Below are 110,595 nucleotides of genomic sequence, written 5' to 3'. Positions count from 1 at the left end.
TCAACAATTTCACCACATGCAAGGCTCACAATAAATTAAAACTTGCTTGAATGTCCTTGAAAAGGTATTCATCAGCAATAGTTAACAATGCATTCAAACCTAATTATCATATTTAATTCTAGAATTTAATTGGACAGGGCTGGCTTCATCAACATCACATTACATTCACTATATTACGGTGTACATTCTTCACTCAATATTCTCTTTTGATTCACAATTGGCACCTTTCCTCAGCAGGTTCTTACACTGGTTTCCTTGCTCTTTTGTAATCCAGATACATGATAAATAATGACAACTATACAGAGAGGCATCACTTTCTGAAACAATGGACAAGTAGGCATAACATTCTCGATATTCTAATTCAGTGCTTCTCAACCCTGTCCTCAGGGTCCCCCTGTCCTGCATGTTTTAGATGTGTCCCTGCTCCAACACACCTGATTCCAATAAAAGTGTTGTTATCTAGCTCTGTAGAAGCCAGGTAACAAACATGTATTTGAATCAGGTGTGTTGGTACAGGGAAACATCTTAAACAAGCAGGACGGGGGGTCCCTGAGGACAGGGTTGAGAACCACTGTTCTAATTCAACACCATGGGCAGGTTTGTGTAAAAAAAAAAAACACCCCTTCTTACTCTCCTTCCAACTTGGATGTGTGCTACTCCACACAGCTTATATATTGTCATGGCAGATGACTACTTTCTCCAAAGGAAGGGAGGAAAGAAGGTTGCATTCACAGAAAATCTAAACAGGGCCATTCCCTGAAGGCACAGCCTGAAAACTGCTTCCTGGTGTCTTTACGGGTAGCGGTCAGCTTTGTGGGCCAAAACCAACATGGCTTCCAGTTCTGGTCCCAAGCACAGACTTTGGTATCAATGTGTCTTGTACGCACAGTGTACTGCAGGCCTACTTTAGGGCCAGCAAACGACTTTTAATGATAACAGACAGATGATGTATGGACAACATGGCATACACTTTATAGCCTTAACGCTTATTGAATTGTATTGTAGGCACGGCTTATTCATTATGTCAGTTGTTTAAACCCTCATATTTTACTTTACAGTTGCTTTAAATGTTATAGATATTAGCGTGGACAGTAGCAAACCAGATACCATAGTTTCACAGTGCCCGTCCTAACTGGTTGTGGTAGAGATTCCATGCTTGACCCTCTCCTGCATCCTCTCATTTACAAAGTCCATTTATTGAGCCCAGAGACCTCATCACTGAGTCCCATTTAAAGCAATGGCAGTGTTTTAGAAAAGGCCAGTGCTGACCTACCAACACAAAGTAATCGACAGCTCAAGCCTCCTACAGCTTAAAAAAACACAACTTCAGATCTCAGAGTCCGAGTACTGGTATACAAACCCTGTCAGGGTACAATGAAGGACTGACCAATACTTTAAAACAGTCATGGACCTGATTGAGTTACTGGCCAGCATACATCTTTGTTACTAGTTTCATTCCAATTCCATCAATGGTTCAGAGGCATCATGAAGGGGTAACCATGGGGCCTTTTCTTTTATCACTAGTCCTCGTCACTATCAGCATCACTTTTTTTATTCCAACACGAGCGCTGATTAAAACGTGATGCAGTAATATGCCTCTAGTCCTTTGCTGCTGAAGTAGCCTTCTTCATTTTTACCCTCAAGCATAAATTCAAAGATATCAGAGTTATCACTCAAATGTCGTCAGTTCCCTCTCAAATGTCGCTAGTCCTTGCCCCGAGTGCCAGGTCCCCCAGGGTGGAGAAGAAGTCCTCCATCTCCTTCTCCAGGAGGCGGTTGCGGTTCTCGGCGTCCTGGCGTGCTCTCTCCGAGTTGCGCAGCTTGATCTCCAGCATTCGCTGCTTCTTTCTCTCCTGCTCCATTTCCTGCTCCAGACGCTCCATCTGGGCACACAGAGCCATGCTGGAGTCCTCCAGCCTGCAGGGGGAGCACACACACACACATATAGACATTTCAACTTTGTGAGGAAAGGGAAGCAATGATACTCTCTGTTTATATGCTGGGTATTTCTCTTCTGTTGTGTCATCTTGGTGGGACGTACTTTTTGATGCGGCTCTCGTAAGCGGTCTTCTGTTTGCTCAGCTCTTCCTGAAGTCCCTCCACCAGGCAGCTCAAAGCCCTGGAACCCCCGTCCCCATCTCCGTCCTCTGACATCACGATGGTCGGCACGGCGGCCATGCTGTTCCCGTTGTCGCTGCACCCGGCGCTGCTCACACAGAGCTCCATCGCCTCGCAGCTGTCCTCCGAGCCCCTGTCCGCCCCCACCTCCCCTCTCCCGCCTCCTTCCCCCCTGTCCCTTTCTCTCTGGCCGTGAGGGGAGCCTAGCTCCTGCCAGTCTTCCTTCTCTCCGCCCCCTCCACAATGCTGCCCGGCGGACTCACTGCCTCCTGAGTCTGGAACGGAGATCTCGCAGGAGGACGTAGACCAGGGCGTGCTGGCCACGCTGGGCACGCTCCCCATGCTCGAGGAGGACGTGACGTTGTCGTAGGTGGACAGCCTTTGAGAGGAGCCGGTGGAATCCCGGTCGCGGGCGCGTTCCCCTGACGAGGTGCGCCGGTGTCCCCTCAGAGACGACAACCCGTTCATCAACCAGTTCCCCCCTCCACCGCCGGACGTCACGCTGCTGCCGTCGGCCGCGGCGCTTCCTCCTCCAACGATCTGCTTGGCCTGAGCCTGGGTCCGAGGTGCCGACGATCCTTTGAAAGAATACTTCCAGGAGGGCAGGGTCTTAGCTTGCTTGCTGGGGCTGACCAACGTCTCACCCTTTCCCAGTCTAGGGGTAGGGTTGGGGTTGGGACTGGGGGTGATGGCAGCACAGAGTTTGGCGTCCAGGGAGGAGGCACTGCTGCTGTGAAGGTCCTGGTCCGGGTGGGAGGTGGGGCAGCTGTGGAGATCCTCCTCGGAGATCCAGGCCCCAAGGCTGCGGTGCTGGAGCTGCTGCCCAGGGAGGGTGACGTCCAGCTCAGGACCCTCCTGGTCCCTACCTGAGTACAGACGCTTGTGATCTCTGATCAGGATGGTCATCAGATGCTGGACTAAAGAGGTGCCTGGCAAGGAGACAAACAGAGAGAGAGGTTGAGAGAGAGGATTATGACCACTAGCTTCCCAAACGATAAAATAAACTGAGAGGTTTCTAATTATACCTGGACTCTAATACAAAACTTTGATTTGGCATCTAAATATCTCACCTCAAGATATCACAACTCTCATAACTTCAACAGAAGGTCCAGTAATTACATGAAGTAAATGTGTGAATATTTATACCCTCCATAATAGCCACTGGGTCCTCCATCTTAGGCCTGAGGATGTTTGGTCCAAATACTGTGGCCAGGTTCTGAACACCCATCTTGTTCTCACTCGCATGTGACTGGACCTCATCAAGGAACCTAGAACAAAAAGGTACAATATAAGGTTTTTCCAGGCCTGTGTGTGTTGTGCACAGTTGTGTATGTTTTGTATCTGGACCTACTTGCATATGTACTTCAGGAGATTATAGTTGGCCAGAGGTAATGTGCTGACTTGTTTTCCCAGCTCCTGTACACCCTGAATGAACGAATGACAAGATGAACTACAGCAACACATACTCGCATGCACACACACACACAAACAGATCTTACTTCCTCCTCGTCTTTGGCAAGTAGCTGGGCACAGGAGAGGAAGTCTTCATATTTGGCGAAAGGAACCACTGGCTCAGGCAATTCGCGCAGGTAAAGCTTCAGCAGAGACGCCACCGTGTGGACATCTGTGTTACTGCACAGGGAACCAAAAATGTTTTCACCTTCACGTGCTTCCTACAGTGCACAGCTCAGCCATTTAACTACAGGGGGAAGCAGTTTAACTAGAAGGTACCTTTCAAATATTCTGTATTATATAAAGGGAGCAAATAGATCGTATTTACCTGTCGAAAAGAGGCTTGTCTCCACAGTCAAATGATTCTTGTAGCTCTTTTACCAGGTTGGCTTGCCCTGGCATCCTAAATAAGCCTTCTTCATCCAGACCTCTTTCTCTGATGAAGTCCACGCACTGCTCCACCAGGAGAGGGGCCAGACGTGGTCCAAACTTCTTTTCGTACTGCACTGTGTCCTCGAGACGCTGTCCAAATATGCCTGCACACAGGCACAAACATGTTTAGAATATTTAACGTGAAGAGCAATTCATTCACTTCACAAATTGAAAGTAGTCTAGTAATTGCCTCTCCCCGAGATCGACAAACATCTGCAACTCGGTCAGGCATCAATTAGAGAAGAAGATAATGCTGTCAAGCCACCTGTTCAGCCTACTCTAGTCTCATTCTCACCTGCGGCTTCCGCACAACAGTCGCAACTCGAAGACAAGTCGCAATAGTCGTAGTACGTCACGGAGCACGAGCCGCAGAGCTGCAGAGCACTCTTTTCATACATTCCAAATCCACATTTCCCGAGTAGAGACGGGCGTAGTAAATCGATCCAATGCTGTTCATACATCCGACACCATGTGTCTCTCGTTATCGTGTAATGACACATTTAAGTGTCACAGCTGTACCAGTGCAACAGAAAACAGACTTGCGGACGGGCGAGACAGGTATGCTGGAGTACCGTCACACTTAAGTGTCAAAACGCCAGCTGACAGCACATGAAAATGGAAATAGCAGACATAGGTCACTGGTTATGTCTGGAGTACTTCCGTTAACGACAGTTCCATAAGTTGGCGACAGTTCTATTCTTGATGAGGAGTTGAGAAGTCGAAAGCATTCCAGCGGCCTTGTAAATTCGAGACGATGGAAATTAAATACCCTCTCGTGCAGCAGGCGATAGGTTTCTGTGTGAGTGTTCTGTTGTTGGATAACAGGTGTTCATTGCTTTTTCCTTTTAATTCATTTGACAGCTTTCAATCAGTAACTTATTGATGGGATACCCTCAGTTAGGCTTATAGCCTACTAGACAGGCCTAGAGTAGGCCTACATGAATTTACGACTACATATAGCCCCATATGACAGCGTCAGAATAATCCGTGTACTTAGTGTTTAACAATCTAAAACAAGATGAAACAGACTTTGCTCCATAAAATCTTAGTTGGGTCACATGCAGAACAAACGTCATTTTCTACTCTCTTTCAGCAGGTGCCAACCAGGGAACACAATAATGTGCCACCTAGCCAACCACTGATACTGTACATGATATGAGGTTAATACTGTATAAAGAACCCTGATGTCAGACCTAGAGAGAAGTTATTTATCTCTACAGTCTATCATCCTCCTATTAATAACGTCCTCTTGGTAACATTAAACCTGGACCTCCAGCATGCTTCTCCTGCACCGTTCACAGCCCAACCCAGTTATATTTCTGGATGCAGGACAAGTACAGTAGCCATGGGAGGACACTATATACCTGCAACCAGGCCGCAGATGACGTGAAGACTTATGGTTCTGGGGCCACTCTGGGGAAGGTGCTAGACTATTTAGGTCATAGCTCACGCTCTGTCGGCCTGTCAAATGTTTCTATAAGCACAGTTGCTCTGTTTGTGTTCAAGATAGGTCCCAGTAGTGATTGTGTCAAAGCACAGATAAGAGAATGAGAAAGGGGGTACTGTATATCTCTGATTGCCACAACAGTGCCGGGATGTTTTATGATCAGTTTTTTCATCACATCAGATCGGTAATCTAGTTTAAAAAACCCAACAGTTTATATTAAACAATCAATTTAACATGCACCTCCTCCGAAAGGCGCCCAGATGACCCTGCGGATGGCTTTGACCCAGTCATCCATATCTGTCTGGGAGTTGGCCATGAGGAGGAAGGCTTCATGGCTGACCCCTGCTCGGTCCTTCTCTCCTCCTGTACCACCTGGTAAGAAAGAGTAGAGGGAGGGTGAGAAGAGACGCAGAGTAGAAGAGAGAGAAACAGGACCAGAAGCATTTAGAGAGAAAGGGTGAAGGAGAGTTAAGAGAGTTAATGAAAGGCTGATGTCACTTGGCCTATAATTCCACAGATCTTTAAGAGCATAGATGAGGTCTCTCAAAAGCTTTTTTTTTCTTGTGACCAAACAATGTAGGGCAAGTTGAAATGAAATGTATTAAATCATTTTAGTTTCTTAATAAAAGTATTTATTTCTAAAATGGGTTTGTGCAGTTATGTCATGTTCTAAAGTTTAGTTTGGTGGATATTTTTGTGAGATTTTACCACTAGATGGTACTGTTGTTTCACTCAAATTAGGCCCATCAATAACACTTTTTTTAAAATATATATATACATATATTTTAAGGTACTTCTGCTTTATTGGGACAGTGATAGTTACAAAGAGACAGGAAATGTAGTGGACAGTGATAGAAAGATGCAGGAAAAGACCCTGGCTGGATTCAAACCCAGGTTGCTAGGATAAGGCCTAAGTACAGTTTAAAGTCTGTCCTATTTTACTGACAACCCTCTGCAAGACAGTAGAATAGATATATCCCTTGACCACGTTATTCAGTAATGAATGCGGGACTCTCTCCCTTGTCATGTCCCACAGGCTCATTTAGCCCTGCGGGGTAAACCAAATATTAACAGTAGTGCCTTCAAACTAAGTGCCACTGTCACCAAGCTTAGCAAACTCACACTAGTGTGACAAACACTGGGCCAGTCACAGTGACTGCTCTCGGGGTCGTCTGTGCTCAGTCCCCATACCTGGGGCACTGGGACACTGATAGAGAAAGCTGAATGTGATCAAGTTAACAAAATGTGTTTTTCATGACCTGGGGTTTTTGATATTGTCATGGTATATCCAGTCATCAATGTGCAACACAGTGAGGAGTAATTTGTTGTGGTATTGGTCTTTCTGGTTATTTGCCTACACGTCACCTTCTTTAAAAAACAACGTAGTCTGTCCAGACAGACAGAGTATTGTGGATGGCCAGTCATCTGATAGGCACATCTGCATCTAAACATTGTCTACCTGTGAATATTTTCAACGTGCTTATTCAAATGGCTGTCACAAACACTGCGTTTTCTGTAATGACAGCAATTTAAGTGTGTCCTGAAATAATTAAAAACCAGAATTAAAAACCGTGCAGAGGAATGAGAGACTGAGAGACTCATCAAGAGAGTGATGAAGATAATCTAGCAGTAGAGACACACAGGAGCCTGGTACACCATAGACACTACCCTCTTACCCCCCTACTACACACCCAGTACAGCAGATCAATCAAGCAATAGCAGACATTCAGACACCAGCCTCGGGCTGTCTGGAGGTCTGCAGGAAGAAAGACAGAAAGATCTCATTTCCAGACAATTACGATACAGAGGACGAGGCTGTGGTTTAAACATGCTTCAAACTCAGACAACCCAAGCTGGTGCTGTCTGAAGACTGATATTGACTTTGCAGAGCTCTATATTCATTTCCCACCGTAGACAGGCAGTGTGTGTGTTTTGAAGGTCGTTCTGAAAGTAAATGTATCCCTGTTTTCGTAAATGTCAGACTACCCAGTGAGACCACGGAATGGACCTTTTAAATAGGGAGGAATGAGACTTTTTCATGCACAGAAATAAGCTTCTCCTTATCAGTGGCAGATGTGAACTTTCTGATCAAGCTCAAAGACTGAGGGATCAGTTAGATAGACACCTGCAGTTAAGTATTACACTGATAACTCATGCGTATTTCAGGATAAACTCACTTTTTTATAAAAACACGAATATAACCAATATATCATGGATATAAAATAGACTGTACTAATTGTTTTTATTTAAACGTTGATTGTCCCTGGTGATATTAAAGCCTATTTTGGGTCCATTGCCGTGGTCATGTGGTCATGTGGTCATGTGGGGAGAGCTGTGAAAGTGGGATTGTCACAATGGTCAGTGTGTTACTAATGTGGTAAATAGCACTGATCTGGTGATTGATCATGCTGGGAATTGAGACAGTAACTGGTTGCTCTTTGTGCAGTGTATGATAATCAGCTCTGTTTCTAGAGGAATTGACATGTGTGGAGAGTTATTCTGTAGAATGTGGAAACCTCTGGAATGTATGAAACACTCCACTTCATTCTGAACCCTTACTAGACAAGCCAATAATATGTATCTTCAGACTGGGAAACTGTTCCTTAAAGAAGTGAGTGTTAAAATGTGTTTGATCCAGGACACATCCTTTTAGACTTGTCTTCAATTAGGTTTGTGACTGCCTCACAGCTAAGAACACCTATCTAAGAAGCTACAGCCCCTTTCAGTGTTTTGACGTGCACACCATCATCTCCAACATAAACGATCTTCAGATGACCCCGTCTGAGCCCTTAAAACTCATGAACTGCGTGTTGCTATCACATACACCCCTTGTGGACACAACACGCCAGGCCTACATCTCCACTGTTGGCCCCAACATGCACACTTCCCAAGGACCTCAACAGCCTTGGATACAACTCAGACCAATCTGTTCTTAGCCGGTTCCACCTCGCTTGACCACTGGTCACAATCAATAGCTTAAACATATACAGTATCAACTCATATCGAGCATTTATCACGGAACCCATCATTTTCTTTCTGGCTTGTGTAAGGGCTTGAACCCTCTGTCATGATGTTTAAAGTTGTACCCTCCAATCCAAATCAACCAAGCAGATAAAAGCCTGTTACCTTGCAAGTGTTCCTTCTGGAGTCTCCCTGGTTTGCAGCAACCCAGCCCCATGTTTCCCATGGCGTAGTTAGGCTAGCTGGCAGAGGCCCGGGGTTAGGGCTGGGTTCAGGGCTGGGGCTGGGGCTGGGCTAGCAGGGTCATGAACCGGGCACACTAACCCCACACCGCCCCTCTGAAGACAGTAGATCCGTACACAGGTATGGGTACTGGGCAGGATGTGCCAGAGAGGCATGCTCGATGCCAGACTAAACAAAACCCGAAAAACAAGTCCCTTTCTTTCTTTCTTCTTTCTTTTCTTTTACTTGTTCATTCATACGTTCTGTTTCTCATTCACTAGCATGGGCAGCAGGTCTTATTCCACCGCTCCCCTAGAGAGAAGCAAATCCCAGAAGAGTAAGCTCCAAAAAGCTGATTTTTCTCTCTCTGTCTCTTTCTTTCTTTTTTTCTTTCTCTCTCTCTCTCTCTCTCTCTCTCTCTCTCTCTCTCTCTCTCTCTCTCTCTCTCTCTCTCTCTCTCTCTCTCTCTCTCTCTCTCTCTCTCTCTCTCTCTCTCTCTCCCCCTTGCTGTGTGAGGAGTGACTTGGAGATGGGCTGTACTTCCCATTCTTGCCAAACACCCCCTCTCCACACTCTCTCTCCCTCTCACACACACAAACACACACACTGGAAACAAATAGACTGTGCTAATCAATAATTAAGCCTCTGTCAATCACCCAGGCCGGAATATTGAACTGAATACATCAGAATTGCAGGGCAAACCTCACAGAATAGATCAGCTCGCTCTTTCATTTTTTTTTTACCAATTTGTCTATCACTCAGTCTTGACAGATCAACACAGTGATACCGTATCCATGTCATTTGTTAGGACTTGCTGGACTTAAATGGGACCCCTGTTGACAGATTTACAGTGCATGTCCACTGTATGATGTGTATGCTGGCCTTATGCAGTTCGCTAGTCACTAAGAGACTAGACAAGAAGCGTGAGGGATGTGTGGGAAGAAAAAGAGACGTACATAGCAGCTACCGTAGACACAATGGCCTTTCCAATAAACCCAATCTACAGCTCCATAAAATGATTCCTCTATCCAGACAGGGTATCTCCTATGCTGCTACAATTCTCAGTGTCTGCTTAAGTTTCTGTTCACTGATGTGGGGTGATACAAAGAGACGTTGTTCTATGGGAATATTTTATAATGCCTTATAAAGTAAGCAGTGAACTTGCATTTTAAAGAAATCAGATGAGATGAGAAAGAGAGAGAGAGAGAGAGAGAGACAGAGACAGAGAGAGAGAGAGAGAGAGAGAGAGAGAGAGAGAGAGAGAGAGAGAGAGAGAGAGAGAGAGAGAGAGAGAGAGAGAGAGAGAGAGAGAGTGAGAGAGAGAGAGAGAGAGAGAGAGAGAGAGAGAGAGAGAGAGCAGCTACTCATGTGTGTGCTGGCTAAATAAGTACTCTACAATAATGAATGAATTAGCTGAAGTGGTCACGTTTACACAGGCATCTGTGTGTGTGCGTGTGTTTGTGTGTGTGTATGCAGCACCCCATTTCTAACTGTTGTTTCCCAGATAGCTTAATAGTTTAAAGCCTACACAAAAGACAGCTTAGCCTTGGTTAGGTCCTTTAAGTACAGAACATTTTAAAAAGCAAAGATTATTTCATGTTTCCTTTGCTCTGATAGGCTACAGTCCCAGCCTCTTTTCAACTTCAAGCACTGGATTTTCAGATTGGCTATGCTGTGGTTCACTGCTTTCATAGTTTACAATGCAGGCATGCAGGAGGACAGAGGAGCATTATATCTGACCTTGAGAAGGTATATTCACAAACTAAAATAAAATCTCATTTATATGCCCTTGAATAAAAGAACCCAACGCTCTCATTTGAATGCAGAAGCTGAAAAAGATGTCTGTCAATGGCAATGTATTTTAGGAAATGAGTGGATAAGGAATTTCCTGACTCCTGCCAAATTTTGTTCTGGGCCAAAATGGAGTTAAGCAGATTCATGCCTCAGTTAAGCCACTGCCTGTCCTTTATGTCCTTAGACAGGACAAGGACCTTTGAGCTTCCACACCAAATAACACACACACACACACAAACACACACACATGCACAATGAAATGACTTACAGGGAAATCCTGAAGCAAAACCTTCCTTTGATAGACTGATGTGGGACCATAACAGAACAAAAGAGCAGCTCTAAGCACACGCACACACACTGGCTGGGGTGTGGGGAGGGGGGGTGGAGGGGGGGTGGGGGGGGTGGGTGGTGGTCACATCACAACCTAGGAGATCATGGGACTTCTAGCCCTGTGTGGATGACCTCGTGTGAAGAGAATGGTCTTGAGAAAGGTATCAGGAAGAAACATTGACCTTTAATGTGTGTAGGTTAATTGCTTGGAGAGAGTATTCTTCACTAAACGATGGGTACTGTATTCCCACCTTAAGTGTTTGAAGAAGAAAAGAAAAATCATTGTGTTGCCTGATCTTAGGAAACTGAATCCAAAGTAGCCTACCCCTTGCCCCTGCAGAAGATCCACATACACCGCTCTGAAGGGATCGTAGGATATAATATATCTCCTGCAAAAGCACATCACACTCTCAGCCATACAGTGTAGTGTCGCACATCCGCCGTATAATTGGACCCATTGAAATTCATGTGCGATTTAGACAACTGTCCAGGCTAACACCACTGTCCAGGCATCACATGGTATATAGGAGCTATTTTCACTAGCAGTATTTGTTGACGCAAATGTTTTTGTTATTTTCCGAGTGAAAAGCGTTGTGGATCAGTGCTGTCATCCAACCCCTCTGTCGCTGTTTATTTCCAAACTGAGAATTGTAGAGACTGAGCTTTCATTTAAGCTGATTAGGAGTGTAAGAAAGGGGGAACCCCTCTCTTGTTCCCTGTGGAGCCGAGAATGTAATATCTAGTAAACATGAGACTGAGAGGGCACAGGGGGAGTAGCAGAGGGGGATGTGCAGGAAACAGCACAACATGGATTGAATTTCAATTCACCTAATATAGAAGCCTGCTATAATAGTTGTAATCTCACTGTTTAGAGATTCCTTGCTTAAGGGGGTGTGTGTGTGTTTGAGTGTGTGCGTGCGCATGTGTGTGTGCCTGCATGTGACCACGCCCACTTTCTCAGTTAGGGCTGATTGGGGATCACACTCCACTGCCATATTTACTCACCATAAATAAATCACACAGACACACACAGGCCTGCAGGCTACAATAAACAGAGATAAACTGACCAACAAACAAATGCAGTCCTTAGTCAACGATGCTAGCCAGCCACGACTGCCTGAACAATAAAAAATGACAATTTAACCATTTACAATTGATCATGTTAAAGTAATACTAAGAAGAGCTGAATAAGGGGATTCTCTGTAGTACATCAGCCCCAGGCTAAGCTATCATGCCTTGCAGACAAGTGTCAGACAAGCTTCTGAGAAAAGAGACAGGGAGAGTTTATTGGTTTCTTGAAGTTGTAAAACTTGGGATTAATGCATATTTTCTCTAAAAGTAGAAAAAAGCAGAAATCCTTTCCCCAGGTTACCTGAGGCATTGATTTAGAATCTCATTTGCATGAGTAAGGTCTTAAAAAACTTCTAAGAAGAACCTTTGATAAATTTAAGATTATCTGGCTTGAAACAAGCCATCTCAAGCATTTCCAGCTGGGATGTGGAAATGTGTCAAACACACTCATAATCTCATAACCAAACCTACTGTAAGAATATGTTAACGTTCTCAGCAGCGCACCCTGCTGACCCACTAATACATTTCTATATTCTCGAAGCTTTTGAATATCTAGAGGGCAGTGCAGAGCCACTGAGAAAATATTGTTTACTAACATCATGTCCTGATAGTACTGCTCACCTGGTACGATCTCAAACAGGTGCCTTCCTGGCTCATCTGGGTTGGCCGTGAGCTCGTTTACCTGGCAGCCCTGCAGAGGTATACAGCCCTGGGAGAGGAGAGAGGAGGAGAGGAGGAGAGGAGGAGAGGGGATGGGAGAGGAGAGAGGAGAGAGGAGGAGAGGAGGAGAGGGGATGGGACAGGAGAGGAGAGAGGAGGAGAGGAGGAGAGGGGATGGGAGAGGAGAGGAGAGAGGAGGAGAGGAGGAGAGGGGATAGGACAGGAGAGGAGAGAGGAGGAGAGGAGGAGAGGAGGAGAGGAGGAGAGGAGGAGAGGAGGAGAGGAGGAGAGGAGGAGAGGAGGAGAGGAGGAGAGGGGATGGGAGAGGAGGAGAGGAGGAGAGGGGATGGGAGAGGAGAGGAGAGGAGAGGAGGAGAGGAGGAGAGGGGATGGGAGAGGAGAGGAGGAGAGGAGGAGAGGGGATGGGAGAGGAGAGGAGAGAAGAGAGGAAGAGAGGGGATGGGAGAGGAGAGGAGAGAGGAGGAGAGGAGGAGAGGGGATGGGAGAGGAGAGGAGAGAGGAGGAGAGGAGGAGAAGGGATGGGAGAGGAGAGGAGAGAGGAGGAGAGGAGGAGAGGGGATGGGAGAGGAGAGGAGACAGGAGGAGAGGAGGAGAGGAGGAGAGGGGATGGGAGAGGAGGAGAGGGGATGGGAGAGGAGAGGAGAGAAGAGAGGAAGAGAGGGGATGGGAGAGGAGAGAGGAGGAGAGGAGGAGAGGAGGAGAGGGGATGGGAGAGGAGAACAGAAAAGCTTCTTATTCTGTGCTTCATGTAAAGACATTGAGAGTTCATCTTTCTTATTTTATTAATGCCTTTCACTTACTCATGTTATTGGAAGTACGAAAAGACAGGTACACAGATTAAATCAGTAGCAGATCAATGACCATTTTACACAAGAATCGAATTCAAGCAAACAAGACTCTACTCTGAGAGGAAATGCCAGTGTTGTTCTGCCAATGACAAGCTGGCACCCGTCATCAAACAGGATGGAACTTGCCAAACGGCCTCACCAGAGGCCAGGCTGTAGCCACATTAGTCGCCATGGCAACAAATGGCTAGCGCGTCGGGGAAGGGCCAGGGACGAGGCGCACAGCAGAGCCTCCCAGGGGGACAGTCAGCGTGCTATGAATACTGCTGGCCAAAGATGAGAGAAGACAGGCGACACATAGAAATACGTCACCCTGCTGGGTTCTACAGCTTCCCCCTGTCCCTTCACCCTGCTGGGTTCTACAGCTTCCCCCTGTCCCTTCACCCTGCTGGGTTCTACAGCTTCCCCCTGTCCCTTCACCCTGCTGGGTTCTACAGCCTCCCCCCTGTCCCTTCACCCTGCTGGGTTCTACACCTTCCCCCCCCCTGTCCCTTCACCCCCTAGAGACTGAGAACCACCGAAATCTAAAAGGATTGGACAGGTTTGGACAAAGAATAATATCGTAGCTCCTTGTTATGTATATATTGACTAGTATACAGTATACATTATAACTACCTAATCCTTTGTGTGGTGTGTGGGTCGGTTTCGGACCGTGACAGAAGATACAACCAAAATGTATTCTTCTCTCATGGGTTAAGAGTTCTCATTTGAGACTCAACCCCATCCCAGTCCTCAGTGGTGTTTTCCTGCATGATGAAATATAGACATAGATTGCCTACTTTCCGATTCCAATTCCGCCCTATTACACCCCCCCCCCCTCCCAAGTCTCCCCTTCCATTCATCTGGACAGGAGCTCCAACAGCTCTGAGACTTGCCTACACAGCTCTATGCACTCATTCCTATTGATTAGATGGTAGAGGAGACGAGAGAGGCCAGATTGACACTCTTGCGCTCATCTCCGGTCTCCCCAGTGGGACATGGTTAGGGTGGGTGTGGTGGTGGCCAGGAGGGATGGAAGAGGGGGGTGGGGGTGGTGAGGAATGGAGGAAATCAATGCTGGCGGGATAAGTATTGACAGACTGTGATTAAGAAAGGCCAGTCAGATGTTTCAGTTCAGTTGGTGTTGCCCTGGAATAGAGACACGGTTCAGGGCTTTGATGATGCCGTTCACATAGAAAACATTGGTCAGTCAAGTCGAGGGGGCCGGATGTGGAGATCGATGGAATAAATTGTATGTGTGGCATCGCAGGACTGTATGTTTGGAGATGATAATGGAACACAGCACGATTATGGACAGAACAATGACAGTGTGCGTGGAAAACTGAGAGTATAGCAGTAATTGACTCCTGTACCTTTGAACAAAACCCAAGGGGAGTATAAAGCCATGTCTCCCCTATTCTTTGGATGGTCTCTAAACTTAAATATATGCCAGGAGGATGTTACTCCAGTTTGTCAGAGTTGCTAGAGTGTTGTTGGCAGGCCTGTGTTGTGGTCGCCAGGGTTACCTGTGGCTTGGTCTCCTCCTCGTCCTTGTAGAAGTAGAGCTGGTCGGAGCGCAGCACGAACCAGCGGAGCTGCCAGTTCTTCATGATGCTGCGCTGTTTCTTCAGCCAGCCAGCCTTGAGCGCCCCCTCCTGGACACCGGGGGAGGAGGGGCGACACGGGCCCCGTGACACCTCTCCCATCACCATGCTCTTGGACCTGGCTGAGGACACACACACACCAGAAATAAATGAGTACAAATACACCTACAGTATGTACAGGTTACAGACCTCAGTCTGCAGACAGCCTGTCTGCTTCAAAAGACCCAGACTCGAGGTGAGCTTCGACCCAGAGCCAAGCAATCTAGACACAAGGCAAGCCCACACTAGGACGTTTGACAGCCCCGGGCCCAGGGCCCTCCCTGGGTGGGAGTACAGAGCGCCAAGTGCAGGCAGAAAGACAGACAGAGAGAAGGATGAACTGTGCCTCAGGTGAAGCCCTTGGAAGAGACTTATTGTCTGTTCTGGCAGACCATTAGAACACAGAAGCCTTTTGAACTGCAATAATAAGACCTCCTGGGACTGTGGGTCTGCTGTAACTGGAGCCCACTCAGGATAGGCCCTGTCAGATAGAGGAGGCAGATAAAGGGGCTCTTCATCTGCCTAGTGTCTGTGTCTGTTGCTGTACTTGTACCAAATTAGGGCCGCATTACAACCTGAAACGTCCCTCGTTAGAGTGAATGTGAATCGGTCATAATTTGCTTATCTGCATTACTATTTTAATTTAGAAAATGAAATCAGAATACACATTTAGCCTCATTTACCCGGTGCTGACTGTGCTTAGCAGCAAGTCTCTCTCCATGGGTGCAACTCTAGTTAGGCAAACAAGACAAAGCTATTTTGTGATCATGTATAATTTATAGGAATCAATTGGTCAGACCTCCTCACTTCTGCTCCTCCTCGTGGCACACAGGATCAATTCTCAGATGGCCGAGGGGGGGGGGGGGGGGGGGGGAGGAGGGCTGAAAATCAATGTTTACCCTTTTATTCCCTCATCCTTCTCCTGACTGGAAAAAACGGGTAGGGTCCTGTCTGACCATCTACAAGGGCCTGGATTTATGAGGATGTGAGTCTAAGCCTGGGAAAACTCTGGGTCTGTTGGAATGATGCGTGCTGGATCGCTGCTCTGTGCCCTGGCCTATACCTCAAATAGAACAGTACATTTCCACCAGATATGTCTGTTTACGAGGTCAGCCGAGCTGTCTGCACCAGATTAAGCATGACCAATATCCATCAATCTTCCGTACTTTCTTAAGGACACAAATGAGTGTAAACTGCTGTGGCAGACTAGGCTACTACAGTAGTAGCAGAGGAGATTACCACTAGTATTGTTGCTTTCCGTATGTGTTTCTCTCCTCGGAGCATTAGGGGCCGTATATCACATGAACCAGCTGTCTCTCCCCTCAGAGCTCTGTCCCTATCTCCGTCTAGCTGACGATCATCTTCCTCTCCTTTTCACTCCTCCATTCCTCGCCTCCCTCATCTACTGCCACTATCTCTCCCACTCACCCTTGTATCTCTCCTTATCTGACTCGTCGCTCCTTGTATTTCTTTCTCCAAATATTTCACTTGTTCTACCTCTTTTTCCTTCATTCCTTAATCTTGTGCTCCCTCCTTCCTGATGGCGTTCTTCCTCCATTCATAATGCTCTGCTGCTGATACTCTGGAACAACCCTGTGTTCTAGAGTCCTGAGATACAGTGAACTATTGTACAGTGATAGCAATAACAACAAAAGTGTTGTCCTAAGAATTTCAGTCTCCAGTCTGACCTTGTGTTTTTCTGTGCACCTGACAATAAAAAACTTGAAACTAATCATCTTCTTCTTCAGCTCAGATAAGCTTTCAATGATTTTCACCAGAACACGCAAGTTGTATTTCTGGGTAACAATATGTGCGTAGGCGCAACAATATATAGCATTGGGGGTTTCCTAAACAGACATTCTGGGTAAACATGAGTGTTTTCCACTTTGCCTCTTTACAACTGACTCCGCAGGATGGAACCAGCTGCTACTGGTCCAGAGAGACCATGTGTAAGTTGTTGCCACAGTGACAGAAGCTTAGACATCCAGCTGCTTGGATCGCAAGCAGGCACACTGGAAGAAACTAGCCAGTGATGTGACTCACGCGTGTGTGTGTGTGTGTGTTTGTGTGTAGACCAACTCTCCTTACCAGTTTGGAGATTTCTGATGTCAGTGATTCATGTCTTCCGTGTGTGTCATGGGTGTAGCTACAATGTGGTTGTTCTGGAAGTATAACAAGTCAGGTTTGTATTCGAAAAGTTTTGCATCAAGTTTCTGTGCATCACCGCCATTTATTTAAAGAACAGCTATTTGTAGTGTGTTTATTTACATGCTAGGCGTAGTAAAGCATAAGTCACCAATTGCTCAGTCTATACATACTGTATGTGGTCCTGGACACCTACTCAGGCATCTCCTGTCTGACTGATGCCAGAAGTTCAGTGTTCTGGACATTGGTCCATACAGTATCAGCTCTGTGTCATATAGTTTATCTGGCTTTGGACTATGACCCATTGAGGATGAATAAGCATGAGTAATGTATGACTCCTTTTTTCATGCCTACTACGTAGGTGCTTGAAGAATGTCATTGCTTGGAATGCCCTGTGTTATACTGTGCACATACACAGATCACTTTGAGCTGCCTTGTATCAGCTTCACTGATACTACCAGTGAGTTATCTCAGACATACACAAGTATGATGTACTGCTGAGGTCATGGTCTATGTCCGGTCTGTTTAGCTAAATGTTTCTGTGTAACATGATCGCAATTTTAAAACTTGCTCACTCCCACAAAAAACTAAATGTTTTTCACAAATACTGTACACTTCTTTGAAAGTGTACCATTAGGCTAGCACTGTGATGCTTACTTGAAGTTTTATAAAAAATAAAGTCATCCGAAGCGGGGATAGAATTATTATTTTTAAGACAAACGTCCTGTATACATGATTGTGTTACCAAGTCAGCAAGCACAAACAAACACATACTAGCACACACATACCATAAGTAATGCACTTTTGAGCTGTAGGCCTATATTTATCATCAACCTAAATTACATGTACAGCCTCACACACATCAGAGCGAGGCCATCCATTAAGATGTCATGGGTGGAATCACATTGCTGGGCACCGTATCGGTGAGAGAATGAATTACCTGGCTCTCTCTGCTAGCATGGAATCCATTTGAGAAATTCAATTTCATTAATCTGGTCACTGTCTGATTTACGATGCATGGGAAATGGTGTGGGCAGTTACAGGTGCATCACACACTGCGATTTCCAGTTACCGGTACTCTCTTTCCTCTACCTCTCTGCTGACGAATGTGTGTTAACCTCCTGGGAAGCAGCGGGTGGTTGGCACTGCCTGATAGGCTGAGCCATACATGTGTTCTGTGTGTGTATGTGTTTGTGTGTGCATGTGTGTGTGTGTGCTGCTTGTAGTATAGTTAGGTTTCACAGCACAAAACCATGGTAACGTATTTCGTGAGGCATGGCGACGGAAGGATGGGTGGGGGAGGGGAGAGGAGAGGGGTGGAACAGCTGACATGTGGGTAATTAAAGATCCTTACTGATTCTTAAGACAGACTTAGAAGTATCTAGAACATCTTCTATTACAGCTTGTTGAATGAAATGTGGAAATTTGTGCCAAAGTGCTTATTACAAACATCATGCTGAGAATTCTTGAAACCCATAAGAATAATTAAGCTAAAATTATTGATTTAAACAATATTCCCACAGACACTTTCTACGTAATTTATTTGACTAGAGGATACACTAAGTGTTTTTAGTGAGTTCTGTGTATTTTTTGAAGCAACCACTGGCTGAATGTTTCTGTCATTCAAACAGAGGCGAGAAAGCAGGAAATTGCAAAAGCAGCATCTTGACAAGCAACTGATGAAAACTTAGCATCTGTAAACCAAAACCCAAGATCTGAATAGAATTCATGGTACATTTGTAGTTGAATCTTAACCATCATTCAATTCATGCTGGTGTAGTACTGTGCTTAATGTGTTCAATTAATTCATAAATGCACCCAAATGTGTGCATAGAATACTGTAAGAATTGTGCTTCCTGCATCATGGACTGAAGCTAAGCAACATCTGAGACACATCATATATAAAGATAAGGAATTCATGTTTCTACAAATCTAATGGCTGGACTAGCTAAATTGTGGGTCCTCAAGGAGTACCCCATAAATAAATATGCCTTAAGTGTAGCCTTCAGTGTCTGTTTGTGTGTGCTATACTGTGACATTGGTAGCTGGAAAAAAACAAATTGAAAACATTGACAGAGATCCAGGTAAATGGATATGTAAAGGTGTCTATAGAAGATGTAAATTTACAGGATAAGGATCATTGATAAAGTGAAGCAAAAGCTTGTACATCGATTACAAAAAGACTGATAACGCATGTAGGTAGGTAAATGTGTAGCCTCACCTCTCCTGGTCTGTCTGATCTTGGGGCTGAGCATAGCTGTCATAGCTGGACCTCTCTCTCTCCACTGGGCATGTTCCTCATCCGTCCTTCTGCCCAGCACCCCACCCTTCTTTCTCTCTCACTCCCTCTCTCTCTCACACACACACAGACTGAGTCTCAACACACCATCCTCTCATCGTTTCCTCTCTCCTCTTCTCTCCTCCTCTCTCTCTCCCACCGACCTTCTGCAGCAGCCATCAGGGGGCGGCTACAAGAAGGGCTGGGGGGAGGGAGGGAAAAGGGCATGGGGGAGGGAGGGATATACCTTCCCCCCCCCCTTCCTCCTTGCACACGCTCAGTGGCCTGTGCCCCTCCCTGTTGCATTATTCATAAGTGTGTCGTCCTTTGGGGATGTGGTCCCGCCTCCGAGCTGACCCGTTAACGTCAGTGTGATTCTACCCCTACTTTGGCCTGAGAGGAGAGGGAAGGAGAGGAGAGGACACCCGGTACAATGCCTGCTTCTGGTCTTTCCTTAATTAGCTGCAGATATGCAGGCGTGGGTTCCTGTCCCACTCCTTCATTAGTCGGGTGTCCCTTTTCTGCATCTGTTCTCTCTCTGTCTCTTTCCTTCTGCGTCCACACCCTCCCTCTCTCAATCTCCTCCTCTCCTTCTTGTTTTCCATCCCTCTATCCTGCCCCCTTTCCTCTCTAAGAATATAGTATACCCCTCCCAGTGTGTCTGCAGAAGACCAGTCAGGCTTCCTCCTCCTCCACTATGGAGAATAATAGCTTCAAGTATTCCGCTGCAATTGAATCAGCGCTGCCCTGTGTGGCTCTGTGCGGCTGGGTAGACCACAGCTGCTCTGATTACTGTGCCCAGAGAGGGGGAGGGACACACACACCCAGCCCCAGACTGCCTAAATGAGGCAGCAGGAAAATAGCTCCTTGCCACAGCCAGAGGTAGGACTGGAGGGCTGAGGCAGCAGGACCATGGGGACCTGCTGGGGGTTCACACTTGTGTTTGTAATGCATGGGATTGAATGGACAGAGCTGTGGCACGTAGCTGGAGAAAGGATATACATCTATTTATGTAGACAAACTATATACACAGCACACACACAATGTTTTGCTGTAATATGCATACTATGTGCTACATCCAACAGATCCAATCACTAGACCAACCAAGAAGCTACTATTGTTTTAGACCAGTTATATGAGACATAATCACTGGGCTTCCTCCTGGAGTGAACTGACACGCCTTTGCTAGTCCACACCAAATTGTTGAAAAATTGTGGTCATGTGAATTGAAAGAAGGAAAATAGAATTCTGTGGTAAATCCCATGGTAGAGCTGTAAAATCTGCAAGTAGTGCACTATATAGTATTTCAGGTCAAAAGGCTGTCACTGGAACTGGGCAGGAATATGCTGACAAGTGTCCCAGTGCTGACTGTCTAGAAATCTGAATCCAAAGCTCTTTGCTGTCTGATGAAATATTAACGCCAACTAATTAAAGTTTCATATTGGATGAGGAGTGACTGGGACTGGGTGCTGGAGGGAGGTGTGATGTTGACATAACATTATTTATTGATTGTAAGATGCAGAATCAGTCAGGCTGACCTGTAGAGGGAGCTGCCAGAGCCACAATGACTTCATTGACAGAGGGATTTGCAGATTTACATAATTTGTTACTACGGTAAAGATGTGAGTGATGTTCAACATACTGGGTGTGGGATTCTTCACTTTGTGTGTATTTGGATTTATCTATCCATGGATGATGTCATAAAAAGCTATGAGATTTGATTGTAACAGAAAAGAGAAAGATACTTGACATAATAATCAGATTTCAAACATCCATAGGGATGGAGGTTGGGAGACCCAAAGCATAGTTAATGCCTGCTATGTTCACAAATGATTAAATTGTTCCTTATTAACAGTCCTGTGATGTCTAAAGACATTCAGTAAAGACTGACATTCCTATGTGCCCCGCCCTGAACTGCCATTAGCCTGTCACAGCCAATGAGCACTAGCCATGACCTCATCTGCTAATGGATATGAAGCAATCTGACATCGCTATGGCTGTCGATGTTACCCTGTCTGTCACTGTAGATAAAGAAGAGTGTTGAAGTCTTTAGAGACAAGAGATTGTGTGTGTGTGTGTGTGTGTGTGTGTGTGTGTGTGTGTGCGTGTGTGTGTGTGTGCATGCATGCTGACAAATTGGTGTTCAATCTATTGTGGTATTAATACAGTCAAGCCTATGGTCTCATTAAAAACAGTGCAATCACAAGATAGATCTTATACACAGCAGTGATAGCATATCATTATAAGGGAATCAATATGTGATAGCTACTCAAAAATGATTTATCTGAATCAGCACTTTGCGGATTGGCTAGTCTCATAGTTGAGTCTCATAGTTGATGAATGGGAAAGATTGTAGGGGCCATTCTACATTGTAGCTAGATAACTGCACAAACAAACAGCTGAACAAGTATCCTGTTTTTCTCCCTAACTGTATTGGCCCAAAGAGGTAAATAAAGCACATCCAGTGGATCTCCAGCCAGAGCCAGCCTGAGGTGGTCAGACGTGTCTGTAGCCCTCTAGTGGTGTGACTGTGCAAGTGACCTGAACTGATGTTTAGACCCACCGAGCATTCTGATCTGCATATTACATTAGAAAATATTTTGTATGTCCTTTTACATTACGTCTAATACAATATAATACACCCAAAAAGACATGGATACTTATCTGGCTATTCTGCACAATCCCCTGTGTCGACCTCAGAGAGAATAAGAAGATAGCAGATAAGTGTGAGCCTGTTGGATGATACGATGAAGCGGTATGTACCCAAAACGTTTCATTTCATTCATACAGCCTCAACAGTAGGTACTATGCAAGCACAGTTGCAGGACCTCAGTAGTTTAGCCGAAGCAGTTTCAGAGCCTGATGTTTAGTCAGACACTGTTATTTATGGGATGGGACGTATCCTTTGTCCTGGTGTTAATGTAAAGAATTACAATAGACCGTTTATCACAAGGTTAGGAATTAGCGTGTGTTTATTGTTAGAGAAACATGATAGATGGATCTGAGAAGAAATTTCCTTTTTTTACATTGAAATGCATTTTGTTTTCAGAGCACATAGGACAATAATATTCCTCTCCACCAAAAAGTATCCTTTTTGTTCCTTGATGATGACATCACAAAGACATGCACCAAACAGCCATCACCTCCAGGTGGCCGGCTCATCCTGGGCTACAGAGTTGGGCGTGACGAGCCCTGTGAACATGGACCTCTTTTTGGCGGGGGCATCATCAATCCTGCCGTCCATCCTCTGCCTCTCCTCCTTCAGCCTCTTGAGGCAGGGCTCACAGAGGCAGCTCTCCTTCACCAGGTAGAGGCACTCCACTCTCTGGATGGGGTCTAGGGGCGGCTGGTCATCTGAGGGGATGGGATTACACCTGGCGTTGAGGCTCTCGAGGTTTGGCAGTGAGTGGACGCTCTCGGGCAACCGGGTCAGGTTGTTGTTGAAGATGCCCAGGTGGCGCAGCTCCTTGAGGGCACCGATGGAGGATGGGACGGTGTCCAGGAAGTTCATGCCCAGGTTGAGGCTGCGCAGCTTTCTCAGGAGAAACACCTCACTGGGGAGGCCGACGTCAGTCAGTCGGTTGTTACACAGGTTTAGGCTCACCAGGTTCTGGAGCCGGCCGATGGCTGCAGGGAGGTTCTCCAGCTGGTTGCTGTGTGTTTGGAGGGATACGGAGTCATCAGCGGGTTAAAAAGAAAACACAGTCAAACAACATCCATTTAAATATGGATTTCAATAAATACAAATGTCCAAAGTGGTACTATCCAAGGATGGCCAAACCATTGGACAGACGTGTATATCTTACAGATTTCACCAACCTGTGCAGGTCGAGCATGCGGATATTGACAAACTCGTGTATGGAGTCAGGGATCTTCCTCAGCATGTTGCGGCTGAGGTCAAGCTCGTCCACGTCAGCCAGCTTGAGGATGCACTTAGGGAAGGTGGCGATCTCCATGTTGCTGAGGTCAAGGCGTCTTTTGCCATCCACAGTTAGCCTCAGGGCGTTTTTGGCCATCTTCAGAGTGATCTTCTTGCCCTTGGGCTCACCAGACTTCTTCCCCTTGGCCATGAAGCTGGAGGAAACAGTATGGGAGATAGAAGATCTAGTCCTGTGCTCAGTCAGGGAGACACCATAGAAACATCGAAAACCAAAAAAATTGTTAGACACGAAAGTGTTCACATTTTTTATAATTAACTCAAATCAGTTTCAATTCTCTCAATTTTTTGTGTTTTGGTTAATAAAAGTAACATAGTAACAAGTACGGAACATGGTAGTCAACAAAGTACAAAATAACAGCACATTTGATACAACAGAACATACCAGAATAATAGAACACTGTTTGTTACCACTAAACAAGGCCCATTGTCTTTCAGATCACCATGATATACTTTTACGAACTGTTAACATACCTGAGATTTTTTTCACCCACAGACATTTTTCATGCAACATTTACCAAAAACTAAAGTTTGATTCCTTACCAGCATTAGAGTTTCTTTGCTCCCTCCAGCCTTGATACAGCCTGGGAGAATTCTAGCCGGAGGAGGTGCTACTAGTCTCCACAGCTCAGCTACAACACAGGAATGCTCCCCCAGGTTACAGCCAACATTGTCTTTGTTTCAGTCAAGGATCCCTCCACCTCCCTCTCCTGTGAATTATACATTAAAGACAGTAGAACCGTGTAAGTAAAACCCAGGAGGTGCGGCGGGCTCTCTACTTTACTCTGGTTGAAGGGCACTCAGGCGCTCATGTTTAACTATGGTGTTAGTACAGATAGACTGAGTGACTGGCTGCTTTGCTCTGTATTGTGGGGGCCTGTTGAGCTCTGCTGTGTTTTCCTGTGTTACCAGGCAACGGCTAGCAGTATGTGTAGTTCATTGTAGTTCATGGCTATGACTGAATCCTGTAGGGAGGAACTATACCTAATCAGTTGTAGATGTATGGGTGTTTACACGCAAGTTAACCAATCACTACCAATTTTCTTAGTCACACTTATTGAAATCTACATACACATCCAATTACAAAACATGTCCCCAGTCTGCCAGTCAGAACCTGTAGACAGCTCTGGAAGAAGACAGTCATGGAAAACAAGCTGAACTTTTGTACCTTAATTTGACATCTTCCCCAGATCCTCGCCAGACTTCTGATTTGTACTTTGCAGCTCAGACCTCTTTGTGACATAATGTTGCCAGTTTACTCAAGATGATTCACATCTGGTTCTGACTCAGAATAGAACATACAGTATGGTTGTGATGTCATCATTTGTCACAGTAGTGGAATCAGAACAGTTCCATTCTATTCCATTCTATACAGCACTTCTAGCCTTCTGTCTTTAGACTATACATCTTAAATAAAGCATAATTTTTAAAGAGTCTAAGGTATAAAAAAACAAACAAAAACAATACATCTTTGTGGTTGAGTATTGGCCTGTCACATGGTCTCCCCTAATTAATGAATTTGGTTAGATCATATGCAGGTCAGCAAAGGGGGTAGACTATACAAACCTAATTGAGTGAGGTATGCTAATAGGGGGATAGATTACACATGTGTGCATGCTTGATAGAGAGACCCACCTATCCAGTTTGCCATCCTCTCCTCATTCCTGTCTTGATGGTGCTGACAGTGTCTGTTACCAGCTCTGTTACCTTCCTTTTCTCAGGTGTAATGTGGGATTAGGTTTTCAAAATAAATGTTTTAACCTTTTGAAGAAAAAAAATCAATAACTTTTTTCGAAAATATGTTTTCAACCTTTTTCTTTACTTGTGAAGTTAATGGTGAGGAAGTGAGAGAGGGGAAGGAGAGGTAGAGAGGGGAGAGGAGAACTGAGAAGCCTAGAGTAGAGTATAGTAGAGTCCTCTTTGATGTTGCAAACTTTTATTTCCCAAAATATTGTTTTAACCTTTCAAAACTTTTTTTTTCTCACACGAAGTGAAAGGTGAGAGTAGGAGAGAGGAGGGGGGTGGAAATGATAACAGAAGCTTAGAGCAGAATACAATAGAGTACAGTCCTCATCAAGTAGGCCTACTCATCAATGAGGCAAACATTTTTCCGAAAATATTTTTAAACCTTCAGGAAGGTTTTTTCCTACATACACAGTGATAGGAGAGGAGAGAAGAGTATGGAGATGAAAACAGAGAAAATATTGTTTCGACTTTTCAAAACATTGAATATTGACCACGGCTTTCCGTTCCTCCAACCTGAAAGACGTACACTATGTTACGAATAGACTGTGAGGTCAGGTTGGTTCCTCCACGGTCCATTCAACAGTATTAGAGGACAAGTGCCCCCTCTTGTGGTACGAGTAGCATAGTGTAAGCAGAGCTGCAGTCCACCAATCCTAAAGTGAAAACCAAATGACGTGAAAATTATTTGGTTTAGTGAGGCTGGGCTTGAAATGAATCTCTGGCAACTGGTCTCTGTTTAACACACAATCACTCCACGCAGGTGTTAAGTTCTAGAATAAGTAATAAACAATAGTTTATTGGTAAAAATGTGTTGTTGTTTCATGTTACCGAGTAGCAATTATTTGGTAATCGGAGATTTGGATGCCACGCAAATGTTTGAACACGTCTTAAATTCATGCTTTACAGGGTCTACGTAATATTCCTTTAATTATTTAATAATTATCATATAAGTATTTGCATCTTGCGTGTGTGTGTGTGTGTGTGTGAGGGGGCTGGGCTGGGCTGGGCTTGGCTGGGCTGTGTGAGGCAGGGACAAGGTAGTTATAGTACAGGGCTGGGCTCGTGTATATTTGGCTGAGCAAGGCTGGGTTTGATGACGCACTCCGGGAGCCAGGACTTGATGCCCAGAGGGACAGAGAGGCTATACAGGAATCTTACTGCCAGAAACTAGAACTCTTTTTATTTTTTAAACCCAAGCTGAAAACTTAAGGTAAGTGCTCAGCAACAGGTTATTCAACTACACATTTTATGAAGGACAATGTTGCCTTATGTATATCATGATATGTGTGATATGGCCTGCCATTTTCTTGATCTACAACTTTTTAAGCTGGCAATGTTATTTCACATCCAATTAGATTCCAACATTGGGTGGAACACCGTTCATAGATGTATGATATGACTGAACAACGACAAGAATCTATTTCAGGAACACGTAATGTGGAGAGAAACAAAAACACAAGTAGAGCAGAATGATTGACTGGGTGGGAGGACTGACTTTGGCTCCTGAAAGAAAACATAGAAATGTCTGATAAATAGAAATCGAACTTTACGTGAAACTAAGATAGTTTTGTTGGAGACGGTATTGGTGACAGATACGGTACTGAAGATGAATGATCAAGATCCACATCTTAAGTATGTGGCATTACAGTGCTGTGGTCAGACTGGTTGGTTTGGTGCCATTCACAAATGTTATAGAATGCGTAAGGCAAAAGGCACAGCTACTGTAGGGGACAGATTGAGACTAACAGAAGACACTGGAGCCATGTCTTTAAGCACAACATGAGAGCATACTATTGTAAAAAATAAATAAATACAAGAAATATCTGCAGGACTTAGGACAAAGTAATTTCGGTCTACGACTCATCAAGAACGATACCAATGGAGTTACACCCATTGTAGAACAAAGGTCTTAGACTACACCCTGTCTTCTGACATCTACTAACCTCTCTTTCCACATCATTTAATCTCTTGAAGAACTTCCACTTATGGCTAATAGTAATATTGTCATATTGTATCTTTCAGGAGTAGGCTGAAACTTGGTATCAGACCAGGATGACAAGCGTCTCCAAATACCTCGTCAATGTAAGTGTAATGCTCTTTCGTTTTCAAATTCATAATCTTCTTGCCAAACCCTTGCTAAAGCCACATTTCTGTGTACAATTAGTGTAAATCCACTTATCCACTGAATGAAATTATCCACCTTTCCCAAAAGTTAATTTCTTTTTGTCTGTCGTCTTCTTCAGCACCTGGTGACGTTCTCCCTGCAGGATGGGGAGGTGAAGAACGTGGAGGAGGCCCAGTCTCGCCTCTCCCTCCTAGCCCGGTCAGATCGTCTGTGGAGCCAGGAGATGGTGCTGGAGGTCGGGCCAGACGACCTTAGACTCAGAGACGTACAGAACCAGGTATGCAGTAAGCTTCATGTGGATAAGCTGACATTCTTGCACAAAACGGTTCCCGAAAAGATTTTTCATTGCCCCCACTCTAGAGTTAAATCTATCACTTTTGTGAGATTCAAAAAACGTTACTACTTAGAACCAAGGAAGCTTTGAATTATCTTCAAGGGTTTCCAACCAGTTCTCCAAAGAACACCTTCTGTTTCTAGGTCCAGTAGTTTATTGTTTAATAGTGTTAAAATGTTGTTGTTGAATACAATGTGTCTTGTACAGGAGGAGTTGGAGAAATACTCTGTTTCATCTATATTACGCTGTGACGCCATCCTGACAGAGAAAAGATTCCCATCTCTCCTTCTCCTTGTCTGCCAAAGTGTCAAGCAGAAAAAGCCTGATGTTCTCTTCTTCAACTGTGAGGCAGTAAAGGTGAGTTGTGTATTTGTAATTTCAGACATTAGCTTATCTTGCTGCCTCCATGAGTTTTAATTCCACTCATTCTTTACATTCTGATGGCCTATCCTCTGACAGGGGCCCATACAATGCATCCAAAATATAGTGGAACAGTCTGTTCAATCAGGTCCAGTCAGACTACAGTCATGCGACCTCTGGATGCCTGTTTCCACAGGCAGAGCAGGTTCGTGACGGTATCTCAAGGGCAGTGTCAGGTTCCTCCTCAAAGACCAAGACGCGTCAGGAGGCTCCCAGGTATGGTCACAAACGTAGACATCATGGCACACTAATATACAACGATTGGGCACAGAAAGTGTATGTTCGAATGTGTGTGTGTGTGTGTGTGTGTGTGTGTGTTTGAAAGAAAACTGTAGAAAAGAGTTAAACCCAACAAACGATTCACAGTTCTACTGTAACCCTTGACAACCATCTCATTCTCAAGTTTTCTATGACCTAAAGCGGGAGTCCAGCATGCATAGGCACCTGTCACAGAGAGAGAGAGAGAGAGAGAGAGAGAGAGAGAGAGAGAGAGAGAGAGAGAGAGAGAGAGAGAGAGAGAGAGAGAGAGAGAAAGAGAAAGGTGGAGCGGAGAGAGAGTGAGAAAGCTAGTGAGTGAGTAGCTGAGACAGAAAGAGGAGAGACCTGTTTGACTGGTTTCTACATAACTTTAAAAGGTGTGACAGAAAACAAGGCCATTGTCGCTGAAGGGAGCGGAAAGAGATGATGTTGGTGCACTGAAAACTCAAGGATTTAACTGTAAGCAGTACTCCGACAACCCTAAGGACACTAAAAGGGCAGACACAGTATATTAGGTAAGGTATCAGCTCGTATCAAACGTGGCCTCTATCTGGATGATAACAACTGAACTGTAGCCATTGGGGGTGATCTGTATGCTTGGCTGTGTGTTTGAGACTGTGACTATACGTGTTACAGTATGTGAAGGACTGTAAACAACCAATGTCAAACAAAAGGCTTAAAACAGACAGATACAAATGTTCAGTTTCTTATTCTGAGTTTTCGTTATGTAGTTAATCCAAGGGTGTGGATTCTTTTCAAATGTGAATACAATTGTTTTGATGTTCAGCTACAAAAATGTGTTATAATTTCCATGCACACACAGTATTTACTGTACATAAAGTACATCAAACTGATATGAAAGCTAGGCGTAACTACAGAACCCTAGTGGGCATGCCTTTCTCTGTAAACTGTATTTACTGAATGGAATAGGGTTTCCCTATGTTAATAATTGCTGAGCTCTCTGGTTTTTAATTGTACTATAATTACAATGCCTGGGTGGCGTACCTTTACTGATGGCTGATGGCTGTTTCCTGCGGTGTTGAATGAATAGTTGTTTTTAGCAACTGTCAAAAGAATTACCGTAAAGACTGCGGCCTGGTTCAGAAGGGTTTTATTACTTTTAATACTTATATTATTGTTTTTATAGATTTTATGTAAAGCACCTTGAGCTGCAATTCTTGTATGAAATGTGCTGTATAAATAAAGTCTTATATTATAATATAAAAGACCCAGAGTGAGTTCTTAGCTACAAAGTTTAACTTTGTACCTAAAACTTACCCTGGTACAAGAAATGCGAGAACAGGTTAAATCCAACACATACATAGTCAGAAGGTGGAGGGTTCAGTTCAATGAGTGTCCAGAATGTCAACATGCACCACTCTCTCCCTCCAGTCTCGCTCTGGTTCCCACAGAAGAGCTGATGGACCCCTATGGAATACCAAACCACCCCCTACCACATGCACCCAACCCTCCACCAGCCAACCCTCCACCTTACCCAGGACCCAGAGGTACGGCTTGTTTTCACATGGATATTTGTGCGTGCTCTTGCAATTCACCTGTTTGCCATGTCAATAACAACCTGTAGATCTAAATGGAGAAGAGATATGGAGGGGGGTGGGGGGGAATTAATATGGGAGGATGAGAGAGCGTGGGAGAGAAGGAGGGGAAGAGAGGCTCAGAGTAAGGTATTTAAGGTAGAAGGTAAGAGAGCACAGAGATTCCATTGTGTGTATCGGGGGGTGGTGTTTGTGTGCGTGCAGTGTGCGTGCGTGCAGTGTGCGTGCGTGCTACAGGGAGTTGGAGAGAGAGGGGAGGAATTCTGAAAGTAGGCAGTTCCAGGGCAATGAATACAAATGGAGGCCAGAATTGTATATTTCTCTCTCAGCAGCAAATGGGGTGAATGGAGGGGAGCCTGATGTGTCTTTTCTGCGAGCAGAGAGAGAAGTGGTACGTTCATCTTTTTGGAAGAGATTTCTACAATATGTGTGCATTCAAAAAAAATGTTAACCAAAACTAGATGGCTAAATCCTTCTCCATCCATCTTGTGTGTTTGTTCTCAGGGCATTTTGAATCACTGTTTCGATGACATTGAGTTCTTCATGTCAAAGTTGCAGCAGTCTGCAGAAGCTGCGACTATTTTAACCCAAAGGAAGAAGAAAAAGAAGAAAAGCAAAAAGCAAAATGCTGAAGGTAATATTTAATAAAGAGAAATTAGACATATTTTTGGTAAACAGTATCTCAAATTATGTATCTCACAAGACTTTACTAATAGTGGATTATGGCCTCCATCCAGGTGTTTTAGTCTTACTTTGGCCATCCAACTACTGTATATATTACCCAACTTCTGTCTGTGCTCTTCACATTAAACAGAAGAGTTGCTCATTGCAAAAGCTCGACCTCCACTGGAGGAGGAATTCGTTGATATCTTCCAGAAATTCAAGTACTGCTTTAGTCTGCTGGTGAGTGAACTTTGTGCAACCAGCACAGTAATATCAAGTTATAAAAGCCCCGTGTGCCTGAATTTTTTTTTAATTTTTTTTTTATCCTTTCTTTCTTTCTTTCTCCCACTCTCTGTCTCTCTTCCTCTCTGCAGGCCAGACTCAAGTTTGCCATTTCAAACCCATCATCAGAGGAGCTGCTGCACCACGTGTTCAAACCTCTGGATATAGTGAGTACAACTATTCATTCCCAGTCCCCCTCCTCCAACCAATAAAAGCTCACTCAGTGACAACCTGGGTGGAGCTCAAGATTGAATGATTGTCCTGTAGCTGCATAGATTAAAAAGGCATGTCACAATCAGTATTTAGACATGTTTCCCAGTTGTTATCCCTTGTGATTTAATAACATTAATAAAAATAACCTGTAACTGAATGTTTGGAAATAACAGTTCTATGGTAACAGGAGGGTAGGCACAGTATATAATGGAACATAGGCCTCAAGTACAATTAGTTATATCTTTTCAAAACAACTCTTTTATTTTTTATTTCAGAGGCTTAAGACAAATAATTGTGTTGGTCAGGTTCATCAACAGATTATTTTTAAAGTCACATTTCATATTTACACAAGGCAGTACCCAGTGTGATATTGAGAACAAAAAGCAGGCCATGGTTAAAATGGGATTATTTACACAGTTACTTCATTTCTGGGAGATTGTACAAAAAGCCTCTAACCTCAGACAGACTTGCTTCATAGTCAACCGTCTGTTTTGAGGTTAAATTGAATCCACGTCAACAACATAATTTTTTGTTGAATTTCTAGATTGAGTGGTCTAGCAACTGTGAAATGAATCATTGAGTAACAACAGAAAGGAATGACTTGGAAAACTGGGCATGGAGGAACATGTATCCTGGCACACCTGCAGAGTAATAGGGAGAGACCGAGAGAGGTGTGACTGGCATCTCTTTGGCGATGTGTTTGCTTAGTGTCATTGTATAACTAGGGATACATTGATCTGAGGTCATTCATCCTGTTCCGAAATCCTTCAAAGTATCAGGTGTTGATCATGTCTCAGGCCCCTCATCTGTTCCATCCATTAACCCTTATGTTCTCCTCGGGTCATTCTGACCCATCAGTCATTGTGACCCACCGTTGTTTGCAACAACTTTACTGCATACAAAAACAAAATGAAGCATTTTCTTTTAATCGTTGGGCTGTCTCAGACCCCCCACATTGCGAAGGTGAAAAGAAAATTATTTTTATTTGCTTTTGTATAGGGTAAAATTGGGTAAACACAACGATGGTTCGTTATGAACCTTTTGGTCATGTGACCCGAAGGCAGCACAAGGGTTAAGTTGCCCTTTCGACAGTATTGTAGCTGTGTAGTCTATATAACCCTATAGTCTAACAGAGTGTTACCTGTGTGTGTCCAGATAGTGAAGACTACAGGGGGTCCAGCTCTAGGGGCCTCAGTGTCCAGCCCCGCAATGACCAGCTCAGCTGTGACACTGCTCCAAAGCCACCTGAACGAGGAGGAGAAAGAGCTCTGGACTACCCTGGGCCCCAACTGGACACTCTCTCGGTCAGTAGAGGTTTCAGGGAAATCCTCTGACATCACACTTTGATGAGGTGGCCTCGTGTGGTGGTCTGTGATAATGGCATAACATGATGGGACTTTGTGCCCACTAACATCACTAGTGTCCTGGCTAGGTGGTCAATTAAGTCTTGTTTTGAATGTATGCTGAAGACTTCTGCTTCTTTACAGACAGGTGGTTCATGACCTCATTTTATGCTAATATGTTGAGGTTACGTGTGAGGTCTCTTAACTTTCTGATTGGTTGTTAGCTCCTGTTGAGGTGACTCTGGTCCCTTTTCTTTGTGTGTGTGTGTTCGCGCTTCAGCTCCCAGCTCAGAGGACCTGTGCCCCCCTACACCCCAGTGTTCCTGGACGGCTGGAAGCCGGAAGCCAATAAGGCAGACGGTCAGGTCTGGGAAGACCCTTTGGAGTCCCAACATAAACAAGAAGCCATGAAGGAGAAACAAGAGGTAGGGAATTGGCTGACCTAAAAAGTCATAGTTAGATCCGTTAGAAGTATAAAGGTGAGAATTTGAGATCAAGTGTTTGTGTGCACAGTGTTGCCTCAACCCCCCTTTCTCCCCCCCCCCCTCTCTCTCTCTCTCTCTCTCTGTCTCTCTCTCTCTTTCTCTCTCCAGAAACAACAGCCCCCTCAACCAGCCGCACCAGCAACTCCTCCTATTGACGAAATGTATGTTTTAGCTTCACTTTTTTCATCGAATATATTTTATAATTATATGAGAAAAAAAAAAACAATTGCTAAAATTACAAAAATATGTTTCACTCCTTTTCAACCAGAGACAGTAGTGTCCTGCCACCTGAGGGAGAGAGGCTGTACAGCTGCAGTTATGACTTTGTGGCGCGGAATAGTAGCGAGTTGTCGGTTCTACAGGGAGAGACGTTGGAGGTAAGCCTCTAACAAATCCTTGAAGGTTCTCCATGGCTGTTCTTTTTAAGAACGTTCTTAGACCACTCCCATGAAACAGGACTCACCAAACAGGTCCAAGACCTGACAGGTGTATTGGAATCAAGGAAATACAGGAATACCTTTTGGCATGATGCACTGTTTGTCAGACTTTTTAATAGTGGACTTTTTTCCTGGATAAAAACAGCTGTCTTGTTAATAGGGACTTGACTTCATATTTCTTGGCTTCTCTCTGCCTCTCTATCAGGTGGTTGAGTCATCCAAACGTTGGTGGAAATGTCGTAATCGCTTCAATGAGATTGGCTTTGTCCCCTTCAACATTCTGGAACCAGTGTCTCACGCGGAAAGCCCAGGCACACAAAGACCACCCAAGGTAACACACATACATCCACATACTAACACATCCATATGTACAAAAAAACAACAACAAACGCTTTAACCTGAAATCCACCTTGCTTACTCTTTGTGTGCTACCTTAGGCTCCGCCTTTAACAGCTTCCAGCGGTGGTCCTCCCAGCTCTCCAGCCTTTACCCATCAGTCAAACCCTCGGCCACGAAGCTTACAAGTATACAGCCACAACGCTCCCACCTCAGAAGACACAGACAAAGGTACCAGCTCGATACAAAAGGGCTACATTGATATCCAACTGTCTGTGCGTGTGTAGCCAGGAGGGAGGCTCAAATTGGGGGACAGTTGGGATGTTTGTCTTTCGCATGAGGGTTTGCGTGTAAGAGTACAGAGAAATAGATGGAAACCCATTAGGAAATGAATGTTTGCCTTCAGCTCTTTACAGATGAAGTGGTTACGCTGTTTGCTCTAAGCCTACGAGACTTGTCAAGTAGGTTTAGTCTCTCTGGCCACGGTCTGGGGAAACAACTGTAAATCTGGTTTCATGTTGGATGGAGGCAAATTAGCTGTGTACAGAACTATCTTTTAATTCATCTTCTATTAGAGATTACGTAAGCAGGAAGTATAGTCTCAAAGCAACTCACATTTTTAGGAATTCAAACAACCTGTCATATGCGCTAATGTGAACCCTTAGTCACTCCTGCTTTCTGTTGCAGCCATGTTGGTGAACGACGAACTGCTCCAGCGTCTGACCAATGGGAAGTCTGGTTTGAACAAGTCCCTGCACATCCCTCGGTCCTCCGACACCTCCGTCCCCCTCGACTATCACTCCCCCCCTGATGAGGTGGCAGAATGGCTCAAGGGGAAAGGTTTCAGCGAGCCGTGAGTGTTGAGTGAAACGCACATGAGCATGCACACGTGCCTAAACACCCTCTTTTTTAACTGGACTTTTTAATGCTAGCTTGTGGTAACATCAAACCCTTTAACACTTTGTCTCAAATATGTGTGGAAAGGACAGGTAACGTATGTAGAGGGGCTAACCTTGGTCTCATCCGCTGCTTGTGGTTCCTTTAGGACGGTACAGTGTCTGGGAGTGCTGACAGGTGCTCAACTCTTCTCTCTGAACAAAGAGGAGCTTCGTGCCGTCATCCCAGAAGAGGGCACCAGAGTCTACAGTCAGCTCACCGTGCAGAAGTCACTCCTTGAGGTAAGACGAGACAGTGATTCTCAGTCTTTCTTGTTATAACACACTCAAACAAAAACTTAAATTCAGCGTGTCTGTCTGATGGATTTGTCTTTCCTGATCTAAATACATATTATTTCCTAGGATGCCCGGAGGGCTACAGAGCTTGAAGCTGTCATGGAAAAGCAAAAACTGAAAGTGGACCTGAAACTGGAGAGTAGCACCCTATGAGAAATGGCACTGACTTTAATATGTGCCAATGAAGAAATGACGCTCATGATGCTATAATTTAACACACATTAAGTGAATATGAAATTATTGTCCAAGTACACCACCTTTTCCCCAAGGACTTCTCCAGAATCAACACATTTGCTTTGAATGCAATATTCTATGAAATTGTTACCGTGTCCACAGGGTTTGCTAAAGTATGTATTACAGGGTTTGCTAAAGTTGCTTGTGAATGCTCACATTAATACTAACAATATTCTACTGAATTGTTTATTTTTATTTTTTATGGTTCTTTATACCCTATTGTATATCCCTAAACCAAGGTGTAAACGTATTTTGTTTAAATCAAAAATTCACTTTCGTGTACCTCTACAATCCAACTATAAATGAATGTATATTTAATACCTCGTGCAGACTGTAAAAATGTTCTGTATAACAAACAATCCAAACATTCCTGGACTTTGACAAGTACAATTTGTCCATCTTGACAATATAATAAAAAGGCTGGAAGTTTATTTTCTTCAGGCATAAAACAATCTTCTTCCAGTATATTAATACAAACATTAAGTACATGGAGACAACACACATTGAGAAAAAGCTATGCATCAAAATACAATGTTTTCACATATAACTTCAGGTGACGGACAAGCAAGAACCAACAAATTCCCTAACCCTAAAGTCATTATCAAAATTATTGGAAGCTGACATTGTAAAAAGCATTATATGTTAGAGGATCCACTAGGTGACCTTGTTGCTACACATGTCCAGCCTAGGATTGAAAGGGTTTATGTTTGCCTTCATTTCACTTGATGTGAACTAAATTCTACACAAAACAAATCCCCCCCCCCCCCCCCACCAAAATACAAAAAATAAGAAATAGATATTAAACATGGCTGCATAAGTTAGCCTTACATAAAACAGACAATCTTTAAAGCTACTGTAAAATGTTCCCCAGTAAAACTAGCCAACTGATAACATGCCATCTGGGTTTAACAGCCAATAGTCATGTGGTTTGGGAAAATGAAAGAATATAGAATCAATAACATAAATAATATGGTTTATTGTATTTCAATTTAAACTGGTAAATTGACACAAACATATTTGCTAGAGAAGCCAAACATTACATAACACTATTGGTAATGGTTAAATGACTTAAGGGCAAGTCTATATCAAATGACAGCAATGAAAAAGCACAAAACAATGGAAAGCGCCACTAAAGTTAAAATTGTGTTTAAAAGGGGACCCTTTTCTTCACCCAAATAAACAGGACAGCCAAATGTTCCCACCACTACTGGAAATTCAATTTCTAGAGTAGCTATACATAGTAATGTCATTTAGTGAAATGTCTAAATAGCCACCAATTTAGACAAGCCTTACATTTTACTCTTGATAATTATGATCCCCCAATCTAAAGCCAGAAATATACATTGATTACAAAAAAAATAACAAGGCATGTATGATACGTGTATATACTGTATAAAACATATACAGAATACGTTGCCATTTGTCATACACGATTAGCTATGAATCTTACAAGTAAGAAGCTTGGAATAGCTGTGAAAGTAAAATTCTATGGATTTTCAATTAGGGGAAACATACAAAGACCTGACAGCATCCTTCATAGATTCACTGCAGGTCTGAACATGTGTTAATGGGAGACACAGAAGGGTTTGTAGTGTGTGGGTGAGGGAGGACCGAGGGAGTCTTCAAAAGTCACCAGAGTCCCTTTCGTCCGCCCGACGGGAGTCCGTCCTGCCGTTGATGCCGTCTCTCCTGTCGCGTTCACGGGATTGGTCCCTTGAGGAGCGCTCTCTGTCACGAGAGGACCTTAGGGAGAGACAATTTGAACACATCATGAAATTGTGGGTGGAAAGTAGAAAAGCAAGGGGGGGGGGGGGGGACACGTCAATTTAAATACACGTGTTCATTTTGCAGATGCTTTTCTCCACTATACTGGAGTGTTGGACGTGTGAATGGAAGTGATGCCAGTGGTCCTACTTGTGTCTGGAGCTCTGCTCATGGCTGTGACGGCGGCCCCGGCTGCGGGACCGAGAGCGACTGCGGTGACGCCTCCTCCTGTCCCTCTCCTTTTCCCTTTCCTTCTCCCTCTCCCTTTCCTTCTCCTTCTCTCTTTCCCTCTCCCTCTCCTTCTCCCTCTCCCTCTCCTTCTCCCTGGAGCGGGAACGCCTCCTCTCCCGGGAGGAGGACCGAGAGCGTCGCCTCTTGCGGTCTCGGGAGCGAGACCTGGAATCAGGACAGACAAGCCACGTTCCATTTAGCAACGTGTTGGTGTAACCAGTTTAGATGTACATTATACAGATGTATTATGTTTAGTGCAGTGAGTTTAGTATGCTAACCTTCTATGCTCCCGGCTCCTTGACCTGGTGCTGGTGCTGTAGAGGGGAGGAGACAACACTTAGTCAACTGAATGAAACGCTGACACTGTAAAACTGTTTTCATTTTTTTAAAGTCTAAATGATTTCTTATCCCACCTTTTTTTCTTCATCTCCTCCTTCTCCCTCTCTTCTCTCCTCTTCAGCCGGTCCTGGTTTCTCTTTTCCTGCTTTTCCAGAACAGTTTTCTAAGAACAAAAGGAGATTATATTATATATTATTAGGAGATTTAGAGATTATATATTATATTAAAGATTTATATTTCACAAAGCAGCGCATTTTACTGTTAGGTTCAAGCTTGGATTTAGATCGCTCTAACCCTAATAAACTGTTCATCTAAAGACTGCTGGAATCTACCTTTAGCTGGTCCAGTTTCTCCCTGATCTGGATGAACCCCAGGTGCAGTTTCCCACCAAAGTGATCGGCCAAGCGACGGTCGTTGTCGTGGAGACCAAGGTAAGCGGAGCACACTTCACACACCCGGAGCTTTTGCTGCTGAAAGCTGGAGGCGGGCATGGAGTTTCTGTACTCCTCCTGTGGCGGAACAGTCAGAGATCAGGAACCAGAGAATACACACCCAAGTACCTTGTTTTCTGCAAACGTATGAAACTCCAGGACAGTTATAACAGCCTAAAAATGGTTAAGCTAAAATTAGACATGATGAGGACAAAGCCTGTTTAAGAAGCACAAATCATTCTTCACCTCTGCATCCTTCTTCCTACTGCGAACCTTCTCCACTTCCTGTAGAACCTTCTGGGCCTCGTCTACGTTCCCCTCGGCTCCCAGCTGCTCGGCCTTGGCCAGCAGCTTCCCGATCTCCTCGTTCAGCTCGTGCACCTTCTCCGCCTGCAAAACAGCATTGGTCCTGGGCCATGAGTCCTGGGTCATGAGTCCTGGTCAGCGGTTAATCAATCGCACACTCAAAAACAGAGACTTGAGAAATATCAGCAACACTTGAGAAATAAAGTGAATGCAGAAGACCTGTGCCAAATTGAGATTTTTTGCTAAGTGGACATAAAAGATGGAAATAGACTGTCGAGTAGTATATTAACTGAGCTGCATTTGATCAGTCTCAAAGTTGAGATGTCAGGAGAGGGTCTATGAGTTAATTACACTTTTACACTAAAAGAGTACAATTCCAACCCAAGTGTTAGCCGGTAACAGACCCAGTGGACGCACGAAGCGTGTACTTTCCTGCCTCTCTCTGCCATCTCCCTGGTTTCTCCTCTCACCTTTGCTGCCACCTCAGCACTGATCTCCTCCTGAGTCTCAGCCAGGCGCTTCTTGGCCAGTTCTGTTCGCCGGTCACAGTCAGCGATGAATGACTCCAGGTGGTCCACGGCCTGGAGAAACACAAACATTGCAGCATTACAGCAGGCAACATGGAAAGCAAACTGTAAAAGGTACAAAAATACACAGTGCCATACATATTTACAATACAATTTAAGCAGGTGACCATGCAGTAAGTAATAAGTACTGTATGCATTGCCAGTGCCATCCATAAGACACTGAACAAAATGTGTGTAACTGGTAAGATATATTCAGACAGCACACTTACATCAAGCTCAAAGAACAGGTCTCTTTCCTTAGAGGCAATCTCATAGTCTGCCCTGAGAGCCAGGTCGTGGATCTTGGAACACTCCCCCAGATCCATACGCTAGGAAACAAACCAAATTAAAGAATCCATCACTAGCTCTCTCACGTCTGCAGTGGGATGGAGTTTCCTTAGGAGACGCAGAGTACTTACTGTTCCAGACAGGATGTCGTGTGGACAGCAGTTCAAGAGATGGCTCTTGCAGACCCGCTCGTCCGTGAACTTGACCCTCTGCCGCGTCTCGTCCCCTGAAACAGTCCAGAAACCCTTAATGAGAAACACCTCACATACTCTGTAGCTACAGCGAGGTGTTCAATGAATCACTGGGCCCATATTATAAAAAAGGGGACATACAAGCGCACCCTGTTTTCTTTTAGATTGGGTCAAATAAACATAATCAATGAGCTACAATGTCCCACAGACAATGTCAGCAACGTGCTGTTTCTTTTACTGGACTATGGCCTCAAATATTTACCCATCACTGGCTGCCTAGTGTGTGCCCCCACTACTGACATACATCACGTACACCTATAACACCCCAACAGCAGGGGCGGATAAGGCATTGTGGTCTTGCTAGCTTGTAATGTATCCTGTTGGAACTCAGATCTTACCTTACTGTACCAGAGCCTAACCACATGAATAATGTATGGCATGTTCCCAGATTAGGTTCTATTGAGTCTCAAAATAGAAATCCATTGTCTCATCTAGTAGTAGCCAATTGTTTTCAGTGCCTACCTACCTAGCCTACAACCAACGTTGATTGACATGGACAGCTTGACATGGCTACCTAGGCCTCATGACATTCTCATTCAGTTTAGACGGGTTGTGTGTGTTTTGCAGCAGCTGTGACTTTGCTTATAGGACACAGATCTGCTGACTTGACAGACTTTCGAAGAACTTCCGTGAGCACTGCTGCTTTAGCCAAGGGCCTTACAGTAAGGAAACAGTGAAATAAAAGCGGAAATAAAAAAAAATAAAAAAAGTTAGTTTATACACACTGCGAGCTGCAACATATACTGTACCCATCTGAATCTTCAAGACCTCAGCTGCAGAATTTTATACCCGCTGTAGAAAAGTATAAATGGGGACAGTTTTCTTGCCCATACCTGTAGTAAGGAAGTTGGGAGTGATACACAAGTCAAATTGAAAATGATCTGTGCAAAAGCTTCTTCTGATGGCTAATACTGTCGTCTGATAGTAGCTTAAAACGTCAACATGGAGGAGTACTCCTCTCTGAGCGCGACCAGATTGTATTAGTTTTATTTCAATCTGCAAATTGTAGGCTAATTCAAATGTCACTGAAGACAATTCCATTGTTGTGATGTTAAAAATTACAACTTCCGGAATGAAAAACAAAGTGTTTGGATATTCATCATAACAGCTTTAAAAATCATGTAGGACTCACGGCTCGATGAACATGAGGCTTTTCTGCAACTCCTTTGCAGATTGATGTAGGCTGGCAAAGATACACTGAACCTTTATGAATAAAATAAAGGGGCCACAATTGTTCAGTTTGTATGAAACATATGTATGGGATGAATTTGAATTCATCTCTCTCAACACACAAGCACCACGCACACACAAACTCCCACTGAAGAGTAACGGGCCCAATAACGGCTAACTCAACAGCACCACAAATTCAAGTGAATGTTTCCACTCCTATATCACTCATGTTTGGTAGTCCAAGGTCAAATTCATAATTGTATCACCCTTGTCTGCTGTATTGTTTTTAATGAGTGTATCCATGTTACTCTCTCATGTAATTTATCTACGGACATTTCAACTGGTAACACAAAGCATTTTTCATAACAGAGGCGACACAATGACTTCATCGATGCAACCCCTTAAAGGAATAGTAGACAGCAAAGTTGGCATAGAGAGAATGGGATGTGGACACATCATCCATATGGAAGGTATTGTCCGTGTAGATTCTTAATATGTTAGCTAGCCAACACTGATGTCCTGAAACAGGACCCAAAAAACAATTAGCACTGCATAAGGTTAATCCACCCTAAAAATAAATTGAATAAAGGACATTCTGTATGGGTGTGACCGTGAACATCTTGAGATAACCAGCTAGTGTTTTTGTGCAGCCAATAGTGATATACTTAGAGCTAGCGTACTGTCAAATGTAAAGCCTACAACGGCTGTACTAGCTAGCTAGCGTTTGTTAAATGGCTATAGCTAAGCTATATATTTATGCTATGGATACAAACATTAAATCAACAACATGCGGAGCAGTTCGACTCATGGGGAAACGCAAAAAGTTGTCGCCACTCTCCAGTCATCCATTATTTCATTCATTCGTTAAATGTTTGTCCATCTGAAAGGCCAAATAAACCAAGCGAGCCACCATTGCACTGCAAGGGTCCATCTTTGCTAGCTACGAGTACTAGTAGTGTACTGCTTGCAAGCTTAACGGCTAGCTAGCTGCTTCAACTCACCATCCCTCGCAGTCCCCATTAGTTGATCAAGCAAAGCTCTCATTTGAGCTTGGGCTGACATGGCTGTATGTTGTTCTTCGACGCTTCTCCACAAACTTCAGACTACTGCAGCATCTATGGAACTGTAATTTATAAATGAATAGCAACCTAGCTAGCTATGTTTGCACGAACGCACCCGCTTGCTAAATCTTCTCTCACGAACTCACTTCCGGAAATGACGACACATCCGGAAATAGAAGAAGAAGATTCACAAAGTTGCAGCTGAACTTGATTTGACAGTTTTGGAAGTTAACCAAATAGCCGTCGTCAACTCAGGTAAGGAACATGCACCTTGACCATGTCAACGTTTTTATTGGTAGCACGTGTTGTTTTACCATTGGTCTTGCTTGCCATGTCTGGTCTAGCCTGGATTATCATTTTGTCCGCCCCACTGGCACAGAAGCAGCTGGTCAAGCTAACCCAGCTGACGTTAGCAAGCTAGTTAACAACATTCCAAATGTATGTTGCTTTCTGCCAGTGCTTGGGACTAGTTACATAGTTGTATCGAATATAAAAGAAGTTCGTTGGCACGGTAGCTTCTGTGTTCTTGTTTAGTTTAGAAATGTTTAGAATGGGTTGTGTGTGTTGGCAGGCTTGAATAGATTTCAGATCCGCAAAGCCAAAGTTGTGGAAACAGCTAGACCGTTGACGGTCCAGTACAGTACTGTACCTTTACCTTTGTTACAGAAACCGGGGCAAGGACGGTACCGGTAGCTACAGCTGTTCACCTCTTTTGTCTAGAAGTGCAGTCATATCAGTAAACAAAGAGGAAACGTTTATAAAAACAGATCGTCATGTTACTGCAGCAAGTTTTGTGTCTGGTTCTAACTATTTCAACCCTTCATGTTGTGTTTGTTACGGTAGTTTAAAGGCTGTAAGGGTGTGAGGAGCAATGGAGGCCACAGAAACAGACCCAATGAAGAGTGGGGAGGCAGGTGTAGAAGATGGGCAAACACCTCCCACACAATTGAAGAAAAAGAAGAGTTGCAGCGAAGGCTTGGGTTTGACTAAGCTGTCTCACTGGCGCACTGCTGCCTTCTTCTTTTCGCTGTTTCTCTGCCTCACAATAGTCTTTGCCTTCTCTTTCATCATGCCATGTCCTGTCCGACCACAATATCTTAAGGCTTGGAATCGCACCTTTCCTCAAGCAGGTACATAATACATTTAGCACCGGAGAACTGAGTAAGGTAATAGCATTGTTTTTGTAAAAGTTACAAACTTTTTTTGTGTGTGTGTAACACAGCCACCTATGACTTCCTGACCATAGAAGATGCCACCAAAGATAAAGTATTGGATGTGCTATTCGCCCGCAAGGATTCAGTGGGTAGTCCGAATATCACATGTGAAGGTAACGTAGAAAGCTACTTTACTCATTTACCTGTCAAAGTGAGAAGATTGGGCAAATCTTGAACAAAAGCTAATGAAAGGTGGGGAAGTATAGGCTAAAGATAGATTGGGTTGGGTTGTGTTACTGTATGCTTGCATGGCATTAAGATTGTTCCTTGTGTGTCCTCCAGGCCTGCCCACGCCCTGTGTGTTTGTGTCAGCGGTGGCAGGGACAAATGGGAACACCCTGTGGGAGCTTCCCTGGCCCCGGACTTCCAGTGGGGCCAGTGTGGTCTGGATGGACTGGGAGGGACAGACGGAGGCTGTCTGGTGTCACACGCTGATCAACTCACGGCCATAGACAAATACAAAGGTGACTGACTGACATTATTTTCTGTCTTGTTAACGTTTCAAGTTTATTTGCCATTTGGTACAAGTTCAGGGACATTGGAATTATTGGCCCTGCAGCATTTCTACATACACAATACTAATCCTACTTTAGCTGAGCTAACATGTATATGAACAATTCTTAATGATGTGATGTGTCTCTTTCCAGGAGAGATTGTGTGGCATCGGCCCCAGCCCCCAGGCCTGAACAGCACCCTCCCAGTTCTCAGTGTTCCAGACCTGGATGGTGATGGAGTCAGTGATGTAGCTCTGGTGGCACCAGGCCCACTGCAGGTAAACTTCATTGGCATCATCGGTTTACCACTTCTCAAATGGCCGTAAGGCTGGAAGATTATCTAGGATTGGGTACCCCATGTCTGTGTTATGTGACGTGTAATGATCTAAATGACTAACAGATTCTAGCATTCCCTAAACAATTATTTGTTAAAACTAAACTAGGCTGACCACAAAAAGCAATGCAATTCCTCTGCGTCCTTGAGAAGATAATCCTTATATAAAAAAAAAAATTACAGATAGAATTCTAACCGGCAAAAGTCAAGTGGCTCTCTCTTATTTTGACAGACACAGCTAGTGTTTCTCTCAGGAAAGACAGGGGTACAGATTGGGTCAGAAGTGGTTCTGGACACTTCTGAGACAGCCAAGCATCTCCTGCACCCAACTACTAAAGGCTCCCGCTATGTACTTCTTCAGAAAGGTAAGGATCTGCATCAGGTCATTGTTCACCCGAGCCGACTTGGTCTCATCTCTCTCTATTTTTTTATCCAATGACTGACATTGATCCTGATCCATGCTTTGATATCAACTTACGGTGACATTATGTATTGATTGACCTTGCAAATTGCAGTGACGATTACCCCTACAATAGTACATTTATTTTAGGGTCTTTTATGACCTTGGTATATTGGTATTGTTGAGAGTGAGATCCAATAATTCAATACAAAACAATAGCTTGTTAACTGGTGTTCTATATTCTGTCCCTCCACAGAATTTGGCTTATACGGTCTGGCTCTGTGGAGGATTGCAGCTAAAGCTAAAGAAGGTGCAGAGGCTAACCTTAAGAAAGACCAAAATTGGGAATCAAAAGCTGACCCCATCACTGGCCTTGTACCAGTCTATGAGTAAGTGAAGGCTAATGTTTGTTGTTCTCTATTGACTTAAGTCAATCAGTTTTTTTTTAACCCTGTGGTCCATTTACTGGGTCAGATTAAGATAGTGTTGTTTTGAGACAGGCGTTCCTTGCTCTGCAGGTCTGACTCATTGAGACATGTGTTGAGGACAAAGAAGAAAGATAGCGCATCGAATTTGCTGCTGTTGACTGGAGATGCAGTGGTACTCGTTGACGGAAACAGTAGGGTCCCACTGTGGACAGTCAACACCAGCACTGTCCTGAGGTAACTAAAACCACACGAAAACATCACTTTCGCTAAATGTTAGGTTTTCGGAGTGCACTATACTAATACTTAAAAAATAAAATAATATGAGGCCTGTTTTTGTCTACATTTTTCTAATATAATGCAAATCGTAAGATTTGTCTTGAGGTTTTTGAGAGTTTATTGTATGTCCTTAGTGAACCTTCTTTTGGCCACTTCAACAAAGATGGGACGCTTGACTTTGTGATTGAGGAGGATAATGGCAATGGCACAAAAAGGGTAAGTTACGAAGTAGGAATACTCTCACACCTGCCATACCATAATAACACTTCCTAAGCTATTGTACTAATGCACTAGGTAGTAGTACTGTTATGTTAGTTTTGGAATAAACTAGTAACTGAGTGTAGTGTTTTACGTGTCACTCCTTTTTTGTTTGGATGTGACACATCTGGCACTGTGTGTGTGTGTGTTTATATGTTAGGTGGTGATACTAGATGGGCTGACAGGTGGGATTCTGTGGGAGGTCAGCCTGCTAGCCAGTCCCAACTCCCCCAGACCAGCCTCAGTCAACACCATCCACTCCTTCTCTGTCTTCATGTTCTGGGGGGGGATGCCTTCGGAGACCAACTCCTCAGTAAGAATAATAACCCAGCCACACGCCCTGCATCATTCATCTTCTTTATCACTCTTCATCCGGTTGTCATTCATCTTCTCAAACTCACGTGCTCTTAATTACAGCGCTTGTGTCTAGATAGGTTCTTCAGATTCTTAGTTTTATTTATTTATTTTCCTTTAAGAATTCTTTGGGCGAGGAACACCGTTCCTACATGCTCCACCCAGATTATTCCAAAGTCCTGCTGGAGAAGAACAATATCAGGGACCACATCATTGCATTTAAAGGTGAGTTCTAAGACGACTGGTTAAACATGGATAGTGTGGACCAGATAATGCTGTCTCTCAAAACAAACTGGAGTTGATTTGATGGCCTTTAAACGATGTGTTGTGTGTGTTTGTTTCGCTTTCCCAGCCACCCTGCTGGAGAGGGGGCGCCATGCCTGCTACATCCTGCTGACGGGGCCGCAGAGCGAAGGGGAGGAAGGCACAGTGGTCCTTAGGAAGCGCAAGCTGAAAGAGGATGTTCCAGAGAGCCGAGTCCTCCGCATAGGCGCTGGCGGCAGCAGTAAGACTAACGAGGAGATCCTAGAAGCCTTCAACAGACTGCGCTTCAGTGATGAGTGACACAGAGGCTGTTACCACAAAAACCTTTCTATGCATATTTCCTGCTGATAACCAAAGTGTTTACCATAGCTATGTCAACCTTACACAGTCCACCAAAGTGTGGGCAACAGTAGCTATTGTAACCTCAGTGCTGAGAACCGAATCGAATTGCTGTATCCAAATCATCCCCTTGACCCCTTCTGCGTGATGTTTACTGTCCATGGGTTTGCTTGAGACTGACTGGAACCCGAGCTATCTGACAGACGTTTTACTGTCATTAGGTCCATCCACTGCTGATAATACCAACTGCTTGTCTCTTGACAATCAAAACTAAAGCCTGCTTCACATTATAGAAAGATTGTGGTCATGATAAGGTTGAAAGCTCAAGGTTGTTTATCTTAGCACACAATTGAACTAGCCTCGACAAGAGCTTGAGTTTGCCAACAATATTTACTAAAGGCAGCAGGTCATCATCAGAACACTTAACTAGATGCTCAGTAGTTGAGTTACCATACTGCAGCCTATAGTGTTTTATTTTTATGACGGGTGCTGTGAAGACTTTTAAAGAGGCTTATCTGTGTTTTGAACATAAATGAGAGCTGCTATGTTGCCCTTGATTGCTGTAGTTCAAAATGTATTTTTTTACTGGTACTGCTTTTATATACAATAGCAATATTATAACCCAGACATACTTTAGACCACCATCAGATTGAACCAGTAGATGGTACTGTACCCCTCCAAGTCGCAGTAGGTGTGGCCTGAGTAGTTGTCTTTTCTTTTTAGAACTGTAGATTATTTATAAGGGATCAAAACTGACTAGTGTGAAGATGCTTGATACAGTGGGTACTACGGTGTGTGTTCATACTCGTGTTATAAGATACCTTTAAACGATGCTGTTTGGGAAACGGGTTTGTGTATTTGCCTTAATAAATAATATATATTTAACCTGTAGAACAGGCCTTCTATTGAGCTGGTTTTCTGTCATTTGATGTTTAAATATGTAATAATATAATAAATCAATTTACTTTTGAAACTACACGTTTTGTTTGATTTAAATCATAGTTGACGTAGCAGTGAAAGAATGGTTTCTTTTGGTTTAAAAAATTCAATTGCCGGCGCAGGTTAGACCGACATGTAAAATGTGTGTAATGGTTGGGGTCGCTCCCGTCTCGGCAATAGGCAGGCTCTGGGCATGCTCACACGCAGGATTTAGTACATCCATGCCAAGCATTGGGTTGGTCACGCGCGCAGATAATAATTTACCAAGGCTAGGGAAGGCAGTACGAGGTTTTGGTCACGTATCTCTCTGGTTGTTAAGTACTATTGCATGTTGCAATGGGTGATCAATTTACTATGACGTGAAGTGGATATAGGCTATACCATGCTAACCCACAAAAATAATTTGGGCACAGATGAAACCGGACCCGGTCGGCATGTGGTTGAATTTGCGCGCCCCATAGGCTACACCTGTGCTGGATAGGATTGGGAAAGGATGTCTGCAGGTGGAGACAGACGTCTGTAAGACGTCTTCGTACGCTGATGGTTTTGTTTGGGTTCAATTGGAGATTCAATTGGAAATTAGGCTGTGTACTCTTGCAACAGTATATTTATGTAATCGCCGTAAAAATGTGCTGTAATCATATAATAGCTTCATAGTGGTAATATATATCTAGAACGAGCGCCCCACTGTGTGCTTTATGAATGAACGTTCACGCAAGACTGCACTGTTTTAATAACGGAGAAAGCACGAAGGGCAGAACTGTTATTCCAAACGATGTCGATAAACTGAACTACCCAATTGGGCTATAGCTAAACCTATACCTTCCCGCTTTGACCCGGTGTGTAGGCTACAAAATGTAGACCAGTTTCTGTTAACGTTTCCATTTGCCCAAGATTCGGTTTGGAAATGGTACAAGCAGTCCACCCGATATGAGGCTACAACAACTTTTTGTTGTTGTTCGAAATGTATTTCTATTTTATTTGATTAATAAATAAATGTTGTGTTACCCAATAGACATCGAATAATACTAACTACAGCGCAGAATACTTCCGCAACAGCTTAGGATATAACATCAATTAGCTATCATTATTCCAAAAACAAACATTTGGGGTAATGATCAAATGTGTCCTTTTGACTAACTTAGTACTACAGGGAATTTGTACTTGCATGACCTTACTGTAGGCTAATATCATAGCTAATGTGACGTGGGTCCGCCATACCGTTTTGATAGGACTGCACGACTACAACATTATAAACCGAGGCGCGAAGAGCGCACGCTCATCAGTGGAACGAACCCAAGTTTCATCTGCAGGAAGAAAGTTCTTCTAAGGGCGAGGCGCCAGCAGCTTCAACGTAAGAACACATGCCGTCTGATTTTCATTTTAAATATAAACTAGTACATGGGCTTTGTGTGGATAAGGCTAAATTGAAATTGTAAGAAACGACTTTTGGTTCTTTATCAGCTTCCTTCATATGAAACCAAATTTTGCACCAGTAAGCCTAAAGTGCTTCTCTACAGTACAGAGAGGCTAGGTTACAGTTATAGGCTACCTGGTTATACATAAGCTATCCTTTTTTTAAATCGAATTAAATTCACAGACTACAATAGCCTATAATTACAGGTTAGATGGCTTCAGGAATTTGTAATTTGACAATAATTGTCGAATATTTGTTAGATTAAGTAAAATATCAGTCGGGCTATTTTTATAGGCCATCAGGTAAAAATACATTACTCGAATATTCTGTGAGTGTGGGGTGCGCATTCAACCAAGATCCCAGTTACAATTTCTCAATCGGCTTTTCTCCACTGCGCATTTTTGTCGGTGTCGATAGCTTACCCTTTCGTCAGATGACTAATACGTGAAGCAGGTAATCGATATAATTAGGATATTTTGTTGACAAGTGAAAGTGTTATAAGCATGCTAATCATAGACATAGTTAATGCTAAACCACCCTCGTACAGGTGACTCAGACTGTTTTTTGGGGGGCTAATGTGACAGTAAGACGGATTTTCTTGCATCCTCTTATCAGTTAACTAAGCATGTCTTCCTGACAGAAGTGAAAATGGCTGAGGAAATTCAAACTAAGCTTGAGCAATATCGGACTGCACCTTTCGATGCCAGATTCCCTAACCAAAATCAGACGAAGAACTGCTGGGCCAACTATCTAGGTAAGTCTAGAGATCAAGGTCATGCAAGGGCTGTGTGTAGTTTAATCATTATTAACCATACAAAGAATAATCGACTGTTATGATTGAATTCAATATCAATCTGTAGATTCATTTTAAATTGTGTATGTATGTCGTGTCCTTATGCAGGCCTGTCCTTTCAATTGTACCCCCCTCTGCGTTTTAGTTCAGAGTCTGACCTCTTTTGTCTTGATACCTTTATGGCAAGTAATCTAATTTTGGTGATTGACTGTAAATGGGGATTAACCCATTGCCTTTTTGTAGAGAAGACCCCAAGCTGCCTCTGACCAAACACGCAATGGCAGTCGGGCTTGTTTCATCATTGTGATTGCTATGTATATGTATAGATTTTCATCGCTGTCAAAAATCGCTGGACGCCAAAGGAGTGGACAATGCCCCATGTGACTGGTATAAGAGGGTCTACAAGTCACTCTGCCCCATGTCTTGGGTAAATGTTTATGCAACTATAAACTGTTTAATCATCTTAGATGTCATAAGTGTAATAATAGAGACTTTTGAAAGTATTGATAAGACAAGACCAGAAGAGTCAAACTATGCATGACTAAGGGTTTGGTTGTGATGGTATTTTACATATGCCATTGTGTTAGAACATAACTGTTTAACTGATTACTGTATCGAGTGGATTGCTCACAAACACATTTGAATACTTCCGAGCATGGTGGGTTGGCCATAGGACATCTGCTCCCAGTCAGTGTTTCTCTGGTTCCCACCCTGTGAGGCTTGTCATGGGGCTTATCTTATTCTGGCCCATTCAGGCCCCAGGGATGCTGGGTAAAAAATATGACATGGTGGGAAATTGGCAACAACTGAAGTGGCAGTTGGCAGCAACTGGAGTCATGCGTGTCTCTTACCCATTTGTCCCACAGGTCCAGAAATGGGACGACCAGAGGGATGACGGAACCTTCCCAGGGAAGATCTAAACACATCTCCAAAGACAGTCTCAAAGAGAAGTTGTCCTCAATGCTCAATGTTTGTTTGAGAGGTATGGACAGGCCTCCTCTACCTCTCCTCTACTGTCCCTCTGAAATGGGAGCAGAATATAATTGAAGTCATTCCTTTACAGAAAAAAAAATATTTATGTATGGCATTAAAATGTAATAAAATGATATATATGGAGCTGAAGTGTCTGTGTGGTATTAAAATGCCTTAAAATGATATTGATGGACCTGAAATGTCTGTGTTTTTAAAGATCATCAATTATTCAGAAACTTTGAGGCAAAGAAAAGAGCAGTGGTTTAACGCCAACATTCATTCACCAGCAGGTCAAATATGGACATCACATGATCTTGGTCATAGTGCTCATGCTATCAAAATAAACAATCACAACGTTTTTAAAAACATCATTTTATTGAATTAAATATACTTACCATAAAATAATATATACTTGATTAACAAGATAAAAAAATTATGTATATATTTTAAGTTTACAGAACTAGCTACCACTACTCAAAGCAGGACTGAGGTGCACTGTTAAACCCACTTTTACTGACTCTTAAATCAAATACATAAAACTGCATTTTGAAAACCATGTAATTCCCTTTGTCATATATAGATATATATAAGAGATTACAGTGTATTGGATAATAGCCTATATTGTGGCCTAACAAAGCATCAGATTTAAAACACAAGTTTAGCCTCAGGGATTACTTTTACTGTACATGCAACAAAATACTATTATATTATAACTTTTACAACATGAGCAATATATTTTAACATGTAATGTAGAACAATGTTTTAATGAGTATTCATCCCTTTTTTAAATGTATTCATTTTTTGAGGTATATAGTCAGTATTTGCATATTCGTTGTTTCTGTTAGGTAACATTGTTAGGTGACTTTAAACCTTAACCACCCAGTGTAGGTAATAACTTTACTTCCTATGTTAACACATTTGTTTGTTTGTTTAATTATTTTTTTAGCACTGGGTGTGTCAAAAAGACCTTTCAATATCAAACAGCTTTAATAAAGGTCACTTAGTTATCAAACTAGTCTTTCTACTCGGAGGTTAGAAAAAACATTGACCAATACATTACTTAAAAATATAGACTTACATCTAAGAAGCAGTTGTAGTTTCTGTATTTTGCTTTTGAAGAATCAAGTGTAGTGTGTGTGAACATCTGAACTTGGAACATTTCCTGACTCATATTTATGGATCCAACTGAGATGCTCTTATAAGCTCAACACAAAAGCTCTCCCAAGTGTCAAAAAACCTCATTTGCCTCAACAAAACCCAACTGAGTTATAATAGACAGGTGGAAATACTAACTTTAACTGCATAGCATTCAGACTTGTGGGGGAGTAATGAAGTAAAGCCATGGGGCATTAAATATATAACCCTTTAGCCTATTTATCCGTACAATACATTTATAAATTGTGTGAGCAAAGCACATCTCCTGGGCTTATTTTTCCCCTTGACCAGCTGTACACCATGAGCAGCATAAATACACAGCAGTACTATATCACGCAGGGAGCAGCCATAGAGTAGGACCAGGCACGGATAGGGCCAGTAGCAGCCATTTAGGTTGACCCTGACACTGTGGAGAGAACCTTTAACACTACAGGGACTAACAGTGCATACAGGACCTGTATAAGAATATGTGGTTATCTACATAGGATGGATGGGGACCGGTCCAACCAGAAAGTGGAGGGTCAATCCTGTGGGTGCATATAAACCTTGTGCTTCTGTACAAGCCCTGTGTCTTGAACAGCAGCTGTGGTTGACACACATCGTCGTGTCATGAAGATGCACTCCACTATGGTGTGGCGTCATGGTGGGTTCAGTCAGGGCTTGCCAACAAAAGCCCCTGAGTGATTTTGAGCAGAGTTGGTCAGTCAACCTTCCTCTCCCCACTTCCAATCCCTCTCTCCCACACGTATCTGGCTCCAATTCTACCAGTCAGCCTCTCCTTCTGTCAGACTCAGAACCTCCTCTTCCCCAGCTTGCCCGGGTCCGTCATGCAGGTTTTAGGTCGAAGAGCTGCATGATGGGAAAATTCATGTTTGAAACTTTGTGCAATGGTTGAAGACCAATTAAGTCATTTTGTTCCAAGAGTCTTTTTTTCCTTCTTAGGATCAGATTGATGGACAAGAGCGACATAACATCCACAGCTTAGCTTAAGTGTAGAACATACCTGGATCAGCCGTTTGCTTCTTCTTGTTGTGATGGACAATTTGATTTTCATTGGTCATCTTCACATCCTGGTCCTCCACGTAGTTGCTGCAGTGCAGAGAAAGGAGAAGGAGGGATGTGAGTGTGTGAATGTCGGACCATATCGGAGCATGCTGGAGCACGGTACAGTGGAAGCTATGGTCACACAGTCAAGCAGGGAGAGCAGGGGACCAGAGTCTCGACTCCTACAACGGGGGGAGGAATAGAGATGGGAAGAGGCAATGGGGTTGGTGGGTTTAGTAGAACTGGGTTCTAGAAGCGAAGCTGTGGAATGTAGATGTGGGGATGTCTGGGCGGTCGAAGCGAACTGTTCTACGATGAGGATCACCCACAGGGAGGGGAGCTGACAGACTGAAGGCTACTGGGACTCTGTTACTCACTGTTTCAGGTGGCGGCTACTCCGAGCGCTGGAGTGGAGAGAGCACACCTCCATTCAACACAAACTCACAGGTAAAGAGACGATTCACGACCCTACATTCAATTGTAATCCACTGATTCAACCCAATAAGACCACCAATTGTTCCCATACCGATGATGGTATAGAGAGTTTTGATCCCTGTGTGACAAGGACACGTATGCCAGGCAATGGTAAAGCAGCAGAGCATCTCCGCACATGCGTGAGTTAGCATGAATCAGTATCGCCATGTGTTTAGCCCAACAGGCAGCGGAGCCAATCGTATGAGTCGTGTGAAGTTCCGTGTGACCAGTGTACCTGATGACAGTGTTCCTCTCGCGGTGGGCGATGTGGGCGTTGTCCGTGAAGAGGATGGTGTGGTAGGGCACCACCGGGTCACAGGTGGGGAGGATGCCCCGGGCCACTTGGCTGACGCTGTTTAAAATACCGTTATACACCAGGAGGTCGTCCACGAGCAGCTGAATGACAACACACACACAAACATTACTTATTTTTAGGCTATTTGGTCTTGGAATCTTATTTAATGCAATTTCTTAGCTCTTGAGGGTACTGATACTAGACTGGGTTGTGGAATAGAGGGCAGCTCCTTACCCCAAACTCCTTCACCCCTCTCTGGGGAGTCTTGGAGTAATTCCACAGTTTGATCATGGACACAGTGATCGGCTGATCAAATATGACATACACACGATTTACCTGGAGAGAATCAACAAGCAAAGTCATACCAAGTAGGGATCCAGACTGGTTAAGACTGTAGGTTGAGTACATTTTCTCTCCAAATCTCAGGAACACACAAACAAACAAGTCCTTACCAGTCCAGGCAGCACTGGTGCTAGCCACATGTGTCTGCCATCGTGGGTGCTGTTAACACCATCTACCAGCTTATCTGGAGTCCTCACATCTCCCTTTACACTGTCCAGCACGTTCACACTGTCTGGGAATGCAGCGATGTCTGACACAAGCACCGTCAAGGGACACACAAGGAAATACGACCAACTAGTAGGAAGGCAAGTCCATCTGGAAAGGCAGATAGTGCCCTGAGCTTAGGGCGGAAACTGCTCGAGTGTGGTGGGCCTGCTGCAGCAGCCATTCCCACATCCACCACTAGAGGGCCTTGCTCATTCACAGTTGTTCATTCAGCAGAGACTTTTATCCAAAGCTACTTCCAAGAGAGAGCTTTACAAAAGTACATGGGTCAATGATTATAAACAACGAGATAGTTGCTCAGGCAACTTCAGGATATCTGTTTGGTAATTTTCCAACAAAGGCTCAAGGCAGACAGATATTTGGTAGAGTAAAAGGGTAGACATCGTTCAAGAGACAATGACTGGGAGGATACTGTTGTCACTCAGGGCGATCTTCTGATCGTTCTGGTCGTAGAACTCCAGGCCGTTGAGTCCGATGTAGTAAGGGTCCCCCCAGCTGGTCAGCAGCTGCAGCTGGAAGATGACTGGCAGCCAAGGAGTTAAGGAACATACAGCCCAGAAATAGTAAGCCTCGTTTTCACCAACTGTCCCACACTAAACTTTATTAGTTAGCATTTCCACTCAGAACGGTGACAATGTCACAGTAGTAAGGGGCCTCTCTATGATTTGTGATGCTTCTGTGCAACACCAGAAAGGATACATCCACAAGGCATGATGGGAGCTTCGTAGTCCATGCTGGCCTGCTCCTGTCTTCTACAGCCTCCCCTGCTATCAACAAACACATGCTTACACAACACTCTATAAGTGTTGCCTTTCACACAGATAACACATGCTAAAACACTGCGTAACGCTATGGGGTGTGTCATAAGCAAGGTGCAGCATTCACAACACCCGTGAGTTTGTTACTTGAGCGGGTAGGCAGAGTCCGCGGCCGCCGTGCTGTCCAGGCCGCCGGGGCTGGAAGACTGCAGGAAGTCCGAGAAGAGGATCTCCTGGGCAAAGTCGAAGTGGCAGTTCCCTGTTCCCTTCCTGATGAGGAAGCCCTCTGCTGGAGAGATGGCCACATCATCCACGTACACGTGGATCACCTTCACCTACGGACGAGGAGCACACAACACTTTCAGATGAAATATGGTGGGGTCAGATGGCTGAGCGGTTAGGGAGTCGGGTTACTAATCAGAAGGTTGTTGGTTCGATTCCCGGCTGTGCCAAATGACGTTGTGTCGTTCACCCTACTTGCCTCGGGAGAATGTCTCTGTTCTTACTGTAAGTTGCTCTGGATAACAGCGTCTGCTAAATGACTAAATGTAAATGTGCGTGTAATCAAATTACACGTGCCAAATTTAAACACCTGTGTCTTTGAAAAGGGACTGTTTATATTGGTCTCCACCGATCACTTTGGATTCATCTAGATGAAATATCTCAAGTACCGAGATGTTTAAGTGGGAGTTTGTTGGCATGTTGTCAACGCTAAAGAAAGCGGATGTAAGACACGAGTCAACAATCTTTAGACGTAGGTTGCTTTGGATGACAGCGTCTGCTCAAATGGAAACGGGAATAAACCTCCCACCCTAAGAGCTCCTTCTTATCTGGCTGAGCATGTCCGCTCTCACCCCTCTGTAGGAGTCCTCGGGGGACTTGTTGTAGTTCCAGAGGCGTAGTCCAGCTACAGTCTGGGGCTGTTGGAAGGTCACTGTCAGGGTGTGCTGCTCTCCTGAACAGAAGGGGATCAGCCACATGTGCTCGTCGTCAGCGGTGATGTTGTGGCCGTCTATGAGTCTAGGGACACAGAGGACAACTCAGACCCTTCACTCAGTGAATGGAGAGAGACAGAGAGAGAGACAGAGAGAGAGAGAGAGAGAGAGAGACAGAGAGAGAGATCCAGGAAGCAATGATAAGGAAGGGTCAAGGCTGACTTGTCCAGGGTGCGCAGGTCCTGTCCATAATCGGGTAGGTCGTTGAGGTCGCGGGGGGAGGCAGCTAACATGGACAGGTCCAGAGGCAGGCTCTCCCCTTCCTTGCCCACCACCTCCAGCCCAGTCAGGCCCACGTAGTGGGAGTCTCCCCACGTCATACAGAGCTCCAGCCTAAGGCCTGGGGGGGGTGGGCAGAGATGTGATGACATCTATCGTTAGAGGGGGAGTTTACACTGGCCTTCTCAATAGATATTCAAAACAGTGTTTCAAATGCTATCTTTTTGTTGTTGTTGGCATAAACAAACATAAATAACTAGACTCACACTTTCCACAGTACATTCCTGGAATCTGATCCATGGGCTCTTCAGACTGGCAAACAGTCTGGTTGAGCTGAAGCTTCAACTGAAAAACAAAACCTTTCACTCAGACGCAAACATTGACAGCAAATGAAGGTCCATCTCCGAAGGGTCTCAACTTCTCCCAGCTACAGTTGAATGCGGCCTTCTAGCCGAGCATGGAACTACGTTACCCACCATGCCTGTGGTGCTCAGAGACAGGTCCTCCCCTCTGAAGCCCGCCTGCGTAAAGGGCCGTTCCTCCCCCTCTCCGTCCGCCGTGCGGGGCCTCTGGAGCTCCTCCTCGTGGTCCAGCCCCTCAGAGCCCTCCACCTCGCCCTGGAAGGTCTCGTCGTAGCGCGACATGGCCTCCAGGATGTCGTCGTCGGTGGTGAAGAGAATGGTGTCGCCAAACTGGTCGAGGTCTGAGGGGAAGGAAGAGTAGACACAGGAACAGTTCACCTACAGCGACATGGTTATTTTGGATTAAGTCATATCGTAAGAGTGACAAGTATAATGTCAACTACAAGTTGAAGTATATTTGACTTGAGGTTGTAAGTAGCAAAAGACAGCAGCAAATCTTGTGTTCTCAACCTTTAGTGTACATCTTAACCTATAAGATGTACACATAAATTAACTAAAAGTTAACTATAGTCCTGCCTCTTCAAAGACGACAGCTAATATCTTCTAATGAGATCTTATTTTAAAGAACTCAGGCAAAGCATACCATGGTAAGCCAGCCAACTTTCTCTAATGACCCCCCCCCACCACCACCAGCACCACCACCACCACCACCACCCCCGTACCTCCAGACAGGTTTCCAGAAGCCTTGGCGATCTCCCCCCTGAAGATGCACCTCCCATCCAGCACCATCTCCACCTCCTTCACCCCCCTGAAGGAGTGGATGCGTGACTTGTTGTAGTTCCACACACGGATCATAGCAACCTGACAGGGGGCGCCAAACTCCAGAAAAATGACATGGCTCCGCCCTGGGGTGAAGGGAGCCAACCAGAGGTGCATGTCGTCCTGCGTGCGGTTGACTCCGTCGATCAGGTTGGCGACCACGCGCGGGTCCTTCCCATAGGCCGGCAGCACGTTGATGTCCGGCGGGTCGGCGTGGATGTGGGCGGGCTTGAGGGGTTCCCCGCTCGAGCTGAAAACCTCCAGGCCGTTGAGGCCCACGTAGTGGCGGTCGCCCCAGGTGGACAGGATGTGGATGACCAGTCGCTGGCCCTGGGGCAGGACCGGGATCTCAAACTCCTCCTCTCGCTCAGGCTCGGCGGACGGGTCGTCCTCGGGGTCGTCCGGCACGGCGCCGTGGGGGCCGGAGCAGGAGGGGGGGCTGCGGGGAGGGTTGAGTGCCGCGCCGCCGGCCGCCATCCGTCCCTGGCGTTGGAGGAACTCGTCGAAGATGTCGCCCTCGAAGCCCATGTTGGAGATGCGTCCTCGCTGGCACTGGTTGAACTTGGTGAGCGAGTCCCAGGATTCCATCAGGGTGTCTTCCTGCTCGCTGCGGAGCTGCGCCCTGGGCGTGCGCTGTCTCCGCACTAAGGACATGGGCTCGTCTGCGGAACACACACACACACACATTCCACAATGTGTCATAAACAACTCAGGAAACCCCAGCACAAAATTCAGAATGTGGTCCTGATGAAAGACACCCTCTTCAGTGTATGTGTTAAAGAGGAGGCACATTTCATACTAAACACCCTCCTTTTCACAGCAGCTGCTGGTAGAGTGATTCTCTGCTTCATTGAAAACAGCCTGTGGCCTAGTTCAGACTGACAAGGGCCACAAAGAGAGTGCTCAGGACACAGCAGGTGGTCCAGGCATGTCCTCTGTGTGTGTGTGTGTGTGTGTGTGTGTGTGTGCGTGTGTGCAAAACCCAGATTGGGGAGAAATAATAGTTGTCTGCTTGCAGTCTGGGAGATCAGAAGGGATTATTTGGAATGCAGATTTGGTGTGAAGCAGCAATCTGCCCTGCACTGTAATCTAATTTGAGGTTATTTTTGCCATTGAACAAAGGGAGAACATGTTAACACACCAGAACATTTGAATCCCCATGTGGCTCACAGAGCTGGAATTATATTTACATTACTAGAAAACAAGGCTGTGTTTTGTTGCAGCCTACTGACAGTCACGTTCTAAACCAGGGTGTTTAGACATGAGAGAAAACACATTGTACAAGGGCCAATGGGTTGGGCCTGATTGACCATTTGTTTATAGAAAAATGATAGTGCTAGGCCTTTAGCTTTGCGGTATACACACTGTACTGCAGCAATAATGTTATTCACCATAGGAGTACAGCTCTGTTCACCAGCCACACAAGAGACACACTAACCTAGGATGACAAACCGATCTGCAGTCCCTACAAAGTAACATCTCAGATAGACGTGTGTCATTTGTACCAACGTCCCTTCACACTCGCTCATTTCCGATTCACACAACGTTGCTACGGAGACATGGTATGAGCTAGGAGCCAGGAGTCGACCTACCAGTACAGGACAGGCCGGTGGCTCCCTGGTGCTGCTCCTCTGCTGGTCTTCCACAGACGTTCCGGGCCGCGCTCCTGCGTCCGCTCACGGGCCTGTCCTGGGCCGGCCGCTCGCCCAGTTCCTCCAGCAGGTCCGGGCTCCGCTCCAGGGGGTCTGCACTCCACTGGCCCCCGTTCAGGCTTCGCTCCACGCCCCTGCACACCCTCCCCGGGTTACAGGACAGCTCGGGGAGCACGGAGGAGGGGGGCGCCACGGGGGGTTTGGGCTCCACAGACTGCTGGGGTACCAGCCACAGGGGCCTGTCCCTCTCCCGTCCCTCGCAGCCCTCCGGAGCGCCCCTGCTCAGGGGCTGGAGCCACTGGGGAGTCCTGGAGGAGGAGGAGGAGGGCTGGGTGGTGACGGTCAGCTCCATGGGGGCCGCGGAGGTTGTGTGCTCCAGCTGCTGTTTCAGACAGAGGGGTTCCTCGGATGGGAAGTCGAAGGAGTTCCTCTGTTGGACGGAGTACAGGGTGGAGGAGGTGATGGGGGTGATGGGGGGGAGTGGAGGGTGTGTTCTGTCCTGCATGCCTACTCTAACCTGGGCCGGCCCCTCTGTTAGTCTGAAGTCTAGGTCCCGCTGGCTGCTCCCCCCTCCGGCCCCCTCGCGTCGTCATGACGCTGCGGGCTGGCGCCCCTCAGACTGTGGCCAGAGGACACGGGGCTGGGAGAAAAGGACTCTGGGAGGTGGAGTGCCTGGAGGTCGATGGTGGTGCTGTAGTCAAACACTTGGTTGCCACAGCCTTTCTCCAGCTCTCCCTCAAACACCAGAGTGCTGTTGAGGTAAAGCTTCACATGGCGCGCGCCTATGTCCAGGTCCTGATAAACAGAAACAGCTGTTTTAGCTTCAAAGTAGATTAATAACTAGTGCAGACATTCATGACATGTATGGTTTAAAATGCAATGGACTATTCTAAATGATATACCACACAGAGAAAAAGCAAAAACAAACTAAGTCTTCACACACTTTGACACAACACCAGTGACCAAGTGCAGAGTATTCCTGGCCATGTTTAAACCGTCCTTTAACAGGTTTGTAGTCAAGTCTAAACGCCACAGACAAGTAGCCTGTTCACAGGCAAACAGACATGGTGGATGGCTAAAATCCAAGTCAAATCTCCTCAACCCTACAGCCACTTTACCAAACCCCCGGTGCTAGCTCTCTGACTTCTCAAATGCCTACAGCCTTACCTCACCAAACACTGCATCCCAGTCGCATCATGAACTTCACAATAGTATGGATTATATTCCCATATGGGTGTAGTCCATTGTCAGGAAACCCCTTGTTAGCTTGGTCTTGGTGGCCCTGTTCCCGGGCAGTGTGTGTTTGAGTGTGTGTGTGTGTGAGGGCAGGCGGGAGATAGAAGAACCCCCAGCCTCCCTAAGGCTAATCCCTTTGGGCTAATCTCTCACTGTTCTACATTTGGACTGGTGGCTTTCAGTCACTGCTTAAAGAGACCTAGCTACTCCAGCCCTCAAGACCCAGTATAGCCTGCCAGCAGAGGAGCTGGGCCAGACAGCATGGGTTTAGGACTCACTGTTACTAACCGCTGCCATGTGGCTAGGTAAGCAAACACTGTATAACCTTGAAAAGGCAAAACCCCCACAGGCTTAACAGATGTGTATTTCGATATCACACTATTATTAAAAGCCGTATGTCAGATTCAAATGGATGCCTAATCATCTGGGACTCTGTCGCTACATGAAACATTGTTAACATTGTTAATTCAGGTGAAGGGCTCCTACACTGAGGCCCCTGTTGTAGTTCCAGATCTTGACCCGGGATATCCCAAAGTCTGGAGAGCGCTCAGCGTTCCTGAGGATGAAGTAGAGCTGGATGGGGGGCTGGAACGGACACGTCCACATGTGACGCTCCTTAGTGGTCTGTCAAAAGAAAACACACACCAAAACAAGGGAATACTCAATACCGAGATGAAAATACAAACTCTAAATAAAGTCACTGATAAATGTCTAGATATGCAATGAAAATGGCTTCAGATGTTTGTGTTTTTTTTACATTTGAGCAGATGCCTAACCTTAGCTTTGCCATTGACCAGCGCCCCCAGGTTGCCGGGGTAATCTGCATTCCTGATGTCCAGGTCATGAGGTGACACGTACAGTTTCCTGTTCCTTTGACAGAAAAACTGCATCTCTGTCAGTCCCACCTGTCTGTCATTCCCCCAGTTGGACAGGATCTCCATGGTGACGTACAGGGTGGGTGTCACCTCAGCCGAGGCCTGCCTCTTCTGCTGCGGGAACACAATGTCAAGCTTCCCTCGCCCCTCAGTCACCCTGAAGCGCTGGGGACACGTGATGTGGTGACTCACCAGGGCAGGGCTGCTGTCCGTCTTCACCGGCTGGGTGATGCGGTAGTTCGAGTCCTCCTCCAGCTTCTCCAGGGCTTTCAGCAGATTATGCTGCTGCCTGACCAAAAGGACCACAAACAGCCATTTTATTGTTTGTGTCTTTAACAGCTGTTGGTCTTTCTGTCCTTGGAGACGGAGGAAGTCGACGTGTTATCCCTGGCATCTGTTGACCTGTACTAGAGCGCTGATGATTCTGCCTCAGAGGCTTGTGGCTTGATACGCAGATCAACATTACACATAACTACCTTTAAAGGGCCTCAAAGGTGTTCAATTACGTTCAAGAACCAGGTACTGAATTACCACAGGTTAAACATGGCGTCAATGAAAGCACCGGAATGAGGACGCTCCCTTTATGCAAGTCAAGTCCAGACTGACACAAGCTGAGAGTAACAAACCATAGTGGCTACAACATGGCAAACCACCTGTCTCTAATTCCCATGCAGTAGTGAGGGGAGATACGTTCAAAGGCGCAAAGCTATTCCAGGTTCTGTTATGGTGCTGTACCTCGTGCCCATGAGGGTGATTCTCTGCATGGCCCTGGTCACCCTGCTCTCTTCTCGGTCACTCATGTCCTCTAGCAGCGAGCCGTTCATCATCTGGTGTCCCCTCGACTGTGGGAGGGAAAATCAAAAGGGAGTACTGAGGGAAGATATTTCAACTAAGACCAGTTTAGATTCAGACCCATCCGAAACACCGGTGCATAATATTGTAAAGCTCCAGGGAAACAATGGGATATAGCAGAGAGTGAGAAAGTAAGCCCTACTAAAACAGAACAACACATTTACATCATGTAAACCACGCTAAACAAAAAAACCCATCAAATATCATTTATGGAGTAAAACAGTTCCTAACATGGACACAGGAGGCAGTTACTCTGGTGGTCTGACCATGTTGTGGCTGAAGGTCCTGGGCTGGGGGCCGTGGAGCGGGCTGTTCTCTCTCTGCAGGGCCTGGAGCACCCTGCAGGCCGTCTCCTCTGGGTCCCTCTCCTCACAAGACACCTTCCTGGCAGCAGACAGTGGGTGCTCTAAACGACTCTTTGGCCCTGGGAAAGGATGGGGAGGGAGAGAGACAAATACAGAGAATGTTGGAGAGAGGGAGGGACTATTTAGTTGTAGTGTCTTGATTGTTCCCGTTATTGGCATGAGAATAAGGCCATTTTATGGTACGCTGATCAACTAGTTCCTTCACTGATAAACGTACTTTGAGAATCCCTGCTCTCCTTGGAGGGTGGCCTGTCAAGAGTTTTGCTCTTCACCAACATGGGCTTGGTGGGAACATAGGCCTCCATGTTGTCTTTCCTCTTAGCGGACAGAGAACGTTCAATCTTACGCCCTGCAACGTCAGAGAAGGGAAAGTGATGCTCAATTAAACTATTTCAATAAATCTCTTATGTCTACTCATCTGTGTCTGGTTTATATCATCTGTGTAACATACTATCACATACAACCTGCTTTCCTTTATCAGTGAAAAGGAAGTACAAGAGTCGACAGGAGGTGGTCATGCAGACTCACCCCTGCAGTCAGTTAACATCTAGAATAAGGAGAGGAGATGTTATAGTACCTTTAGGAGACGGCCCAAAGTCCAGTACAATGAGGTCTGCAGGCTCCGCCTGACCGGCCATGGAGTCAGAGGGCCGTGGGTAGCTGGAGGAGGTGGAGGAGGAGGTCTTGGTGGAGGACGGAGGAAGGCCCAGCTCCTCCAGACTCTCTGTGCTCTCGTCCCGTTCGATCTGCTCCTCCACCCACTCCTCCTCCGACTCCTCCCCTGCCGACCCCCGGCTGCTACGCCGCATGTTCACCTCCAGGCTCCGCCGCAACACCTGCCGACGACAGACAAGGCTACTGACACGCACACAAGGGTACTGTGCGTGCACGCACTTGAGCAAACATGAAAACCTGTAAGGTACACAGTCTTGCATGCAGATAGTGTGCTTTGATTAATGTGCAGTATGTTACACTAAAGAACACTGACTGTTACGACTGGGGAGATAAAAATATTCCACACGACAGAACTCCTTGGCCCGGAGTCTCTGTGACAACGACTCACTGCATCCCATCACCAAACATCATTTTCTGCGATATCACTCTCAAGGCCAGAGGCCTCTCTCTATCCCTGTGCGCTATATAACCCAGGAATTAAATGTAATCTGTCCACTCGCCTTGACCTCGTCAATGTTGAGCAGTACACGCTCATTGTGTTCAGGGTTGGCCTGCCTCCCTCGGCTGTCAGCGCGGGGGCTGAAAGAGTGTGACACCTTACAGGCGTCACGGGGACTGTGAGGGGAGCGGGAGCTGGACCTCTGGAGAGAGAGGTGGACCGGGGGGGGTTGACGGTGGGAGGGGGCAGAGAGAGAAAAGAGAGATGCTAACTCATCCAGGCAGCTGCTACTGAAGCATAACAGTCAGATGCACACTTATTCTACAGCGAGGCGCAGGCCGCCCACACACCGCTTGGTCATTGCTTACAGTTCCTACCTCCATGTCAGCGCTCTCGTACGGCTCAAAATCTTCAGAATAGCGCTTTTCCGGGGAAACTCGCAAACAGGGTCCCTCTTCCGCTCGGATATTGAACGAATTCTGCTAAGCGACAGAGAAACCACATTGTTCACGCACACACACACACCACCGCGACGTTCGGTAAAAGTTAGCACTACAGCCGGCTCTACCTGGACCCATTCTCTCCTCTGTACTGTTCCCGGAGCAGTGCGGCTCCTCTGGCGTTGGGCCTGCTCTAGATCTCCGACGCCGCCGTCCTCAGCTCTCCGTGCCGCGTGTCTTCTCAAAGAGTCTGGGGATGAGTCAGAGCACAGACACGGCATGCGTTAGAGGCAGTCCTCCCCCAGAGGAAGACCAGGCGCACACACAGATGGTCCTCAGCACACAGTGAGAAAAACATGGCTGCCAGTAACGACTGTCACTATCATTAATTCAGTGACGGTTGAGGGCACAGGATTATACCATGCCAAGTGCAAAGTGAAGGGGTGGGGTGTTGCGTGTCGGATCGTGAGTGATGATCATTGTTTGATCCGGATGGGTCCTGGTGCGTACCAGCAGTGTGTGTCGTTCTGGATGCGGGCGGTGGAGAGGTGAGAGACCTCTGGTTGGGTTTCTTATGCTGTCTGCTAGCTTCGGCGTTTGCCCCGTTCAGATAGATGGAGAAACCTTGCTCCAACCTCTCCAGATCTATCTCCTTTTGGTCTTTGATTTTCAGCCTCTTTAGTATCCTTCAGAATGGGGAATGTTACAAGATGTCAAACAGACAGACCCAGAGATACTGTAGATGGCTACAATAATCCTTATGTGTTAGGTTCTTAGGTTTAGTCAAACCAATTGAAATGTCAGAAAATCATTGAGTTTATCGCAGTGATTCTGGCCTTAAGCTTATGCTTAACACACGCGTGTGTCAAATAATCTCTCCGCACTGTACGTTGCCAATCAAAGTCTCATGTTTGTCAGCACTATTGAGTCAGGAAGTGTGTCTCGGCTGTGTGTAACCAGAGGTTGTGCTTCCTGAAGCTCTGTGATCACAATTCACCTGTTTTTCTGCTGGAGGGTAATTAAATATTCATCCAGGGTCTCTTCAGGGGCCGAGCCAAGCTTGCTTCTCTGCCACCTCTGGCTCCCCTTCACACACACGCACACACACACCCATATGAATCCACATACGTACAAACACACAAAAGGAAGCAGTGTCAGCAAAGTTTATGTCAGCTCTTTCAGGAATTATACTGTATCCAAACTGAATTATAAATGATGGCTACATCATTGTTTAGACTATCACACTTAATTACTATCAAAAAACAATCAAGTCTGGACTAGTCTACTACACTATATGTACAAATGCAATCAACAATGTGTAGAAACCATAACATTTGAAACAAGAGTGGTATCTTATTTTGCCAGCAGAGTTCAGGAACCTCAATGCAGATGATGTAGTATTGTAAATTTCACATTAGCAATACGAAACATTTAAAGTCATCAATATCATATAAAACAGCTGATTGTTTAAAATGAGTGGAACAGGACATGCATACACTCATGGACCCATGCAACCGACAACATGTAAACAGAAGATTAGAGACTCTCTGGAACATGCGGAAGGATTGAGGAAGAAGCTGACAGCATAAATGCTCAATATTGCCATGCTCATACAATTATTTACCCAAGCACGATGAGAAAACTGAGCACATTACATTCAATCTCAAACAAATTATCTGACACCACTTTTTCTGTGGATTTTCAGTACCAACGAAAATATTCAAAAAGGGAAGAAAAACAACAATTTGCTTGAGGATAGTGTGTAACAACGTGTTATGGTGAAGCACTGAAGCAAATAAAATGATCATGCTTAAAAATAGATTGAAAGAGCGCTATTCTCCTTACATAGTCTCTAGCAGCAAATTAGTCTACAGAATCTGTGAGACACAGTAAAGGTGATACTGAAGCACTGCAAGAGTAAAGGGTAAAGGTGAATGAATAGAATAGAACTAAGCAAAGACAACAGAAATAAATATTATATAATAAACATGAAATGATATGCACGTTAGATATCTTTATCAGCGTAAAATACGTATTGTACCAAACGCAAAATACTATGCTAACAGTCACAACTTATGCAAACTATTAATATCAGAATACATTAACATGTCTCTTCATCTTAAACAGCTTGTGTCTTTCATTCACTGACGATGCATGTTCATCACTTAAAAAATCTTCACACAACCTCGAGGTCAATAACGGAAAGCCTAGACAAATCACACACTTTTCTCATACCTCTTGATCCATCGTAGGTCGGTGTTGATTGGAATACCCTTATTTCCACATTATGAGGGGAGGGTGAAAAGCCGTTTTGCTTCATGTATTCGTGAGCACCATACAGTCAGCTCTGCAGAAAAAAATCTACACTCGTCATAAGCCTAACTACGGCACTTATGAATACAGCTGTTGTGATCGCTGCTGCATAATAAAGCATCCATTCCAATGGCCCACCAGGGACAATTCGCATTTCCCGAACAAGAAAAATAATGCATCCCGTGGATAAAATTCTGGCCTTTGCAACAGAAAGGTAAATTATATACGTCCGTACAAGGCGTTATCGTCGTTGCCAAATTTGAATACTAGGCAAGTAGTGTCAGGGGCCGATGTCAACCACGTTATATATGGCAAATAAAACTCGTCTACTATTATATGTGCTGCTACAATAGACTAGCTGTAGTTTTAATTGCGTCGTTCTTTCACATAGTGCTAAGGCTTACTTACATTAAACAATGGGCTCAACGTTTTTGCAAATACATGGCTAGCTGGCTCCAAGCTAACAAGTGTTGACATCTGGACAAGAATTGTAGAGGATAGCTCGACTACAGTACCAAGCTCGCTAGCTGGATTGTTGCTGGATACGTTAGCTAGGGTAACAGATTGGCTAACAAATGGTTTGTAAGTAACCTCAATATCCCGTACTTTCCATCACCTGATTTCTAAACGAGCGCTTTGACTTAAGTCGTAACTACTCACACCGTTTTGAAGCTTTTTTTTGTCAGTTCTATTTGTACGTCGGTTCGGATTCTTACGATTAGTTTTTTCGATTCTCATGTGCCTTGCATTCGTTGTTGATAGCAGTTGTTGGTGCTGGTTACTAGGAGAGTTATCCACCAATGACGAAAGTTCCTCTGGTCTGACACACCCCTGAGGAGGAGCAGAGTTTTGAAGAGCTAGCTCTTGAGCTTTGCCCTCCATCAGTCTCAAATATGTTGTTGCATATGACACTTCACTGAGCAATTTTTTTTCCGAATATGTAGTAGCAAAGCAGTACTGGGCACACTCAAAACAGACTGAAATGACAACTGTCATTTCAAGAAAAACACCAATTCATTTCATGGTCCACTCGCAAAAGTTGAACACTGTTTTATTTATTATAAATCAATGCATTTTATATAAAAAGGTCAAAGGGATCTGAAATGAAACCATTGTATATGTAAACCTCACAACACCTGGTTACGGGCACCCCCTGACCACGCTGGACTCAAGACACTGCCACGGGCCAGCACACCTGGTTAACAATCATCCACTGTCCCCGATAGACCATAGGCTACTTTCAAGATAATCTGACAGTTTTGAAAGATTTAGAATAGAAATAAGGTAGCTGACATGAATGTCTCTTTGCAAAGCAGTACATGTACAGTGACTTTAGCAGGCCATTGGTTTTTGTGCATTTCATTATAGCCATTACCAGCAGCTGGCATATTCTTGACATGCCCAAACAAAACTAGCAAATAGCTTCCCAAAGGTGTAAGATTGTTGCAGGTAAACGAGATAAAGCTCTGTGTAACGTCCAAAGTAACAGTCCTTAATATTTCCCCAGGTACAGGATTCTTCCTGTCCCCACCAAACCAAGACCCACCTCATCCCCAACAGTGCTTTCAAAGCTCTAAGGGCTGAATAGGTCAAAGCTGTACAGAAGCCAGTCTGAAGGAAGGACGATCCCCATACAGCACACACCTATGTATTTCAGATCTGTGAAAGCTGGCTAGTTGATAGGAGCTAGGAGGGAACAAAATGGAACCAGCCCTAGTTGTTAAAATCATCTAAGACACTATTGCGATCTTAAGCACTCATAACAAGCACTCAATGTCTTTACTGAGAGAAATGACGGTTGGGTAATTTCAAATAAATAAATACATTGAAATTTTAAGGACTAACTGGTGTGTACACAGCATTTCAATTTGGATAAATAAGATACAAATGCAACTGGTATCTGTATCATGACATCAACATCTTCAACAATATAGTTGGCTGTCATTTCTAAAGGCAACATATGCCAAGAAAACAACTCTCAGCATCATGTCATATTTCAATAAAATGTCATCAATCATCTCAACTCCAATCCAATTTTTCCAAACGCCACATGAAAAAATTTCAAAATTGGAATTCAAGGAATACCATCAAGCGGATTTCACCGATACAGACTGGATGGCGTGACTCAGGCTTCTGCAGTAAGAACCTCTTTTGAGGGCACGTTTCCCTTCTTCGTTTTGTGCATCAAGCCTGTTGTGTTGAGCTATATAGGTTATGTCACCAGTGTTTCCAGGTATAAATTAGTTGAATTAAATGAGTTTAATGGGAAAAGGTATGGCTTTCTTTTGCCTGGTTTTTAAAATGGACCACGTGTCCAACTGCCAAAACACAAGTTGAAGGAAAATAATAAAACAATAACTTAAATAGAAGTGCTTAAAACGTTACACAGTTCTTAGAGCCCTTTCAATAACCTGAAATAAGCAGGGCGAGAAGGAACTCCACCCAAACAGAAAAAGGAGAGAAAAATGGGAAACGGTAATGGTAATACTAATATTCATCCAATGATTCACAGATGTACAGTTCACTTTTAGATCCTAACCCCAATATCTCCCTTTCCCAGATATCCACGTCTCCTGGTCAATGGCCCCCCCATGTCTGTGAGCCTCGACCCCCCTCTGTTTCAAGTCGGTCTGTGCTAGGAGGGGTCTCAGTCCCAGTGCATCTCCTCTCCTCCTCTACCCTCCTCTCCTCCTCCTCCTCCTTTTTTCTTCGCTCCATCTCCCATTCCACAAAGGTGTCAAATAGGCTGGGCCAGGCCTCGTCCTCACTGTAGTTGCTCAGGTCCGGCCCGATGGCCTGTGTAAAGTTAAGAAACATGTTCCACGTGTCCCGTGAAATGCCCCGCACGCCCGACGGGTTCTCAGCTAGGAAGTCCAGCCAGCGCTCCAAGATGGAGGGGGAATTCTGGGTGAAGACTAGGCGCCACAGGGCGATGGCGATGTCACGTTGCAGCGACCGCTGTCCCTCCTCTGCATCCAGGCCGAACTGGAAGGTGAAACGGTACAAGTCTCTGAAGCTGTCCTCGCCCTGGGCCTCCAGCAGCATGCACGAGAAGCGGGAGCAGATGCCTTCCAGACTGTCCGCCTGGATCGCCCTGCAACCCTCCACAAACTCTTTCCTACAGAAAAAGAGAGCAAACAAGAACAATTGTGCCATTAGACCACATCAAATTGTTAGTATCTAAACAGTTTATATCTGGAAGTGAAACTCATTAGATTTTCACTATCCTTATTCATTCAGATTGGTCTCATCTAAGTAAAATAAGTTAGCCCAGCATGAGATTTATAGGAATTGATTTTTTTTTCCAAGACACGTCAATCTAAACCCCCAATACTACCGACACTTTCATCCCTCTACAGAGGAAAGAACAAGATGCCCCCCTTTGATAAACTTGACCACATCCTGTCACTGTGCCATACTGTGTGCTCACTATCTGAATGTGGGAACCTGGCCAGATATAGTAGTACCCTAAATGCTTTGCTATTCAGTCCCTACTGCAAAACAGCCCTTGTTTAAATAGCCACAGTGAGCAAACAGCAACAGTCCACAAAGAGAGTTTCTGGATAGATACACGGCACTTGCTGAGAGGCTCTAAATAGAGAACTGCTGAGGCAGAGTCATCCGTGAGAAGAGCAATGAGCGGTGACCACCAGCCACACTATCAGCCACCCACTGGAGAGGGCTGTGTCAGTGAGGGCTGATCCATTTCCTCTGTGCCCCCTACCTGTCAGTGAGCGAGTGAGAGCGGAGATGCTGAAAGCTGAGATAAGTGGGGGGGAGGGTGGCCAAGCCAGGCCACCACACAGTGAAAGGAAAGAGGCTAGGATAGAAAAGTTCAGGACAGCATTCAGGCTGAGCATCTGCCAATTCACTGTGCATGTCATTCTATTGATCAATAACACTGCATAACCCCACCCACCCTTTTTGGAGCAATGTGCCCTGAGGAGACTTCTCTTGGTTACTGTTCTATATAGAGACAAGCACAACTGGTATTGGGGACACTGTCTGTGACTTCATTATTCCCCTTTCTGGTTTCATCTCACCTTGTAAACTTGCACATGGTGGCTGCCTGAAACTTCCAAGCAAGGACCAGCACACGGAACTCTGCAGGGTCCACGCACAGGTCGTTGCAGAAACTCTCCATGCCCTCTTCCAATATGGCGTCCTCCAGGTCATCCTTGTAGCAGCAGAAGAGCTCCTCGATGCGCAGCAGGGAAAGCCCATCTGCTTCAGCTGAGCGCTCGTCCTTCCTCAGGTCCCCCATCGCCGTGGGGATGACTGGGGTCTCCACGGTAACCTCCATGGCCTTGGTGTCGTTGAAGGCTTTGCTACCCAGGGTGCTGGGCTCCTCCTTATGCCCTCCTCCTCCACCCGCACCGCCGCCTTTCTTGTGGGACTTGGAGCCTGTCTCCTTGTCGCCACTCTTGCTGCCAAGCGAGGACGTTGGGTTTTTACACTTGGTGACACACTGGCCCATGTCTCTCTCTCTGGTCCTCCCTCTGTCTGTCCTCCCCTCCTTCAGGCCCCGTCTGCCCCACCTAGACGCCTCTGCTCTGGCCTGGTGAGATGTCTCAACATGCCCTCGGGCCCTTGGATATAGAGAGCAAGAGTCAAATAGCTGTAAAAGGTCGCATGAGTGTGACAGAGGGAATTGTTTGGGCTAAGGGTCAAGACCAGAGGTAAGGGGTTATTAACAAAGCAAGAAAATTATAAGATGCCAATGGAGCTGAACCCAGGAAGGCTGAATAAGGCAACCAATTCCTGTCAACTAATTGAGCTTGGTATGACATGTGAAGGATGGTTCTACTGAATATGTTACAGCACTGCATACATACGTATATAGGTGCGTACAAAGCGTGGTTACCGTAGAAACCAAGACAAAAATACTTAGGGGAGACAACATGTTGGTTACCATAGAAACGTTGACATAAAGCTGAAAGTGTTTGAGTTCAAACACCATAATATGTTCAATGCTTAGAAAATGCCCCAAAAATGTGTGATTCTTTACAAACTGGTAGTAGATACTTACACACACTTCCTCAGAATGCATATTCCACACTAGATAAAGATGTCATCTTTTCCTGCTCCATAGTGATGACCTTGGCATCCGCAATGCTGAAAGATCCAAAAAGAGCCTCTTGTATTCAAAAGCAGAACATGATAGCATCTGTAACACAGACATTTACATTTCCGTTTTAGCAACCTGAGTAGCCATGCTGTGAGTATGAATTGGTAATTTGAGTTTTGTGTGGCAATTTGTTCCCCCACACATTACATCACTGCATAAGAATCTACTTTTTAGCAAGCTTCTGTTGGAAACGACATCCATTCAATGTAGAGTGGATTTAGGGCGTGCAGTTTTTTTAGGATAACAATAGATTCCTGATACTTTACAACTAATCAGTGACTCAACCCCTTGATTGTTCCCAGCTGTTGCAACATTCATTACCGCGTTTGTGCTTTACTGCAGTTTCCTTTTTCTCAGTCGAGTTCAGATGTTCTAATTTGTAGTAGGCATACCTACAATACAGGCCTTACTGTAGTTAAAGCTGCGTTCCAAAAGTATAACATTAGTCTACCTACCTAAAAAACACTTTGGTGATGTTTCTCAATCAATAAGTTATCCACCTATATAGTAAACTATCCACAGACATGCCCAGACAAAACACATCACGCCTAGCCGACTAAGCGAGAGTATATGTATCTAGTTTATTAAGTGTCTGAAAAATGGAAAGTGGCAAGCGTTACAAACCTGAGGCAGTAAGCAGAACGATTTAGGTGGAACGACGAGATAATTATGAATCAACCTTCAGCAATCCTTCCAGACATACTAGCTAGCTTGTCCAGCAAGTACTAGCTAGCTAACTAGCAGGCAGCGCACACACTAGTGGTAGTCGTCGCTAGCCGGCTAGAGCTAGCTATGTTGGCAACCCACATTATAAAGTTAACCAGCAAACAACGAGCGCTGAAAAATGCGTAAAACTTACCTTTTAGATGTATACAATTGTTCGGAAACTGGCGTACATGGTTCCAATGTGTTAGCTTGTCAAAGTGAATGTGCTACCCAACTACTAGCACAGTAGAGTAGAACGGCACAAACAACCTCGTCGTCGTTTTGCTAGCTAGTAGGTAGCCAAGTTGGTGAAAGCTTAGGTGGCTAGCAGCTAGTTGCTAAGCTAGGAGGTAGCCAGTCAACATCATTCAAAAACGAGTTTCGGTGTACTTTTTTACAAGATCGGCTGTCTGCCTAAGGACCACAATACAGAACATCTTTTGAATGTAATGTTATCTTGGTAATTACAGTTAACTAGAAAATACCTTTCGTAAAAAAGATTACAGTTTCTTTGTGTTTCCCCTTTAGTCAATGAGTGGACATTATGGGAATTTTCCCTGCATCACTTCCTCTCTCGAAGCAGGCTAGCAACAAGACCGACAGCTGATCAGCTTGTCTCTTGGATAGGGATACTGTGGGGATTGGGATGGGCTCTTCAATTTACGTTTCAAATCAAGACAGTTTTTTATTACAGTCATTGGATATTAATTTCAATTAAATACTTTTTCATGGATCATACTATATAGAATTGGATCTATGCCAATGTTGTTTTAGTTGGCCAATTATTGTAAACTAGTAGGGACAAGTGCATTGAATTATACTGACGTGTCTTAGCATAGATATAACATTTTGATTGCTCAAAATATAAAACATATAATACTGAAGTACTGCGAAATGCGAAAATTGCTCACTCACTTTGCACCTCTTTGTCAACCCGTTTGTTGCGAACATACCTCGAATATTATTCGTCATCAATGTGCGACTTGTCAAATACCTCTGCTCTGAAAGATTGCTACTGCTAGCGAACTACATCAGGTAGGTCAAGTTCGTTTGACTATAAACACTTCTTCACACTTTTTAATGATTAGTTGGTAAACACATATATATATATATAATTACCTATTCGATTTGGAGATTTTGTTGGTGGATTTCTGATCTATTTGATCTGATCTAATGCTGGCTTTGCAATGTTCAGTGAGAGCAGCATATAAACAAACTGAATGTGGCTGAAGCGTTTTAGGGTAAAACGATCAAGTAATTTAGAAAGACAACTGTGTTATGTGAACCCTTAAAACAGTCATTTACATCTAAGAAGGGCAAAGCCAAGGGGGAATGCTTGTCTGGGACATCTCTTCGCTTCAGGTGAACGTCAACCAAGATAATATTTTGCCCTTTATTGCCACTTAGAGGTATTGGGGTCTAACCCAACTTAGCAGGGATACAATGTTATCTAAAAGGGCAAAGCCAAGGGGGTTATGCTAGTCTGGGACAGCTCTTCACTTCAGGTGAACGTCAACCGAGATCATATTTTGCCCTTTATTGCCACCTAGAGGTCATAGGGTCTAACCCAATTTAACAGGGATACAATGTTGGGTCCCATGTCACATTTTAGGGAGATAGGAATAAGGAATTTGTTTTAAAATTGAGCAGAGGTCTAGACCAGAAATAAATCTCGATTTCATAGTTGAATCAATCAACATACAGGTGTCCTTCTCATATTGCTTTCTTTGTTTTATCCATAGATCAGATGACGGCAGCCACACGTAAGGAAGTCCTGACACTGTATACCAGGGTACTACGGATCGCCCGCACTTGGAAGGCTCAATCCACCCTTCCTCAAGACACTGAGTCTGAGAGAAGTTACATTACCCAGGAGGCACAGACACTTTTTAGACAAAACCAACAGGTATAGATGGACCAGGGATGACTCAACACTGTGGCATTGCAGTGTAGCACACTTTTATTAATCCTACTTATATCCTTAGTTGACAGACCAGGAATCAATAAAAAGATGCATAGAAGAATGCCAAGCGAGGATAGAAATTGGTAAGTGTCCTGATTTTACTACTCGTTACATTGTTACGTTGTTCATATGATGTAACACATACATACACACTGCTGTCAATGTATTATTGCATTATTTAAGTTTCATATAAAGTGTCAAGTGTCATAAGATACTTGACACTTTATATGAAACTTAAATAATACTTTCATGTCTGCTTTCCAGGTTTACATTACAGAAATCCCTATCCAAAACCAGTAAGTGTCCTAATTTTCTTCATTTAATCAGAGCAATTAGTTTGCCACACATCTCTACACACTGTTCTTTCAGGGGCTTAAATTTGTGTTATTTGCTCCTCAGACCTACTTACCTCCAATGGGACTGGCAACACAGAAAGGCAGGAAGCTGCGCGCTCAGCAACGCATGAGGAAGCAGGCCAAGCCAGTTTACTTACAGTCACATGATGACACCTAATGCTTTATGTAGGCTACTGAATCTGTAAAGTTCATGTTACCAAGGACGAGAAGATGTTACAGTAGTCACAGACTCATTTACACACCCACAAATCATGGGAGTTATTTATTTTCATTTCTCATGGGGCACATTTCATTGTAAAGTGCAACAAACACACTGTATCATACTGTAATCCATTAATGTGTAATTCCTGACAAATACGTTGTTGATGATAATGTTGTAATATTAACAGTCATAAATATGTATTATATTATTTTCCTATTTATTATTACTGCAATTAAACCTTTTTATAAGTCACATTTTCATGACTGGCTACGTCAGAGAAATCTAGTCTGGTAGAAAAATAGAGATTTCTTTCAATAGATCAGGAATAAAAGTGCATTGAAGTGCATATTCACACATCCTATGATTATCATGTCCAATAAAACAGCCTTTAGAGTATCAACTGATGTTTAAACTGATTGGAAAATGATTCACTAATTTCAATACAGACCCTCTCACTTCTAACATCATCAATTCTTCAACCAAGTAAAGCAATCTATGATGTCTTGGAAAATTTTAAGAAAAAGAAAAAAATTCTACTGCATTCAGTATCTTTATTAGGCCTTTCAGGGAGGGAATTCACTTTTGGTTTGTCATTGCTCCAACTACGCGTACCTCGGGGGTCCTTCAGTCATCCAGCTGACACAGACATGCCACTCCACGGTTGACCCAGTGTTTCTGCGGCTGGTCGGAGGGCAGCTCGATCGGCAAAACATAGTTGGTGGAGTGTCCCGTGGTGGACAGGGTCCCTCGGCGGGCGCTGGTCTTGTACACCGGGCACACGTAGATGTTCTGATGCAGGAACTTGGACATCTCTCCGGGTCTAAGCCAGATGATGGGCAGGGGGTCAAAGAGAATCTTGGGGAGAGACTCTCCGATGACCATCTTCTCTCTGTCCCAGCGCGCCCCCTGTAGGAAAAGACCCTTGACGTAGGCTCCGTCGTCTGGCTTCTCCTTCATGTGAGTCTCCTGCTTTGTAACCTGATAGAGGAGGGGGACTTAGACCAGCGCCCGCTCCACAGAAAGCTGGGGCTCACATCTTACATTGAAAGAGAAAGGAGAGAGACTGAAACTTGAACTCACCTCAAATTCAAAGCCAATGTAGTCAATGGGCACAGTGTACTTCCTGGCAAAGTTCTGAGACACTCCAGTAAGAAAGGATTGAGTGAAGTAGAATCCAGAGACCCAGAAAACTGGAGGTGGTCCATGATCTATCCAGTCCTATCAAACAAAGGCCCCAGTACAGACATTAGTATTTTTATAATCAACAAAGCAACTCATACTTGACTTTGTTTATAATAAAGTATTCATTTAGCAGACGCTTTTTTCCAAAAATAAATACAGCACACAGGGATTTGAACATGCTACTTTTTTACCTGCTGTCAAGTGCTCTAACCACTAAGCTATACCCTGCTAACCTATATTATGACCCTCCCATTCTCCTGATGAGGACTTGCCTGTAAGAACTGCAGCCTGGCTAAGAGGTCAGCCACGTAACTCCCTAGGGGCTTGAGAGAGGGATAGGACTTGGATGCCCACATAACAGGCACCTTGCCCACCAACATACTGTTGAAAACGTTCTCCAGCTCAGCCGACATCACCACTTGACCCTTTAGGGCCTTGCCGATGTTCACCAGACTCACACGCACCACCTGGGTAAGCCTGAGCAGGTGTGAGACACAAACTGTCGTTATGACTACGGAGACATTGTGTAAACACGGTTAAACCAGGAAATATGATATGTTAGTCATGGAAACACTGTTTTTTAAGATGGAAATGTTAATACACGTTTCCTGATCCTGTCTCTGTATGCTACGTGAGCAGGTACTGTACCTGTTGAAGCGGATCAGTTCCTGTCTCAACACAGTATTCATGGACTCATCATACATCACTGGGTATTTGATTATCACCATTTCTACATCAAAATTTGCTGGCAACTTGGACAAGATGTCTGCTGCAAGTTCATCAACCACTTCCTGAAACCCACAAATAAAAAACAAATGCACCAAACCATTTAATCTATTTGAAAAGACCTGAAACTACCTGAGTGAACAGGTTCAAACAATCATTTCGGATCATCCACCAAATAAGCAAATGGCTGAGAATGAAAATTTAATGTAGGAGCCATGGAGCTCACGGTTACTAACCTGAGGAGACTTAGCTCCACCCCCTGACTGCCTGGGTAGAGTCAGTAACACTCCATTAAGCAGCTGATTGGTCTCCTGGTTGTCCTTAGTGATGTCAGCGTTGCTGTGGAGACCAAACACTCCAGGGTCAGCGTTGATTGGAAGGTTGCGGATGTAATCCACATAGGTCTAGAAAAGACAATGGATTAAAAAAACAAAAGCATGTTCGGAAAACAAAGGTAGAGATGTAAATATGACGTGTTGCTCTTCTTTACAACTAACGCCATTGCTGTTTCTTGTTCCTACTCCAGGTACTTTCCTGTATAAGGTTGTGACAGTACCTGGTAGGGGCCCTGGGGTGGGACGTAGAACAGGTCTCCTTCACACACGCGGTAGCACTCCTGCTCGATCAGCTCCTTGTTGTAGAAGATGGACAACAGAGACAGCAGCAGACGCCTGTCCTTGTCATCTGTCACCCTGCCACCGTAGTTACATTCACCTGGTAGGGTAGGGGTGCAGTTGATACAGGTTGTCACAAAACGGTTATTTATAATTTAATGTTTTTCTTGTGAGCTCATCAAACAAGACAATGACACATAGTCAAAGAGCACAGAACATAACATGTCAAGGGACAAGGAATGGGGTGAGATCATCTTCAGAAAGGAGGAAAGACAAATGACCTCTGACAAACTATGAGCGCCTCACCTGTCAGATAGGAGAGAGCCTCCAGGGGAATCTCCTCGTACTCATCCAGGAACATCTGGATCTGCCTCATACTAATCCTGAGGTCAGACTCATTGAATTCATACGGGATGTTCCAACCTGCGGGTAAAACAGGAATCCAACTGAACATGCACTGTTATCAGGAGACACCAAACAACACAAAAGCCAGACATGGAGCCCACTGACAGAAATGGAAAGTGGGAATAGAGCCGCAGAAGAACCATGTAAGCGTTGTGAACCTACCTAACGGTCCAAAGGTTCTCCTCTCCTGTACCAGAGCATGGAAGAACGTCAGCCCAAACAGGAGATTCTGCCAGGCGGCTTGTTTCTTGGAGCTGTAGAAGAAGGTGGGGTCGGAGATGGGGTCACTGAGATAGGAGCGTAGCAGGTTGGCTCTGACTCCCTTGGGAGGCTCGTTGGTCATCTTCACACCATTCTGCAGAATACTGACGGGGAACTTGTCCGATGGGTAACTTGTCAACCATAACCTGCGAAAGAAAACGCAACAGCTTGACCTATTCACGTTCTCGGTTATGGAAATGACGAATACGAACGTAAAAGAGCTGGGATTGTCAGTGTGATTCTGTTACTGCTGACCTGAAGGTGGGTGTGGTGTTGTCGGGGGTGATGACCTCCTCACAGATCCGCTCCAGGCTGGGCATCCAACTGGTGGCCAGGTGACAGTTCTGCAGCACCACCCAGGTGCCCTCCTTGAGGGCATTCATGATCATCACGGCCGCTATTGGCCCTTGGCCTTGCCCCAGGGAGATGGTCTTGGTCTTACTGCCCCCCATCTGCAGGTCGTCAGCAAACTTCAGAAGACCTTAGGTAACATAAAGACACTGGCATTAAAAACACAGGGTAAAAACCACAAATAAGAGACAAGAGCAATATCAGAGTGCTTACTGTGACTCGACAAGGTTCATGTCTAGTGACAACTTCAAATAAGGCCAGAGAGCAGGACAGAAATGACAGCAAATGTCTTGTTGACGTCACCTGCGGTTGGATCCGATCCAGGGGAGAGCACAAAAATGAGAGGAGAGCAGCAGTTGGAGTCGTTGTAACTGCCCGCCAGGTCGAAGGTGGGCGGCTCAATGTAAGTGCGCCCCATATTGTTCGCGATGAACTCCTGCACTGCCGGGACCAGCTTATCCGGCCTGAAGCATCTCAGAACCACCATGAGGTCCATCCCCGCCAAACTTTTCCACTGGTCTGGAAGTTCCTCCTTGTGAGGCCTCCCAGAATCATAGATTTTCTTCCATTTGGGAACATTCTCTTTGACGTGCTCAAGTAAGCCACCCAGGTTTGGTAGCTTGGAAGCCCTGACTATCTCAGACCAGGATTTGTCAGAGAGCCACTCGGGAGCAGGGTTGGGATGTGGGTTGTCCAGTGCAATGCCGCCTGTGAGGAGGAAACGCCAGCATGTGTCATCTACCTTGCCTTTCCCCTGCATGATCCCCACAGTGAGCAGCAGGGAGAAGAGCAGCTTGTCCTTCTCAAACAGCGAGCGGCAAACGTTGTTGTAGATACTGATGGTGAAGTGATCCACAATGTTGTCAATCCTGGTAGCCAGGTCGTCACTTTTTAAGCTCTGGGTGATTGACTGTATGTAGAGGTTGATGAACCATGTAAGTGAGTACTGGTACATGGGCTCGAGGTTGGCTAGCTCTGAGATACAGAAGAACAAGATGGAGGAGTGCTCAGCTACGGGCCTGTAACCCATGCGGGTGTCGTCGATCTCCTTCTCTGTGACGTTGGCGATCTTCTGCTTCTCTGAAATATCCTCAGACAGGATTTTGGAAGAAGATAAGACCTCAATGGCCGTTTCGTCTTCTAGAATATTCCCCTCAGAGGAGGAGAGCACCTTCAAGATCTTGTCTTCGATCTCTTTCAGCTGCTTATTGTTAGCGGCACTCGCCAGGATGAGCTCGTTCTTCTTCTCTTCCAGTTCGGGCTTCTCCTTGGCTGCTACGATCCCAAGGAGCTGGTCCTGTAAGCCTAGAGGGGTGATCATGAAGTTGAGCAGGCAGACCTTTACAGCCACCTCTGGGAGGTAGTGAGGGTTCCTCAAACTGGTGGTCATGTAGAACAGGAAGTCTTTGGAGTACTCCACAATGTTCTCGCCAAGCTTCATGTACTCCACCCCTTGATGCTTGAAGGTCTGCTTCAGCAGCACTGGCTCTAATACGGCATCTAGTTCCTCCCCAACATTCTCCAGGAGAACGGGCGTGCCAAACTGGATGGAGTTCTCCAGGGTTCTCATGTAGTTCCCATCCGTGAGCTTGATGACAGCCAGCTTGTTGGCTTTCTCCATGTTCTTGATCCACTTGTTGGCCTGGCCCTGGGGGTCAATCATGAGGGGCCATCGGCGCGAGTTGGACACAATGATTCCGTTGTCGGTTGAAAACGAGTCGACGGGTAGGCCCGCAATCTGCCATGCACGAATGGACACTTGGTTGCCCAGTGTGTTGCTGAGGGTGAAGTCTTCAGAGCATGGCACCGTCTTCTGCTGGCAGAGCTGGTGCCACTGACGCTGGCAATCCACGCGGTAATCTACTGTAAAGGCCCCAAGGTAGGATACTGACCCGGAGGAGAGGAGCACATCACCAGTCAGGTTGGTGTATCTGAAAACAGAGAGAGACAACCGTTTTCATTGAATGATTACCCTCTAGATAGACAAAATTACGTTTTTCTGATACCAAATTGCCAGTAATGTAGATGTTATGTTCCGTACCTTATCGCAAGAAGCCTTGCGGCTTCAGTCCACCTATCCTTCTCCCCGCCCAGTCCACCAATCAGCTTCTCCGCCCGAATGAGCTTCTGAGAGCACAGCTCAATGTTGTCCTCCAGCTCTTTCTTCTTGTTGTTCATGGCCTCAAAGTTATCGTTAAGGCTCTGGAGTCTGTCCACCACCTCCTTTAGCTCGGCTCTCTTCACAGACAGCATTTTCATCTGCACAGACAGCTCATCCTCCGCCTCCTTCAGCCTCTCCTTCTTGGGCGCCACCAGTTTGGCCACCCGCTCGTACACCTCCATGGATCGCACCCACTTACACAGGCCTTCACAGGCCGAGGAGACGTTTTTGATGATGGATGGCTGGAACTCAGGGTTGTCAATGAATTTTGCACGGATCATCTTGATGTTCGCAGGAGGGATATTGTCTTTGTCGTAGGCTTTGAGGTTCTCCAGGAACTTCATGTCTCCCAGGAGCTTCTTGGAGGGACCCCAGAAGTCCTCTATCATCTTACCTGAAAAACAAACGTTTTTTGTTTTCTGAATAGAATCTTAAAGGCCACATATACTTCATGAACCACAGTCTTTATCAAGCTCAAAATGCATTGTAGAAAAAAAGTGATCTTCTGTACCAGAGCCACCAGGGTCAGGCTTCCTCTCTGCTTTGATACCCTTCATGACACAGATGGACTCCATGACCAGCTTGACCAGGCCTGGAGGATTCTGCATGGACTTGACCACTGTGATGTCAGAGGGCTTCAGGGTGTCCAGGGCTGACAGAGCAGCCTCTAGGGCCGGCATGGCCTCCGCCAAGTCCCCCTCACATTCATCCTGGGCACAACCAGCAGACCACAGATCACTACTGACGCTATCTCATCTATTTTCAACAATCAACTGCTCCACATACTGTACAGCGTAATAGAAAAATATAAACCCGAATTGAAAAAAAATGTTTTACAAATAGAACAAAACACATGACTAGGAACGTGCTGACAGTGCAAGGACTCACCTTGATGGCTTTGGCAGCTGCGGCTGCGTCGTTGGCCACCTTCTCGTCGGCAGACACCAGTTCTTTTTTGGCATCCACCTCCACGGTCTCCTTTTCGATCTTGACCATCATCTTCTCAGTCTCGGCCGAGGTCTGAATGAGCTCCGGCTGAAGGGCTGTCAGCTCCTTCTGCATCACTGACACCTGTGAAGACAAGATGGAGACACAACGACTGCAGTGCTGACCCGGTATTCATTATGGAACCTTGTTTTAACAACTTCAATTGGGCTTCTTCAGTTTGTCAATACAATTTCTTAGTCAAGGGATTTGTTCATATTACTATTATGATCAGAAAAGAAAAAGTCTAGACTGTCACACCTGAGAAGCAGCAAAGTCCAGTTTCTGAAGACCAACAATGTAGCGGTTCTTTACAGTGTCCACCTCGTCCCTCTTGGACTGCAGGAGAGTCTTGAAAGTGAGGATGAGCTCCAGGTAGGAGGTTGGAGTCACATAGTTGTGTCTCCTCAGTCTGGAAAAGTATTTCTCTGACATCTCTCTCACGGTCTCCTGGAAGATCTTACACATTTCAACCACCCTGAAAAACACATATATATAAGGGAGTGTTCTACATACAACAAACTATAGTGTCATGGCCTTTCCTACAAATAAATAACTGGAGATTACAAACTGTGATTAAATGTAATGTATTTTATGTCATGCACTAATGGAATGACTAAGCTTCTTACTTCTTTCTGATGCTGCTATCCAGTTCCACATCCTCTAAGAACTTGTGGGCCACCATCTCCAGAGCATCCTCAGGCCAGGCCTGGAACCAGTCAATGGTGCAGCAGTTGATGAGCGAGGGGAACATCCGCAGGCGGTTTCTAAACGCGTCACCGATGGGACTCATTGCTATCCAGAAGCAAAGGCACCATCAAAACTTGTGTTCCAAGATATACATGATCGACTTAATGCAAAAACGGAACATAGTGATTGTCTGTTTTTGATGATATGAGAATACAACACAGGACACACCTAGCACAATGTGAAGGTTTGCCTTGATGCGGTCGATAAAGTAGTTGTACAAGGACAGTGGGGTGGCGTCGATCTTCTTGCCCTCCATCCTGGCAATGCCCTGCGCCTTTTCGATGATTTCGGCGCGCTCGTCGGCGGGAAAGATGTTGGGCACGTCGCCCGTGTTGAGCAGCATGTTAATGTCTTCTACGAAGGCCTCGTCTTTGATCTGGCTGTCGTTGAACAGGAACACGGTCTTCTTGCCTTCAATCCCCGCCTTCAGCATGACTCTCTTCAGGTCATCGCGCCAGTCCGATACGCTGTAGTTCTTGGTCAGCTCAATCTGGAACAGGTCGAAGTCGTTGATAAAAGTGCCCAGCTTGGAGGCGCTCTGGCGCCCCGACCCTCCGATGCCCACCAGGAGCAGGTGGCCGTTGTCTTGCTTGAGCACACGGCAGATGCGGGAGATGTGCTCGATGGCAAACTTGAACATGACCAGAGACATGGGAGCTTTGCTGACGTTGTTGAACTCATCCAGGTAGTACTCCATGACCTCGGTCAGGCTCTGCATGTCTGTGATCTCATCGTAGGCCTTGTTGTCTGCATCGGGCTTGGCATAGTCCCCGAAGAACAGACTGCGGATGGTCTCATCCGTCACCTTCCCTGACGGGGTGAGGTGGCTTAGGAGCTGGGCACAGAGAGGGAGAAAGAACCGGGTTTGAGATCCGAGACAGAACGGGGTGGCTCTGGGGTTTGCTGCAGAGGAGCCTTACCTTGTCCATGCTCTGCTTGAAATAGCCAGAGGTCCTCTCCTTGACGATGTTGAAAAACGTCTCCCTGTCCTCCCTGTCTATCAGACGGTCGTAGAATACTCGGTAGACCTCGTGGATCCACAGACGGATCAGCTTGTCTCCCTCCTGTTCACACAGAAACATGGCTTCATGTATACAGCCTAGTGTGGACTGGAACAAAGAACGTTGACTGAATGAATGAGTATCTGCTTGTTTGTGAGTGAGCAGCGGTTCTCCAGGTGGGCTTGCCTGGAGGTGTGTGTGTGGAGACAGCAGGACTCCTCGGATGACTCGAGAAAAATCTCTCAGGTTGAAAATGTAGTGGGACTTGGAGGGGGTGGGCAGGAAGCTGTCGATCGTGTCCTTGTAGAGAGCCATGGTGGCCTGAACCATGATCTTCCCCAGCCTCGAGAGAAACAAGTTAGATCAGGACCCATCAGCTCTTCACGGGCTTAGCCTTTACTAACGTTACTAACGCATGTCACTTTCTTCTGAACTGAGTTCTTCATGGAAGTTCAATAAACGGGTTCTGGCCTTACCTGTAGAAAGCAGCATCAAATCCTGTTCCAAAGTGCCAGTCAGTGATGGAGGTGAATATCTTGCTCAGTGTCTCATCGTCGAAGGAGTCGATAGAAACAATGTTCAAGTGACGAGTGAAGCGACCTATGTCACAAATGTTTAACGTGTGAGAGAGAGCAATTTTGCAAATGAGACAGTCTGACCTGCCATTAAAAACATGTTCACGAGCAAATGTGAAAGGAAGAATTTTGGTACCTGTGATGTCATTCCTCCCTCCACCAGGGGGCCCCATTGCCGACATGAACAGCACATCCATCAGGTCCTGCCTGGTGGTGTCCTTCTTGTCGTACCAGTGGTAGTGGTCAATCCACTGTCTCAATATCTCTATAGGGGGCTGGGCACCATAGATCTCTTTAGCTGGCATGTTGAGATCATCTGAGAGAGAGATAGACAGAGAAACTGATCAGCGTACCAAAAAAATTAAAATCTCAAATGTCAAATCTCAAACCCTACACAAACTGTTGACAGGAGCCTAAAACAGTAAAGAATTTAACCAATTAATCCATCTTCACAGATACCAGGATTCAGTTCATTCTGTATGGATCTGACCCCTCTGTACTCCTTACCCACGTAAATGACACACTTCTTGCCCATGGGAGGCCCAAACACCCCCTTCCTCCTGCGGTCAAGCTTGGCCATGATGATGTCTTGGGTCTGGTTGGCCGAGGTGCGCGCTGAGAAGTTGATGCAGTTGGGCGTGTACTTCTCCTTGGGAAGCTTCAGCAGAAAGCTGTTGTTGATGACCGACTTCCCCGTGCCCGTGGGCCCCACGAACAGCGTGGACACCTCGTGGGCCACGTAGGTGCGCAGGAAGAACACCTGGCGGGCCGTCTCCATGGTGGGGATGATGAGGTCCGACACCTGAAAGGAAAGATGGATCGGAGGCTCTCAGCAAACACGGCAGCGCCAAAAGCGGTCCAGCTCGTTGGTTGTTAGTGCCGTAGAGTTAACTCACATTGGCTGAAGCAGAGATGATGCTCTCTTCTTTTGTGATGGAGTCAGTCCACGCATTCCATTGCCCTAGTCCCTGCTTGTGGAAATAGTAGTCGTAGACGGTGCCTACAATGTCCGAAACATATACAGTACGTTCGTCTTCATTAGTCTGTATGAATAACGGTGGACCAACACACTTCCCAGCACCCAGGTACGGCCGATCCACAGCCTCTAACATTTTTCCACATGGCTAGCCTTCGATAAGCCAAATCCCATCATGTTGAATATACCACTAATTACCTCTCTCAGGGAAGAGGTTGCTTTTGGAGAGTTTGATCGTCTTGGGCCGAGGGTGCTCTTCGTCCATGCCCATGATCAGGTTGCGGTAGAACGCATCAAACCTCTTCCTGCTGTCCCCGTTGATGGTCCCGCCCACACTCCACACCACAGCGAATAGGAACAGGCCTTGCAGCCACATGGTCACCTGTTGATCGGACATGGGCTCCGTTTCATTGGCTCCTGACTCAGCAATCTCATCTGGATTGGAACATACACAGCAACATACACGGACATGCAAGCACCCATTATCAGCCAATTAAAGTAAGATACAGACACGTATTAAGGAAGCTGCTTATAGGTATTTGGTTCTGACCAATGAGACAGGTGAACAGCCTCATCAGACTGTAGGCCAGATGAATGGGCGACGTCTGCACCAGGAAACGACACTCTCTGGCAATATAGTCCAGGCAAGGCTGAACGAGCCAGTCGAACATCTCCACAATCTGCGGACAGAGAAAACCCATGTCGCTACTGACCACGTAGACTGGGTGTGTGTGCTTGGGTGTGTGTGCTTGTGTGTGTGTGTGTGTGTGTGTCTCTGCTCACCAGCTCCCTGTGTTCAGTGCCCAGGCTCTCAGGCAGCGTGTCCATGTAGGAGTCTCTGAGAGGAGCCCAGCCCAGCTGGTGAGGCTCCATGTAAATCATCCCACACCTGAGGAAGCACCACAGCCATCACCCACTCCAGCAGACGTCCTCATCAACCATTCACTTCATCATACGAGCAACTAGCTCTATGCATCGCTCCACGTCTTTACACTATGCTATCCTCTATAGACAGGGGTTCAGGGGCATTATTTCCTGTAAATATTTAATCTACTGTGTTATTTTATGGGTTCAGCAGGAGACACCCAAGTGTCCCAGAGAGAGAGCCACCTGCTGACTGTGGCTGGGGAGGCCTGCTCCAGGTCGGCTGTCTCGAAGATCAGACTCATCTTGGCACTCATCTGGATGATCTCCCCACTCATCAGACACAGCTGGGAGGAACAGAGAAGGCAAGCTCACATACGGGTAGATACATGCTATGAGGCTGGGACATGTTGTGCACCAGTGTTTCCCATATATTGATTTATTTGTGGCGGCCCGCAACATGACTTGTTGAAGTCCCTATCTACACTCACATCTAACCTATACTAGGACATAGGTGTGGGCTGAGCACCGCATTTTTACAACGTCTGGCTCCGCCCCCTGCCTACCGCCACAAATATAATCACATTCTGTGGGAAACACTGTAGAAAATTGTATAGAAACATTGCCGTTGAAATGAAGTGATTAATAGTCACCTTCTTGTTGTCATCCAGAACTGTGTTCATGTTCTCAATCCACACGGCATCGATGGGTCCATCAAAGATGATCCACTGGCGGTTGTCGGAAATAGAGACAGCCTGCTCCCTGAACGACACAGCCAGAACCCCGTCTGACCACTCGTGGCTGACCGCGTCGAAACAACCGTACAGCTGACCCATGGTGATGGCCTTGGGGTTCAGGATACGGAAGTCCACAGCATACTCCTCATTCAGTTTGGCTGGGGAAGAAGACATGGAAACCATGGAGACCTGTTGGTTCCTGTCACGAAACATCCAAGTTCCCTACTTGTGGGTGGCCATGGAGATGCTAACTAGGACCCACCATCAAAAAGGTCTCCAAGGGCACCAGCGAGCACTTTATAAGCAGAGGTTTTTCCTCCCAGAGGGTCTCCTACGATCATGAAGCCGTGCCGCACCAGCATCATCTCATACACCTAGCACACCCCCCACAGTGAGACAGGCATAACTCATCATATCATACACCCAGCACACCCCCCACAGTGAGACAGGCATAACTCATCATATCATACACCCAGCACACCCCCCACAGTGAGACAGGAATAACTCATCATATCATACACCCAGCACATCCCCCACAGTGAGACAGGCATAACTCATCATATCATACACCCAGCACACCCCCCACGGTGAGACAGGCATAAGTCCAAAACAACGCAAAGCAAAAACACATGTCAAGGCCGCTCCAACACATTGAGGGACAGGGACACATTGAGACAGGGTTGGGGATTTGCTCTTGCCTGGATGATTTTGCCTATGAACCACGGAACTGGCTGGAGCTTGAGTTTAGCTATGTTGTCATTCAAGGCTTGGAGGAGGAGCTCATAGTCTGGTTTAGGCAGGACAACGCCAGGGAACAGATCTGATATGATACCCTGGGGACCAAATGTGAAGATTACGATAAGACATCGTAATATGATACACACATATAGGTAGAAAACACTACCCACCACAGTTATAGTCACCAAACAAAGCAGTTTTGGATTGAGGTTTTGATGATTGAAAGGTCAACTGAAGGTCGCAATAGTTCTTTTCAGTGCTTATAAACATCCACTAATGGGGTGAATACCTAGAAAGTCGTACCTGAAACAGAGGCACGTCCTGGGCCAGAAACTTGGCCATGTTGACATCCAGCAGAGCCCTGAGCAGGAGCACACTCTCGTTCTCCTCTGGGTACTTCAGTTTCAGGTTCCCCGCGGCAGTGAGAACCGATTTCACCGCACGCATGCCGTAGTCGTAGTGGTGCTGAGAGGACAGCTGCTCCGAGCACAGGCGATAGGTAGCCACGATCTTCTGGGCAAGGCTGAGGGAGAAAAAAAGGTGACGAGGTTGGAGATGATTTTAGGTGGCAAAAATAAATGACTACATAGAAGGATGTACTTTCCAATACAGACATTTTCCATAGGAGGTTAGAAATACGGGTACCTGCGAGACTCTATGAAGCCCATAGAGTAGAGGGAAATCTCTCCAATAAGACCATAGTCTGGCACCATCATGGCCACAGTACGGAAAAGAGCCTGCACCATAATGTGACGCCAAGAACGTTAACAAAAACAACGCAGAACTGCTCCTCTCTGAATAATAGGGATTACCTTAAAACCTGTAAAGTCATAATTTTGTAGAATTTCTGTAGAACTGTGTTAATCCCATCCACTCCTGCGATCATCAGTACTGAGTGTCATCCTGTACCTTGAGGTTGTCAGGGAGCTCTGCTCGTCCAGCGTAGCCAGGGTTCATGGTGATGAACACTGAACAGGTAGGATTCAGATTCAGCTCGGTCCCCTCAAACATGAAGGTCTTCAGGTCTCTGGCAATAGCCTGCTGGATACTCAACACCTGCTGGGCCACTACAGACAGCACCTCCACCTGGTCACACACACACACACACACACATCTATTTTATCAGCCAAAGTACCAGTCACACATCGATTCCACCAGTGTTCAGTTCAGCAAATCCAGACTCACCTCAATGCGGTTGAACTCGTCAAAGCAAGCCCAAGCTCCAGACTGAGCCAGTCCTTTGAAGAACTTACTCATGGCCTTGTAGTCCAGGCCATCAGAACAGTTAAACACAACACACTAGGAGAAACCCCAAAACATCCAGTGAGGAGAAAAAACAAGGCGCTCATCATGGGATAAAGCATTATAATGCATTACATTTACGCATTTAGCAGAAGCTTTTATCCAAAGCGACTTCCAAAAGAGAGCTTTACAAAAGTGCATAGGTGACTGATCATAACAATGAGATAGCCAATGAGATAGCCCCAAACATTGCGGGTAGCACTCCTCCTGGATGTACCTGCTTGGCCAGAGCCTTGGCCAGATCCTTGGTGGTCTCCGTCTTGCCCGTCCCTGCGGGCCCTTCGGGGGCACCCCCCAGATTCAGCTTCAGAGCACCCATCAGTGTTCTGGGGAACATGAAACCCTTACACCGTCAAGATGAGGAGAAAATCCCCATTGGTTTACTACTTCAACACATAGATCAACATACACAGTGGTGAGCAAGGGGTTGCTTGACATTGTTCACCTGTAGCAGCGGTCAGTGAGCGGCGTGATGACCAGCCGGGTGGAGTTCCCGAGGTACTCGTAACCATACTTGACCTGGGTGGTGATCATGCGCAGCAGCACGTCCCCGCCCTCCCAGAAGTAGCGCAGCTGAGAGATCCAGGAGAAGTCGTTGAGGGAGGAGATGCGGTCCTCCGCCAACTTGACCACCACGTCTCGCGCTGAGGGGAAGAGGACAAGTCATGGGACTTTCTCGAGGCTAGAGACCTCCCGTGAACGTGCCACAGTCACGTCACCGGAGTAGTAGCATTTCACCAAATACGGTGCATTTACCGACTGGACTACTCAACCTACAGTATATATGTGAGACAGAAAGCTTTAGTTGTTGGAGGACTGTACCGTGCACATCGATGACAGTGAGAGCTCCTAAGGTCATTCTGGCTCCTCCTGGGAGTTTCCCTCTCACAAGCTCCACTATATCCGCAATCTGGGCATTGCTCTGATCCACATAGGCCTTGGGAGGGATGGAGACAGTCAGACAATATACTATACTTAACGTGAGGGTAAAGTGGATTGAAACTGCTGTACATGGTGGGAGAGGCTATGTGGGGAGACCTACAGGCAGGGTGTTGGTCTGGATGGCCTGAGACACCTCACTGGTCCAGAAGATGGAGGAGGCACAGATGACTACTTGCCCTGGCCACTGCAACACCCATTTCTTCCTGGGCACCTACAAGGTAATAAGTACACTGTTGCAGAACAGGGCTGTATTCAGGTTAAATGACCGGATGTGTGTTGGCAGGTAAGAGTTGAGATGGAAATACCTGAACATACTCGTCCACTCCTTGGTGGATGACGTCTCTGACACTCCTGAGCATCATTTTCTCCACCTGCAGCAGCCATTTCTCCACCATGCCCTGAACACCACCAAACCCAGACAGGCCATTAACACACAATACAACTACGATAGCTCTACTTCTGTGGTTTCAAAAATTCATAGTTTGTGACATCTGCTGACACCAGCATTTGAAAGTGTCCTACAGTAGTATACCTTGGACTTGGCAGGGTTGATATTCTCACTGAAGGGCACCATCTCTTTCTCTGAGCTGATTATGCCAGTGATCTCCATGTCCTCATTGAACTCCAGCTTGGCTATGCCCTCAAAACACTTCTTCAGGTGGGGCTGGACACGCATGGGGTCCTTGGTCTCTGACAAGATCTCCAGAAGCTCATCGTTGGACAGGAAGAAGAACCTGCGATGGCAGACAACGAAACGTTTTCAAGACTAATCCACTAATAATTTTTTAAACTTGATTCAATTAATCGACATTTCAGAGACAATGCCGAGTTCGGTACAATTAGTAGAACAAAAGAGTAACCAAATATAGTGTTATTACTGGACAAACCACCCAGAAGATGTCGAGCTCTTGCGGTGAGCGTTACCTGGGAAAGTAAAGTCTCTTCATCTCCAGGTAGGTGTTGAGTCCTTTCTGAATGTCCTCCAGGAACACGTTGGCCTCCTGCAGCCTCCCAAGCATGTTGGGCTGGGCGGTGGCCACCAGCACATGCGTGTCTTTCACCTGCAAACACACACACACACATACCATGAGGCTGATGACGAGGTGGAGGGTGGACATCAGTTCAGCCAAAGACACTGTACGCGTTCAAACATCTGGAATATTCCCCAAAGTTCTCCCCCGAGTATTCCCCGAGTGTGCACGCTCAAACACACCGCCTCTGCTATGATGTCTTTCCAGTATCTGTCGACGATGCCAAACTTGCGGCCTTCCTCCGGCATCTGGGCGATGATGTCCTCGGAGCTGAAGATAGGCTCCAGGTACAGCCAGGTGGCCTGGCACTTCAACATGGAGTCTAGGATGTCCTGCATCGACAGCAGCTTCTCCTCCCATTGCTGTGAGAGAGAGAGTCGGAGAGAGAAAGAGAGACACAGAGGCACACAAAGAGAGAGGCACACAAAGAGAGCGAGAGAGTTAATATGAGTTGATATAAATGGACAGAATGAAGAGATAGGAAACAAGAAAGAAAATCAAAGTTGGTGCCATAGGGGAAAACACCGAAGGTAGTAGAAACCCCGGTCGCCAACACAAGCCCATCTACATGAGCGTACAGTCTGGTTTCACACTCGATGAATATCAGTAATATCACTTTACAAGAGCCAGCAGACATGTTTCCGTATGACTACCTTGCAGTCAGCCTCTATAGGCTTGATGAAGGGTGACCCACGCATGGTCTGGGTCTTGATGACGTGGTCGTCCAGGAGAACTTGAATGTCATCCACTGCAGATACGATACTCGTGCCCTGGACACAAGAGCATGAAACCGAAACTGATCCATGCAGCTGTGGTGGGTTACTGGATACTGTCTACGGTGTAATAGTATCTTTTGTTATCTTCGTTACATATTTAATTAGAATAATTCAAACACAATTGTCAGGAATACATTGCCGTGAGTGTGTCCCTCTTCACGCGCCAGTTCAGTCCACAATCTCTTTGCTTTTGTGTTAGGACCCACGTGTGCTTACCGAGTCTCTGTAGGCAGTGAAGGCCAAGCGGAGTTCAGCCCATTCGGCCTTCATTTTCTCCATGGCTTTCTCCAGAGAGTGCTCCTTACTGGCTGAGGCTCCAATCTCCTCCAGCCTGAGTAGGGGGAGTCCAAATGCACAACAGCAATTGAATCCATCTTTTTCAGATATAGAATGAACCACACAGTTCATCCATGGTACCGCCATGATCAAATGAGAACTATGAGAACGTGCAGCATGGGAATAGCGTTACTTGTCGGAGAACTTAGACAGGCCGAGGTCCAGCATGTTGAGCAGTGAAGTGTCCACATCTGGTTTGATGTCAAAGCCCACAATGGAGCTGATCTGAGAACACAGAGAGGAGGGGCATCAATTATTAACCTCACAGTAAAGTTGTCCACAGGGCTCGATAACCAACTGGATATCACTGGTGGGTCTGCTGACTTCAACTGACTTTAAAGTGATATGGACCAAGAAGGATTCCAAGCTTCCTGAATCGCCTCTTGATGTTTCAGCTGTCTCGCTCGCACTGTGATTCACTTACAGTGGGACTACAGGACCTCTGTACAACTAAGTGTTTCTCCTGGCTGAGTTGGGCCCACTGATCCAGGCAGGGGGGGGTCGTAGTACTGACCTTCTCCCAGTGACGGTCCTTGATGCCTGGGTTACAGATGGTGGTGAGGACAGGCAGGTGCTGTTTGAACTTGTCGATCTTCATCTTGAAGCTGTCTGCGATGCGCCGAGGCCCCGGGAGGTCGGACAGTGACTTGGTCAGCTTGTACATGGTGCGCCACATGGTGAGCAGCTCATCACCGATCTTCTCTGCGTTCAGTTGAACGAAGGGGCCTGGGGGCGAAATAGTTCAAGACACAGATTATACATAACATAACATAGCACAAGAATACTTCTGAAACAGCAACAACTATAAAAACGAGGGGGAGGGAAAGATCTAGCAGGAGGGTTTCAGGTGTGGTGTGTGAAGCCAGGGTGTCCTCTGCCGAGAAGTACCGTTCATCCAGATCTCTGACTGGTTCTGGAAGTTGAAAGCGGTGTTCCACAGCTGATCGTAGGGCTGCTTGTTGCCCATCAGGGTCTGCAGTCCAGGGAACTGGCTCAACTCCTTCTCCAGCAGAGTCTCCTCTTTGTTGATGTCCTGTGGGGGGGGGGGGGGGGGGGGAGGAGACAATAAAACTCTCAATCCAATTCGATTGGCAACTGGGAACATACATAAATACACAGTACTGTTTGTAACGAGGCTTGCCAAGCCATCTCACAATGGACATTTCAAGGCATCACCTCCAATTCAGTGACAGCAGCATCCAGACAGGAAGTGAGCTCGTTGAGTTTTTCCACGTTGTTTTTGATCTCTTCCAGGCTCATGAGCTCCTTCTTCTTGAAAGACTCCACTTCCTTCCCCACACCCTGCAGTTTCTGTTCAAATTCTGCTATCCTGAGGAGACAGAAGGAGGGGAAGAGGTTAATAGGTATCTGGGAAAAGGTCATCGATGGATTTGTTAGCTTTGTTGTGTGTGTGTGTGTGTGTGTACCTCTTGCTGAGGCGGTCCTCTGCCTGTTCTCTCCTGGTGGCCTGACGGTTCTTGCTGAGGTCAAACACAGTCAGGATGTGCTCAGGCCAGTGGAAAACGCTGCTGTTCAGCTTCAAGTCCTCAACTGGAATATGAGAGGAGGGAGAAAGGCATCTTCAATCGAATGACCAACGACCATTAGCTCTTCAGACCTACTAATGAGGGCTACATACAACATAATTTCAAAGAAAGAAGATCATTATCATTTGAGCCTCACTTGATTGATGTACATATCATCAATAAATCATCTTCAGAGGCCACAGTGTGTGGCTTTGCTCCAGGACCGCTCTACGTACCAGGCAGGGTAGCGTAGTCGAGCAGGAAGCTGAGCCGCTTGGCTGCCTCGTCCACCTCATCCCTGAGCTTGTGGACAGTCACCTCGCTGGTCCGCTTCAGGTACTGGTTGAGGGCAACCAGCTCGTCTGTGTTACCCGGGACCCCAGTGATGGTCTGAGCAATCTCATCGTAGCGGTGACAGAGGCTGGGAAAAAAATTTTTTAGAGCTTGGATCCAAATGATAATCTTGATTCTAAAAGGCCTCACTTTAGGTACCATGCAGACCCTTGACTTGTGAAGCATTGCACCAACAAAAAAAAAGATTAATAATGGTGATTTTGATTGAGCACCAATCCCCTCCTGTTCTTGTTCTGTGGTGTACCTCTTGTTGAGCTCTCGGTTCTCCTCCACCTCAAACATGATGAGCGTGTCTTCCAGCCTCTTGGCTCTCTCGCACAGTTCATCGTTCAGACTGACGGCATCCAGGCAGAACATGGACAAAGGCACTGTGATGTGCAGGGAGGCTATCTCCTTCCACAACTGCTGAATACCTTGGATTTTCTGAACAGGGTAAAAGAGAAGAAGCCAGAATCGACTAAATCTACATTGAAAAATACTAATAATCAGTAGTTTGTGATATGGAAATAAGGGACTGATGTGAGGGTTCTCAGGGTGTCTACCTTGGTAAAGCCTTGCAGAGAGTGCTTCTCATTGAGGAATGCCAGTATATCCTGCTTTGCTGTGTTGTCCAGGAGATGGCTGTACTTCTTATATACGTTCAAATACCTGAGAGAAAACAAACAAATAAATACAGACAAATGAATAACTTTTTGATAACCTAAGCTTACATTTATTATTGTATAATACTACGATGAAGAAGACGTAAAACAGAGAGGAGAGAAGAGTCAGGCACGTACTTCTGGGGCCCCACAGTGTTTTTGTGGAAGATGCTCTTGGCTTGGCTGAGCAGGTCTGTGACCAGCAGCTCGTTAGGCCCCACAGAGCGGAGGTAAAGGCCCTGACCCTGGATCTCTGGGAAGAGGTTACACTCCACCTAAGACACAAGGCTAAGGTAAGTTATACAAACTGCATCATTGAAATTTCTGTGTCTGTGTATTTGTGTGTTTATGCACGTGTGTGTGTGTATATCTGCGTCTTTGTTCATCTGTGTCTCTTTTGCGTCGTTCCATTTCTGTCTGTCTGTCTGTGTGTGTGTGTGTGTGTGTGTGGGGGGGGGGGGGTTGCTACGAAAGTTACGGGAGGTACACCAAAGAAGGCCTGAGTACCCGTTGGAGGTTTTGAGCGCTCTTAATGATCTCCATGAAGCTGCTGTGGAGGAGCTCCCAGCATCTTTGGAGGCTGGGCTGGAAGATGATGCGAGGTTCCTCCACCCCCAGCTTGACCAGCAACACCTGGGGCTGAACGTACCTCATCTCATCAAACTTCTCCCCAAAGTCATTGCCATCCTATGGGACACCAAAGAAAGAGAGAGCATAAAAATATTGGCTGATGGGACCGGGTGAGGATGGGCAGCAAACAGACATTGGGACGTTTTGAGTAATCAGACCTGATGGACCTTGAAGAAGCTCAACAGGTCCTGCAGGGAGGCGATGACCAGGCTGCGTAGCTGCTGGGACATGAGGGTGCCCACGCAGGAGAAGAACTCCTGGGCGATGACAGGTGTCACCATGTCACTTTCAGGCACCAGGGGCAGCCACAGGTCTTTGGAGGTGACGAAGATGGAGGCACAACGTGGGAGCCAACTGGAACACACAGTGAAGTGAGTAGGGGCAGCCATAGAGGAAATGATGGCTCAAAGGTTTTTTTGAGGTGGTGGTGGTGGTGGTGGTGGGGGGGGGGGTAGTTGTCTAGCTTGCTAATTAAAGTGATAATTAAAGTATTATTGTTATGTAAATACAATTGGAAAACCGCCTTAGCATTCAGACATAGAAACAGTAGCGACAACATAGCACACAATGTCTCTTGGCTTTACACAATGGTTGGCAAGGGAAACAAGGACAGAATGGGATCCAAGTAGAACCAAATGAGCACAAAAACCAACAAACTGCCAGTCACATATCTCACAGACTGTTAGGCTATTCTTCTCAACCAGCCTCTAAAAGTAAGCATACAGTTCAAGTTGCACTGGACATCTTATGTAGAGAAGAGAGTAAACCAATCTCCACAAAGACTCAACAGGAGAATGTGACAGTGGGTTGACAGATTGGACAAGGTGGAAACAGGAGCTTAGCACTACATCACAAGGGATTAGCTCTGCACACCTTAAGATCGGTCTCAAGGCAGATTCAGTCACTGACAGACAGACTGAGGGACTCATCACCACTACTCACTTGTGGACCAGATCGTCCCTGGTGATTTGACACTGTCTTTGTACCAGGTCTTCAAACTCGATGGGTAGGAGGGGAAGACTGGCAGAGAAGAGGTCCCTTAGTCTCACAAACCTCAGGGAGGAGAAGCTGGACAGAAAGAGAGAAAGGGAGAGAGAGACAGAGAGAGAGACAGAGAGAGAGAGAGAGAGAGAGAGAGAGAGAGAGAGAGAGAGAGAGAGAAAGAAAGAGAAAGAGAGAAAGAGTTTGAATGTTGTTGTGAATTACAACATTGGAATAAACGGACAAATCAAATGTGTGATAGCATGTTGGTGCTACGTGGGCTACCTGTTAAGCCATAGATCTTGCAGTAGGACCATCATGTGGTTGACGGTGAACAGATGCTGGCTCTGCCAGACATGGGCCTCTCTGTAGCTACACACCCAGGGCACAGGTCCACGGATCACCCTCCTGGGGAAAGGCCTGGGGATGCTGGAGATGACGAGGCGCTGGCGCTCCGACGGGTCCTTCAGGATGTAGTCCACTATGGGAGGGTGGGGGGGGGAAGAGGGGGGGGGAGAGGGGGGGGAGAGGGGGGGGAAGGGGGAGAGAGGGCAAGGGAGAGGATGTGATTGTGAAAAAACATGTATTTACATTTAGTCATTTAGCAGACGCTCTTATCCAGAGCGACTTAAAGTAAGTACAGGGGACATTCCCCCCTAGTGCCTTGGCTAGGGACACAACGTCATGTGGCTCTTCTGGGAATCGAACCATCAACCTTCCAATTGGTAACCCGATTCCCTAACCGCTCAGCCAATAGAGACGTCGATATAACGTTGGAGGGGTTCTGCTACCTATGCTCTTTCTGAGGCTGAAGTCGTAGTCGTAGTTGACCTCGTCCAGAAGGCTCGCCCTGAGCCTCTGCATGTCCCTGCTGTTGCCCTCTGTAACTGGAGGCAGCTTGCCCACAATGTTCTTCATCTGCTGGGGGGGCTGGGGAGCCAGCATGGAACTCTGCACTCCGGTAGAGATGTAGTACAGGTACCTCTGTGGAAACAGGAAAATTCAGCATGGTGTAAAAAAACATGTCGAGTGTCAAATCAATGGACAATTGTGTTTTTCTTGAATCTGACACAGCAAAGATGTGTTTAGTAACACAACTTATGAACTAGTTACAGTAGGCTTTCTAGTAAAAACTAACTGGTCTGGTTGAATGGGATGCAAACCAAATCGATCGGACAGACTGAGAGAAGCAATCAGTCAACTTGAATCATGAGACTTATCGACTACTTGCCTCCAGGTCTCTTTCTGTGAGCTTGTTTTCCAAACTCCACGTCTGTTCCTCTTGGTGGCGCATAATATCCAGCTGCTGTTTGGGAGTCATGGGTCGGCTCCCTGGGGTCACAGGGCCCATGGGACTGGTCCTCAGTCCAGTTGAGACTGAGGCACAAAGAGCTGAATCCCTAACAACAAGCACATTAGCAAGCTCACTTTAATGACACTGCCTACATTTTTACCGTAGATCATATGTGCCTCTACTTGTTAACTCACTTTTTTCTGGTCGAGAGCTTCTGTTTGTTTTCATCTGGAGTTGATGCTGTAGGAGTACAGTTAAGGTCCAACAAAAGAGGCTTTGTCAAACTAATAACTTTTATTAGTTGATTCAAAAGTACCAGTAGTATCTCTCACGCAGCCTGTTACTGCTGTTCCCGTTGACAGGTTTGAAAAGGATACAGTGAGCAGGAGAATCTCCAAGAGAGTTGGAGAGTACCCCTGGCCTCCTTTGTAGGTTTCGGATCTTTAGGTCCCTTGCCTGGGGACTGTAATTGTTCCCAATCGACTCACTGGGGGTGCGATGGTGACATTGCTCCTTAAAAGGGACTGCTAGGGTCCATGAAGTGTTCTGGAGAAGAGGTGGGTGGTGACCGTGTCTGAGGATAATCTGGGAAAGACAAAAAACAAAGGACATGGCATGCCGTGGTAATGCATGTCGTAAACCAATCAACCCGAGTAGTGTGATGTCCAAACACCTTGGAAACTGAATTAGTTTTAATGAGAACAGTCGTTATCTTCTCACTTGATAAAGCTCTGAAGGTTCCTCAGAGGCTTGTGGGAGGGGAGGAAGACCAGGAAGTCCTCTGGCATGACTCATGTTGTGGATGGAGTCATCCTCCATCTGTAATTTAAACAGTGCATACTCTGTAAAATACAAATATCCAAATGTGCCATCTAAAAAAAAGATTTAATGACATTTCCAAATTGTATTAATTCTGTGATTCATTTGTATGATGGGATTCCTTCTAAACACCACATCGTGTGTACAGTCTCTTAGGACAACACAAATTAAAATCTCTACCCGCAAAGCCTACCTGCTTCAGTCGTTCCATTTGTGAAGCTAGACTTAGATAATTACATGACAAACATGTTTCTTTAGGTAAAGCTACCAAATTCAACTTAAGTCTATGTTGTTACAATAACACACTAAAATACTGTTGTCCTTCTTACGTCGGATGTCGGAGCAACAGTTTTTACACAGTTAGAAAAATTCCATAACAACTGAACAAAACGCAGTTGCTAGAATGTCAGAATTACCTGCCGTTCTTTGCTTCGTGATAATGAAGTTTCGATTGTGACACGGTTTCGTTTATTAGAAATAGCCATTTAAAAAACATTAATTTCAGTATTTCAGTTTCCCGCGTCCCATTGTATCCATGTGTCTAAACTTTTAAACCTCACATTTCAATGTTACAATGAACGGCTGTAATTCATGATGTACAAAGCCACTGCATGTATCCAATCTTTTAGTAGAGATAAGTTCGTCTCTAGGTAGGCTACCATGCCCTAAATAAAAACAGTCAATGTAGACTATGGCACTTAACTTGTAAAACTACTTTGTCCCAACACGGGAAGCTAGTAACACCTGCCTTGTTACCAAGCAACATGATGCACGAAAATATTTAGAAGACTATGCTAGATTTTCCATCATTAGTGTCAGTCAATTCATAATGCTCAATAACATCTGAATACGAAATGCCTCATGCGTTTTAAAAGAAAATCAGGACATGCATGGGAATGAAAACTTATAGAATATCTTATCAGGACATGCACGGGAATGAAAACTTCGTTTTTATGAACAACCACCAGAGGTCACAATTAGACAAATCCATCTCGTGAAGACCGGCCATGTACCCATTAGTCTAATGGGGTCATTGAAGGTTGCTGTGCAGTAAGCTTCTGCCATAGAGAGTGAAAAGTTATTATGTCATCATTAGGGGAATAAACCAGGCTGTTTGAATTTTGAAAATGAATAATTTGGTCGAGACGTGGTGGCGAGCATTTGTTTTATTGATAACTGAGAGACAAACTGAAATTTCACACATTACAGGTTGGGGGGTCAAGCACATCTCCTCGTTTAGCGTGTCAACAGAATATTGCATACACTTTGTGTAATGAATGTCTTTGTTTCATATTGTGTCAACAGAATACTGAATGTATGTCCTACAATGTGTGCAATACCATAGCCTTTAATTACCCTTTGTTTTGTAAAATACCTTTCTGGTTGAGATTATAAAGATTATACAGATTTCTACCCCTTCTGGCATAATTACAGTTTTGCTTGTGCTTTACATCGTGAGATACCTGTGGCTAAATCTCTTTAAAACTCCAGACGTTACCTTTGACTCTCAACAGGAGAAGAGCTGCTTAAAAACAATCACAAGCAGAGCAAGTTATTTTCAGATTGTGTTCATAATTTGATCGGCGCCTAGATAGGTGTGGGTAGCTTTGAATGTGTCATCTGGAGGTGTGATTCCTAATCATGACCCCTACCTTGGGATAGATTGATGAAATACAAACATGGGAAACATGGCAACACAACACCAGTCCTGTCAGGGCAGGGATTACACAAACCATCAAAATGGTCTGTTTACAAGTCTGCAGTGGGATATTTCTCTTTATTTCTCTGTTTTCTTGATGGTGGGTGGATGAACAGCTCGGGGCAATGGTGTCACTGCCTAATTAACTCCACTTTTCCTCTGCACACATCTGAGGACATCCATGATCAATAACCACTGTAATAACGGCTTGAGCCCAGAGGAATACCCCGAGGAATGCAAACTTCGCATTTGTGCGAAGTGTATGCAGTTTAAATGTTTTTAAGACTCTGGAGTTCATAACTGGACCAGTGTATGACGCATATACGTACAAGTAGTCCTTTAGTTCTTAATTCCCACCACCCCTCGAGGCAGTGACCCCTGACCTGCCTGAGTATGAGCATACGGTAGGAGGAATACTCTGCCCCATACATGATAGATGACATCCTAGTGCGCCTGCAATTTTGCAAAATAAAAGTCCCTGCGTAAGCCTCTGACCCATTTACGTTGTGATGTCATGCACCGTAAACTGGATCATGGAAAATAAGTGATTTTTCAAGCATGTCTGGTGTAAATATAGGTCTTAAGGCACTCTCTGCCAGACATTGTGAAATCATATAAAATGATAAATATGCCATGGGAAATGAGAATAACAACAGGCCTGGAAAGAAAAGTAGGGTGATCTATTACATGACCCCCTAAAATCTTCCCTCTGTGTTTTCAGGCAAACCCTTGGGGAAGACATGGCGGAAGAAACTCTGAAGTGGAGGAAAGGGGGAAAGAAGGAGAGATCCGAGGGGGGAACGGAGATGCATGGCTACAGAATGTGATACGCCTATATTGAGGAACAGAATCCCAGAGGGAGCAGAAGGAGAAACACCGCAAAAAGAGGGCAGGAATTGGGACCGTGTTGAATGTAGGCGTGAAAAGATGAACACACTGTGAAAGGATGAAATGGTGGTGGTGGGGGGGGGGGGTCAGAGACTTTAGCACCATGTTCTGTCACATTGGGTGTGTTAATATTCCATCACTGCATAGTATTGTTCATCCTTTAATGTCTGTAGTCCATTGAACACTAACTTTCAAATGTATTGTCCTGTATTGCGTGTCACTGTCTAACATACAGTAAATGGCACCATTTTAGGTAATCAGATGCTTGTAAATAAGGCAATCCATCTCCTCATCTTACCTTATCAAACTGCTTTAACTGCTTAATGAAGATCAGGATATCATCTGTCCTGATTGGAACCTAAGCAACATTAAATAAACATAAAGGTGACTTGTTTTCTTTACAAGGCAGAAAAAACATCGAATCAGATAAGCCAAATGCCAATCCCATTGAAATGAGAGAAAGTATTTAGGTTGCGGGAGGAAAAAGAAATCAGGTGATCCTAATTATTCATTAGGAAGAAACAGTCCTGTCACTGAAGTGCAATCCATTATGTGTGCAGATTTTTCTGTACTCTTCTCCTCAAGTGTTCAGTCTGGAGTGACACAATAGCAAATTAAACACAAAAACCCTGAGCTGTTCTGCCATGACTAAGCATTTAATTACTGCCTCTTGGCAGCAGCTTTTAGACGATTCTCTCTCATCTCCAGTTCTCCTTTCCTTCTCACACTATCTCCATCGCTTTGCTACTATAAAGGGCTAAATACACGCACTTACACTTCTTACACTTCAGTTGCAACTGCTCTGAGACTGGAGAACAAGGATAGAAATGTGTATGGGCATGTTAGAACACATCCCTTTAGGAAAGACAAGAAGTATTAAACCCCTTTAAGTTGAACTACAGAGAATCCTGTGTGAGTGACAAAGAGCATGGCTGAGCTGCATCAAAGTGGGTGGCAGGTTAGCTGGTGTGAACTGTGTGTGTCTACAGAGGTCAAGGTGGGGTCGGAGCCACGAGGCGGTGTGCTGGCACTCAGGAAGGACTCCTCCTGTGACAACAGCTTTAAATGAAGCTGTGCATGTGGACCGACGTCCTTACTCTGACCTCATCAGAGTCTGGAGTTCAAGTGCGGGCAGGACCACGCAAAACAGACTGCTAAATACCTGGCAACATTCTTCTCACAGTCAGCACATGTATCTTCTGAATCTTCATTTGTCTCAGCACTGAATTTCATTCATTGTTATTTTGTCGTCTTTTATAATATGACTTTCTCAGTTGATGCTCCAAGGGACTCCCAATGCTTGTGTGGAGTAGACTCGGTTGTGGATATTACAGTGATCTGTTCAGGGCATACTATTATTAATTAATACATCGTGCTGTGCAGGCCTACACACAGTACCCTGCCTAGAGGTGTTTAACAATGACTCAAGGGCTCTGCGGAAGCCCAATCCCAGGCCTGGGTCACAGGGTGACTGTTACTGGGTAACTTGAAGAAGCTATTAAATATTTAGCTATTCCTTCTTTTCATGATCATGGTATGTAAACAAGCATATTATCTGTGTGATTGACACACAATCTGCTGGCCTGGCACAACGATGAAAGCGTATACTGCCCCTTAGCGTAAAAGGAAGAGATGAGCACAGCAGAGGATTAATTAGCAAATTAATTTTCTCTGGATGTGATAAGACCACTTGCCACACAATTTGTATCAAAGGCTTTCTTCAGGGCAGAGAAAAAGATAAAGGTACAGCTGACTGTGTGCGGTGGTCAAAATTACATCCAAATATGTTTCCAGGTCTATACTAGGTTGTCCCCCCTCTGGTGAACCGCCCCCGTCAGTTACCGCTTCTTGATACAGCCACAACATATTCACCCTTCCATCCTCCTTCTTAGCTTAGCATGAACATAATGCCGCCTAATATAGATTCACAACACCGGTGAAATTATCTGAACTAAACAGAACAGGTAGAGCAACAATTTTCTATTAATTGTAGTTGATGAACATGGAGGTGGATGGAAAACTCATTAACATGCAGAGAATGAATAATTAAGGAGGGAGTGCTAGTGTTGTGGTAGCTTGGTTTACATCTTCTCTGGGTCCGACCTTGTTTGGGCTCCTGTGGGGGGGGCAGGGGAGGCCAGGAGGTGGCTAGGGGGCAGTCAGTGACAAAACCAGGGAGGTGGGAGAGAGAGAGAGAGAGAGAGAGAGAGAGAGAGAGAGAGAGAGAGAGAGAGAGAGAGACTGGCAGGGCAGAGGGCCAGGTCGGCTCAGCGGCACCCTCAGTGAAAGTGAGGAGAAGGCCATGCTGAAAGGACTGGCCAGCGCCAGCTTCATCAGGTAAAGATGGAAAAGAGCTCGACTAGCCAGACACTGAGCCACGGGGATGGTGGGGAACCGTGACCACCAACCGCCATTACAGGAAATACAAGCTTCCTCTTTGTGGTGTACAAAAAAAACTCTGCTCTATGACTGGAGCATTGGTTACTGCAATGTGAGCTACCTGATTATCAACTTCCTCTTAGACTTGGATAAGAAGACTTTGACTTTGACAGTGGATAAAATACACAGTATATGCTTTCTTACTGGAAATCTACTCAATCTGGTTACCCACTCTAGTATGGACAAAACAGCAAGGGACACAGAGATGCTACAAGTGGCAACAAAAAGGGTCCTGGCTCAGGTGACCACTTTCTCATGGCCAGGACAGTAACCAGAGCAGGAGTGCCTGTCACAGAATAAGCACACTGAAGTATATCTTCCTAAACATGGAGACAAGACTGATCTAGCTGATCTCAGGCAGGTCAAGTGCAAAATGTTAAGTTTGACATAAGTGTTTAAACAAATCAATTTGAATGGAATCAACTACTTTCCTTGGGTGTACATATAGGCTCTCAGATATAACACATTACCATACATCTATTTATAACTGAACTCCACACACTTCCCATAAGTTCCTTTCTAGACAGTGTGCAGCAACAGATGTCTACACACATGAATAACTAACACGTGTGTGGTTGCACTGCTGTGTCAAACAGCTTCTGAAAGTGCAAATTGCAGATCACAGATCCCATGGTGTGATCCTATGTGTGTTCATGTGTTGCACTATGAGATATTTGTGGCTTTAAAGAAAATGTGATTTAAGCAAAATGATCTAATTGGTTCTCACGTTGTCTCCACCGCCTGCAATTATTTGAAAAATAGAACTAGTTTTCGCAAATACCTAAATTACCAATGTGACATGTAAAAGCTTAATCCAGTTCTCCTTTAGTGGAGTTTAATTCTGCAACATCAGGATTGATACGACGAGTCTTTCTGTCTGTGTTTCTGTGCATTCTGCAGCTCTGCAGTGTGAGCTAAGCACGCTACACATGATGATGTTCTCTTAGCGACGGTGCATACAACACAGTCTGAGAACGGAGGAAGCTTTTGATGGAGAGTTTATTCATTAGTCATTCCAGCCCAACAAAGACCCACCGGTGGATCTGTAGCCCACACATTAGGGGGGGAAATGCTCATCTGTTTTTCCAGCCTTTTTGGAATTATGAACACCAATTGTTGCCTCTGATGCATCTCCTCCTCTCAAACATAAAAAAAAATAAAATAATATATATATATATATAAATGGTTGAGGCCAGTGGTGTGAGGCAAGGTTGTTTCTTTCTACCTGCGGAGCATTCCATTTTAAATGTCAGAGGAGGGAGAAGAGAGGCTGGGCGACCGGTGTTCAGGTTGATACAGGGCCACATCCACTGCTGTCGGCACCCTGGTCGTACACAGGGCTCTCATTCAAATGATGATTCATGTGGTTTGAGTGTGTGTGATTACACAGTCCTGAGAGGAGCGTGGTGGAATCAGCACAAAGGTCCAGGCTTCTCAATGCCACAGTTGAAGCAACACATTCACCAACTCTGAATTTATTATAGACTGCGGGTATTTGTAATGACATGAAATGTGAATGTCATCATTGTCAAGGAATTATCAATATAAATAATGTATCCATAATGGGCATATGTGGGGATTTAAGTGGGATTGTCCCAGATATCTCAGTGGAACATAAACTTGAAATTGACCAAACAGGAAACTTGCAGTGTCTAGTGGCTTACCGCTAGGTGCTGGTGTGTCTGGACATAATCAAACTAACAGCTATAGGCTGCACCATACAACCAAGCCTACAGTACAGGTCATGGGGACGAGAAGCCGACCTAGTTTCTAAAAATACAGCCACTGGCGCATAATTAGAGAGTTAACTACATTACACAGTGTGATTAGAGAGCAGTATACGCTGGCTGGGGACCAGAAGAAATTGATACTGACCACTAACTTTTATACGTAGGTTTTAGAAGTGTATTAACACCTAAATACAAAGGTAATCATAGGGATCTGACAAGCTGGTAGGATGTCCTCATTGATATTGAACATGTTGATCACAAGCTACACATCTAACATTCTCACTTCCACAGCAACTGGACTCAACATAGCTGATTTGTGATCAGCCTCTTCCTATCTAAGTTGAGAAATCAAAGGGATCACACATCATCAGATAATAAATGGAAGATGGGACACCTTTGCAATGATCCTTGAACACTTGGGCACATCCAAGGGGAGGGGGGGGGGGGTTGGGAGGGAAGGAGGGAGGGGCTGGAGGGTTCGGCAAGGGCAGAAGGGGAGGGGAAGAAAAGTATTTTTATTTTTAACTTTCAATATTGTAATAATTTGACTAATGTCATTTTACACACAAGACACATGAAGATAAACAAGCCTCTTGATAGAAGTTGATCTGGATATGATTGTGTCTGCCAGGACAGCTGAGCTGGATGGACTCTGCGCTGACCCTGAAAAACAAATAGAAACACTGAAAGTTTGCTGTACTTTGGCACTTCCACTTCTTGGACAGCAACACTTACTTGCCTTGGACAGAGATGCACAAAAGAAGTGCTGAGGTCCATAAAAGCTCTGAGCACTTTAACATCCCTCTGGGGGATCCTGCAACAAACACAAAGTGACACCTTTGGATCTTAAAAAAAAAGAAAAAATGCCTGTCTGACACAGCAAATTGAAATGGTTGTCCATCCCTCTGACACACAGAAAGATGATGGTTAATAACTGAAAGCTTCAGCTTAAATACAAAGCTTCTCAAAGACCACAAAACAGACCCAAGCCACACTGCATGCTCTCAAATAAGAAACCAGGTTTGGTGCGATATTTAAGGACGAGAGTTGGTAGGATCATGTCTAGTCCTGACATATTGTAACTATAGATTTAATTTCAGACACTGCTGGCTCAGAGGGAGCCGTGGTTGAAGTAATAATTGCCCTCGCCAGACACAGCATTCACTTTGTGTGTGTGATTAGACCTGAGGTCGCACGCCTACAGATCAGAGCTCCAATTACAAAGGGGCTCACGGGATGTTCTCAGGAGAGAACATGAGAACGAGGGGAACCCAAACGCTCGGAAAATGGGACTGCAAAACCTATGTAGGAGAAGATAAAAAGCCCATTGCCTGACGAAAGGATATTTGACAGATCTCATCTGGGCTTTTGAGTCCGTCTGAGAGAGATGTAACCTTGTCAAAAGCTTCTATTAGATAAATATAGATCAAGCTGTCTTGTAGATGTAGTCAAGCAGCAGAGAGAGACCTGCTGGCAAGGGGAACGGATGTTTGAGAACTGACTGTTTTTTCTCTCCAAGTTTTAAGAAAAAAGCAACTAAAAGAGTAGGAATATCATCATCTAACAAGATCACACCAATACATGCTATTGCATTTGATGCTAATGTGCTGTGTGAGCTCAGATTGGACATCCCAAATTTACAGAAATAACTTGAGTATATTATTCTATGACATTACATAAGGTTTTCTTCATAAGAAACTTCATCAACACTTTTTTAAGGCCACAGGGATAAGGTTATAGAAAGGGTAACTGTTGGTAAAGGGCACATGTCTTGGGACTGCCAGTCCAACACTGATCCCCTGCCTGCAAGACTTGCTGTGAGACCAGCTCAGCACAGTCAGGCCACAGAGGCACTAAGCCTGGCTGACAGCGACAGACCCTCCCATTTTTCTCACACAGTTTTTCCCTCAATTATTTTCCAAAACTGTCAGCTTTGCATTGGTAGAAACTGTCCTATTGGCTCATCCTAGGTTTGGGTGATGTACTATGTAGGGGCACATTTCTTTTGGTGTATTTTAATTTGTATTTTGCTTGTATGTGGCCTCAAGTTTGCTTTTAGGTATGGCTTGATTCACCTGTGTGGGTGACAATGAATCAAGGTGACATCTGCTTTAGTACACAGACTATAATAACTATAATGCTTTAGTACACAACTATAATACTGCTCTCTGTTATTGTTGAGTTATATTACTGGTCTTAGAATATTGTTATATTACTGGTGTACACATTCTGCAGATGTCTCAAAATGATTTGGAAAGAGTAATCTTTTTTGATCCAAGGTGAAAACAGCGGCACGAATGTAATGCTTCCCATGGATGTTTGAGTTCATATTGATTCATTGATTTAATTGAATTATTATCTGCTGAGGTTATACGTCACCTTCCAAATACCATTGTATTCAATGTGCAAACTGCAGACTGGTGAAAATGAGCAAGGCTTTGTTTGTCCTGGCCTTTGTCTCCAAGATGGGACAATAATTGAGAAGCCATAGAAGTGCTATTATTAGACAGGATGGCAATTATCTGTTTCCTGTGAAAGTAAATTGTTCATAGTCCCTCATGGCATACTGATTGGCAGTTAACCTCAACATTCTACATGCAAAACCCAAACAGACAGTACAAAAGGTCACCAGAGTAGCACAAGTTTTAGACATAGACCAGTGCTTATTAATTTCAACATAATAAGATAACATCAACGAGGTACTTGCTGAGACTGCCTGTCCAGTCACCATGCTGATCCTTCACCAAACCCTCTCTGTGGGGTGTTCAGGTGCTCGACAGGGGTGAGGATTCATGAAACAGAATCCAGAGGATAGAGTGCTCTGGGTGACAGGGAGCTGACACACCCTGGGAGGTGATGATGGCTGCAGGCGGGGGTGCAGGTCGGGGTATCACCATGGGCCTCTCGTGCCACCCCTGCCCTTGGTTTCCTCTTCTGCAATTATCGTAATTAGGAGATCATTTTCAGCTGTGGAGAGATTTAGAGCCTACTTTCCATGCCCAGTTGCTTTTGGAGATTCTGAAGCCCAGAATCCTCAGTAGCATACTCCTGGAATAACATTTTGGCACCAGTAGAATGGCATGTAAGACTGACCTACAGTACAAAGTGTGGCACATAAAATATACCAATAAATATTCATGGTTAATTTTACCCAATTCATTTATTCATGGCTCTTGAAACAACATTTTAATATGACATCATAACAATTTTTCCTCACCTATTATTTAACAGTCCTAAAGGGTAGCTAGTACCAATCCTTCCCACACCTCAGTGGTCAGAATATGTTGTGTGTCCTGAAATCAGGCACGCTTCATGGTAGAGCGATCCCTATCTGTCACGCCTTACTGGCCGAGACCATGAGGTGGCTGTACAGTGCGATCAGTACAGGCCCTTGGGTGCTTTTGTGCCTGGCAGGCAATCCCAAAATAAAAGAAGTCCTCCAAAATATAGTACAAAGGCTACAGAGCGACATCACTTGGGATGTCCTGAACAGGTCCCTTCTCTCACATCCTAAAACTCTTATTGTAGGTTTAGTCAGAGCTCCAGTCACATGACGACCAGATGGAAGCCATGATGACAAAAAGTTGACGCTTGTGTATGAAGAGACCGACGTTTGACCAACATGGTGAGCGAGGTTAGACGCTGAGTGAGGACAGTGTGTACAGTGCGAGGAGGTTTGGGTTGTTGGTTAGAGAGGCTGCACCTGGGCTTCAGACAGGGTGTGGGAGCTACAGCCACAGGTGCATGCTGGGAATGTGCCTTTGAAGAACATATTGGGGGGAAGCAACCGGGCCATGCTGTCTAATTAATGCCATAGATTTCCAATGTGCATATGAAGATGTGGGCCATTGCGAGTCTGCCCTTGTGAAGAACACCACCACTTTATTGTCTCTGGTTTTAGACTAAACACATTTCAAACATTTTGTAGCACACAAGAGTCGGTCACCCGTACGCACATACTGTAGCAACAATATGAAAAGATCTTCTCCAATGGACCAACCCTTCAATTTGCAATCCAATTATGAGCTTACTGTGCACCAAGAGGTATGAGGAGGTGAGACTGAACCTGCGGTTTTCCCTTTCTTGCCCCTTATTGACAGGGCTATTGTGAAGATCGTCAGAGCCTCTCCCGATTGGTGTAATAGAGATCACAGCCGGCTGTCAGTTTGCACCTCCCCTTTCGTACCTCCCCAGGTCTGAAACCGACGGTGACATGAGGACTCACTCAAGGGCTCATTCCAGTAATGAGTACGCCACCATTGTGTATTCGGTGCTTTCTTGGGCTGAAGAGCCAGTGTGTCAAGCTGACTGAGATGCACTGAGGTACTGCTGTATTGATTTGGGTCCACTCTAACAAACGTTGGGATAAGGAAGCGTTAAAAATCTAAATTATTGGACATAAAAATGTTCCTACTAACGCACACACCAGTTTGATGTGTGTTGAAGGCTGCAACAGGCACCCAAAGTTCATGCATTTCACACAAAAGTTAAAGCTAAGTGAGATGTCTGTTGTCAGTAGCAGAATTCATATATGGATGTATCAATAGTATATCAATGACAAGCTGATAGATGGCTTGATAGTAGAAGATATACCCTTTCGATGACCCTTCCCAGATGACAGCATTCCGGTGCTGGATGCTGCTACTAACCAAAGTCAAGCAAAGGACACTTTCTCACTCTAGGGCTTTCACTCTTACAGCAGACGCTATTCAGTGACTGCTATCCCGAGAGAACCTTAAATTCGTACACAAACCACTCCAAAGATGATTGCCTGTGATCTAAGAACATAATTAAGATAAGTATGGAAACTAATGTCATTAATTAGAGAACATTGTTTTAAAGGTATTTTATTTACAGAAAGTGCATTGGCAAAAAGTATTCATTTATATAGTTAAGTTAGTGCATAATTGTCCTACCCTCTGTAAACCATGTCTACTCAAATGTATTGAATCATACGTTGCTTTTCAAATTGCTAGTGAATGCACTGTATCGGCATAAATCAAGATTCCCTCCTACATGCACACAGTTGAAACTCTACAAAACCCCAAAAATGAGAGTGAACCCAAATGGGTTACCCTGGGTCATTGGCACCCAAATCTAGGTTAGATCACAATGGTACCAAACCACAAAGCATCGACACGCACATTTGCCATACAGCAAATCACTGCAAACGGGACTCACAAAAAAAAGTTACGTGCAAGTGACTTCCGCGTGTCAAGAGTAGCGGGCCCCCAAAAAATGCTGAGCATCCTCTCCATCCATGGCCACCCTTTAAATCCGGCTTCTCACCGGGGAACAAAAGGGGAAATATTTGGACTTTGGAGCTGGTGATTGAGGCCATTGAGAGGTCTGCTTTGGGATCGGATGCAGTGAATTAGTGTAAAGCCTCTGAGAGAATAGAGCTGACGTAACCATGTAGCTGTGGCCCCTGAACTCAGCTCCTGCCACACAACTGTGGGCCTGACATGACCAGCTTCAACATGCGGACCGCTACTTCTGGTGTCCTGTAGTGCTGGGTTATAATCCTTTAGAAGCGTACTGTGTTTAGGAAAATAGCGTTTGTGTGTGTATGATTAACTAATCGTGGGTGAGGTGAAAGAATCTCCTTCAAATTTTTGAGTTTATCAAAACTTGATCTTGGGGGAGAAAAAAAAATGTGTGTGTCTCTAACCCCAGTCTCTGGTCATTTCTCTCTCTCTCTCAATTTTTTTTAACTCTAGTTCTGGCCCTTCTGTGCCACCCTTGTTCACACCATTATGAATGGTTTGCATGCTCCAGAAAAGCCCCAAGCAAGAGAAGCTTGTGGCACATCACCATATGCCTGAACAAAATGGCCATATGTCTCACTGGTTAATTCATCATTGCCAGGCAATTCTGTTTATACATTGTCTCAAAATGTTAAATCTACTGAACATATTTTCAGTTGCAGTTGCTAGAATTTTACTCAAGTATTAAAAGCTAAGAATATGAACAGTTTGCATTCCAACATTTTCAACTTTGTATTCCCTCAAACCCCCAGTTATCGTTTACAGTTAATTACCTAAAACTGTAAAACTCCCCTGTTTCTTTCTCTGTGCTTAAACTGTTAATTAATTGAGTGCGTGTTTTTGTGTGTGTGGTTGAACGGAGGAAAGAGAACATGAGTAACCAAGAGAGACTGTGAGAAAAGAGAGGGCAACAGTGGGAGAGGGAGAGTAGGAACACATTAGAAGGTAACTCACAATAGCACAGACACTCTCTGCCACACTGAAATGGGGTCAGGTGCTGGTGAAATGAGGGCTCCACTGCACTGGGCTAGGCAGTGTGGAATCGACAGATGGAGGAAAGGTACCCAGAGTCCAGACCTGCTACAAATAGCTCTAAACACACACACACACACACACACACACACACAAACACATACATGCCTACATACTGTTCCCTAGTTAACAAACAACAGGTAGCAGCTATGTGCTTATCAGCTTCAAATACTTTGCTGAATAAACCTGTGGAGGTTTCATATGAGTAGTACTTAACTCTTTTAGCCATGAAGATTACCCGAAGAGGTTTAAACCTGAAAGTAGTCATTCTATAAGTTTCCTATATTGATCCATTGGGCTTTATTGTGTTGACTATGACGAAGACAAAGTAGTATTTCGGGACCAGAGATAGACCTTGTGACACGTAATGAGTTCTGGCCTGGTTTTGTCTGGCGCTGCCCGGTTTCCTGAGGCTGGCGCTAAGACAGCCCCCTCCCTGTGCCCAGTGCTGGGGCCTCGGCAGGAGCTGTCCAATCACATTGCAGTTAAACCATCAAGGTTAGGGTAGAGGGACACAAGGAACACAGTGCTCCAGTGATGCTCTCTCTCTCTCTCTCTCTCTCTCTCTCTCTCTCTCTCTCTCTCTCTCTCTCTCTCTCTCTCTCTCTCTCTCTCTCTCTCTCTCGTGTCCTGGTTCTGCCACTATAACAATGGACTGACAAAACTAAACACCCTTATAGGTTTCATAAGAACATGCTGTTTGAACCCATATCAACTCAGGATGGAGAATTAGTCATTGCTGCTACCACTCACTGTACTGAACATGTTTGAATCCCTATCCCTTAAACTTAGAAACACTCTATTTA

At 45.3% G+C, this 110,595-nt stretch overlaps 10 protein-coding genes across 16 annotated transcripts; 4 read left to right on the top strand and 6 right to left on the bottom strand.

The window, feature by feature from the left end:
* Positions 1–1,175: 1,175 nt before the first annotated feature.
* arhgap22b (Rho GTPase activating protein 22b) lies at positions 1,176–8,636 on the bottom strand. Its single transcript, XM_084670447.1, has 8 exons — positions 8,576–8,636; positions 5,690–5,821; positions 3,899–4,106; positions 3,618–3,750; positions 3,470–3,543; positions 3,265–3,386; positions 2,042–3,047; positions 1,176–1,917 (listed from the first exon to the last, which is right to left on the bottom strand). Exons 1-8 carry the CDS (start codon positions 8,634–8,636, stop codon positions 1,695–1,697), a joined length of 1,959 nt encoding a protein of 652 aa, XP_084526573.1. The 3' UTR covers positions 1,176–1,694.
* A 13,733-nt stretch (positions 8,637–22,369) lies between these two features.
* lrrc18b (leucine rich repeat containing 18b) lies at positions 22,370–24,569 on the bottom strand. Of its 2 annotated transcripts, none has more exons than XM_084670619.1 (4): positions 24,504–24,569; positions 23,879–24,045; positions 23,218–23,508; positions 22,370–23,051 (listed from the first exon to the last, which is right to left on the bottom strand). In XM_084670619.1, the coding sequence occupies exons 3-4, from the start codon at positions 23,466–23,468 to the stop codon at positions 22,538–22,540; spliced, it is 765 nt and encodes a 254-aa protein (XP_084526745.1). In that variant the 5' UTR covers positions 23,469–23,508; positions 23,879–24,045; positions 24,504–24,569; the 3' UTR covers positions 22,370–22,537. The 2 variants fall into 2 exon arrangements, with proteins under 2 accessions (XP_084526745.1, XP_084526746.1); XM_084670620.1 differs by having other exon boundaries at positions 23,218–23,472.
* Positions 24,570–26,163: 1,594 nt separating this feature from the next.
* LOC146259659 (epidermal growth factor receptor kinase substrate 8-like protein 1) lies at positions 26,164–35,451 on the top strand. The gene is made up of 19 exons (XM_084669989.1): positions 26,164–26,291; positions 27,104–27,163; positions 27,325–27,483; positions 27,748–27,897; positions 28,097–28,176; positions 29,611–29,726; positions 30,104–30,165; positions 30,279–30,408; positions 30,589–30,677; positions 30,812–30,886; positions 32,088–32,236; positions 32,556–32,700; positions 32,869–32,921; positions 33,029–33,137; positions 33,403–33,528; positions 33,635–33,764; positions 34,221–34,386; positions 34,579–34,711; positions 34,832–35,451. The coding sequence occupies exons 2-19, from the start codon at positions 27,134–27,136 to the stop codon at positions 34,916–34,918; spliced, it is 1,989 nt and encodes a 662-aa protein (XP_084526115.1). The 5' UTR covers positions 26,164–26,291; positions 27,104–27,133; the 3' UTR covers positions 34,919–35,451.
* A 504-nt stretch (positions 35,452–35,955) lies between these two features.
* On the bottom strand, positions 35,956–41,559 carry luc7l (LUC7-like (S. cerevisiae)). Of its 4 annotated transcripts, none has more exons than XM_084669992.1 (12): positions 41,347–41,478; positions 40,308–40,378; positions 39,925–40,008; positions 39,056–39,150; positions 38,867–38,965; positions 38,541–38,651; positions 38,011–38,154; positions 37,666–37,842; positions 37,408–37,496; positions 37,273–37,308; positions 36,914–37,159; positions 35,956–36,742 (listed from the first exon to the last, which is right to left on the bottom strand). In XM_084669992.1, the coding sequence occupies exons 3-12, from the start codon at positions 39,926–39,928 to the stop codon at positions 36,622–36,624; spliced, it is 1,122 nt and encodes a 373-aa protein (XP_084526118.1). In that variant the 5' UTR covers positions 39,929–40,008; positions 40,308–40,378; positions 41,347–41,478; the 3' UTR covers positions 35,956–36,621. The 4 variants fall into 4 exon arrangements, with proteins under 4 accessions (XP_084526118.1, XP_084526119.1, XP_084526120.1 ...); XM_084669993.1 differs by having other exon boundaries at positions 39,925–39,967; XM_084669994.1 differs by lacking the exon at positions 39,925–40,008.
* A 3-nt stretch (positions 41,560–41,562) lies between these two features.
* Positions 41,563–46,743, top strand: fam234a (family with sequence similarity 234 member A). Its single transcript, XM_084669990.1, is given in 13 exon segments — positions 41,563–41,661; positions 42,250–42,536; positions 42,629–42,733; positions 42,903–42,971; positions 42,974–43,084; positions 43,268–43,392; positions 43,681–43,813; positions 44,105–44,237; positions 44,367–44,510; positions 44,687–44,768; positions 44,971–45,123; positions 45,287–45,389; positions 45,517–46,743. Coding segments are annotated over 12 exon segments (1,629 nt in total). The 5' UTR covers positions 41,563–41,661; positions 42,250–42,277; the 3' UTR covers positions 45,729–46,743.
* Positions 46,744–47,903: 1,160 nt separating this feature from the next.
* cox6b1 (cytochrome c oxidase subunit 6B1) lies at positions 47,904–50,032 on the top strand. Of its 2 annotated transcripts, none has more exons than XM_084669880.1 (4): positions 47,904–48,060; positions 48,767–48,877; positions 49,243–49,343; positions 49,783–50,032. In XM_084669880.1, the coding sequence occupies exons 2-4, from the start codon at positions 48,772–48,774 to the stop codon at positions 49,834–49,836; spliced, it is 261 nt and encodes an 86-aa protein (XP_084526006.1). In that variant the 5' UTR covers positions 47,904–48,060; positions 48,767–48,771; the 3' UTR covers positions 49,837–50,032. The 2 variants fall into 2 exon arrangements, with proteins under 2 accessions (XP_084526006.1, XP_084526005.1); XM_084669879.1 differs by having other exon boundaries at positions 47,939–48,060; positions 48,764–48,877.
* Positions 50,033–50,244: 212 nt separating this feature from the next.
* Positions 50,245–66,230, bottom strand: katnip (katanin interacting protein). The gene is given in 29 exon segments (XM_084669878.1): positions 50,245–51,892; positions 52,047–52,132; positions 52,797–52,957; positions 53,091–53,192; positions 53,309–53,448; positions 53,836–53,946; positions 54,123–54,190; positions 54,329–54,516; positions 55,036–55,201; positions 55,339–55,516; positions 55,662–55,740; positions 55,872–56,098; positions 56,480–57,238; positions 58,169–58,789; positions 58,792–59,023; positions 59,951–60,088; positions 60,241–60,450; positions 60,532–60,628; positions 61,075–61,181; positions 61,458–61,615; positions 61,774–61,905; positions 62,134–62,392; positions 62,732–62,872; positions 63,048–63,149; positions 63,239–63,360; positions 63,621–63,796; positions 64,108–64,196; positions 65,346–65,457; positions 66,084–66,230. Coding segments are annotated over 28 exon segments (4,920 nt in total). The 5' UTR covers positions 65,358–65,457; positions 66,084–66,230; the 3' UTR covers positions 50,245–51,833.
* Positions 66,231–66,440: 210 nt separating this feature from the next.
* Positions 66,441–71,841, bottom strand: dcun1d3 (defective in cullin neddylation 1 domain containing 3). 2 transcript variants are annotated; one of them, XM_084669530.1, is made up of 4 exons: positions 71,411–71,841; positions 70,453–70,590; positions 69,467–70,012; positions 66,441–68,541 (listed from the first exon to the last, which is right to left on the bottom strand). In XM_084669530.1, exons 3-4 carry the CDS (start codon positions 69,898–69,900, stop codon positions 68,001–68,003), a joined length of 975 nt encoding a protein of 324 aa, XP_084525656.1. In that variant the 5' UTR covers positions 69,901–70,012; positions 70,453–70,590; positions 71,411–71,841; the 3' UTR covers positions 66,441–68,000. The 2 variants fall into 2 exon arrangements, with proteins under 2 accessions (XP_084525656.1, XP_084525655.1); XM_084669529.1 differs by having other exon boundaries at positions 70,453–70,538.
* A 329-nt stretch (positions 71,842–72,170) lies between these two features.
* On the top strand, positions 72,171–74,029 carry lyrm1 (LYR motif containing 1). Its single transcript, XM_084669531.1, has 5 exons — positions 72,171–72,291; positions 72,999–73,162; positions 73,242–73,302; positions 73,484–73,515; positions 73,619–74,029. Exons 2-5 carry the CDS (start codon positions 73,004–73,006, stop codon positions 73,730–73,732), a joined length of 366 nt encoding a protein of 121 aa, XP_084525657.1. The 5' UTR covers positions 72,171–72,291; positions 72,999–73,003; the 3' UTR covers positions 73,733–74,029.
* Positions 74,030–74,146: 117 nt separating this feature from the next.
* dnah3 (dynein axonemal heavy chain 3) lies at positions 74,147–97,099 on the bottom strand. Its single transcript, XM_084670446.1, has 62 exons — positions 96,928–97,099; positions 96,636–96,734; positions 96,248–96,500; positions 96,110–96,155; positions 95,853–96,021; positions 95,413–95,605; positions 94,907–95,102; positions 94,583–94,708; positions 93,799–93,994; positions 93,518–93,697; positions 93,149–93,285; positions 92,912–93,017; positions 92,614–92,792; positions 92,252–92,436; positions 91,917–92,040; positions 91,666–91,819; positions 91,378–91,522; positions 91,004–91,215; positions 90,623–90,714; positions 90,370–90,484; positions 90,031–90,147; positions 89,560–89,739; positions 89,271–89,407; positions 88,879–89,080; positions 88,652–88,744; positions 88,447–88,557; positions 88,227–88,341; positions 87,850–88,048; positions 87,622–87,730; positions 87,288–87,401; positions 87,012–87,188; positions 86,748–86,839; positions 86,406–86,625; positions 86,063–86,197; positions 85,627–85,738; positions 85,281–85,522; positions 84,874–84,974; positions 84,547–84,652; positions 84,314–84,443; positions 83,962–84,198; positions 83,684–83,787; positions 83,295–83,589; positions 82,924–83,103; positions 82,689–82,812; positions 82,399–82,555; positions 82,132–82,275; positions 81,380–82,046; positions 81,091–81,256; positions 80,723–80,939; positions 80,366–80,548; positions 79,989–80,187; positions 79,358–79,871; positions 77,620–79,247; positions 77,221–77,446; positions 76,867–77,111; positions 76,606–76,722; positions 76,242–76,399; positions 75,922–76,089; positions 75,608–75,750; positions 75,232–75,436; positions 74,858–74,995; positions 74,147–74,755 (listed from the first exon to the last, which is right to left on the bottom strand). Exons 1-62 carry the CDS (start codon positions 96,943–96,945, stop codon positions 74,402–74,404), a joined length of 12,186 nt encoding a protein of 4,061 aa, XP_084526572.1. The 5' UTR covers positions 96,946–97,099; the 3' UTR covers positions 74,147–74,401.
* Between the last annotated feature and the right edge of the window lie 13,496 nt (positions 97,100–110,595).

The sequence above is a fragment of the Hypomesus nipponensis genome, chromosome 13 (assembly GCF_054491055.1).
Source record: "Hypomesus nipponensis isolate SF chromosome 13, ASM5449105v1, whole genome shotgun sequence".
Taxonomy (NCBI): Eukaryota; Metazoa; Chordata; class Actinopteri; order Osmeriformes; family Osmeridae; genus Hypomesus; species Hypomesus nipponensis.
This window is presented reverse-complemented; position numbering and strand designations above follow the sequence as displayed.

Coding starts and splice junctions, on each gene's coding strand:
- arhgap22b (XM_084670447.1), bottom strand. CDS start 8,636: ATGGGAAACATGGGGCTGGGTTGCTGCAAACCAGGGAGACTCCAGAAG. Junction 3,544..3,617: donor TTGCCAAAGACGAGGAGGAA/GTAAGATCTGTT, acceptor TCGTTCATTCAG/GGTGTACAGGAGCTGGGAAA. Junction 1,918..2,041: donor TACGAGAGCCGCATCAAAAA/GTACGTCCCACC, acceptor CTCCCCCTGCAG/GCTGGAGGACTCCAGCATGG.
- lrrc18b (XM_084670619.1), bottom strand. CDS start 23,468: ATGGCCAAGGGGAAGAAGTCTGGTGAGCCCAAGGGCAAGAAGATCACT. Junction 23,052..23,217: donor CGCATGCTCGACCTGCACAG/GTTGGTGAAATC, acceptor CCAAACACACAG/CAACCAGCTGGAGAACCTCC.
- LOC146259659 (XM_084669989.1), top strand. CDS start 27,134: ATGACAAGCGTCTCCAAATACCTCGTCAAT. Junction 27,898..28,096: donor TCAACTGTGAGGCAGTAAAG/GTGAGTTGTGTA, acceptor CTGTTTCCACAG/GCAGAGCAGGTTCGTGACGG. Junction 32,922..33,028: donor ACTCCTCCTATTGACGAAAT/GTATGTTTTAGC, acceptor CTTTTCAACCAG/AGACAGTAGTGTCCTGCCAC.
- luc7l (XM_084669991.1), bottom strand. CDS start 41,407: ATGTCAGCCCAAGCTCAAATGAGAGCTTTGCTTGATCAACTAATGGGG. Junction 38,652..38,866: donor ACCTGTTCTTTGAGCTTGAT/GTAAGTGTGCTG, acceptor GTGTTTCTCCAG/GCCGTGGACCACCTGGAGTC. Junction 37,160..37,272: donor AGGAGCCGGGAGCATAGAAG/GTTAGCATACTA, acceptor TCCTGATTCCAG/GTCTCGCTCCCGAGACCGCA.
- cox6b1 (XM_084669880.1), top strand. CDS start 48,772: ATGGCTGAGGAAATTCAAACTAAGCTTGAGCAATATCGGACTGCACCT. Junction 48,878..49,242: donor CTGCTGGGCCAACTATCTAG/GTAAGTCTAGAG, acceptor GTATATGTATAG/ATTTTCATCGCTGTCAAAAA. Junction 49,344..49,782: donor CACTCTGCCCCATGTCTTGG/GTAAATGTTTAT, acceptor TTTGTCCCACAG/GTCCAGAAATGGGACGACCA.
- dcun1d3 (XM_084669530.1), bottom strand. CDS start 69,900: ATGGGCCAGTGTGTCACCAAGTGTAAAAACCCAACGTCCTCGCTTGGC. Junction 68,542..69,466: donor ACCATGTGCAAGTTTACAAG/GTGAGATGAAAC, acceptor CTTTTTCTGTAG/GAAAGAGTTTGTGGAGGGTT.
- lyrm1 (XM_084669531.1), top strand. CDS start 73,004: ATGACGGCAGCCACACGTAAGGAAGTCCTGACACTGTATACCAGGGTA. Junction 73,303..73,483: donor CCAAGCGAGGATAGAAATTG/GTAAGTGTCCTG, acceptor TCTGCTTTCCAG/GTTTACATTACAGAAATCCC. Junction 73,516..73,618: donor GAAATCCCTATCCAAAACCA/GTAAGTGTCCTA, acceptor TTTGCTCCTCAG/ACCTACTTACCTCCAATGGG.
- dnah3 (XM_084670446.1), bottom strand. Junction 90,148..90,369: donor TCACTGCCTACAGAGACTCG/GTAAGCACACGT, acceptor TCTTGTGTCCAG/GGCACGAGTATCGTATCTGC. Junction 83,104..83,294: donor GAAGTGTGTCATTTACGTGG/GTAAGGAGTACA, acceptor TCTCTCTCTCAG/ATGATCTCAACATGCCAGCT.